Genomic DNA, 106,441 nt, shown 5'->3' on the forward strand with positions numbered 1-106,441 from the left:
CCACTTACATCAATGGATAGATCATCCAGACCGAAAGTCAAGGAAATAGTGGATTTAAATGAAAAACTAGACCAGATGGACTTAAAAGATATATAGAGAACATTCCATCCCCAAACAGCAGAATACACATGCTTTTCAAGTTCACATGGAACATTCTCAAAGATAGACCACATGTTGGGAAACAAGGCAAACCTCAATAAATTTAAGACTGAAATAATATCAAGCGTCTTTTCCAACCATAATGCTGTGAAACTAGAAATCAACTACAGGAAAAAGCTGGGAAAGCCACAAATATGTGGAGACTAAACAATATGCTACTGAACAACCATTGGGTCAATGGAGAAATCAAAAAATACCTGGAGACAAAAGAAAATGTAAATACATCATACCATCATACATCTTATGAGATGCAGCAAAAGCAGTCCTAAAAGGGAAATTCATGGCAATATAGGCCCACCTCACAAAACAAGAAAAATCTCAAATAAGTAGCTGTTGAACTACACCTAAAATAACTAGAAAAAGAAGAACAAGCAAAGCCCAAAGTCAGAAGAAGGAGGGAAATAATAAAAATTAGAGCAGAAGTAAATGAAATAGAGACCAAAAAAACAGTAGAAAGGATCAATGAAACAAAGAGCTGGTTCTTTGAGAAGGTAAACAAAATTGACAAAACCTTAGCTGGAGTCACTAAGAAAAAAGAGAGAAGGCTCAAATAGGTAAAGTTAGAAATGAAAGAGGAGAAATTACAACAGATACCACAGAAATACAAAGTATTATAGGAGAATACTATGAAAAACTGTATGCCAACAAATCGAATAACCTAGAAAAAATGGATAAATTCTTAGACGCATACAACCTCCCAAAATTGAATCAAGAAGAAATAGAGAATCTTAATAGAGCATTCACAAGTAAAGAGATTGAAACAGTAATCATAAACCTTCCAAAAAACAAATGTCCAGGACCAGATGGCTTCTCTGGAGAATTCTACCAAACATTCAAGGAAGATTTAATACCTATCCTTCTTAAACTATTCTACAAAATTGAAGAAGACGGAATGTTTACTAACTCATTCTATGAGGCCAACATCACCCTGATACCAAAACCAGACAAGGACAAACAAAGAAAGAAAATTACAGGCCAATATCACTGAGGAAAATAGGTGCAAAAATCCTCAACAAAATATTGACAAACCAAATACAGCAGTACGTTAAAAGGATCATACACCATGCTCAAGTGGGATTTTTACCAGGGACACAGGGATGGTTGAACATCCACAAATAATCAATGTGATACACCACATTAACAAAACTCTCATTGTTTGTGGATGACATGATCCTATATATAGAACACCCTAAAGAATCCACCAGAAAACAATTAGAAACAATCAACAACTACAGCAAAGTTGCAGGGTACAAAATTAACATGCAAAAATCAGTTGCATTAGTATTCACTAATAATGAATTAGCAGAAAGAGAACTCAAGAATATAATCCCATTTACAATCTCAGCAAAAAGAATAAAATATCTAGGAATAAATTTAACTAAGGAAGTGAAAGACCTAGACATTGAAACCTATAAGAGATTATTGAAAGAAATCAAAGAGGACATAAATAAATGGAAAGATATTCCATACTCATGGATTGGAAGAAAAAACACAATTAAAATGTCCATGTTACCTAAAGCAATCTACAAATTCAATGCAATCCCTATCAGAATCCAAATGACATTCTTCACAGAAATAGAACAAAGAATCCTCAAATTTATATGGAACAACAAAAGACCCTGAATAGCTAAAGCAATCCTGAGAAAAAAAGAACAAAACTGGAGGCATCACAATCTCTAACTTCAAAATATACTACAAAGCTATAGTAATCAAAATAGCATAGTACTGGCACAAAAACAGACACACATATCCATGGAACAGAACTGAAAGCCCAGAAATAAAACTACACATCTATGGACAACTAATCTTTGAAAAATGAGCCAGGAGCATACAATGCAGAAAGGACAGTCTCTTCAATAAATAGTGTTGGGAAAACTGGACAGCCATGTATAAAAGAATGAAAGTAGACCATTATCTTACATCATATACAAAAATTAACTCAAAACCAGGGCCGGCCCCATGGCCAAGTGGTTAAGTTCACACACTCTACTTCTGTGGCCCAGGGTTTTGCCACTTCGGATCCTAGGCACATTCATGGCACCATTCATCAGGCCATGGTGAGGTGGAGTCCCAAAAAGCACAACCAGAGGCACTCACAACTAAAATATACAACTATGTACTGTGGGGCTTTGGGGAGAAGAAGAAGAAGAAGAAGAAAAGAAGACTGGCAACAGTTGTTAGTTCAGGTGCCAATCTTTAAAAAAAAAATTAACTAAAAATGGATTAAAGACTTGAATGTAAGACCTGAAACCATAAATCTCCTAGAAGAAAATATAAGCAGTACACTCTTTGACATCGGTCTTAGCAGCATCTTTTTGAATACCGTATCTCCTTAGGCTTGGGAAGCAAAAGAAAAAATAAACAAATGAGACTACATCAGACTAAAGAGCTTCTGCAAGGCAAAGGAAACCATGAACAAAATGAAAAGACAACCCACCAATGGGAGAAAATATTTGCAAATCATATATCTGACAAGGGGTTAATTTCCTAAATATATAAAGAACTCATAGAACTCAGCAACAAAAAAACAAACAACCCAATCAAAAACTGGGCAGAGGATATGAACAGACATTTTTCCAAAGAAGATATACAGGCCAACAGGCACATGAAAAGATGTTCAACATCACCAATTATTAGGGAAGTGCAAATCAAAACTACAATGAGGTATCACCTTAGACCAGTCAGAATGGCTGTAATTACCAAAACAAAAACTAACAAATGTTGGAGAGGATGTGGAGAAAAGGGCACCATCATACACTGCTCGTGGGAATGTAAACGGGTGCAGCCACTACGGAAAACAGTATGGAGACTTCTCAAAAAATTAAAAATAGAAATACCACACGATCCAGCTATCCCACTACTGGGTATTTATCCAAAGAACTTGGAATCTACAATTCAAAGAGATTTGTGCATCCCTCTGTTCATCGCAGCGTTATTCACAATAGCCAAGACTTGGAAGCAACTCAATTGCCCATCAACAGATGAATGGATAAGGAAGATGTGGTGTACAATGGAATGCTATTTGACCATAAAAAACACAAAATCGTGCCATTTGCGACAACATGGATGGAGCTCGAGGGTATTATGCTAAGTGAAATAAGCCAGGCAAGAAAGACAAACATCGTATGATTTCACTCATATGTGGAAGATAAAGAAATGCATGGATAAAGAGAACAGATTAGTGGTTATCAGAGGGGAAGTGTTGAGAAGGGGGGATGACAGGGGTAAAGGGGCACATATACATGGTGATGGATGAAAATTAGACTATTGGTGGTGAAGCATGATGCAGTCTATACAGAAACTGATAAATAATAATGTACACCTGAAATTATACAATGGTATAAACCATTATGACCTCAATAAAATAACTGAAGAAAAAGAATCTTCGGGGCTGGCTGGGTGGCACAGCAGCTAACTGCACATGTTCTGCTTTGGAGGCCCAGGGTTCGCCAGCTCAGATCCCGGGTGCAGACATGGCACCGCTTGGCAAGCCATGCTGTGGTAGGTGTCCCACATATAAAGTAGAGGAAGATGGGTATGGATGTTAGCTCAGGGCCAGTCTTCCTCAGCAAAAAGAAGAGGATTGGCAGCAGTTAGCTCAGGGCTAATCTTCCTCAAAAAAAAAAGAATCTTTAGTAGTGATCTGATACAGCTAATTGCCTTAAGAAGAATACACACAAATAGTGCCTCTAAATGATCACTTAAGCTAGTTCAGAAAAGGTCTTAGTCTTGAGATATTGAGCCATTAGTTCTTCACTCTTCTACTTTCTTTTGGCTTCTCTGCACTCTGACATTTTAGGGGAGGTACTTTAGCTTCTTTCATCTACAAACTACGCAAGTAGTAAATGGAAGATAGGTCATTATCACTCAAAAAATTGGGTACCTCCTGTGCATCTTATTTTATTTTTATCTTTTTTAAAGATTAGTACCTGAGGTAACATCTGTTGCCAATCTTCTTTTCTTCTTCTTCTTCTTCTCCCCAAAGCCCACTAGTACATAGTTATACATTCTAGTTGTAGGTCCTTCTGGTTCTCCTATGTGGGATGCCGCCTCTGCATGGCTTGACAAGCGGTGCTAGGTCCACCCCCAGGATCCGAAAGGGTGAAACCCTGGGCCATGGAAGCAGAGTGTGGGAACTTAACCACTTGGCCATGAATGGTTAAGCCCACATCTTATTTTAAAGCTTTTAAGAACTGAAATACTTAATACTATCCTTATAGTTGAAGAAGTCTTCTTTCTTTATAGTTAATAAAGCTCTTCAAAATTGTCATTCTCTGTCTTATATGGAATAGAGGACATTCAGCATTTTTCTTGAAATAGCTTAGTGTTCATTCGAATTCATCCCTTAGTTTTATTTTCTAGGTTAAAAAACCCAAATTATTCTCATCTTTATTCATGTTTTCTATTATTAAAACAATTATTATTGTTGGGCTTTTTCTTTTTCTTAAAATGTGGTGATTAAAGTTAGATATAGGATTTTAAAAGGGGCCTAGTCAATGTCAAAAACAGGAAGAGATGACTTCCTTGCACATGCCTATTAGAACAAAAAGGGGGGTTTTTAGGAAGTATTCAAATGAAAAATATGGAGATTTTAGTGAGCTTCGTAACTTCGTAGGTGTAAGAGGAGGGAAATACATTCTAAGCACCAAATAGGCCCACGTAAATGGCCAAAAGCAGAATATAATATGGAAAGGAGCAGCTTTTTATTTTTGAGGAAGATTAGCCCTGAGCTAACATCTGCCACCAATCCTCCTCTTTTTGTTGAGGAAGACTGGCCCTGGACTAACATCCATGCCCATCTTCCTCTACATTATATGTGGGATGCCTACCACAGCATGGCTTGACAAGTGGTGCATAGGTCTGCACCTGAGATCTGAACCAGTGAACCCTTGGCTGCTGAAGCAGAACGTATGAACTTCACCGTTGTGCCACCAGGCTGGTCCATAGTTCATGCTCTTAATAGAAAACTGCTTGCCCCATGCTTCCTCCTTTCCTCTTCCCACACGCTATAGTGTGAGAGGATAATGGAGCAGCTAGGTAGAAGGACCCCAGACTTCTGGACATCATGGAGCAGTGGCACCCTGACTCCCTCACCACCTTGAACTTTCAGGTTAGATAGAAAGAAATGTAACAACTTGTTTAAACCATTACTATTTTGGTGTTTGCTAAAGCAACTAATATACTAACAAATACAATCAAGGAAAGTAATTAACCTCCCAAGTTCACACAAATAGGAAGTGAGGTAGTCAATTTATTAACCCAGATTTACCTATGATCAAAATCATTGTTCAGTGTTTCCTAAATTGGGGTCATTTTTACACCATTTTCACAATTTTTCCCAGCCACATAGAATTTGTGTTATTGTTTACTTAATATTTTTCTTTAAATAGATACTTTTAAAAGAAATTGAGTGTTGTTTTAAGCGATAATAGCCATTAAATCACAGGTCTGATATGTTCTATGTATCTTTCTAGTATACATCAAAATAAGTATATATCTATTAATGTAAAAAATGTCCATGGACTATCTAAAATCATCTTGTGTACCACCTGTGGTACTCATGATAAACAATGAGAAATGCACTGTATTTTGATTTTGCTTCTCAATCACTTTAGGCAATGAGTAGATAGATCACAGTGAGTAGACATATCAGACTCATTTGTGGGGTCTTTATTGCACTACACACTTCCCTCACTCCATCCTGAAAATTTGAGTTTCCAGGATAGTTGTTAACAAATTTCCTCTCTTATCTGCAAATATAATGAACAGACCTACGGCTTTCCAAAGTTCACTATTGCACGTAGCCTCCCTGGAGCAGCATTCCAATCTCAGCGGACTGCTTAGGCCATATATCAGCCTGGCTTGGAAAGTAAGTGATCATATGCAATCTAAAGTGTAGAATGCAATCTTAAGTGTCATAGAAATCTAATATTATACTTGTTTCCACTTTAGAAAAATAAAATTATAACATAGAAGGAAATGACATTAATGGCCCATAGGTTGCTTTTCCACCAAAAAAAATCATAGGTTGCTACGAATTTTGACTCTGCTACCACCTAGCTACACGACCTTTCTTGTGAGATGTATCCTCTCTGGGTTTCATTTTATTGAAGTGCAAAATGAAGAGCTTGAAAGTATGTAAAAAAGGACAGATAATTTCACAGTAAAGAATGTGCCAAAGTCACAAATTGGCATTTCAGAAAAGAGAAAATACAATGGCAACAAAAATATGAAAGATGTTCAACCTTATTAATAATTAGGAACATGTGAATTAAAGCAAAATAATATATCATTTTATTCCCATTCGACTGGCAAAAACTAAGAAGTCTAACAAAATTAAATGTTAGTGATGATGTAAAGCAATGAGAAAGTTTGAACATTATATTGAAATACAATTAGGTATTATCTAGTAAAATCGACGACATACTTGCCTTTGAACCCATCAGTTTTACTTCTAGGTGTATATATTCTTGAGACTCTCTTGGTCAGATAGACCAGGGAACACATAGAATATTTATAGCAGCATTGTTCATAATGGCAAAAAATTGGAAACAATTCAAATGTCCATCAACTGGAGAATGGATAAATAGTGACACAGTCATACAAGAATGAAAAACCTGGAGAAGAGATATGCACAGACAACATAAATTTGCAAGTCTTCAGAATATGCATGGTAATTCAAACTTCGAGCCTGAATAAAATCATACATAGAGGCCTGTAGAGTGAAAAGAGAAATGGATGGAGAATGGCAGAGAAATAGGGACCAAGAAATTCCCTTTTCAATAAGGCAGGGGAAACAAAGACACATACAACTTTTGTTTCAATAATTATCTAATATCAATTTCCTTTTTCCGTTATAGATTGAATGCTATTTTCTGTCTTCTGTAAGGTTTCTTTCATTAGTGTTTCATTAGAAACCCCTTTTTAATGTGGGAAATTGTTTTGTAATATAAATAATCATCTTCTTTTTTAATCTTAAGAATATACTAGCTTTCTAAACTTAAGACACATCAATTTGGAATCATTTGAGTTACTCTGTATATTTTATTTACTTTGTTAAAATACAGTGAATTAAATTTTAGAGGCTTCTTGAAAACAGAGGTTAAGCTTTTTATCTAGTAGTAATTTGAATATAGATTCTGGATTCTGATTTATCCTTTTTATAGCGTCCTTTCTTTGTAGATGTTAAGAAAATTGTTTGTTGAATTATTTCCTCAAACAGTTAAAGAGAAATAAGGAAATTACTTGAGAAGATTAAATTTTATTGACACCAAGGATACTTAGGCCACATCACCATAAAAATTTATGGCAACATCAGTAGTGCCTTTTAAATTAAATGACAAATTGGAAGTGTTTAACAACATATGGTCGCTTTTCCTTGACATATATGATTAAGAATATATCTTTTTATCAAAATGTAAAATACCATCTGGCACAAGTAACAATTATTCTATTGGCCTTATACATTAAATTAATTCACTGTACTTTAAAAAGTAAATATTTTCCTATTTTTCCATTTTCTTGTGCTAGATCTATATTTATTTATAATACTCAAAACTGCATAATTCAAAAACTATATTTAGGTATAACAATTAAAGCTGATTTTGAATTTTGAAGAGAAAACAATGTGGTTCTTCAGTTCTCTCCAAATATTTCTTAAAAACGCAAATGGCAACAGTAAACCTGGGCTATCTAAAAATTTACTGTTATAACTTCTTATTAAATACACAATCAGACTTTGTATATGAAAGGAGTTATAAATATATGTATATATATATGCACGCAATGCTCTTTACAAATAGGAAGAAATTTTTATCATAAGGTTGATGCATTTCGAAGAAGTATTTAGTAATGCTACTAGCCAGAGTTATTCATTCATTTAACAAACCTGTCAGGTTCAGAAGATACCAAATGAAGAGGAATGTTTCTCTCTGATACAATTTACATTATGTATTTAATAACGTGAACTTTTGGCAATTTATGGTTTTAGGAAACATATCGAACACTGCATGATTCTGTGCACTACAGTGTTCTCCAAAGCCACACTAAGACTAACCCAAACAATGAATGCTTTAAGCATTAAACATTAGCATGTAATATTCATATTGGATACATGGCTATTTAAATTCCACAAATTTGGTTGCTTGTTTATTTCTAAAGAACTGATTATTTCTAGAGGGGTATATCTGGAGTTAAAACGTTGCTGATCCTTTTGAGTATTCTTAGCAAGCAAAGTACTTCGACAAGTATTACTCCAATATTCAACAACAATTTCTGGTGCCTACTATGGCCAGGGCGTGCTCTCTCCTCTCAAGAAGCTTAAAGCTTAGATGGGACACAGACAAGTAAAACAAGGATTTAGAGTAGGATTGTAGGATAAGATACATGACTGGTATTAACTGACCACTGTCTGAAAAGATAGGGGTGGAGTGTGGGGTAGGAGATGGGAGGAAGGACATTTCAGACAGGAGAAACAATAGGTTTGAAGATTCTGAGGCATAAAACAACATGATTTAAATACAAATACTTTGATATGACTATGGAAAAAGATTAACAAATTTGAGGGGTGTTTTTCTTCTTTTATACCAACTTTATGGTGGTATATATTATATACAATAAATGTACCCATTTTAAGTGTACAGTTTTGAGTTTTCACAAACCACCACCATTATAATGATAGAGAACATTCCCAGCAACCCAGAAGGTTCTTTCACAGTCCACGCAGTCAATCCTCCCACCTAACTCCACTTTGAATCCTCAGGATAACCACTGATCTGCTTTTTGTCACTAAATATTTGGTTTCATGTGTTTAGAGTTTCATTAAAATGGCATTATACAGTATGCACATTTTTGTGTCTCATTTCTTTTCCTCAGCATGATGTTTTTGAAAGTCATCCATGTTGTTGCATATATTAGTAGTACATATTTTCTAATGTACCATTTTAATTCCCTTGTCATTTCTTTTATTACATATTTTTTGAGTATTTTCTTAGTGGTTCATCTGGGCATTGCACTTATCAAGTTATAACAATATAGTTCAGATTAATACCAACTTAATTTCAATAGTATACAAAAACTTTGCTGCTATACAGATTCATTCCCTCCCCCCTCCTTTGTGTTGCTGTTGTGATACAAATTATATCTTTATACATAATATGCCCATCACCACAGATTTATAATTATTGCTTTATGCAGTTGTCTTTTAAATCAAATAGGAGAAAAAATGAATTGCAAACAAAAAATATACTGTCTTTTGTATTTCCTTATGTAGTTACCTTTACAAGGTCTTTTATTCCTTCATGTAGATTTCAGTTATTATCTATTATCCTTTCATTTCATCCTGAAGGACCCCATTTAGTATTTCTTGTAGGCCAAGTTTCCTAGCGATGGATTCTCTCTATTTTTGTTTATACATACATTTTGGGACTGTATTAATTGCTCCTTCATTTTTGAAGGATAGTTTTCCTGGATATAGAATTCCTGGTTGACAGTTTTTTTCTTTCAGCATTTTGAATATGTCATGCCACTGCTTTCTACTGCCATAGCTTTGGCTGTAAATCTTATTGAAGATTATGTGATGAGCGGCTTCTCTCTTGACTCTTTCTCTCCTTGCTTTTGGCTTTCAACAGCTTGATGATAGTGTGTCCAGGTGTGGATTTCTTTAAGTTTATTTTACTTGGAGTTTATTAAGCTTCTTGGATGTGTAGATTAATGTTTTTCATCAAATTTGGGTAGTTTTTGACCATTAGTTCTTTAAACCTTATTTCTGCCCTCTTGTCTTTCTCCTCTCCTTCTAGGACTCCCATTCTACCTATATTGGTATATTTGATTATGTCCCACAGGCCTCTAAGGCTCTGTTCATGGTTCTTTATCCTCTTTTTCTATTTGTTCTCCAGACAGGATAATCTCAACTGACCTGTATTCAAATTTGCCGGTTCTTTCTTCCACCTGCTCAAGTCTGTTGTTGAGGCCCTCTCATGAATTTTTCACTTCAGTTATTATACTTTTCAACTGAAGAATTTTTGTCTTTTTAAAAAAATAATTTGTCTCTTTATTGATATTATCCATTTATTGAAACATTTTTTTCGTACTTTCCTCTAGTTCTTTAGACATGGTTTAGTTTAGCTTTGTGAACATAAAGTATCTTACTTAAAAGTCTTTCTCTAGTAAGTCCAACATATGGGCTTCCTCAGGGATCACTCTGTGGATTACTTTTTCTCCTATGTATGGGCCATATGTTCTTGTTTCTTTGCTTGTATCATACGTTTTTTAATTTGAAAACTGGATATTTTTAATAATACAATGTGACAATTCTGAAAATCAGATTTTACCCCCTCCCCTGGATTTTTGTTGTCTCCATTTTTTTTTTTTTGAGGAAGATCAGCCCTGAGCTAACATCTGCTGCCAGTCCTCTTCTTTTTGCTGAGGAAGACAGGCACTGAGCTAACATCCGTGCCCACCTTCCTCTACTTTTTGTATGTGGGACACCTGCCATAGCATGGCTTGATGAGTGGTGCCATGTCTGCACCTGGGATCTGAAGCGGCACACCCTGGGCCACCAAAGTGGAATGTGCAAACTTAACCGCTGCACCACCAGGCTGGCCCCTTGTTGTTTCCACTTTTTATAGTAGTTGTTGGTTTATTGACTTTTATGAATTCATTCCTTAAAGTCTTTATTCTTTGTTATGTGTGACTAGTTAAGTCTTTGCTCAGTTAGCTTAGTGGTCATCTGATGACTGGACAGAGATTTCCTTAAACACAATAAGTCTCCCAGTCTTTGCTGAGGGGCTTAGTATGCATGTTGGGGCATGCCTTTAATACTCAGCCAAAGAGTTTAAAACTCTACCTTAGTCCATTTCTTGCTTGAGTAGAGCCTCAAGGTCAGCCAGAGGTGAGAGCTTAAGGCCTTCTTAGGTCTTTGCTGAGCATTCACACAGCCCCAAGCATCCACACAACCCTAAGCATGCACATTGCTTTCTAGATTCCCAGGAATATGTCAGAGTTTTTCAAAGTCCCTATGGACATCTCATTCCCCAGCTAAATATTTCAGTATGGCTAGAGGAAGGGTGCTCCAAAGAAAGCTGAAAGATTTTTTACTGTTGTATTGAATGTTATGGAGAGCCACTGGTGAAATTTTAAGCAAAGAAGGGACATGACTGTATTTGTATGGCAGAAAAAAATCCTTGCCAGTGAAGTGGAGAATGGATTGAGGGAGGACATACTGGAGGCAGGGAGATCAAGATTACTGCAGCATTCTAGGAGAAAAATGATAAAGGCTTGAGTTAAGCTTAAAGTAGAGAGAATGGAAAAAGGAGAGTGGTGGATTGGAAAAACTATTTCACAGATGAGACACTTGATTTCTAGGGTGATTAATTGGAAGGCAGTGAGAACAGGTGAACAAGAGGGAAGTGTCTACTCTCAGCTCTAATTTGGGAAACAAGTAGGAGGATGAGGTCATTCACCAAAAAAAAGTAAATAGAGGAGGAACAGATTTGGGGGGAAATATAAAGACGTGGATCCAAGTAGAATTAGCATTACCTATGATCAAACTAATCTATGTATTTCTTAGATAGAGATGGACTATTTTTGAGGGAAATACTGTATCACTCAAATAGCTTTGGATTCAGATACTGTAATTCCTCCTTCCCCTCCACCCGGCAGATTTATCACCATTCTAGATGTAGGAATGCTTTAAAGATGCTTGTTATTTGGAACATGTTTGACAAAGTGAGAGGGACTTGGTAAACATGCTGCCCTGAGCAGAGCCTGTACTAAGTGTGATATAAACTTGTCAATAGGCACTTCTTGGGCGGTTTCGCTCTCTGAAAACCTCGTGCAAAGCAGATAATGGGTAAAACGTTGCTGTTGATGCTAATTACGTGGGGAAACATTGAGTAAATGATTCCTTAAGCCCTACAAATTCAATAGAGCTTAAAATAGTGGATTTTAATATTTGGTAAACGTTGATTTTTCCTTGTAATCTAATCCTTGCAAAACGGTAACGACAAGAAGGTAAGTAGATGCCCTATGGAAAAGAGCGTCTGACAGGTTCCCACTCTTTACACCCTTCCTTTTCTCTTTTGCTTCTCAGTTGGCCACGTTAAGTTTAGTTCAAGTGAACATTTTAGTTTTTGAGTAAGGCCGCGGCGAACACCAAAACGAAAGGGGTTCCGGTCTCTGCTAGCCTGCAGTTCCACTTCCTAGCCAGTCACCTCCCGGGCCCGGCAGCCCGGCGTCTCGGATCTGGGCTGCAGCCCGGGCGCCCGGAGGTGGGAAGAGAAAGGTGGGGACAGAGACAGGCGGCTGCGGGAGGCGCGGGAGCGGCCCGTGCGCCAACTTCCGCCCCGCCCTCCCAGCCGCGACGGAGAAGCGGCCCGGCCCGCGCCGTCGGTCCCGTGCGCTCCTCCTGGGACGCCGGCCCGACTCCCGAGTCGTCTCCAATTGGCCGTCGGGGAACGGAAGCCGAAGTAGAGCCGTGAACCCGGAAGTGCTTCGCGGCGGAGGCCCGGGCGACTCTTTTGAATGGAATCGGGCTGATTCATCGCCGGTTCGCACAGCCAGAGCCCGGTCGACTCTGAGCCGGAGCCGCTGCCGCCGCGTCACCGCAGCTGGAAGACAAGCGCCCAAACCGCGGCCTCCCGTCCTCGCCCGCCTTCAGGTAAGACCGGGAAGGCAGGCCCCGGCGGGCCGCGGAGGCAGCCGCGCTAGGCCGCTGCCAGCCCCGTGCTTTCCTGAGTCACGTTGCCCAGCCGAGTTGCCGCTGGAGGCCCGGGCCCTGAGGGAGGAGCCCGGGCTCCTTCGTCCTCCCCGCCGGCTGCCCGGGTCTCTGGCCGAGTTAGGTGTGGATGTGGTCTCCTTCCCCCAGGCGTTCCTGCTCCGCTGAATTCTCCACATCTTGGGGACCTCTCCTGCCTGCACGGGAGAGTCCTTGTTTGTGGCCTCTGTGTGTGCTCTGTTGAGACTTACTCCTGTGTTGGAAAACTTCAGAGCAGACAGAGGAAACGAAGAAGAGGGAAAAAAAATTAACTTTCCCTTTGAATGCATGTTTGCTTTCTCACTTGCCCTTCCGATAAGCCTTGACCCCTTTCCTCTTAGTGTTAGGTTTTCAGTTCCCTTGAACAAGCAAACAAAAACCCCGGAGATAGCCTGGTTTTTTAACCTTGAAAATCTTCAAAACAGTGTGGTTATTCCTGCTGTGCCTTTTAACTCAGTACTTTTAATTTGTCTTAATTGAGTAGTAGTTGGTGGATTGATTACATTTCTTGTTTTCAGTAAAGTAGAAATCGGCTCCTGTGTGTTACTTCTGGGAACTTAATTTTCCTGGGGACGTAACTTTGTGTCTGTCAAAAGAAAAATGTAAACTGTTCTAAAGACTCTGAATGTAAATGTAGTGACTGAATGAAAAATTGTTGAAATTAAAATGCTAACCAGAAGTTGATAAAGATTTCATGGGAAAGACGGGGAAGAAGCTTTAAAAATTTAGCATAGAAATAAAGTTTTAAGGTGAAAGTGATTTTTTTCACTGCTCACAAAAGTATGTTTTCAGTGCTGCTGACTTAATGTTTATGAATAAACCAACAAGATAGTCACCGATAATGTTGAAATAACAAAAAAGAACGGAGTACAATTTTAGTGGAGATTTAAGTGGAGATCTAAGGCTACCAACTTTTGAGGTGTAAATTGTATATGTTTTAAACAAATTGTATGGGTTATTGTACATTTGACGAAATTAAGATAGACTAATTGTGTGTTAGATGAAATTAAGTGGCTCAGAACTAATTACAGTTAAGATGTGTTGTTTAGTGAAGTGATAGTTAGTGAAAAACCTGAATATTGTCTTGAATTTGTCCCAGAATAAAATTACACCTGGCCAACAGAAGAAAGTTTTCAAGTTATCTTTCAGTGAAGCCTTACTTGTTGAACTTGGGAGATTCTTTTGCCCCAAAGGTGCTTGGTGAATAATACATTGCTGTTCTAATTGAAAAACTGGATTTTAACCTCTCTGACATGGGTTCATTTTATTTTTATACTTGTCATGTAAACCTTGTGTTTACTATCTAAATTCAGAACCCATGTTGGAAAGTCAGTAACAAGAAGCAGTTGTGCTTTTATTTGTTTTCAGTTTTATGGCAATGTTCCTTTTGTAGTTCAGTGTCCACCTGTGAAAGCCTTACCTGAATACTCATGTGATTTCTTACTCATGAACTTGTTGTACACCCTGTTTGTGGCACTCATTTGACATTCATATTCTGCTTTGTGATGTTTTGGTGTCCCCGTCTGTAAAATGAGAATTAGATTAAGTAAGCTCTTCCAGCTCTAAGTTAAGAGTAACAGCAGCAGCAGCAACAGTTGAGTGCCTGTGGATGTTCCAGGCACTACATTAGGTGCTTTGTATGTATTCTTACAACAAACTTGCAGGGTAGGTGTCATCCCCATTTTATAGATGAGGTCTGGAGTCTAGAAGAAGGTAACTTGTTCCAGATCATGAAATGAGTAGGTGGGTGGGTGGTAAAGCCAGGATTCAAATCTAGATCTGATGGCTCCAGAGCCTTTCCGGCTCTACACCGCTGTCCTTTCACGTCATGTCCTTTTCATGGGTTTATAGCATACCTCCCCAGGTAGATGGTAAATTCTTTCAGTGCAAGCCACTAAATTCCTTCGTGGCTCTATTTCTGTGTCACCTTATACACAAGGTAGTATTTAATAAATATTTTACTTGAACGTTGTAATTAGGAAACACCACAAGATATTTAGGATAATTCCATCCTCACGGTTCTAAACTGGGGAACATCTTGCTTTCAAAATCCTATTTATATAATTAAGTGTTTAATGTTGACTCTTTATATTTCTTGCACTGAAGAAAGCCCTTAAGAAAGTGAGAGAAAGAAGTTCCTAATTACTTTCCACAAATCCGAGAGTGGAGGAATTAGAATACAGCGAGATCGCAATTATGGAGTAGTTTAAAAAAGATTTAGCATCAGTCTGAGAAGTAATAGTATTTAGCTGCAGCGTGGGTTGGGGAGTAAAAAATGAAAATTAAAAAAAAGAATGATAAACACAAACAGCTAAAGGCTTCATAATTTTGTTTGAATTTTATGAATTATTGGGATACCAATGTCCCTTGTGAAAATGTTGAAAAGTAGGGGAGGGAAGTCACATTCCAAATCCAGGTTAAGATAATTTTGAAGAATCTATTTTTTAGGGTTGTTGATAGTACCATACATTTCCTATAAATGCTTGAGAACTGATTTAATTCCAACATGAACATGATCCAGCTGTCGGGTTCTAATCAGATATTAACTCAGTTGGGAGATGAAAAAGTGGAAAATCATCAAGCCTTTGAAAGTACTGATACTTATTTTGTACTGTTTTTACCAATTAGGAGTCTAAACAATACTGTATGTGTGATGTATTAGGTATAGTTAAACAGTTTATTCATATTATCTGATAATGTTTTAAGTAAAGTTAGTCATATCATGAATGAGCTCTTGAGTCCTCTGCTTTTTGGTGGGTGTAAGAACTTAATTTAGATCTATAGACCTTTTGTATTGCTTTTATTTCTAAGAATTGGAAGTATTCTCTTTTATCTTATAGTGTAACACTTTGATTTTATGAACCTCTTTGCTAAATTCTGCAAAATGCAAGTCACTCCTCTCCAGTGTGATTCATTTAGTACTGTGAAATATGCCTGGTGTTTTGAAACTTCATTAAGTGGCAAACTATGTGGGAAGAAGGATCTATGTTGGATGAACTGTAGCTGTGTTCATAGGATGGTGGTGCTGATGACAGCAGCTAGCATTCATTGTGTACTTACTGTATGCCAAGCATCGTGTTCAATGTTTTTTGTGTCTGTTGTTTTCTTTAGTCTTCTAAACAACTCTGTGAGGTGGATGCTATCATTATCTCCATTTTGCAGATGAGGAAACTGAGGCTGAGAGAGGTAACTGACCCAACAACACACTAGTAAGTGTTAGAGCCAGGATTTGAATCCTGGCACTTGGACTGTAGAGTCGTGGCTCTTTACCCTCATATACCGAGAAAAATAGTCATCACCATTGCCATCTGGGTCCACAAGACCTTTTGGAATTTTTTACACCTTTAAGTCATTTTACAAATTATTTACAGTTGTGAAAATAAAGGGATAGTAAAAAACAACTATATTAGAAATGTTAGTAAAGTTTAAAGGTAACAGATAAAATTTTTATTCTGTATTTTCCTTGTTTTGAAGGTATATGTACCTGAAATGGACAACTCGTTGAATGTAATTAACTGCTCATCATCCATCAGGCGTGAACCTGGAATATAACCATCTTGTAAAAATCAGCTCCACATTTTAAATATGTCTCTAATAGACCCTAGCGTCTGATTTCTTCTACTACTTCTTTTTACACTTACAGTACTTTATATGTGTTAAAATATATGTATCATAAAATTTACCACTTAACCATTATTAGGTATACAGTTCATTGGCATTAAGTACATTCATATTGTGGTGCAGCCATCACCAGCATCCATCTCCAGAACTTTTTTATCTTCCCAATTCCAGTACTTTTGAAAACATTGACAGCTCATAATTTTGCTGAAGAGAGGGTGGTCATCATCTTTGCTCGCAAAACATTTCTATTTTTAGATTAGAGTTAATTCAATGATTTTTTTAAATTTCTGCATTATCTGTTTCCTTTTACTCACCTTTGTGTATATATACTTCAGCATTTGTCCACATATGAACTATATCAACGTCATAAAAGATAAGAGAATGAATCACGCATCTCTTTAGCAAAACAGGTTCTTGTTGTAAAATAGTGTGTGATAAAGTACTTCTTGTTGAATGCCTAACTGGGTGAGAATGTCGTATTTCTCTTTGGTCTCAGAAATATATTGTCCACTCATTGATCCTTTTACAAAATAATTTTTTGAGGTGAAATTCACATAATATAAAATTAATCATTTTAAATTGAACAGTTTAGTGTCATTTAGCACATTCACGGTGTTGTGCAACTACCACCTCTATCTAGTTCCAAAACATTTCCATCATTCTAGAGTAAAATCTCTTATCCATTAGGCAGTTTCTCTCTTTTGTTCCCCCTCCCCAGCCCGTGGCAGTCACCAGTCTGCATTCTGTCTCTATGGATTTATATATTTTTGATATTTCATATAAATGGAATCATACACTATGCGACCTTTTGTGCGTAGCTTCTTTCACATAGTATAATGTTTTGAGGTTTATCCATGTTGTAACGTATCAGTACTTCATTCCTTTTTATAGCTGAATAATATACCATACATTCCATTGTGTGTATATACTAGAGTTTGTTTATCCTTTCATCCCTTGATGGATATTTGGGCTGTTTCCATCATTTGGCTATTATGAATAGTGATGTTATAAAAATGCGTGCACACGTGCTTGTTTTGAATATCTGTTTTCAGTTCTTTTGGATGTATACCTGGGGCTGGCCCGGTGGCGCAGCTGTTAAGTGCACATGTTCCGCTTCGGTGGCCTGGGGTTTGCTGGTTTGGATCCTGGATGCGGACATGGCACCGCTTGGCAAGCCAAGCTGTGGTAGGCATCCCATGTATAAAGTAGAGGATGATGGGCACGGATGTTAGCTCAGGGCCAGTCTTCCTCGGCAAAAAGAGGAGGATTGGCAGCAGTTAGCTCAGGAGTAATCTTCCTCACACACACTAAAAGCATATATACCTAGGAGTGGAATTGCTGGGTCATATGGTAATTCGATGTTGAACTTTTTGAAGAGCTTCCAAACTGCTTCGAGCTGTCATTGATTCTTAAGTTCAAGAAAATTAGTCTAGGATTTTGTCACCTGAATATGCATAGTCTGAGTTTTTGTTTATATTGGTGGTTCTCAACTAGGAGAGATTTTGCCCTTCCAGGAGACATTTGGCAGTGTCTGGAGACATTGTTGATGATCACAGCTGGTTTGGTACTGCTGGCATCTCGTGGGTAGAGGTATGCTGCTAAACATCCTGTAATGCACAGGACACCTTCCTACAACAAAAAATTGTTTGGGCCGGCCTGGTGGCGCAGCAGTTAAGTTCGCACGTTCCACTTTGGCAGCCCAGGGTTTGCCGGTTCGGATCCCAGGTGTGGACATGGCACTGCTTGGCAAGCCATGCTGTGGCAGGCGGCCTACATATAAAGTAGAGGAAGATGGGCACGGATGTTAGCTCAGGGCCAGTCTTCCTCAGCAAAAAGAGGAGGGTTGGCAGCAGATGTTAGCTCAGGGCTAACCTTCCTCAAAACAAAAAAAAAGTTGTTTGATTCTGAACATCAGTAGTGCTGAAGAAACTCTCGCTTATATCATCAATTTTATTGTCATTATTAGAGATGAGTGCTGTTACTTGGTTCTTTACATTCACCTTATGATTGTCTAGTAATTGTGAAACTTTTTTTCTCTATCAGTTCTCTCTTTGCCATTATGGGTAGAATATGAAAAAATCTGAATTCTCAACCATGTTCAATGAAAGCTATTAGGAAGACTACAAAGATGATGTCTCTAGTTTTTTATATCTTTTTGAAAGATGAAGCAATGCTTTGGGCAGCACAATAAAAACTGAAGGATGATGCAATAGCTGTAATGTATTTCACTATTGCATCATTTTGGACTATTCTTATCATTCTTCATTTTCTTGTTTTTTTAGTCTTTTTTGGCATAGTTGGGAATAATTGATTAAGAAATGATGAAATAATTCCTAGAATAATGAAATGACAGACTTTCAAGATAGAGGAAAAATAACATCACTAAGATTCCATAATATTTCGTAGATTAGTAATAATGTACATTGGACTTATGTGGTAAATGCACAATATTCTGTTAAAAAATGAGTAAATTTTCTCTTTGTTCTTTGAAATACCCTAGAAAGATTAAAAGTCATGAAATGTCAGTCCTTACTTATAATTAGGACTGCTCAAAAAAGAAACTTACAAACAAAATTTGGATACAGGGTTAATCACTATGCTGGATTGCTCCCTGGGATGGTATTTCATTCCATTTTGATTTCTATTTTGCTTGTAGGAATTTTGCATCTTTCAAAGCTCTTGGCATATTTTTCTCCTTAGTTCTCAAATTAATTATATCTTATTTTATTTATTTTTTTTTTAGGAGAGAGAGAAAAAAAATACTTCAAAAAATTATACCTGCCAGTATTAGCAAGAGCTTACCTTCAGAAGAAATTTGTCAAATTCAACAAATTGAAGCTTACCACCACAAGAGTTGTAGTTACTGACCAGGTGAGAATTAAGAATGTCTTTTACTTCTGCGTATTCTTTCAGGATATGTTATAAAGATATTTGAAAATGTATCATTTTTAACAGACATCAAATTATAAATGTGTGATAGATAACCAGATGTAAGGACTCATGAAGGTCATTTAGATAACTAACATTTTTGTTCTTGTTTGCTTTCTATAAACTTTAAAAAAAAGTGTGATTTAGAACATTTATTAATATACTTCCATTCCAAATGTTACTATTTTTATTAAACCCGATTATCTTAAATGTTTTAGTTTGTTAAATATTTTTTCCTGTTTGCTGAGACATCTGATTTTGCTAAAAACACAAATTTGACCTGCCAGATTTTCTTTCCCTCTGCTCCCCACATTGCTCGTGTATATTCACAGCATCTGGAGTCTGTGTAAAGTCATCAGAAACAACACGGGGGGAATAGATAAACTGAACACAGCTGGGAATCGACTTTGGCCTTGAATATATATAATGTCTAAAGTATACTGTATGTTGTTTGATTTTTTTCCATTTGTTCTTTTAAGTTTCTGAGCTTGAAATGATCCAAGAGAAAATTTTTTTCCTTCAGTAATGTATTCTAGAGAAATGTGTTTAATATTTTAAAATATACAATTTTTTTTTCCCCTCTGTCTACAGCCTGTAAAAAGTGCTATGTATTGAATGGCATATTTGAATTAAGGAATTTTAATGAGAATTTGATGGAGATTTTATTTGTAAATGTTGCTGTTAGGAGGATGAGTTAAGGTTGTAAAGCGGAAATTTTGTCTGAACCATCAAGTTTTCTTATGTGCCTTTTCATTTTTTAAAATGAGTTTATGCATTGTGAATCTCACAAACTTGTTCAGTGAAACAAGGCAGACGCAAAAAGTATATGGTTTTGTTTATATAAAATTCAAATCCAGCAGAACTAATCTCTGCTGTTGGAAGTTGGAATTCTACCTTTGCAGGGTAGCAGAGACCAGGAACGGGGCCTGAAAGGTGTTCTTGGGTGCTGATAAGGTTCTGTTTCTTTATCTAGGTGGTGATTATGGGGGTGTGTTCACTTTGTGAAGATTCCATGGCTGTATCGTTTGTGTACTTTTCTATATGTGGACTTGAACAAAGTTTGCAATATTAATGTTGTTAAATGTTCACAGGGTTAAATTGTTAGAAGGATTCAACAAACATGATTAGATAGTAATGTAGTGACATGAGTACAATATTAAGTTTTAGTTTGTGTAATAGTTCTAACTAGTAAGACAACAAGGACAAATAACTGAACTAATATATTAGCATTTAATTTAGAATATAATTTGGACTAATACCATTTTCTAAAGCATGCACTTAGGAAGGAGAGGAATTTTAAGGCATTAGCAATTTTCAAGTTGAAAAATATGCTTCTTTGACATGTTTAAAGTATTTAGTTGTGCTGATACTAATTTTTTGTAATTTGATTACTCATTTTTGTGTATTTGAGGCCATATTAGTGCCCTTGCTATTTCTTTTCTTTGATTTCTTCTGTTTTTCAAGCTTATAAGAGTGTCTTCTGTAGTTATTACAGACGTAAAAAACAAATCAGATTGATATTTCAAAGTTAATCCTCTTTGTATTGATTAACTCTAAAATTTGCTTGATGAAAAAGGTGTGTGTCTCCACAACATCTGAAATAAAACAAAATATCTGTATGGGTTCTAGAACACTATCTTAATGCATTTAATGTTCACTTTATAATATTTCTTTTAGTATAATGAGTTCACTTTTAAAAAGCCTTTGATGCTAATTCAGAGATCCATAATCTGCTCACAATGTCTTTCACATGTAGTTTTGATGATAACTGACAAGCTGTAAGTTAATTAGCACAGAACTTACTAATGAGGATGTTAAAATTTAATTTAAAAGTGAGGTTTTTTATTTGTACACTCTGGACAAATTGAAGGAAATTCAATCATACATATGATAAGCATTTCAGGCACTTTTTCCTCATTCAGGTACTTTATTAGATAACAACAAGAAAATATAATTAACTTAATGATAGCAAAGTTTTGAAAGTATGCTAAGATTGCTTGTCTTTAAAACTGGGGATAACCCAAAACCAAAGCAGTAAAATAAGGTCTGTTAATTAGCATGGAAGACAGCTTCTTGAATTAATATGTGGTGTTAATTAACAGGAAGTCTGATGTTGTGTTGTAATTACCACCAATATTTTTGACATACTGAGTGACTGAAGGTGAATTATATAGATAGCAATTGAGTAAACACTTTTGTGCTTAGGAACGTTTTCCTTTGTTTCTGTTTTCTAGAAATATGGACAGACTTCTTAGACTTGGAGGAGGTATGCCTGGACTGGGCCAGGTTAGTATATAGACTCTCAATATTTCTTTGTGTGTAAACTACAAGCCTTTCTCTACTTATCCAAAGAGAAAAGAAATCACTCCCAAGAAAATTGCCTCACACGTAATCTTATGGTAAGAAGCTCACCTTATTGCTGGTTGCTGTATTGCAACACGAAATATCATGTGGAGAGCATTTTCTATTAATTTAATTTTCTCCTAGGAATAAGAATTTTCTCTATTTGCTTTGATTTAAAATTTTGGGTTATGCGAGATTATCAAACTTGGCTTTTAGTAAAAAAAAAAGGATTCAAAATAGCTTATTTCTGGGTTTACAATGTAGACTTTAGAAGTAACACATGAAAAGTAAACATGGCGTACTCTTGGCAAGATCCAGAAAACTGACCCATAGAATATTTGTATGTATAGTCTTAACACTGATTAATTACTTCTGGTAATTATGATACATGGATGAATTAATAAGTAAGTAATGTCTTCCTTTTTTCTTTAAATTTGGTATATATAGTTTCTTTTACATTCTTATTAAAATTAAGTGAACTTTCAGTTGTTTTAATATTATCAATTCTCTTGTTCCAAAGGCAAATGGATAGATTTCTAGATAGATTTCTAGATTTCTCTCAGGATATTCTATCTGCTTTTAGCTAAAGAAGAAATTTCTGCCTCTTTTGAGTTCTACATTGATTATTTTTCCAGTCCTCCGTTTACAAAAGAGATGACTATGTGCTATTCTTTTCTTTAGACTTTTATGTAATGTATTGTTTTGTGACCAAATTTGTGGAATATTTTTATAACCCACTTTTAGAACCCTTTTAGTTACCAGTTTTCCCTTATTTCCATATCACTATCAATTGCTTTGTCCTTCGTTCAAAGCAGTCTATATGTTGTATGAGAAACAGTTTTGTTTGAGATTTCATGAAGTTTTCAGTGTTTTGGAGTCATTTTTACAAGAATTCTTTGATTAGGTCTATCATAGTTTATGACTAATAAACCTTTTGCTTTTGGAAAGTTGAAATCATTTTATGATTCTATGTTGCATTCTTGCATAGACTTAAGTTACTTTTCGTTTACTTTTGTTGGTTTTGAGTATTTCTTATGTTCCTTTATTGTCAGCCTATTTCTTCATGATTCTTCATTTTTGTAAAATCTTTGTAATCCATTCTCTTAAGAGGCCTAAGCCTCTCTGAATTTGACCCTTCCAAAGCTGCTTCCATGCTTTTGTGAACATTATAGAATTTCCCTAACTGATTCTAAAATTAGCAATAACAATATTGAGGCATATGAAAGTATCAGAAGTGAGCTGAGGTGGTATGTAGGTACTACAGATACCTGCAAATTATAGGTGAAGATGTTGCCTTAGTAGAATTCTTAAGGGAAGTTGGATCAAATTTAAATACCAATAAACTTTCTTTAAATATTAGATGCAATAAATTATATATCCATCTTGGAGATCTGTGCTGGGAAATTGGTGGACATGAAATAATGATTTTACTGACCACAAATTGAGCTACATCATGTCTCAATGACTATTACAAACCTTTGCAATAAGTGGGACACTAAATGTTGGTTCAATAACCTCTCCTCAGAGTCTGATAATTTAGTCAGCCCTTGTGCCCTCAGTTTGTATTCTTATTTGAACTTAAAAGTATGTTGCTTGAGAATCTGTCATTTTATATGTGTGTTTCATCTTGCTGACTAGATGATAAACTCTTAAGGGAATAATTTGTGGGATTGTTATTTCTGTGATATCTCTTTTATCAAATACTAGATGTTCAATGATTAATTTTTTTCCTAAAATTTTTATTTTACTCTTGATCTAGACTAATTTGATAAATACTTATGTTCTTTCTGTAACATGAAATGTTAGGTATTTTTTTTTTTTAATAAACAGGAATAAAGCGTTAGGTGTATTGCTTTATTTTTAAGAAGTCGTCTAAGATCTTTGGATTGATAATAGCTACTCTTTCCATTAGATAATGCATAGCAGCCAGTAAAAGTAGAAAAGGAAACATAAGTTGCTTTGTTCCTCCAAAAATCGGTGGGAAATGTTACTTAAATGTTACTATTTAATGGAAAAGGCAGAATTTCCTCCTAAATAGGGGCAATGTACTTGCTGGTAAGTTTGCAAATCACCCTTATTTAAAATAAGAGAATAGGAGCAGAACAGCGTTCTCCATCCGTTCTAATGACTCAACTTTCTCTGAGTAGAGGTGACCTTTCTCTTTTCCATGGCTAATCCTTCTACTTGTTCTCTGATCCCATCCTCTCTTGAAACCTTGCTCATCCCACTCGCCCCTTTCTCTGCCTACAAAGATGTTTGTCTCCTGTATCCAAGAAACAACAAACCTTCACTACATCTTGCCATTGAACCTTTTCTTCCATTTATTTCTAGAATTCCTGAAATAATAGCTTATACTCACATATTTTATTTCCTTACCTCCATAGATTCCCAGGAGAGTATATTCTGGCCTCCTCCTCCATTACTGTACTGGAATTGTTCAAATCACCAAGTCTCTTGGCCTACTTTTAGTTCTCTTTTAACTAAACTTCACAATGTCCTTCTTAAAACTCTCTTCTATTAGCCTTATCATGGTACTTTTTCCTAGTTCTTCACTATCGTGTCCATACTACAAAAAAACTTGAAGGTTTTTTTTAATATTACATTTTTAAATGTTAATACTTGAACAGTGGTGGGTTAAAATCATTAAATCTGTCCACAATCCCCTACTGTAATATAACTTGTCAGTAGTTTGAAACAGAAATAAACATGTTTTATTAGAACTGTTAAAAATTTTAAACTAATAGCCTCATTTCAAATGTGTTTTTTATTTACCTTGCTAAAGTGCTTATGAACTTGAAATTACTAAAAGATGTGAGATGATTGTATTAAAAGCATTTACTGCTGTAATTTGGCTACTTGCTTGTCTTTATAACTATACTAATTTAGGTCTTTGCAACTAAACTATTTCCAAAAGAAGTGAAGACAAAACCCAAGAGATGGGCATAGCCAAAGCATAGTCTTCAGTCTCTGAAAGTTACGGTTTAATTCTCTGAGTCTATTTTAGCTTTAGAAACACAGTAAGCTTAAAAGTAAATGAAACTTATGTAAAATGTCAGTAGCATTTGTTGTCTTCTATTTGAATTTGTTAGGCCAGTATTTTGTTTTCTTTTGGTCAAGAAGATTGGACCTCAGCTAACATCTGTTGCCAATCTTCCTCTTTTTGCTTGAGGAAGATTGTTGCTGAGCTAACATCTGTGCCAGTCTTCCTCTATTTTTTTGTATGTGGTGGGACGTCACCACAGCATGGCTTGATGAGTGGTTTGTAGGTTTGCACCCAGATTCAAACCTGTGAACCCTGGGCTGCTGAAACAGAGCACATGCACTTAACCACTATGCTGCTGGGTTGGCCCCAATTAGGCCGATATTTTAAGTTTCTGTCATGAGTGTTATGCTATAGGGAATACCAAGGTAAACAAGAACATTGTTATTTAAGCTAGAGGCTTTACATTCTTGTAGACACACAGCAATTATATATTAAGTGCCTGGCACATATTAACTACTTTGAGTTGGTGAATGAGTAAAATACTAGTGCTCATTATAAATAATATGATTTGTAAGTATAGTGGATGTAGGGTTTGATTTTTTCCACAAAAAGAGAAAGACTGAATTGAGGAAACAATGTTTGAGATAAATTTTGGAATATATGCCAAGACATATCCAGAAAGGCTGGAGAATAGGCAATGTCAGGAGAAATAATGGGAAAAGAAGCTGGTAAAGGAATTTGGAGTAGTTTATGAAAGGTGTTAAATGTCGTTCTTAGTGATTTTTACTTTTTTTCCCATAGGTGTTGTAGTTTCATGAAGTTTTTTGTAGCAGAATTGTAAGATAATTCAGTTTGCGTTTTTGAAAATTAATTCTAGTGGTAGTTTGGAGAATAGGCAGAAGGGAAGAGATTGAAGGCAGAGTCATCAATTATGTAAAATATTTTTGACTTTTAACCTTCCAGGCACATAGTAGGATTATACTTTTCCATCATTTTTGAAGTTACCCCAACCATGATTTTGCTTTGACCAGTGAGTGGAATGTTAGTTGGAAGTGAGCAGGTTACTTTTATTTATTTATCTATTTTTCCTTTCTTTTCTTTTCTTTTTTTTTGAGGAACATTAGTCCTGAGCTAACTGCTGCCAATCCTCCTGTTTTTTCTGAGGAAGACTGGCTCTGAGCTAACATCCCTGCCCATCCTCCTCCACTTTATATGTGGGATGCCTACCACAGCATGGCGTGCCAAGCAGTGCCATGTCCACACCCGGGATCCGAATCAGCGAACCCCGGGCTGCCAAAGTGGAACGTGCTCACTTAACTGCTGTGCCACCGGGCCGGCCCCAGGAGCAGGTTACTTTTAGATGGAAACTCTAAAAGTGAGTGTGTGATTTGCCTGCCCTGGTAATCAAGGAAGCATGGAGATGGAACCTCTCTTAGCTGGGTCCCTGAGAGAGAATGCCATATAACCTGCGAGTCATAAATCTTATGATTTTTGTGTGAAATGCCCTAATTTCTTTTGTCTCCAGTTTTTGTTTTAAGAAACATGGTATAGACATATGCAGGCCTATGTTACTTATAAGTAATCATTTTGTGTCTCTCTGATACAGAGCTCAGTAATTTCCAGATTCAAAAATAAGGGAAAATAGTGTAGGTGAGTGATCAGAGAAGGCTTTCTGAAAGTGGTGAGATGTAAGCTGCATTTTGAAGGATTATTTCAGGTGGCTAAATTTTAAAGAGTAACTTCATGAATTGGATATGATCTATTTTATTTGTTATACCTCTCAAATCCACACAGTATATGGATTTTGTATATATAAATAATAACCATTTTTCTAGTTTCCTATTATGGGTCTTGGAGTAGAAATGTTCTTTCAATTATTTGTCTTTTAGGTTTTTGGTCTAATATTTTATAGAAAGGATTAATTTATAGCACTGGGAAAAATGATTGGAATAAATGAAGAAATAATACTGTTTTCATACATGAGGGATCTTAATATCACATGCCTGTTCTCTGATTAATCATAAATTCAATGCAATTCCAATAAAAATACGAACTAGAATTTTCATGAGATTAGGAACTGATTCTAAGATTCATATAGGAGAAAACAATCCAGAAATAGCCAAAAAGTTATTAGAAAGGAAAAAGGAACTTGTTCTACCAAATATCAAAATATATTTTAATGCCCTGTGACTCAATTAGTGTTGTATTGGTATAGAGATAGTCAGGTAGATCAGTTTAATCGAATAGAAAGCCCAGAAATAGACTCATGCATGTCTGGGAGCTTGATTTGTGATAGAGAGGGTGTTAAAAATTAGTGTGGGACGAGAAGCCTGCTATTAAATGCTGCTGAAGAAAGTGGCTTTCTGCATGGGGAGAAAACTAATATTAGATTCCTACCTTATTCTATATACAAAAATGTACACCATATGGATTGAAGACCTAACTGTGAAAATCAAACTATAATTTTGGAAGACACACCCATTAGGATGGCTGTTATCCAGAAAAACTGGAAAATAACAACTGTTGGTGAGGATGTCAAGAAATTGGAACCCTTGTGCATTACTGGGTAGGAATGTAAAATTGTGTGACCTCTGTGGAAAATAGTTTGGTGGGTCCTCAAAAAATTAAACATGGAATTACCATATGATCCAGCAATTCCATTTGGCTATAAACCTCAAAGAATTGAAAGCAGGGACTTGAATAGATATTATTCACAATAGCCAAAAGGTGGAAGCAACTTGTGTCTATGGATGGATGAATGGATAAACAATACGTCGTATATACATACCATGGAATATTATTCAGCCTTAAAAAGGAAGGAAATTCTGACACATGGTACAACATGGATAAACCTTGAATACATCATGCTAAGAGGAATAAGCCAGTCACAAAAGGTCAAATATTGTATGATTCCACTTACATGAGGTACTAGAGTAGTCAGATTCATAGAGACAAAAAGAGGGAAAAAAATGGTGGTTGCCAGGGGTTGGGGTGGTATAGTGGAGTGGGGACTGAGTGTTTAATGGGTACAGAGTTTCAGTTTTGGAAGGTGAAAAAGATCTGGAGATGGATAGTGGTGATGGTTGCATGACTGTGAATGTAATTAACGCCACAGAACTGTACACTTAAAAATGGTTAAAAATGGAAAATTTTCTTATGTATATTTTACCACAATAAAAAATTCGATTACCTTGTCTTTAAAATGAGATTAATAATATTTACTTTAGATGATTCTTATAAGGATTACATAAACTAACATGTGAACATGTTAGACACACAATAGATAGCCCCAAAAAATATGTTTTTGGAAGAAAACTTTGTCTTTATGACCTCAAAATAGAAAAGCATTACTCAAATGAAAAGATTGGTAATTCTCCTACCTCAATGCATTACTAACTCTTGTCCAAACGGAGACATTAGAAACAAACTTAAAAGACAAACAGTAAAGGGAGGGAAGATATTTGCAACATTCATCTGCAACACTTTTGGCAGAACTATAAATCAGGAAGACAAAAAAAAAGCTCATAGAGAAAAGAACATGAAATGGTAATTTGTAGAACGAGAATTGCCAATAAGCATATGAAAAGACTCAACCTCACTGTATATCAGGGAAATGTAAATTAAAACAAATGTTAGTTGTTTTTTTTAATAAACTGTTATATTAAGTGTTAATAAAGATTTTGGGAAGCAGAAATTCTCATAGAAGGTTTTTTCTTAAGGCAGGTGTGGATGTGGGAGCTGGTTGAAGATTGTATCTCAGTGCTTAGAACACTGCCTGGCAACTAGAAGACTATAAATGTCTGTTGAATGAACATGCTGTCTATGGAGTATAAATGGTTAAAGTCACTTTGGAAAGCAGTTTGACAGTATCTAGTAAAGTTGAAAATGCCGTAACTTCTGTGACTCAGAAATTCTGTTTATTCACTTCAGAGAAACTCTTACACATGTGTATCAGGAGATAATGTTTAAGGGTATTCATTATGACATTGTATTATTGAGAAACTGCAAAATACTTAAATGTCTATCTGTGGCAAAATGTGTTATGATGGAATATTATGCAGCAGTTAAAATAAACTAGATTCTATATATCAATATGCATTATGATGTTATAAACATATTAAGAGAAAAATTCTAGTTGTAGAGAGGTATATACAATATGAAAGCATTAACATTAATTTAAAAAACAAAATGCTTTTTCTTAAGGCTGTATAACTTTTGAGTAAAAGTATTACAAGTTCTACAGCAGCACTGTCCAACAGAACTTTAGGCAAGGATGGAAATATTCTGTATCTGCACTGTCTAATACCATAGCCAGTAGCCACATGTGGTTACTAATGAAGACTTTGAAATGTTACTGGAGCAACTGAAGAGCTGAATTTTAAATTTTATTTAATTTTAATTAATTTAAACTTAATAGCCTCGTGTAGTTATTTGAATCCATGAGCTACGCCTAGTGTGACAGAAGAACTAAATTTTTAATTTTATTTAAATTTAAATAGTCACATGTAGCTAGTGACTACCATATTGTACATCACAGAGTTAGATAATCCACACCAAATTCAGAGAAGGGAGGGAGGCAAAAGGAACTTCCACTTCATATATAATGTTCTGTCTTTTTTTTTTGAGGAAGATTAACCCTGAGCTAACATCTGCCACCAAGCCTCTTCTTTTTGCTGACGAAGACTGGCCCTGAGCTAACATCGTGCCCATCTTTCTCTGTTTTATGTGGGACACCTGCCACAGCATGGCTTGACAAGCAGTGCGTAGGTGTGCACCTGGGATGCGAACTGGCAAACCCGATCCACCAAAGTGGAATGTGCGAACTTAAGCACTGCACCAGTGGGCTGGCCCCTAATGTTCTCTTTTTTCAATAAAGAAAAAAAACTAAAGCAAAAGAACAAGTCAATGAATAACATTAAATAACATTTTTCTTTAGTACTTTTTAAAAAAGCCACCAAGTAAAACAAAATCAGAAATTTGTTTTTAATTTATTTCTCAAGACTTTTTTTCATGTCTTAAGCATTCCGTATTCTCCCCCAGTCTTGGAGTTGAAGAGGATAACACTAGTGAGGTGGTCAGAGACTAGATCATGTAGGGTCTTGTAGAAAATTCTCTTCTGAGTGAGTTGAGAAGTCAGAGATTTTTTGAGCAAAGGAGTTTTGCTCATCAGACTTATATTTTTGAAGAGCCTGGAAACTCTGGAGTTGAGACATAAGGCAAGAATGAAAGCAGAGACAAGAAGCTACTACAATACTATTTTAAAATAAATGACAGATTATGATGTTTTATTTTTATTGTGTATCTGCTAGAGAAATTCTTGTGTGGCTTGAGCCAGCGTAGATTAATATGTACAGTTAATCTTCATACCTGTCACATTTGAAATGAAACCTTTATTTACTACTAGTGCAGTAGCATGAAAATGAGCAGATGTTTACAAAAGGCTTTTTGAGTTCTGTTTCTGTTCCTTGAGCTCTTTAGCCTGTGTGTATTGACCATTTTTATATACTGATGGATGTTTCTGGTTACCTTTTTTCTCCCTTTTATTCTTTGAACGTGTCCTGATGTGATCCTCTGAACATTTACAAAGAGCCTTTATAAACGTTGGTAGATTAATTTGGCCATTTTTCTTCCTATTAAGAAGTAGGGAAGGGTCAAGAAATTTTAATTGTTTTATTTCTTTGCTTAACTAGAAATAAATAGTGATTTTGCTTTAGAAACAAAGCAAAACTATAAGATGCCTTTAATTTTTTTTCACTTGCTATTCTTGTCATGTAATAATTTTATTATTTTTAAAAGTATAGTTCCTAATTATTCTATTCATGTACTTGAGCTGATGTTTCTACTGTAGAAAATTAGGAAAGAGGTCAGGTCAAAAGCATGCTAATTAGAGCACACTCTTTCTAGTTGTCATTGTAGTGTGATTCTTCTGAATAGATGTTAAACCCCATGAAAAATGTTGTGCTTCTGAGAGTTCTCAAATCTACTCTTCAGATTTCTCAAATAAGTAAAAGGGAAATAAATTCCTGGTGGGTGCAGTATGGTTAATTTGTGTCATTTTATTTGAACATTCTAATTGTGACTGTTCTTTCAAGGGGAAAGGTCTTTGACACTTGTGAATGTTACATTTCTATTTTGATATGAAATTACCACAAATGATTTTGTTTGAGTTTTTTAGAACAAAGAACATAAAATGATGTCTTTTCAATTACGGTGAAATTGTCTTCCAAAATTAATCACATTCTGATGAAATAGAAAATCAGAATTATGAGGAAAAATGAAATGTTAAGATTTTAGATTTGAAGTCAAGGATATGATGGATCTATGACATCTGATGCCGTTTTTGGTAGAAAGGGTATATGGGATGAGAAACAAGATACTTCTGTCCAATGTAGGAAACTAAGATATTACAATATAATCTTAATATTCCAAATATATGGGATGTTATCATCCAATTTTGATTTCACTGTAGTTGGTGCACCTGGTTCCACAGTTTCTGGATACTTCCTTCCTATTTGCAGTTTCTGGTTACTACACACATTTCATAATTTCTATTTTATAGACTAAATGAGACTTTGAATATTTATAGCTCAGTCTTTCTACAAGGCTTTTCCTTGGGGGTTTCCTTTGGGACTGTGAAAATTATAGCAGTATAAGGAGATAGCCAGATACTCTGAATAGGAAACGTAATTATCAGTGGGATCTAGAGCAGATGTATGGATCTGTAAAAGCACCCACATTTTTTTTCTTTTTTTTTTTTTGAGGATGATTAGCTCTGAGCCAACATCTGCCGCCAATCCTCCTCTTTTTACTAGGAAGACTGGCCCTGAGCTAACATCCATGCCCATCTTCCTCTATTTTATGTGGGATGCCTATCACAGCATGGCTTGACAAACAATGCGTAGGTCCACACCCACATCTGAACCCGAGAACCTCGGGCCACTGAAGCAGAACGTGCGAAGTTAATGGCTGTGCCACCGGGCCGGCCTGTGAGAACCCGTATATTTTGACAGTTGTATCAGGATTCCCCTGTAGAATTTATAGAAGTGGGGTGGGAGAAGGCTGAGAGCCAAATGGACTAATGCTGAGTGCCTCTCATGTTTTGATGTGAGTTGTTCTATGTATCTAATCTCCTCCTTTAATCCTCACAACAATCCTATATGTGTAGGGATCATTATCTCCTTATTATTGGGTCAAGTCACGGAACTTAAGAAGTGGAGCTAAAATAGGAATACAAGTCTTTCTGATGCCAAACCGTATTCTACATCAACATTTCCTCGGATAATAATCTATACTGTTGTCACTGGCTACAAGCTTCATAAATTGAACCTTAAATAGTCTGGAAATCTTTATTTCAAAATGTAGGTGAAGAGTAAGACACTTGCTTTTTAAATTTTTAGGAGACCTAAAATATCTGAGATGGTTTTTCTTTATTATGACACATAATACTTGGGCTATGTTTTAAGAATATTTAAGGAATGAGTGAATATTTCATTTGTTTTATTCCCTATGATAATGTATATCTTGATATATTGATAAAGGTAGAGGATACAAATAGTAGACATTTTAAAGAAGGTTTACATTTCTTAATTCCTTTTAGTTTATAAAACATTTTCCTTACTATTTAGAAACTGATTAGTGCTCTAAGCTAATTGCCAAAATATGTTGTTTTGTTAAAAGAAATTATTTTGGGAGAGAGGCTTCTCTTATTAAGCTAATTTGAATGACCAGTCTTGTTGTACCTTGACTTGTAATAATGAAAGAAGAGGTACAGAGAGCTGTTTTATTTGAATAATAGACTTGCCAATTAGCCATCAAGTGCTTCCATCTGTGAAATTGTTGATCAGATGGGTTAGCTGGGATGTTTCCAGACTAGGGCATCATAAATGGCACTTAAAAACTGTCACTTTGATGGTGAGGTTTCAAGTATTACACTGTTTGATGCTGTGGAACCTTTTTTTCCTTTTGCAGTACCATGTTTTTTTAGAACATACTGATCCCACTTATGAATTCTGTGGCATCAAGAGAACTTGGGAGACCTGCCACTGATGTAAAGTTCTGCTTAATCTGCTGCTCTGGCCTGTGCTGAGATTAAACCAGAGTGTTAACAGTTTCTTTCATGGCCTTCACAATAATGTTGGTTGGTGATCTGACTGGCACAGGCAGGCGATGCTTGTTGCCTGTGGGCCATGGAGCTGGCATGCATTGGCAAGTTTCTTTGCACTTTCCCGTTAATATAAACTCATTTTCAAATGCCTCACTCCCTTAAATGAGTGTGTAGTAGTCTAAGGTCACATAGGTATTGAGATTTCTACATGTGAAAATTGTGTGAATTAAATTTAACATCTGTCCTATAAATTTTTTAAGGATTTAAATTAGTTATTGGTAATTATTACATTTAAAAATTTGTTTAATAGTAACTTGGAAATACAAATTTCTAGAAATAATTGTTATGTGTCCTTCCTCGCTATGCCACATCTTCTTTGCTTGGTCTTATATTTTGTAGGATGTTTTCTTTAGTAAGCTGACTTTCTTGAATGATTGTGGATATGGTTAGATATTGGCGTCTCTGAATGACATTACTATCTGATAGGACTGTACCATGCTTTTCTTTTTCCACAAACCCAGATTCCTGAAATTTGGGCAGGCTTCCTGGTCACCAGTCTGTGTGGGGACAAATTCATGCCCATGTCACTTTGTGGACACCAGCTTGGCCTTCTGTCTGCACTGGCACAGATCTTTGACCTGTGCAAACTCACTATGTATTGGGCAATGATGAAAGGCCATGCTCTGGAGCTAGACCAGATCTAATTGGTGGCTGAGATCCATGGAAGAGGAAGAGAGAATGAGAATGCAGTGTCAGTGTGAAGGAAAGTGGACGGTTTGGGATCTTAATTCCTATTCATTTTTCTTCCAGGGTAGATTTTCATATATTAGCATCATCCCGAGGCCCTTCACCCTCCCAGAGTTGACCGTCTCCCAGTGAGAGAAAAGTATCGATTCAAATGTTTTGTTGTTTGTTATTTTGGAGTACTGACCACTGTGCCTTTTTCATCTCAAAGGTTTGGCTGTTGTTCCCTCTCCTAGTCAAAAACATGCAGTAGTTAGTAAATAACATTGATTAAACAACGTCTTGGTTTTACATTTGAGGAAATTGAGGCATATAGCAATTATGCCTTTTTAAGTAACTTGTTCAGTGTATGACATTTGAAAAAAAAATGACTTCAGAGCAGAACTGAAAGACTGTATTGCTTTTAATAAGTGCTCCTCTGTAGAGCATGAAACGAAAGTATAAGAAGAGAAATAGATGTGACAGTGTGACCAGTACCTTCCTTCCCAAAAGAATAGATCTGGCCCCTGTGCTTTTTGACCACAGCTACCCTTTCATGTTTTGTAAGCATTTTTCTTCTGATGTTTTTTCTGTCTCTGTTTCTTTAATTCCTCAGAAATAGCAACTGTAATCTTTTGCATGGTATCCCAAGTAGTATTGTGGATGTATGAATGCTTAACGAAGTTAGGGTAGTGGTCAGGAGTAATTTGTTTAAATAGCTGCATGTCGCCAGTGACCACTGTAGTGGACAGTGCTGTATACATACTTAGTGGTATATCCTAGAGATTGTCCCTTCCATAGATATAAAGGTGCCTCATTTTCTTTAAATGATTGATATTCCATTTTAAGAATGAATCATGATTTATTTAACCAGTACCTCTATCATTACCCATTTAGGTTGTTTCTTATCTTAGTGTTTTCAAAAGGATATTTACTACAACACTGGGAGCTTTGAATTTAGGCTTTACCACTTACCTTGATCACCTTGGACACATTGGTTAACTACTTATTTATACAGTGGACACAATAGCCTCCACTTTGCAGGATTCTGTGATGATTAGAAGTAATGTATGTAATGGACCTCTAGAATGGTGCTAGGAGCTCAAAATAGGAGCAGTAGATAATTATAGCCTTACTGTTATTTATTATTTTAATAATGAGACCATAACAAGCCCACAGGCCTATGTTTAATATTGAATTGTGGCAGAACATTCAGAAAGCTTTGCTTAGCTCATTTTAGGATTATGAGTACAGGCAGTTTGCACCTTTTATTCACTTGACTTCTCTGAATTGTACATAGCCATCTGTAGATTAACTTTTCGTATGCTAATTTAGAACTTTTATATATCACCTGGCAAAATTGTACATATCAAGCTCTTATGTGGTGCCTTGCCTGTCAGCCAGTGGTTGAATATCAGCATGGTCACAGTCTTAATACAACATTGCTTGTGTTTCAGTATTTTATGGTATATTGCAATATTGATAGAAAACAGGAAAATAAAAATGCTGATACTGTTTAGAAGTAGCCATAGGTCCTAAAATTATATGGATTATGTATTATGAGTTTGGATATCATTTTTTTCTTTAGTATTTTCAATTATGTTGCTTATTTGAAATAAAACCCTTAGAATTATATTGAAGTAGTAAACTTTTATGGCTGATTTTTTTTACTCTGTTAGTATTTCTTGAGGAGCAGAATTCTTAATTTTGAAGTCTAATTTACAAAAATTTTCTGTTATAAATTATGCTTTGGTATGATATCTAAGAAATCTATGCCAACTCAAGGACACAAAGATACTCTTATGTCTTGTAGAAGTTTTATTGTTTTAAGTTTTACATTTAGGTCTGTGATCCATTTTGAATTAATTTTTATATATGATGCAAGATATGGATCACGCTCAGTTTTTAAAACACTTTTTGTATGTGATTATCCAATTGTTGCATCACATCTTGTTGAGAAGATTATTTTTTCTCTACTTTTTTAATTCATTTTTTTAAATTATTGCATTCATAATAGTTTACATCATTGTGAAGTTTTAGCTGTACATTATTTCTTGTCTGTCCCCATATAAGTGCTCCCCTTCTCCCCCTGTGCCCACTCCCTGCCGCCCTTCCCCTGGTAACTACTGAGCTGTTCTCTTTGTCCCTGTGTTTATCTTCCACATGTGAGTGAAGTTGTATGGTGTTTGTCTTTCTCAGTCTGCCTTATTTCTCTTAACATAATACCGTCTTATTTCTCTACTTCTGCATTTGCACCTTTGTTGAAAATCAGTTGTACCTATGTGTATGGCTTTATTTCTGGAATCTCTATTGTTCCCTTATCTATTTTTGTATCTTTTTTAAGCCAGTACTTACACTGTCTTGAATACTGTAGCTCCGTAATAAGTGTTGAAATCAGATTGTGTTAGTCCTCCAATTGTTCTTTTTAGCAGCATTGTTTTGGCCATTCTAGGTCCGTTACATCTTCATATACATTTTAAAATCAAGTATGTCAATTTCTATGAACAAAAACCTCCTGGGGTTTTGATTGACAGTGTACCAGATCTACACATCAATTTGGGGAGAATTGACATTTTAACAATATCGAATCTTCCAACCCGTGAACACAGTATATCTCTCCATTTATTTAGGTCTTGTTTAATTTTTCTCAGCAGTTTTCTGTAGTTTTCAGTGTACAGAATTTTCATATCCTGTCATATTTATGTCTAAGTATTTAATATTTTTGATGCCATTATAAGCGATATTTTTATTTCGTTGGTTATGTGTCTGTGAAACAGACAGTTTTACTACTTCTTTTCCAATCTAGACTCCTTTTATTCTTGCCTTAACGAACTGACTGGAACCTTCAGTAAAATGTTGAATAGAAACGTTAAAAGTGGACATTCCTGTCTTGTTCCTGATCTTAGTGGGAAAGCATTCATTCTTTCACTGTCAAGCATCATCTTAGCTGTATGTTTTTTAATAGATGTTCTTTATCAGATTACAGAAGTCCCTAGTATTTGTACTTTGTTCAGAGTTTTCATCAGGAATGGATGTTAGATTTTGTCAAATCCTTTTTCTGCATCTATTGAGATGATCGTGTCGAGCCTTTACTATTATATACCCCTTATAATATTCTTTGCTCCGAAATTGTTTGATATTAATATAGGCATTCCAGCTTTCTTTTGATTAGTTTTAATTTGCTATATCTTTTTCTCTTAACCTATTTGAGTCTTTATTTGACCTATTTGAAGTACTTTCCTTGGAGGCAGCATACCGGGTAGGTCTTGTTTGTTTTTAATTGAGTGTGATAATCTTGGCTTTTTAATTGAGATATTTAGGTCATTTGCATTTAATACAGTTATTGCTGTGAATAAGTTCAAATCTGTCATATTGCTGTTTACTTACTATTTTTCTGGTTTGTTCTTTTGTTGCTTTTTTCTGCCTCCTTTAGAATAATTGAACTTTTTAATAATTCCATTATATCACCTTTGTTGAATTTCCGTCTAGTTTATTGTTTGCTGTAAGGTTAGAGTATATATCTTTGAGTTATCAATTTACTCTCAGGTGATATTATACTACTTCACTTATAGTATATGAATGTTAAAATAGTATACTTTGTATCTTCCCTTTGGATATTTGTGTTATTGTCATGCATTTTAGTTAAAATTCCACACTATATTTTTATTATTTTTGTCTAAGTGGTCTATTTTTTTTGTTGTGGCAAAATATACATAACATAAAATTTACCATTTTAATCATTTTTAAATGGTATTAGGTACATTCACGTTGTGGTTCAACCATCACCACCATCCACCTCCAGAACTTTTTCATCTTCTCAAACAGAAACTCTATACCCATTAAACATTGATTCCTCATTCCCATCTGCCCCCAGCCCCTGGAAACTCCATTCTACTTTCTCTCTCTCTGTGTCTGACTACTCTAGTACCTCTTATAAATGGAATCATACAGTATTTCTGCCTTTGTGACTGGCTTATTTCACTTAGCATAATGTCTTCAAGGTTTATCCATGTTTTACCATGTGTCAGAATTTCCTTCCTTTTTAAGACTGAATAATATTCCATAGTATGTATATACCACATTTTGTTTATTCATCTATTGGCAGACATTTGGGTTGTTTCTGCCTTTTTGCTATTAGGAATAATGCTGCTGTGCACATTGCTGCACAAATATCTGTTCTCATCTCTGTGTTCAATTCTTTTGGTTATATACAGAACTTCCTTGACTTACAATGGGGTTATGTCCTGATAAACCTACTGTAAGTTGAAAATATCCTAAGTCAAAAGTGCATTTAATACCCCTAACCCTACTAGACATCATAGTTTAGCCTATCCTACCTTAAACATGCTTAGAACATTTACGTTAGCCTACCGTTGGGCAAAGTCATCTAACACAAAGCCTATTTTATAATAAAATGTTGAATATCTCATGTAATTTGTTGAATACTCTATTGAAAGTCAAAAACAGAATGGTTGTATGGTTACCGAATGGTTGTAAGTGTATTGGTTGCTCATCCATGTGATCGCATGGCTGACTGGGAGCTGCGGCTGGCTGCTGCTGCCTAGCATCATGAGAGTATTGTACTGCATGTTGCTAGGCTGGGGAAAGATTAAAATTCAGTCTGAAGTACCATTTTTACTGAATGCTTATCACTTTTACACCATCATAACATCAAAAAATCATAAGTCGAACCATCATAAGTTGAGGACTGTCTGTACCCAGAAGTGAAATTGCTGGATCATATGGTAATTCTATTTTTAAGTTTTTAAAGAACTCCTGTACTGTTTTACATAGCAGTCTATTGTCTATTAAAAATATTTAAATAATAAGAAAAAAATCATATATTTACCTGTGTGCTTATCATTTCTTGTGTTCTTCTTTCCTTTATGTAGATCTCTATTTCTATCTGGTATCATTTTCCTTCTCCCTGAAGGACATAACATTTTTGTAATGTAGGTCTGCTGCCCATTTAAACAATTGGGCTATTTTTCTTTTTGTATTGAGCTATAAAAGTTCTTTATATATTATTGTGGACGTACATAATACGATTTACAAATATTTTCTTCCAATCTGTGGGCTATCTTTTCACTTTCTTGATGGTGACCTTTGAAACACAAAATTTTTTAATTTTTTATTTAAGTCCAGTGCATCGGTCTTCTCTTTTATGACTTGCACTTTTGATGTCATACTAAGAAATCATTGTCTAACCAAAGTTCATAAAGATTTAGTCCTCTGTTTTCTTCTAAGAGTTTTGTGATTTTAGCTCTTACATTTAGTTCTGTGATCCCACTTTGTGCATGGTGGGCATCATACTTTTGTGTGTAGCTATCCAGTTGTCCCAGCACCATTTGTTGTAGACTCTTTCCGCATTGAATTGTCTTGACCCCTTTGTCAAAGATATATTGACCATAAATGTTAGGATTTATTTCTGAACTTTCAGTTCTGTTTCATTGATCTCTATGTCTGTCCTTATTCTGTAGTATTTTTAAGCTTTTTCTCTTTATCACTAGTTTTTAGTTACGATGTGCATTGATGTAGTTTTCTTCAAGTTTCTTGTGCTTTTGGTTTGTTGAACTTCCTACATCTGTAGGTTTATTATTTTCATCAAGTTTCAGCAAATTTTGATGTTATTTCTTTAAATATTTCTTCTATTCTCCTATCACTCTTCCACCCTCTCAGGGATCCCAAAGATGTATATTTTTCTTAGTGTATTTGTCCTGTTGTTCACTGATGGCTCTATTAATTTTTTTCCAATCTTTTTGGTCTCTGTTTTTCATTTTCTATTGCTTTGTCATTAAGTTCATACATTTTTTTCTTGAGCAAGATTTAGTCTTCTATTAATCCTATTCAATTTATTTTTCATCTCACAGTGTTTTTTCACCTTTTGGGCACCCAAGATAAAGTTCCACCCAGCCTCTCTAAATTCCCCCTACTTTATCCTGTTGTGATTGATGTATTATAGTTTTCATCTCAAGAAGTTTGATTTGGGTTGTTTTTATGTCTTCCATGTCTCCATTTTTTGACAATTATAATAACATTTTAATGTCCTTGTCTGCTAATTTTAACATCTGTGTCAGTTCTGGATTGGTTTCAGTTGATTGATTTACCTCCTCATTGTAGGTCATATTTTCTTATTTCTTTGCATGCCTGGTAGTTTTTTACTAGTGCCTGACATTGTGAATTTTACCTTGTTGTATGCTGGCTATTTTTTATTCTTATAAATATTCTGGATATTTGTTATGGGATGCCGTTAAGTTACTTCATTCTTTCTGGTTTTGCTTGTCACCTTTGGTTGGTGAGACTGGAACAGTGCTTAGTCTAGGGCTCATCATTCTCCACTATTCAGGCAAGACCCTTCTGTCTAATAGTGCCTTGTGCGTTTTTCAGTTTTTTCAGTTTGGCTGATGGGAACAGGCACTCTTTCCAGTGAGAGAGGGATGTTGAAGTCTCCAACTATAACAGTGGATTTATCTGTTTTTCCTTGCAGTTCTGTCCATTTTTGCCTTATCTAGTGTAATGCTCTGTTATCAGACGTATACACGTTAAGGATTGTTGTGTCTTAGTGCTGTGTGAGAGGTAGGTACTATTCTCTCTCAGCCTTTTGGTTGGTTCTTTCCCCAGCCTCGGGTAGTTTCCTCACAAGTGCACTGTTCAGTACTCAGCTGAATGCTGAAGGAGGACCCTCAGAAGATCTCCAGGGTTTTCTCTCTGTGTAACTATTTTCTGTTTGGGACTCTGTTCTGATAACTCTAGCTGCTTTGGTCTCCCAGTAATCTCGGCTCCGTCACCTCAGTTCAGAGAGTCCACTAGATTCTGCCTGGTTTCCCTCCCCATGTACAGCCTGGAAACTGTCTCAAGGCAATAAGCTGGGGTAGTCATAGGGCTCACCTCCTTTGCCTCCCACTTCTCAGAGATCACTGTTCTTTGTTACTTGATCAACAGTCTTACAAACTGTTGTTCTATGTAGTTTTATCTGTTTTTTATTTGTCTCAGGTGGAAAAGTAAATTTAGTCTCTTTTGCTCTCTCTTGGACATAAGCAGATGTCTCTTGCTTTTTAATGGTAAAAAATTTGTGTTGAACTGGATATTCTAGATGGAGGTCTCTTTTCTACTTGAACTTTAGAGAGATCAGTATTGAAATTGTACTTGGATTTTAAGAAAATATGCTGAAATTGAATAATTAATTGAAACCACATTAGCAGAAAGTGCTATTCTTTCTTAGCATTCAGAGAGAGTAAATAAACAAGAAAAGTTGAGGCCTATGTTGCTTTATGGACATGTAAAATTGAATATTTAGGGCAGGATTTCTAAACAAGAAGGCACAAATACTAAAGGGATAAATTGATAAATTAGTTTACATTGAAATTTAAAATTCATCTTCCTTTAAAAACACCATTATAAGATAAGTAGTTAACATTTGTGGAACACTTACATGTGCCAGGCACTGTTCTAAGTACTTTAAATATGTTAACCCATGTAATCTTTACAATAACTGTGTGAAGTTGGGTTATTGTTGTAATCCTCATTTTTCATATGCAACTGAGGCATGAAGAAATGTAAAAAGCAACACGGTGAGCCACAGATTGGAAAGATATATCTAACATATAATGGACAAAGCACTACTTATCAATATATATATATATGTAGTTTCTACAAATCAGTAAGAGAAAGACATCCATCTTTAAATGGGCAAAAGATACAAATAGAAGAAACGCAAATGGTCTATAAACATGTATAAGCTAGTGTTAGTGTACAACAATCTTGGAAACATTTTGGTAAAATCTAGTAATGATAAAGATTTGCCTACTCTACAACCTAGCAGATCTTTTCCTAATTATGTTCCCTAGAGAAAGTCTCCCACATGGATACAAGGACATTCATAACAGCATTGTTTATAACAGGGGTCAGTACTCTTTTCTTAAAGGGCCAGATAGTAAATATTTTGGGCTTGTAGACCAAATGGCCTTTGTTGTAGCTGCTCAGTTCCACTCTGCCATTGTAGTGGTAAAGCAGCCATATGTAATACAAAAAGGAATGGGCCTGGCTGTGTTCCAGTAAAACTTCATTTTCAGAAACTGCTGGCTCACCCAGAGGCCATAGTTTGCTGATCTCTAGTTTATAATATGAAAAAATTGAAAACAGCCTAATTGTCCATTAGTAGGAGAATGTGTACATAATTTTGCTTAACAGTGAAATTTTCTAAAGTGGTGAAAATGAATGCATGATCTCCACGTATCACAACATGATTAATCCATACTAACGTAATGAAGGGAAAAAAGCAAGTGGAGGAATAACACATTGTATATGAAGTTTTTATATACAATTTAAAAATGTGCAAATACACTAATACTATAAATTACCTATGTTCACTTATGTAGTGAAAGTATAAAGAAATGCATGATAATCACCAAAATTAGAATAGTGGCTACACGTGGGGGTATGGAGAGGAAGCAGTCAATCAGGTAGGATGACACAGGAGCTTCAGCCCAACTATTTCAGTGATGTTTTATTTCATAAGCTGGGTAGTGAGTGTGTTGTATTATTTATTAGATCTTTTTGTATCTCTTAAATGTTTTATAATAAGTTTTAAAAGAAACGAACCAACAGTGGTTAGTTAGAAAAAACATTAGTTGTTCACTCTCTGCATAGTTATCAGTTGGCTCTCTCTTCCTCTCAGCTGCTCACATACCTGCCCCATCGGCCTCTCACTCCCAGGAATGCAGCTTTCTACTCTTAGGCCTAGACAGATCAGCCCACTGAATGAATAACCCCTGTGCCCAGTCTGCTGCCTAATTTGTTTACTATCTAGTCTCTTGTTCTCTAGAAGTATGCTTCAAGCATATCAGTTTTCTTTTCTCTAGCCTCTCATTTATGCTGCCTTTTCGAAATACTTTTCCTTCTGGGAGAAGGGATCTAAAGTTCTTAATGGAGACCGCACAAGCAAATGATTGCCTTTGGCCTTTTCATGTCTGCTTGGCTCACAGAGGCATCAGAATGCCTTCTTGGCATGTTTGTGGGTGAGATAGAGATAAAAACTAAAAGCTAAAACTGCATTTATTTATAAAGAGATTGAAGAGTTATTTATTGGGCATTTTTGTGTGTGTGTGTGTGTGTGTGTGTGTGTTGGATAATCTTTCTCTAGGGTGGAATTCTTTCAGTTATGTCAGTAGCCTTCTCTTAACTTTTTGCTTTTCTATTAAGATATTCTATCAGAGAGCAATACTAGTATGCAGGGCACTGGCAGATGCTGTGTGAAGTTACAAACAAGGGAATACCAAGCCCTTACAGAGTGTTTTACTTAATGGAGACTTAATGACACGATGAGGAGAAGTGTGTACAGAGAAAATCTAGTGCAGCTGAAAGAGCACTGCTCAGAACAAGGAGAGTCCACTGGCAGCTAGTCTAGGGGCAGAGGTTGGAGAGACCAGCCGGGCCATATGCACAGTGTGCTCAGAACTATGAATGTTTTCTTGCCTAAAGGAAAAGACATATTTGTCAGTTAATGAATAATTACTTTAGCATTTGGAAAGAGAAGGTAATTTTGAAGTAGAGGCTGATTTCCAACAAGAATAAAAATACAATGTGTATATCATTAAGATGTAAATTTTGTTTGTGCTCTTTTTGTAAGAGGGAACTGAGTCACCATTTGGCAAGGGTGCTTTAGTCTTAAAGTATTATTTATTTAAAGACAAAGAAGTAGTGATAGGTTTCGAAGAAGTTGTTAGTATGTGTAGTAATATAAAGTTGCCTCTGGCTTAAGCTAGGCAGAAAGATAAAATGGGAAAGAGACAGAATAGAAAGTACTTGTAGTTACTTGGGAATAGAATTGTAAGATTAGCAAATAAAAATTCTGGATGCCCAGTTAAATTTGAATTTCAGATAAACAGCAGATATTTTTTAAAAGTAAGTATGTCTCAAATACTACATGGGATGTATGTATTAAAAAATATTCATTTATCTGAAATTCAAGTTTAACCAAGTATCACTTATTTTTATCTGGCAATCCTACTTGGGGATGAAGAACTTAAGTGATTTATACTGAGAAGGAAGAAAGCTAGTCCCACTAAGACTAGATGTTAGTATGTTTAATTTCGAGTGAAAAAATGATTGCTTTAATGGTTTTTGATAGTGTTAAATTGTTCATCTTTGGACGGGGCCTAACCTGCCATTTGCAGATAGACTAGCTATAGTGTTATTTCAGCTGCATTGGCTTAAATTAGAACTTTGTAGTGCCAGGTCTTGATGAATCAAGGTAATGGGAAGGCAAGGAGATCTCAGATCATTTCTAATATGAGTAAAACCAAAATTAGTTAAGATGAGATATAAATGGATTTCATGTCTATGTAATGTTTATAGTTATCACTAGAGTGGTATAATGCAGGTGGTAAGAAGCACTCAGATTCTGGAGATTTTGGGTATGGCCTGATGATATTTCCTATCTTAGTTAATGGTATTGATATTTACCCAGCTGCCCCAGGCAAAACATGCAGCCACAGTATAGTTCTCTGTTTCCTTCATGCTTAGTTCCCAAGTACTTACTATGTAGTCTGCTTCCTAGAATTCTCTCGAATGTATTTCTTCTCTTCTGTTATTGCCTCTGCTTAATTCAGGCCTTTACATAATCTTTGTCTGTACCCTCCTTGTCACCAGTCTCCTTTAGTAAATCTTCCTACCACCAGAAATGCCAGAGTGCTTTTTAAAATGCAGAACCCATTATTTTATTCATTTGTTTCAACATCCTTCATAAGGCCTTAGTCATCTTCGCTGTAGGATAAAAATTACAGTCCTTAGGCCAAAGTGTAGTGATTCTTGAGGGGATAGGAAAGGCAGGCCATCTCTCCTGAAAAGATGTGATCAGAATCAACTGGGAGTTTTCTAAAATGGTGTGTGTTGTAGTCTGCCGTTGTTACTGGTGAGAGTGGGTCTTATCACTTAGATATACTAGGGCAGAAAGAAGATTAAGGACTAGTATTTGAACTGCTTTGTGGAATGACCCCTTTCACCTTTTTATGAGTTGATTGCCTATCTAGATTTTTCGTCCTTCATGATTTGTCTTTTTCTAGCGTCATCTCCTGCTCCAACTTTGTCATATTCTAAACTTGCCGTGTTATCCTATTTGTAATTCTTCTTGTCCCATGTCATTCTGCTCATTCATTCATGACTTTGTATAAGATATTCTCTCTAAACGAATGCCCTCTGCCTCCATTGTTTGTCTAGTGAATTACTACTTACTTTCCTTCCAGACTGCTTGAATAATCCGCTTCCCCTGAAAGTGTTTTATGGTGTGTCAGGAAGGCTGGCTTATGCTTCAGGAACTAACCCCTAAATCTCAATGGCTTAAAACTACAAAGCTTTCTTCTTCACTCATGCTTTCTGTCTCTCACTGGTCAGCTGAGTGCTAGTTCTGTGGTGTTATCCTTACTCTGGGGCTCGAGTTGACAGAACACTACCATTGAGTACTGGTTCTTAAAAAGCTTTGACTGGAAATGACAGGTCACCTCTGCTTACATTTCATTGGCTAAAGCAAGTCACATGTTCACGTCTAACTTTAAGAGGTCTAGGAAGTACAGTCCTATTATGTGCTGGAGAGAAGGACCAGAAATACTTGATGGATAGAGGTTATTATCACATATGATATCTCCAAAGCTGATTAATCTCTCCTTACTTCATACTTCTATGACACTTTGTAAAACCTCTGTATTTCGTTGAATTGAAATTATAATAAAACCCTATAGTAATAGGGAATGTGATATGCTTGGCAGTTGGCTATAGACCTCTGAAATTCCTAGCCGGCTAGCTGGGCAAACTCACTCCAGTCGTTTTATTAACCTCACAATAATGAGTCCTTTGCTCTGTAAGTTTACATCAGTGGTTCTCAACCTTGGCTGTACTTTAGAATCACTTGGGGCGCTAAAAATTAAAAAAAATTCCTGAGCCTCACCCCAGAGCAATTTAAATCAGAGGGTGGGCCCAGGTGTCAGAATTTTTTAAGTTTTCCAGGTGATTCTGAGGAATAAACAGGTTAAGAACCACTGGTTTACGTGTTCATTGCTTATTTGCTTTCTAGGGAGATTCTTTGAAAATAAGACCTTGTCTTTATTATATCCCCAAGGCTATTACTACTATTTTGGTGCCAAACCCCAGTTACAATTATATATTCATTTTTATATTTACTTGCGTATTATCTGACTCCTACATACTAATTTTTAAGGACTAGCACCACATCTAATTGGTTCATCATATACCTAGTGCATGTCATAGTGTGTGGCACACCAGCTTTCCCAAGTCTTTTATCTTTTTTCCTCCTAGCCATCCCCACATTCACCTTTTTTTCTTTTCCTTTTTTTACATTCTGTCTCCTCTATATGGCGCTCTCTTCTTCTTATATATTGTTCCTTGGTCTCGCTCTACTTTCATTAGGTGAGATAAATATCATACTTGAAAAATACAAAGCAAGATGCAAGTATAATGTATTGGAAAAATATAAAGTAAGATACATCCAAACAGGCAAAGTTGTTAGTATTCTATATTAACACCTCTAGGGCCTGGCTTTTATGGCTGCTTAGTGGCTCTGACAGCTGATCACAATCGCATCCACTTAACCTTCAGCTTCTTTGATCAGTGATCCAGCTAATCCCTGCCTTGAACTCTGTCTTCTCTTCCAGTGGTACCCATTGCTTGGATGTCAGATAATCAGCTTTTTATAGTATTATTTGTTGAAAGAATATTTTGTTCTGAGAACTATATGTTAAAGAGAAATAGCCCCTGGCCTCAAGACTATGAGTCATATAATATTTGTACAAATTCTGTAAACCAAAGAGACACTACATATTACTAATAAGACAAGATTTTATATGGAAAAAAACATCATCTTCTCCTTTAGTGTCTTGTAACTATATATTTCTTTTAAGCATGTCAGAGAACTCCAAACTGTTTGATTCATATTCTAAATTGCTGAATATTTTTCATAAAGTCAAAAGTGTGGATACGAAAAAGCATTTCTTTAAAGATGTCACATCTTCAGAAAATATCTATTGAAATTTAAGCAATGTTAACTCATGTTTGTCTTCTTAAGAATTCGTGCTTTAGTCAACCCATTTTATTGTTTAAAAAACTTTGAATGGTAATGTGCAAGGTGATTGCTGTTTTATGTCTCTGTGCCTTTCAATGTGTCATTTTCTTTTCTTGGAATGCCTTTCCCCACCACTACCCTCTCCCTTTTTTTGCTTGTAACAGTTCTACCTATTCTTCAATTCTTAGCATAAGGAAAGCTTTTATCAGATAGATTGCTCTGACTTCTATGCCCCGTGTACGTGCTTCTGTTTTTGCACTTAATCTACTCTGTTGTATTTATGATTTTTCTCTTTCTTGCCTGCCTTCTAGTTTGTAAGTCTTTTAAGAGGAGAGCCTGTCTACCTTTGTATAGCCAGTACATGGCCAGTACATGGCAAGTCTGTGGTTGTTGAGTGAATAAAAAAAAACATGTATTCTTTGTGTATGAAATGTCTAACATTCTATACATGGCTTTACATGGTATGATTTAGAAGATGGGCTAATTAATGAATTATGAATGCTTTCCAAAATAACCATTTGATTTGTGACTGACTTTATTTACATGTTTTGTAATTTAAATACATAAATAAATAGTACTGTAGTTGAACAGTGTTAAAGAAAAAAAGGCCACCTATGACTATAAGAACTCTAAAGCCAGTTGTAGAGTCTGTGGTGGAACAATTCTGATACCTTAATGTTCAGTTTGTTGTAGGACATTCCAGGTTCTGCTTGATTCTGGGATGCTATTTCCAATTTAAAAAGATAGCCGTTTTAGCCACTCCTAAACATTTGTAGTTGACTTATGGTTTCTGAAGTTTAACTGATTCTCTGTAAGGTGATACTTGTTTATAACAAAGGTAGTCAATCATCATGCTTCCTCCTTCCTCATTGCTATGGGACAAAGTGAAAGTCACCCAAAATGGGGGACAGTTGGCCCCTATTCTGGTGAGACGGATTTCATAGATGTCTAAAGTGATTAGTGCTTATGGCATATTTCACACACACACATATACACACATTTTTAAGTAGGTGAAAATTGCTTCAAAGTGAATATCAAGGGTGGTCTTAAAAAGAAAGAAATGTCACAGTTGGCATTGTGCACTAGGCTACCAGCTTCTTATGTGACTTTGATCAGGTGTCTTTATGACCAGTAATGGTGTCATCTCCCCCATTCCTCTACTAATTCATTGCCTCACTCCTCTACCTGTGCCCCGCTGAAATTTTTATATTCTCAAAATATTGGCTCCAGAACAGCCACTTAGGTTTGCTATATTGGAGGAGCTCAGTAGGCCTAGGGAAAGACAGTCACTTCTCAGAGAGGCAGGAACTGGAAGACTTGAAAGGAGGAGATGAGTGAGTTAGGGAAAGGAGTATAGTGTAGAGTATATGAATATAGTTTAATTCCCATTTTTTGACCTCCTTGAACTGTTGTATTGCCCATTATTATCTAAGCCCTTGCTGATCAACTTTCTAATAAATATTTTGTTGGTTATAGTTACTCAAGAGCCCAGCTATATTATAACAGTGGATGAAATTATGTCCCCATTGTCATGTTGGTAATTTTTTACTTATTTATCACAAGGGACATAGTGTTGGGTATTAAAGGTTTTCTGATGTTTAATTCTTACTCTGTTATTTTTATTAAAGGAAATACTTTTAAGATTACTCAGATGAAAGATGCAGCATATGTATATTAATTTTTTAATCGTAATATTTAGAATATTTGTATAGTTTTATTTTAAATGCCTACGATGCTTAAAAATTTATAGGAATATTAGTATTTATAAATATGGCATTTCAAAAGCAATGCATCATTATTTTGACATTTCCATTCTTATTTTTCTTTCCTTCTTTTTGTCTTTTTTTTTTTTTTTTTTAAAGAATTAATGTGCCATCTGGAAACCTCTGAGATCATGCCATATAAGGAATTTTGGGCTTTTGGCAACCAGTCATCAGGATATGCTGTGACTGTGCACCTTATCAGAGTAATGAAACATAATTAGAAAGGTGTTTAACTTATATATGTTTGAAAATATTTTTATTTTGGGGATTCTTGTATGGGCATTATGGGAATAAAAAAATTAATACCACTCTATCCCAAGGTTAAGGTGATTAAGTTATATCATCATGGGACAGTCGTTGGATCCATAAATAGAAACGTAAATCAAATGTAAACCCTATATGACTAAATGGTTCCGACCTATTTTTAAACACTATATCCTATATCTTCTTTTCAGTGTTAAAATAAGCAAATACAATTAGTTTATATGTTTTTTCAGAGGAGAGAGTTGCAATAGTACATTGTAATTAACTTGCTCTGTTCTTCCCTTCTGAATAATATAGTCATTGGAACTGTCAGCCAAAGGACCTTTTTTGGGGGAACATTTTTTTTAACTCTAAAAAGTAACAAGTTTTTAAAATTAATTGAGAGAAAACAGCTGAAATCATGCATTGAAAGGGTTAAGTCGACATGAAAGAATTCATTTCCACTTTAATGACCTAGCCTTGCTGGGTTAGGACGATGGGGAACATGCTTCTGACTTGTACTCCTATTGCCAATTAACACCTCCTATAACAGGTTGCCTCAGCTAGTCATTGAAGCTCAGGCAGTAGAAATAGTTTACATGCAGCTTGTTTTTCACACTAGTTGTTTAATACTCACAAAATTAGTATTAAAAGGTTGTTTCTTATCTTGCTGGGTAAGAGATAAACAATACAGTGGTAGTTATTTGTCTGTGTTTGAATTTGCTTATTTTGTGTTTTTTGTTTTTTTTTTTTGGGAGTTGTAGTTGAGAAAACTGAAGGTGGTGGTTTCATCAGATTTTTAAATTTTTTGACAAATTCTGTTCAGGGTTATATTGGATACCGTAAATTAAGAATTATTTTCTGTCAACTATTCAGTATTATATATGAGTAGGTTTTATTTTGTTTTTAAAAATGTAATTACCTTCATTTGTTAATAAAGTATATTTTCTCTTTGTTGAAAAATACATATTTTAAGAGACCTTTAAAAATAATTCTATAATTCAGGACCAAATATATACTTTTAAACAACCATTATAAAAATAAGTCCTGTGTAATTTTAATCCCAGAACAACTGTTTTACAAATTTTGAAATGTTTTTTGTCATTTCCCAAGATAACTTTATATTTTTAGATATTTTTGGAATATTGCAGTTCAGTGATACTATGTATTTTACATTTCTTTTAAGTGACACTTTGGTTCATGTTTAATCAGCAGGTATTTTAATAACATAATAAAATTGGCTAAATAATTGATACCAGTTCACACTAAGAGAAAGGTGGAGTAATGTAACTAATAGTGTTACCAAATTTGTTAAAAGGCCTGAGTAGGTAACACTTTGAGTCGTTAGTTTTTATCCTGTTATAATGGCAAATGCCTTTTTTTTTTAACACTTAGTCAACAAGGGCTTCCCAAGTAAAAGTCACAGTTTTTTATGCTGGATCAGATTTTAACCTTCTAAATGGAAAAAAACAATCCGTGTCTCATTTAATTTAACCACATTTAAAATTTGTGGACCTGGATGATAATTTCTATTTTACTAAACATGGCAGATCAAAACTCATTGTAGAGAGAGGTAAGTTTGATGCCTTTGTGGAGTCCATAATAGGTGCTATATCATAATAGGTATATTATATATACTTATATAATAGATATTATATCATAGATTTTCATGTATGTATAAAGGTTGGTTATACTGCTTGTCCATATGCTCACCTACTTAGCCTATAGTTCTGTTAGATTGTTGACTTATACTCTTAGTAAGTTTAAAGGTATGGATTTTCCTTCTTTTAAAACAAACTTATTTTAAAGTGTCAGATTTATTTAAGTAATTTCAAAGTTGCCTATTGGTATTGAGTATTAAGGATTTGTATAGCAAAAGTACTTATCTTGTTTATATGGGGGTATTGTGTGCATTTTAGTTCCATATTTTTACAGCAATATGTAACTAGATCATATTCCAATTTTCAAATTGTAACGCTCATTTAAGTTTTAACAGTAGACATTAAAGTTGCAGAACATTCAGAAGTGTCTTATTTTACTTACCTGTTGTCAGTGATGTGTTTTTGTTTTGTAGTGGCAATGTGTGAAATAAGACCAGGTTTCTTCAGTTTTTTATTTTATTTTTTCTTTTGCTTAATACCACTTTAGTTATATCAGTGCCTTCAGTTATGCTAATAGTTGTTATTAAAGGACCTTGAAATTTAAGTTATATGTCCAGTCTTGAAAAAAATGACTTTCTTTACTTCTCTATTATGCTGCTAAAATAGTTGTTATAAGGTTAGCAGAGTTAACTTGAATAGTTCACACACTATGTAAGCAGATAAATTTAGAGCTGTGCTATTAAGCATCAGAAAGAAAACATTTTCTCCATTACTTATTTTTTATAAAAGTAACAGCCTAAGCCAATTTAAGAAATTCAAAAAATATTTGTGCCCAAGTTTTCATTTTATTTATATAATTATACAGTTCTTACCTTAGTTTACCCAGCATTTAGCTTAGTTTCTTAAACATAATAAGTTCTCAGTATATGAAAGGTGACGGAAGTAATTCAAATTCTGTACATTTATTGAGATTTTCTTCATCCTGTGAATGGGACATGTATAATTTGTTGTTATATGGGATCACCATGTGTCCATTTTAGTTGAATGTAAACATAGCCTAACAATAGTTAACTTAAGTCTAATTTAAGAAAACAGAATCAGTTTCTACCTGTGAAATCTTTTGTTTTTCATTAAAGTCATAGGATTGTAAATATGAGACTTGAGGGCAGGGGTAGTTAAAGGGACTTGGAAACTTTCTGTGGGTGAGGGATAAAACCATCATTATGTTTGTTTTGCTGGGTAACACATCCCAATCCTGGGACTCCATTTCTGTGCCCATTATCACTTCATTACCCTGACTGCTCCTACTCTATACATTTCCCCTCTTTTTTTTTTTTTGAACAGTTTTATTGAAATATAGTTCATATACCATAGAAGGGTCTGAATAGACATTTTTCCAAAGAAGATATACAGATGGCCAACAAGCACATGACAAGATGTTCAGCATCACTAATTATTAGGGAAATGCAAATCAAAACTACAATGAGATGTGGCTATTATTAAAAAGACAAGAAGTAACAAGTGTTGGAGAAGATATGGAGAAAAGGGAACCCATGTACACTCTTGGTGGGAATGTAAACTGGTGCAGCCACTATGGAAAACAGTATGGAGATTCCTCAAAAAATTAAAAACAGAACTACCATATGATGCAGCTATTCCTCTTCTGGGTATTTATCCAAAGAACACGAAAAAACACTAATTTGAAAAGATGTATGCATCCCTATGTTCATTGCAGCATTATCCACAATAGCTAAGACTTGCAAACAACCTAAGTGCCCATCAATGGATGAATGGGTAAAGATATGGTTTTATATATACATTGGAATACTAGATTTCCTCTCCTTGAATCCACTGCCTCATATTTTTTTTTCTTGAGTTATTTAACATTTAAAGTAGAGCTGTATGTCTGTATTTATTTGCCTACTATAGCCATCTAGCACCTGAATTATCTTGAAAATTCTTACTTGAGACCTCTACTTCTGTTATGAATTAGTGTCCTATTTTTGTTGCGTACATTTACTCTGTTCTTTAAAATACATTAAAGTAATACTCAAATAATGTTGTATGCTTACATATATACAACCATGATTTAATTGTTTGAACAAGGTGATATGTTTGAGAACTGTTATTTTCTATCATTTGTATGCTGTGATTAAAAAAAACAAAACAACGCCAAATGTTTTTTGTGACTTAAATATCCTACAATGTATTTTAATAAAAAGGCATATTTTTGTTTTCATAGTAGCGTATGTAGTACTGTATAAGTAAATCCAGTGGTGGCGTTTTGCTTTGCATAGGCCCACTGTGTCCATCTAGATTTCAGAAAATATAGGGAGGCTCTGAAGTGTTCCCTGTTCTCAGCGGGCATACTGACTGCTTTTGGATAGAAGAACCTCTCAAGTCTTATTTCCATTTTCTTTAATAGGAAATGGCTCCAGGTGGCAGAGGATTCTAAAGTTGTAAACAATGGAAAGGAACTAAGCTTCCAGAATAAAAGTAGATTTGGTCATCTGTTAATGGGATGGTATGCTGTAGTGGAAAGAGCGTGTTGCCAGAAGTCAGTAATTGCATTTTAGTCCTGGGGATGTATGCCAATGTGTGTTTTTTCTGCCTTTCTAACTACATCATGAGCTTTTGAAGCCTTCGTTTTAACCATGCAGCTAAAGTGCTAGGCACATGGTAAATACTTAAATATTATTTGGAGCTTGGGATTGATCTCTACCTCATATTTGAAAAAATGATCAATTTTTTCAGAGCCTGAAAAAGAAACTCCAGATTTTCTCTCAGAGGACCATGTGGCCCATGCAATGATTCCGAAAACTTTAGGTTAAACAAAGATAAACAGATTTTTTCCACTCCAGGATTTTTCTTAGAGGCTTTAATATTCTAACATACAACATAAATCTGGGGGGGATAGGGTGGATATGCAACGTATTCCAAACTTACTTGACTAGGAGTAAACTCTGTGGATGATATTTTCTTGAAACTCCTTTCCCAAAAATGAATATTTTAAAAATCTGTCACACTGCAGAATAATAAAGAATTGATAAAACTTGGTGATATATTGAATATAAGACCCGAAGGAAAGTCAACAAAGATTTTGCCTAGGTTTCTAGTTTGAGACTCAAGATAATTAGAGTTATAAGTTGGGAAGATTAGTTTGTAGAGAAACATGGTTTGAGTTTTGAGGACTTTGAATTAGAGATGTCTCCCTTGGGGGACAATATGATGATTGGTACTGTTAGTAATTTAGGAGGGACCCTAAAAATACCTGATTTAATCAGTCACCAAATGTCTGAACCCTTCTGTAACATTTTCACCAATTTGAACACTTATGTTTGAATAACTCCAATTACAGGGAACTCAACTTCAGTTCTTCTTTAGATACCTTGGACCAATATATTTTATATTGAACTCAAATTTAATCTCCCCATTGCTTCATCCTGTTAGCCCATAGTTTACGAACTATATATTTTAATTCAGTGGTTCTCTTAGCGAGCATTGTAGTCACCTGGAGGGCTTTGTAAAAAGCTCAGATTTCTGAGTTCTGCCAGGAGACTTTCTGAGTCCGTAAGAATGTGAGTTCTAACAAATGCCCAGGTGATGCTGGCACGTCTGGTTCAAGGACTGCACTTTGAGAACTATTAGTCTGAACTTTGTGTGACAACTTTTTAAATATATTTGAAGATAGCTGTTGTACCTTGAATCTTTTCCAAGCTTCATCAAGTTCCTTTGAACATTTCCTATATATCATAATTCTAAGTCTCTTTCCTATACGGGTAGCTCAGATTTTGAGAATAAAGAACTTTCTAAAGTGGAATCCCTTACGTACAGTCAAGAACTGGCAAAAAAAAGGCTGCATCCTTAAGTGCTTGAAAATATTTTCTGCTGGTAAGCATTGAAGCCTATGTGGTTGTCCTGTGGGTTCTTAATTTACCTCCCTTTGTTATCTAGCCTCCAAGAAAGAAAAATCTGCCTCTATGTGAATGTACTTAGCAGACATACTTCTTTCTCTTAGCTTTCTTTTTAAATTAGGGGAGGATTCCTTCAAGATTGTAAATTAAAAATATTGAGTATAACAGAAGGCTAGGGTACTTTTGGCTTAAGGCAATGTTGCTGATTAAGATGACTTGAGCCATCAGAGATCTCAGAGAAGGGGGCTTTCAACAATATATATATATATATTTTTTTTTTTTTTTGCTGAGGAAGATTATCCCTGAGCTAACATCTATTGCCAATCTTCCTCTTTTTTTTTTGCTTGAGGAAAATTAGCCCTGAGCTGACATCTCTGCCAGCGTTTCTTCACTTTCTATTTGGGTTGCTGCCACAGCATGGCTGCTGAGTGGTGTAGGTCCGCGCCCAGGATCCAAACTGCAGACCCTGGCTGCCGAAGTGTAGTGCGCTGAACTTAAGCACTATACCACGGGGCCGGCCCCTCAACAATGTTTTTTAATTAGTAGATGTTTTGTTTCTAGGTTTATTTGCATTAATAAAAGAACTATCATGAACGTTCTGGTTCATGCAAACATCTCTGCTTATTTGCTTAATAATATCTTGGAGTGCAAAAGTAGGTCAAAAAGTTTGTGCAGTTGTAAGGCTCTTGATATACATTGTTCAGTTGTTTTTCTGATAGATTATACCAATTCACTTTCCTACCAGCAGTGCTGAGAGTGTCTCTTTTATTATACCCTCTCCAAAATTGGGCATTGTAAAGCTTCTTTGATAGAAAAACAACAACAACGTCTTAAAGTGTTAATTGGCATTTCTTAATTAAAGAAGGTCAACTAGTGAGGTTAAACATTTTTCTTACTTATTTCATCATGTATTTCTTATGTAATTAGTAGCTTTATATTCTTTGCCCATGTTTCCATTAAGCTTTTAGTATTTTGTTAATTTGTGTATTGACTTTTTATCATAAATGGGGCAACTATTTTTTGAGTTTTTTCCTTTTTAATTTTTTTAGTATTCAGAAATTTTAGGTTGTGTTATCAGTTTTATATTGTTTTATTTGATCAGTTGGTTTTGTACCTAGAATGTGTTTCCTCGCCCAGATCAGATAGACATTCATACATATGTATGTGTGTATTTTTTTTAAGTGAAACTCTATACTCATCATTAAACAATAACTCTCCATACTCCTCTCTCTCCAGCGCCTGGCAACCACCATTACACTTTCTGTCCTATGGTTTTAACTGCTCTAAGTAGCTCATCCTATAAATAGAATCATACAATATTTTGTCTTTTTGTGATTGGCTATTTCATTTAGCATAATGTCCTGAAGGTTCATCCATGTTGGAGTGTATTGCAGAATTGCCTTCCTTTTTAAAGCTGAATAATATTCCATTGTATGTATATACCACATTTGGCTTATCTGTTCATCTATCAGTGGACTCTTGGGTTGCTCCCACATTTTAGCTATCATGAGTAATGTTGCTGTGAACCTTTGTGTACAAATATCTCTAAGATCTAGCTTTCAGTTCTTTTTGGGTATAAACGCAGAAGTTGACTTGCTGGATCTTACGGTATTCTATTTTTAATTTTTTGAGAACTTGCCATACTGTTTTCCACAGTCGTTTTACACTTTATATTCTCTCCAACAGTGCACAAGGGTTCCAGTTTTTCCACATCCTTGTTGTTTTCTGTTTTTTTGATAGTAGCCATCCTAATGTGTGTAAGGTAGTAGTGCATTGTAGTTGTGATTTGCATTTACCTAATGATTAGTGAGGTTGAGCATGTTTTTATGTGCTTAAGGCCATTCATAGATCTTCTTTGGAGAAAAGTCTTTTCACGTCCTTTGCCCATTTTTGAATCAGGTTTTTTGTTGTTGTTGAGTTTTAGGAGTTTTCTACATTTTCTGGATATTAATCCCTTGTCAGATGTATAATTTGCAAGTATTTTCTCCCACTCTATGGGTTGCCTTTTTTTTTTTTGCTTTTCAGGGAAGGTTCGCTCTGAGCTGACATTTGTCACCAATCTTCTCTTTTTGCTTGGAGAAGATTCACCCTGAGCTAACATCTGTGCCAGTCTTCCTCTGTTTTGTACGTGGGTTGCTCCCACAGCATGGCCACTGGCGAGTGGTGTAAGTCCATGCTGTGAAGCTGAACCCAGGCTGCTGAAGCAGAGTGCACCAAACTTAACCTCTACACCATAGGGCTAGCCCCTGTGGGTTGCCTTTTTACTCTGTTGATAGTGTCTTTTGATGCACAATTTTTTTTTTAAATTTTCATGAAGTCTAGTGTGTCTATTTTTTCTTTTGTTACTTGTATCTTTGGTGTCATATCCAGGAAATCATGCCAAATCAGTGTTATGAAGTTTTTGTCCTATGTTTCCTTTTTTTCTTGTTTTAGGTTTTACATTTAGGTCTTTGGTCCATTTTGAGTTAATTTTTGTGTGGTGTTAGGTAAGGTTCCAGCTTCATTCTTTTGCATGTGGATATCCAGTTTTCCCAGCACCATTTGTTGAAAGACTGTCTTTTCCCTCATTGAATTGTTTTGATATCCTGATTAAAAATCATTTGACCATATATGCAGGGGTTTATTTCTGGACTCTCTGTTCTCTTCCATTGATCTATATGTCTGTCTTTATGCCAATATCGTACTGTTTTGATTGCTGTAGCTTTGTAGTAAGTTTTGAAATCAAGAAGTGTGAATCTTTCAGTTCTGTTCTTCTTCAAGATTGTTTTGGTTATTCAGGGTCCCTTGAGATTCTATATGAATTTTAGGCTGGATTTTCTAATACTGCAAAAATTGTCATTGGGATTTTGATAGAGATTGCATCGAATCTCTAGATCTGCATGCTTTGGGTAGTCTTGACAGTTTAACAGTATTAAGTCTTCCAATCCATGAACATGGGATGTGTTTCCATTTATTTCTGTCTTTGTTAATTTCTTGCAGCAATATGTTGTAGTTTTCATTGTGCAAGTCTTTTGTCTCCTTGGTTAATTCCTAATTTATTCTTTTTGATGCTAATGTAAATGAAATTGGTTTTGTAATTTCCTTTTCAGGTTGTTTGTTGTTTGTGTATAAAAATGCAACTGAGTTTTGTGTGTTGACTTTGTAGCTTGCTATTTTGCTGGGTTCATTTACTCTTAACAGGTTTTTTTGTATGTGAAATCTTCAGTTTTCTGCATGTAAGATCATCATCTGCAGACAGAGATAATGTTACTTCTTCCTTTCCAATTTGGATGCTTTTTATATCTTTCTTTCTTGCCTAATTGCTTTGGCTAGAACTTTCAGTATGATATTGAATAGAAGTGGTGAAAGTAGGCATCCTTGCCCTTGTTCCTTATCTTAGAGGAAACATTTTCAGTCTTTCACCATGGAGTGTTATATTTACTGTGGACTTTTCATATATGGTTTTCATTATGTTGAGATAATTTCCTTATATTGCCAGTTTGTTGAGTGTTTTTATCATGAAAGGGTGTTGAATTTTGTCAAATGCTTTTCTTTTCTTTTTAACTCCTTTCATTCTGTTGATGTGGTGTAATAAGTTGGTTCGTCAGTTTTCACATCTTGAACCATCCTTGCATTACAGGCATAAATCCCATTTGGTCATGTGTATAATCCTTTTAATATGCTGAGTTCTGTTTGCTAGTATTTTGTTGAGGATTTTTGCACCAATTCATTAGAGCTGTTGGTCTCTAGTTTTCTTATCTAGTAGGGTCTTTGTCTGACTTTGGTATCAGGGTAATACTGGCCTCATAGAATGAATTAGGAAGTGTTTACTTTACCAATATTTTTAGCATAGTTTTTGTTATGATTTGATTTTTTTAAGTGTAAATCAATTATCTATCTGGGTGGTGATATAATGTGATATGGAGAAAAAATTAAATGTTTCAGTATTAACCAATTAAAATGAAAAATTAAAATAGAATATGTTTAATTCTATGGTGATAACTTTGAAATCTAAATGAAATGAAACTTTCTGGAACAATATAGTAGTTCATCTAGTCTCAAGATATAGGTAACCTGAATTTATTAATAGCATTGAAAAAGTTGTAACAGGGGCCGGCCCTGTGGCCAAGTGGTTAAGTTCGCACACTCCCCTTGCCAGTTTGGATCCTGGGTGCGGACATGGCACTGCTCATCAGACCATACTGAGGTGGCATCCCACATGCCACAACTAGAAGGACCCACAACTAAAAATATACAACTATGTACCGGGGGGCTTTGGGGAGAAAAAGGAAAAATAAAATCTTTAAAAAAAAAAAAGAAAGAAAAGAAAAAGTTAGAACAGTTAGCTCCAAAATCAGTTTCTGAGCCAAATGTTTTACTAATGAACTCTTCCAAATTTTTAAGGTATGGATAATTTAGTTTATATGTAAATATTACTAGAACATAGAAAATGAGAAATTGTAAAACTTTCCAATTTATTTTATAAATCTAGCATAAAGATAGCAAAACCTGATAAATTTAACAGAAAAAAGAAAATGCCAGACCAGTCTCACTTACAAGCAGGGAAACAAGAACCCTAAATAAAAGTAAAAACGTAAATCAAACTTGAACAATTTATCCCAGAAGTGCAAAGGTAATTTAATACTGGGAAATCTATTAATGTAATGCATCACTGAAGAAACGCAAGGCGAATGAAACATACTGGCCATTGTGACTTCTTTTGCAGAAAGAAATATGTCACTGACTAACAAATCTTGCCAATCTTTTTGTTTTGTTTTAATTGTTAGTTGTAAGCAGCATATACATGAATTGCAATTTAAAAGCCATTATGAGAGGCTTTTAATAAGGGACTTTAATTCATTTTTATTTTTCATTATCAATATTTTTGATGTTACCTTGTGTTGTTTGCTATTTTTGTTTTACTCCCTTCTTGGTTCCTATTATTTCTTTATTGTCAGTGTTGTGTTTGTTTTTTCTTCTCCAGTGATTTGGTAAGGTGTACATTCAGTTGTAATGTTTATTGTGGTTATTTTAAAATTGTTCAAAAAGACTCTTTAATGTATATTTCTGTAATAGTCAAAGTCAACACTTCAACAGATATCTTTTTTTCTCCCCCCCGTATGTAAAATAAAGGATTTTGTATACTTCATTTCTCTTCACTGCCCTATATAGTTACTTGGATAATATCTGTGGTTTTGGATCCTTGTTATTTAGCTCTATCTCTATTTTTAAATGCTTTCAATGGTCTTAACAGAATTTTTTATATAATGGCTTTTCCATTTTTAAGGTTCTAATTTTGATTTGTGAGGGCTCAGCTGGATCATTTATTCAAGAAGTTCTTTGAAGGAGGATGCATAGAGTCATATTTTCTGAGCCCTTGTATATTTAGTAATATGTTGGGGGGGGCCTTCAGACATTTTATTTAATTGAGTATAAAATTTTTAACTCACAAGATTTCTGTCTTAAAACTCTAAAACTTTGTTTCATTGTTTTCTGCTATTTAATGTTGCATTTAACGTTGCACAGAAATCCAAAGTCAACTGCAGTTGAATTGTTTTCTTCATATTATTTAGTTTTCCTACTTGTATGGCTTTATCTATGTAATTAAGATTTACATAAGATTTTTCAAGATTTAATACTTTATTCATAGATTATTGTCTGACATTTAGTGATCTAAAGTTGATTTTTTTTTTAATTCAAGAAAGTTTTCTTCAGCTTTGTGTTTACTTATTGATTCTTTCCATTTCCTATTTTATCTTAGGAACAGTTCTGTTTCTTAGCTTACAGCTCCTTTCTGTCCTCTGATATCGGTATATTTCTAATAGTTTTCATCTCTAACTTTTTACTCTACATTCTGAGGCATCTTCTGAAGTTTGTATTCTGTATCACTGAATTAAACTTGTCATGTTATTTTTACCCTTGTTTCCTCCAATGTGATTTTAATTCTTAATTATTTTTCATCTTGATCTGTCCTCTAACTTACTATTTTAAAGATAGGAAACTTTCTTGTATTTCACTGATGCCAAAAGTTTTCTAAAATTTTGTTTCTGATTCCTAGTTTTAGATGACTTTCCTCTCTTTGAGTGATCAGAATGGTAGTTCCCAGGCGTGTTTGCCAAAAGACAATGTATATAAATTGTCCATAGCCCCACATTTTGCTCAGCTCAGGTCATTCTTGATCTACAGCTGTATGGGTTCTTAGATGTCTCTCATAGCTCTGTTTCCAAGGTCTTAAATGAGATTTTCTTCTCTATCATTGCCTGGTTGTGTGCTCTTCTGAATACGTGAGCATGTACAAAAATAATAACCTCAGACATTCACTGCTTAACATCTGTCCCATAGACAATGTTTTATGTGGGTTACTCTTTTATTTAGGGTGCAGTTCACCGCTGCAAACCCTTCTCTACTTCTTGCCAAGTTGTTTTCTGGGAAATTTAGTCTCTGCTTAGATCAAGAAACAGAGTAGTGATGGAGTGAAAGGGCCAACAGGAAATATCACTGGCTTCTCTCTCAAAAAACAGCACTCACCCAATAGAGAAACAACTGCATGGTTTTCTCTTCGTACGTGATTTTCTGTTAGTATGTTTCCGAACCAGAAGAAAATAGTGAGAGCTGCTAAGGATCTCTGTATCTACTTGCATATGGCTTGCTCTCTCTCACAGGATAACTGATGGATGGTTTTGATTTCTGTTCCATTGGCTTGCAGTACTTCAATTTATTCATTCATTATTTTCAACAAGTACTTATTGAGTTCTTACCATGTGCCAGGCACTTTACTAGGTACTGGTTATATATAATGTTGAACAAAACAGAGTGCTGCTTCTTTCATTGATGGCAAAAGTTATTTCTGGACTTTGTCAGCAATACATTTTGGTGATGGTGTGATGTTTTACTTTCCTATTCTTTTTTTTCTTAAAAAGTACTTTCTGGCAAGTTGAGAGGCTGTGTTAATAACTATAGTCTAGATACTTAAGAATTTAAATTCTTTCTCCATATGTATTTTTTAAGTTGCTCTGGATCCAGGAGATAATTTTTATGAACAGAGTGTTCATTTTCCTGACCTTAAAGTATTGCTTCCCCAAAACCTCTCGTCACAACTAACTTACTGCTGTCCTTGCCTTTTTTCTTAAACTTTCTTAGTTAGATGAATAAAACTATCATATCAACAAAATTGTTTTATATGATGTTTTATATGATGACCTCAAATATTGTGGCATGATAGCACTTTAGTTTACCTTAGAATTTTCATCCTGAAAGAGATTCATATCTATTTGAAAGACAAGCAGTAAAGCTGCATCAGGTGTTAATAGATGAAGAATTTGGTTGGTTTTTAAATTTATTACTTGGCATTATTATTAAAAATAAAACTTGAGGGATTTAATTTTTCTCACCATTTTTTACGTAAGGAAACATAATTTTTGTATGTGATATTTAGAGAAAACTTATTTTAGAACCTTTCATACTTAATGCTTTCAGTAAATATTACGAGCTTTTAAAACAAAAAAATCACAGAATTTAGTGTATAAATAGACAAGAAGAAGCACAAAGTACACATAGACCTATAAGTGTGAAATGTAATGAGTAAAGCAATTGTTTAATTTTAGTAAGTAAACCCATAAAAGTGAGATAGAATATTGACTTACAATTTTGATAGCTAACATATTCATTTGGTAATTTATAATAGAATATTGTCAAGGAAGGGAAACTTTACGCAAAACAGGACCTGGCAATTATAAATCACATCTCATTTTAATTTCCCGGACTTCTCAGTATTAAAAAGGAAGAAGTTTTCTATGTGCACTCATTGGGGCAGAAGTACATTTATAAGATTGTAGTCATCTTGAGGGTAAGGACTGATGTAAATTACTTTGTGCAGCAGAATATTATAGTCAAAAAAGTTTTGCTGCTTTTGATAAAGAAGATAAGAATCCTTTGGGAGAAATGTAGTATCTTCCCTAGGCTGTTGTAAGATTAATAGTAATATTTGTTTTGAAGGTAGGGGTCAGGATTTGGAAGTATTTTTATGTTAGCTATACCAGTCTCAACCAGTTTGTTCTCACCTGGGGCAATTGTGTTAAATCTGTTGTTGTAAAGGAGGAGGGAACAACTTCATCAGGTGAAGTGCAGAGTGTGTTGTTCACAGCTCTTTTACCCAGGGATTAGAAGTCTGCAGCCCCACTCCCCCCGCATTACCTACCTCTCTGCAAAGAGATCCCATAGCCCTAATCTACATGCTGTCTTTAGCTGGAAGGCAGGCTGATTGTGTTGATCTTTCAGTTCCTCATATAACATTTTATATTAACTTTGTGGTAAGAAACATGGCTAATTGTGCATTGTATTTATTTTGTAGCAGAGATAGATTAGCATTGCTGAGATTTCAATTTATGTCCATTGGACACTTGCCTGAGTACTATGGTTTCTATAAGTTTGATATTTGCAAACTTGTTTTGATTTGTGTTGTACTTGAATAAACGGATACTTGACATATTTTCCCAAAACTCTTTTAAAACAATTGTTTATATAACATATAATTTTAATTTTAAACTCATAAACTCTGTATGTTTATAATAATTGATTTACTTGTTTCTAGGGGCCACCTACAGATGCTCCTGCAGTGGACACAGCAGAACAAGTCTATATCTCTTCCCTGGCGCTGTTAAAAGTAAGTATTGAATGGAGTTACTTGCTTTTGAGAGCTCTGTTGCTTTCACTATATCTTTTACTTTGGAAAATTTGTCACCTTAATGCTCTCAGACAAGCTTTTGTTTTAGCTGCATCCATAAGAGTGTTTTATTTCCACTGAAACAAAATTAGGTTATTAATTAAAGAAAGAAAGACCAAAGATCTCAAAGCTTTGTGTCCACATATCTTCCTCTTTACAGATGTTAAAACATGGTCGTGCTGGAGTTCCAATGGAAGTTATGGGTCTGATGCTTGGAGAATTTGTTGATGATTACACCGTCAGAGTGATTGATGTGTTTGCTATGCCACAGTCAGGAACAGTGAGTACTTTTATGGTTGCCTGCTGCAAGTAAATGTTTCTTTTTTCTTTTCCTATGCAAAATAACTTTCACTATATTATATTGTCTCTTCCTGATAGGAAAAATTCATCATAAGATTAATGATGGAAATTTCTAGACTGTATTGAATTAAGTCATTCATCTTTTTTTTCTTTCTTTCCTTTTTTTTTTTTTTGAGAAAGATCAGCCCTGAGCTAACATCCTGCTGCCAATTCTCCTCTTTTTGCTGAGGAACATTGGGTCTGAACTAACATCCATGCCCATCTTCCTCTACTTTATATGTGGGACACCTGCTACAGCATGGCTTGATAAACAGTGCATAGTTCTGCATTTGGGATCTGAACAGGTGAACCCTGGGCCACCAAGGCAGAGTGCGTGAACTTAACCGCTATGCCACCGGGCTGGCCCCAAATCATTCATCTTTTAAATGCATCATGAATTCCCTATAGATCTACAAACTGAGTGATGCGACCATGAAATCCGGTTACTCATACCTCCAGCTTTAACTAGGTTAGTATGCTGGATTTATAAATTAGTTACCCTAAAATAGTAGGGTATTAGTTTGAACACCTGGTTCGAAAGACTTCAGAGATTCTCTCAGTTAGACTTTTAATTCACATACGTTATCTAGTCCTCATGTTTTGTTCTCATTGTTTTGAAATTTGACCATTTTTAAATGTTCTATATGTAGTGATAGATGACTCGTAGGCTTTTCCTATTCAAATGTTGAGTTTAAAAAAACAAAAAGAACACGGTGAACTTTAGTTCTTTTTGCCCAGGCATGATAGTTTGTTTATAGAAGAAGCATACTCCACACAGATTTTGAAAGTCATCTACTCTACCTGGTTAGAATACATTATTCTTTCTGGAAGTTTTTTTTTGTTTTGCTGTTTTGTTTAATGCATTGAACTTGTGTAGATAAGTATGCATTTAGATTTAAAGAAGATGGCCACAAAAATAATAACCATTCTATCTGTCTTCCAAAAAAAAACACACATAGGGCTGGCCCAGTGGTGTAGCACTTAAGTTCGCACACTCTACTTCGGCCGCCAGGGGTTTGCTAGTTCGGATCCCAGACACAGACCTACACACTGCTTATCAAGCCATGCTGTGGTGGGCATCCCACATATAAAATAGAGGAAGATGGGTACAGATGTTAGCTCAGGGCCAATCTTCCTAAGCAAAAAGAGGAGGATTGGCGGCAGATGTTAGCTCTGGGCTAATCTTCCTCAAAACAAAGCAAAACATAAAATAACACACATATGGAGCTGGCCCTGTGGCCGAGTGGTTAAGTTCGCATGCTCCCCTTCGGCAGCCCAGGGTTTTGCTAGTTCGGATCCTGGGCGTGGACATGGCACTGCTCATCAAGCCATGCTGAGGTGGCATCCCACATGCCACAACTAGAAGGACCCACAACTAAAAAAAAATTATACAACTATGTGCTGGGGGGCTTTGGGGAGAAAAAGGAAAAATAAAATCTTTAAAAAAAAAAAACCAAAAAGACCCACACATAGCCTCATCTGTTTGCCTAGAAAAATATGATATGTATGTTTTTCTGATGGACATGTTTTCTCTAATATGCAACATTTATCAAGCCTTGTAAGATATCTGGATTAAAGAAATTGTCATAAAGCTGTTCTCTTTGAGGCTCTTTAAATATACTTTGATAAGGTAGATACTAGAGAAAAGCAAATTGTAATTTTAAATAATGCAATATGTGTGTGTGTGTGTAGTAAGCATTTTAAATTGAGTAGTTGCTACAGAATGCAATGTATTTGTAAATAATGCAAAATATAGAAAAATACACAAATTTTTCTTTAAATAGACCAGTTTGTTGAGGTAAACTAATTTGGATCTGCCGATTTTGCCCACCTGGATATGTATTTTGGCCGTTTGGACATGGAGAAATATGCTACATATTAATTAAAGATTTAGATTTAAATCATAGACTGTTTTTACTTGCATCTATCTTTTCATGTCAGAATATATAAAACATTAAAATTAACTTATTTCTGTTACATGTGGTCCTTATGTGGATATCCATCTATAATAAAGGGTTCTTAAACTTTAATATCTTTATTTCCTTTTAAATGCTTGTTTGACAATGTAAAATAGAAGGTTTTGATTCCCATGTTCATTCCATGTAGTAGAATTAGAAAGTTTTTCTTCTGGCCCAAGAGTTAGCAAACTTTTTCTGTAAAGACATATGTCTCTGTCTCATATTCTTGGTTTTTTTTTTTTAACAACCCTTTAAAAATGTAAAAAACCATTCTTAGCCTGTAGGCAGCAGATTGCATACCCCTGTTCTTGAGGATGCATTCTCAATTAGAATTCAAAATACTGTTTGTTTTGGTAGGAAAGAAGTGCTTATGTTAACTGGTTTGTTTAAGTAGATTAGACTTAAATTCCTGATGTTAGAAGAGAGCCTTGTGGGAATGTAATGGCAGTTATTTATCACCAGAGAGATGATAGGAATGCGCTTAATTCTTCCATGTTCTAAAATCTTCTCTTGGTTGAACTAGGAAAATAATGCAACACATAAAAGACTGGGTTATAGATTGTCTCTAGGGGGAATTTTTTGTGAATGCTTTTATATTTGAGTTAATATTCAAAAGTGTATTTCCCTCCAAAAACCAAGTCTACCAAGCAGTGCTAACTGAAGCACTGAACTACTTCACCTCCTAAGCCACCCATCCAAAAAAGGAACAAAAACAACTCTGGGAAACTAATAAATTATTTTCCTTCTTCAAAGTGTTTACTTTGTTTACCTTACTTAGAAAAGACTTGAGGCTGTTGATTATTATAATAGCTGTGTAGTTGTAGAACTTCAAATGAGATGGAAGAGATACACAGTGCTTATCAGTTATCAGAGGATGGCATTAGGAAGTATGCTTGCCTAAATAAGTCTAAGCAAAAAATAGTTGGTTCAGCTATTTGGTATTTCTGGTGTATACATAGCCAAGGCCAACTCTTAAAGGATCCTGAAAATTGTTTTGACTCATTAGCTAACAGTGGTTTAGTACTTGGCAATTTTAGAAGCCTAGTATTTATTGACGTATGGTTTATAATTGAATGACATGAGTGGGTATCAGATATGAGTATCAAAACCTATAAAATTATTTTGGTATCCCAAAATAACATATATATGGGTTTTTTGGTAGGTTTTTGGTCATTTATGTTGCAAATACAAAGGGTTTTTTTCATAGTTATAAAAGCTAATCATTTTTCTTTCTTTGTCAACCAGGGTGTCAGTGTGGAGGCAGTTGATCCAGTGTTCCAAGCCAAAATGTTGGATATGTTGAAGCAGACAGGAAGGTATTTTAAATGATCATATAAAGGGTTAATGGGAAATATTTTCAGAAATGTTTCTCATAATTTTGGTTTTGAATATTATTTGAATAGTTTACAAATATTCCTAGAAAAAAAAGCCACGGAGTTAGTATAAAAGTATTACTATACTTTTGTATAGTGCCGTACACCACCTATCTGGTATCTCTTCCCCCTAGAATCAAAGAAACTTGCCAATCAGAAAACTGCCTCGTGTTAAAATTCTCAACTGTCACATAGTAAGCTTGGGCTGTAGCTTCCCTCTGTTTAGCATATGGAATTACTCTCTAGTCACTTGTAAGTGAAAGAGCTTGTATGTTCCATGTATTTGAGAGTTGCAACTGAATAAGATTCTGAATATTTAATTATATTTGTAGGCATAAGAGTGTTAAAGACAGGGAAAGTAGAATCCAAATATTACTCAGTTTTTCCCCTTCAGATTAAATTTCTCAATGGTTGTCATTCTCTTGCTCAAATTCTTCTACTGTGGAAAAAACTTCAAAATTAATGTTAGCAAAAGGCTCAGCAGCTGAGCAGAACAGTGCAAATTGGTTTTTGACTGAGTTCCTAGTTCTACTGCTGGTTTAATTGATATTTAATCCTTTCACAACAGTGGATCCTGGTGTCCATTGTTAAAAATGTACTCTGCCTGGAAAATCCAACTCCCAGAGCTAAGGAGTTAAAGAGTAGATATTTACTTGAATGCTGAAAGGGTAAAAACTGGCTCTGAGAAAGTGTGGTAACAAGGTGAAAAACTGAAAGCCTTATCCACCACTGCTAATGTGCATCTCTTAATGATAGCACTCCTTTGTCACACTTATTCATTTCCATGTTTTCTGGGTAATATGGTATATGATTTCAGTGTTTCTAATGGTGCTTTTTCACACCTGTGTGTTTTTCATCTCTTCTTAATTTATACCCTGTTAATGTGTTGTTTCTTTTCCTATCATAAGTGTGTTATTTGTTCTGTTCTGAACGGCTGAATGCCCTCTTTGTTTCAGGCCTGAGATGGTTGTTGGTTGGTATCACAGTCACCCCGGCTTTGGTTGTTGGCTTTCTGGTGTGGATATCAACACTCAGCAGAGCTTTGAAGCCTTGTCGGAGAGAGCTGTGGCAGTGGTTGTGGATCCCATTCAGAGTGTAAAAGGAAAGGTAGAGTAGATTCTGTCTTTTTAGCATCTACTGCCACATTCTGTTTACAGATATATTAAGTGAAAATCTATTTTATTTAAAGCAGTATTCTTAATTACACAAAAAACCCTGTCTGTTTACTTAAACAAACAAACAACTCTGTACAAGTTGATAAATGTGTCTTGGTGGTATTAGCAATTTAACTATTTAGAGATTTGATTCTACTCTTGCACCTATTGTCTAATCATAAATGTTTATCTTTAATTTTTTTATTTCATAGATTTAGGGATGTTAAACCTTACTAAAAGCTTGCTATACACGTTTTATTAATATGTTTATGAAATTGTTCTATCTTCTTTTATTTTAAAATGGTGAATTTGAGATTGACACAACATTTTTAAAACCTAGTTAAAGAGCTCTGCTTTGTAGGCATTGTGCAGGACATGTTTTGGAGTTGTATGTTCCAAATATTTTAGATAATGAAAACTTGCCCCAAAGACTTGGTATCAGACATTTGTGTTTTTGGAGTGAGGACACAGATGAATAATTAAATATGCTAAATGATTCTGAAAGGAGATTAACTTGCAAAGCATATCGGGTTATAGTTGTTCTTTGTTGAAATCTTTTGTTCTTGTTTAGTTCTTTTTTTTTTCGTTCATTCGTTCTTTCTCTTTTTCTTTTTTTTATTTCTTTCTTTCTAGCCCCATATGCCATTTTCCTATTTCCTGCCTCATGACAGCAGGGAGCAGCTCTATTATCACCTTCACAGAGCTGTCTGCAAATGTGAGAGGCAATTCGATTTTGCTCAACCACAGGGAGAATGGATTAGAAAAACTACAGAACATACAGAAATTGGCTAGGTGGTTACTGCTTTAAAATACTGCTGAGGTGTCTTGTTTGAGCATGTACTTCCATTGTAGTGTAGAATAATTGTTAAAATAAAATCACAATACATTTATGGAATCCTTTTTATGCAGCTTTTACAAGTAATTTTTAGAGCACTTAAAAATAAATATTGGCTTGCTATCTACCAGACCTGGAGTTTGATAGTATTGCAGATTACTAACTAAATATGGCTGTTAAAACATGGAGTTTTTATCTGTCATGAATTTGAAGTTGTACTCTTTCTGACATCATATTATTATGATGAATAAAAATTGAGGTCTTCTCTAAATCATCATCCTATTACATGTGAGTTAACTTTTCAGAGGCGGAAACTAGCTACAAAAACAATAATAATAGAAACTGATCTACTAGGCAATTCAGAATGGATAACTTCTGATGCTTGCTATGTACCTATATTTCAATTTATTTACTTTCCTTTTGCTAAGTGTATTGTTACTTAATTGATATAGATAAAAAGAGTTGAAAATCCTTCACTGTTGTTAGTTTTACAAATTAAAAGTATAATATAATACTTCTTAAGTTTAATTCTCTGATAATTAAGATACCTTTTTAGTAACTCGTAAGTAACTCATTTAAGTAATAACTATTATTTTAGAAATATAATGGAATTATCTAACTCCAGTATTTACAAATAATAATCGAAGCTTGATTTTAAACATAATCAGAGTTCTATTTTGTAGTATTAGTGTGACTGACTTTTTTTGATACTTGACTCATGTGATAGTGGCCGCTTTGAAGAGGAAAATATGAACTTAAATACAATGAAAGAAAGCATTCTCAAAATAGAATGTAAATAAATGAGTATTTTATTTTTGGTTATCTTGTTTATAGTATTTTAAGTGGCAGTTTTAGTTTCCAAACCTAGTTTAAGTATTATATGACATTGGAATTTGCATTGTTTATTTCTAATTAATCATAATTCGTATTAGAAGAGTGCACAGCATTAAAAATACACTTGTGTCACATGACTTTGTCATGTGGTAAAATGTAGTATCTATAAAAAATTATATATCTGAAATTACTTTATGAAATCACATGTATCACTGTCTGGTTTTATACACCATGAAAAAATACTTTTGAAAAAATTTAGTATAAATATCTATCATTGACGATTGATGAGTCATATCACTTGTTGTACCTAACATATAGATTCATACAGTTATATCACCTGAAACAAGGATCCAGGTCTTTGTCAATAATGTAACTTCATCTGTAAGGTGTCTGAATTTGGTTATAATCTATGATTCTCTCAGTGTCAAGACCTCTCAAAACTATGAACCAAATTAAATGGTAGTAAATCTGTGGTCAGATTTCTAGTTAGATCATTAAACTTAAGAATATAAACTTATAAAAAATGAGGAATAACATAGGACTCTCCGTCTTCCCTGTATGTAATTTATCAAAGCTGCCAAAATATTCAGATCAAGAGTTAAAATGCCAATCTGTATGCAAATGATTTAAGTTGGGTCTCTGTTCACTTAATACCTCTTTTCTGTATATTTTTATATTTCCATTTTAATAAATCCCAATATCATCTCTCTGTTTTTGAGTGATTAGATAAGCATGGATTCTTTCTTTGTAATCTCAATTCGTAATGTTTGATTTTCTTTTGTAGTGACTTGACTGTATCTTTATGGAATTACTGCTGTGTGCCAGATATTGTGGTGATAACCATTTCAACTTGTCTCATTTATTCTTTTCAGTAATTCTGGAGATAGGCACTATTATTCCATTTTATCAATGAAAGGGTAAAAAAATTAGGGCCAGAAAGATTACTCTGTCCCAAATTATACCATTATTAAGCAGCAGAGCAAGGATACAAATCTAGGTCTATAAAATTTAAGAGCTCAAGCTGTTTTACTGGCTCTTTAATATTTGACAATTATGAATGATATAATTAGAGTAACTCAGGTATGGAAAATGAGTACCAGAAGTCATCATAGGGCCTTTTCTTAACTTACATGGATAGGTGTCACTCCGTTCGCATAAGTCAGGGGAAGGAACTACACATGTTCTCTAAGTTCTCAATAGTTCTCTGTACTATTTATAGTGGAGATTACATGTTAATTGATTTTTCTCATGTAGTGTTTGTTATATTAATTTTAAAAAACAATTTAGACAGACTCATCCCTCTCAACTTTTGTGGTATCCCTAGGACCAAACATTGAGACCAACATAAATAATAAAGTACACTATATGATAAAGAATCCATATCATTCTGTATATTATATAATCCTGTAAATGTTTAAAAATGATATAGGTGAAAATCAGTGATAATAACATTCATAATTTAAAGATTTTATTTTTCCTTTTTCTCCCCAAAGCCCCCCGGTACATAGTTATGTATTTTTAGTTGTGGGTCCTTCTAGTTGTGGCATTTGGGATGCCACCTCAGCGTGGCTTGATGAGTGGTGCCATGTCTGCACTCAGGATCCGAACTGGTGAAACCACAGACTGCTGAAGCAGAGCGCGTGAACTTAACCACTCGGCCACAGGCCCTGCCCCAACATTCATAATTTAAATGTAGAGTAAGTCCATAGAAATGACCAGTGAGCTCTGCTCTAAACTTATCAGCAAAATAGTTTTTAAGATCCTGTTTTAGTTTATTTGTAAAATACACATATTCAGATATTTTAAACTTCAGTTCTCAAGTGGCAAAGTGGCAGCCTCTTGCTTAATGTTTTGTTATGTTATATATTTAGCCCACAGCTGGACTTGATCCAGCAGCAAATTTACAAGTTAATTCAACTTGTAATATAACTATACTTCTTCTTTAGGGCAAAAACAATGATCACTTTGTGCAAAGTCATAAAACTAGCAAACAACTATTACAACTTTTGAGGACTCATTTTCTTATCAGGATTCTTGTCAGTAAAATGTTCAAATGTAGGGCTCACCCAGTGGCGCCGTAGTTGAATTCACACTTGTTGTGCTTAGGTGGGCCAGGGTTCGCTGGTTCGGATCCCAGGTTCGGACGTATGCACTGCTTATCAAGCCATGCTGTGGCAGGCATCTCACATATAAAGTAGAGGAACATGGGCATGGATGTTAGGTCAGGGCCAGTCTTCCTCACCAGAAAAAAAAAAAAAAAAAAAGAGGGATTGGCAGTAGATGTTAGCTCCAGGCTAATCTTCCCCCCCCAAAAAAAAAGTTCACTTGTCACCTGCTAACTCCTAACCATCTTTTTGTCTGTTCTCTATTTTGAAAACACAAAAAAACACACTAATAACCGTTTAATCCAAATAAATCTTCACACTGGTTGGGTTTTCTTGAAAAATTTTTATTTAATCTGATGAGAAATATTCAGTGGACTTTTAAAAATAGGATGTTTATCAACTCATCAGCAGATATTTCTTTAGTACATCTGATGTGCCTATATGCTAGTGGTTCTGGGATACAGAACAAATGAAAAGTGTTCTTGGGGGCCAGCCCTGTGGCATAGCAGTTAAGTTCTCATGCTCTGCTTCAGTGGCCTGGGATTTGTGGGTTTGGATCCCTGGCATGGACCTACACACCACTTATTAAGCCATGCTGTGGTGGCATCCCACATACAAAATAGAAGATTGGCCCAGATGTTAGCGCAGCAACAATCTTCCTCAAGCAAAAAGAGGAAGCCTGGCAACAGATGTTGGCTCAGGGCCAATCTTCCTCACCTCCTCCAAAAAAAAGAAAAAGTTCTCTGTCTCTTTGAGAAAATAAGTCATATACATTCACTATCACTAGTGAGATAACATTCTGCCAATTATATAGTGATAATCCTACATTGCATACTGATACAATACAAATTATACTGATAGTCCTTTGTTTCTGAAACTGTGTATTAAAGTGGTTGCTAGAGACAGAAATAATTCAACAAATATTACTCAGAACCTTGTATATATCAATATGCAATAAAATCATACTTGTATAGCAAACATAGTAAATACAAATTAAATTAGAAGAAGGGAGAAATTGGTATAGACTGCACAAAGTAGGTGAAGCTGCGCTTTGAGGGGCGGGCAGGACGTCACTCAGAAAAGAGGAGCTTGTACCTTGTGAAGAAGGATGTAGAAACAATACCATTCCAGGTGGTACTTGCTTCTATTGATTCTTCTTTCGTAGATATATTAGAATGTAAAGTGAGTAGTTTTTGTTGCTATTGTTGTATTTTTAATCAGCGTTTTACAAAAATGATGGAATGCTGAAGAGAAAATACAGATATAAGAGGAAAAAATTAGGGAATGAATGTTATAGGAGCTTATCTTTTTTTTTTTTCAGATATCTAGAAAGGTTTTGTATTTTTCAGCATAAGTGGGGAAGTATTTTACTTTTGTAAGAAATTTTGTATTAGAGAGTTTTAAGATGGTGGAGATTTTAAACTATTCAAATAATAGTTTTGTTTTAGCTTTTTCTTTTATTTAAAAAAAGAAATTGTAAAGGCAGGGCGTAGAGCCCTGAAGAGCACAGGCTTTGGGATCAAGCCTCCATTAGAATCCCATTTTTATCTCATCTTTGTAGTGTGACCTTGAGCAAGTTACCTAATCTTCTTGAGCTTCAGTTTTCTCATCTATAAAACAGAGATTTAATAACTATTTCATAGTATTATGATATTATGAAGTGATATATGTAATGGTTAGTGTGCACTTGCCATGTAGGAGGTGTGCAATAAATGGCACTTTATCATTCGGAAGATTAAAATAATTGACACTTGAAAGGATTAACAACTAGTATATTTTAAAAAATAGAATTAGAATATTTCTAAAAATTTTATTAAGAACAAGTCTATAATTACTAACTTGCTCACTTTAGGAAGATGAAGGTAATAACTACAAAAGACATGAGAACGTTCTCTTCTTGTATTTTGTACGTCCTAATTTAGGAATACTCTTCTGATTCAGCTAATTTTTATTGAGCACTTATTGTTTTCTTCCGTATTTCTCTGGGGCATGCTGATGAAGAGGAGAATAAATGCATTATGTTCAAATCTTGGCCTTTGAAGTGATTAATGTATTGCATTTAAAACCATTTTTGTATGTCAGTCATCTTTCTGTGTTGTCTCTCCCACAAGATTCAGTCCTCTTTTAGGGGAGAAATGTTTTCAAATTTCAGAGTTTATATAGTGTCTGGCAGTGTCTTTATAAATGTTTATAAAATAAAATCAAGGAATGAATGTGTCAGTGGTCCGCTGTTACCAGTTTTGGCTTTTAGCATATAAAAAAACTGCAGTTAATTTTGTGAGGTTTTGTAAGTCAGTTGTATATGTTAGCAGTCATAGTCATCTATTAAGTGAGTGAAACATGAGATTGACAATGTCAATTAGCCAGTTTGTACATAGACATTAGCCTTGATGAATTTGATCCTAATTAGAGCTAGAGTTTAAGTTTAACACATCAGTTGTCTTCTAAAGGTAGTGAAAGATATTTAGAATAGCTGTTATTCATGTGATTTTCTTTGGGTCACTATCCCATAAGAGTAGTTAGGGCTGGTCTCAAATTGTACATACATACCTACATTTTCTTCATCCAGTTTTCCAGATTGAAAGAGAAAAATAGAAAATAGGACATAATAAAAATTCTATTTCCACTCCTAATGTAGCTCTGTGAGCATACCCATCCAACTCTTGTAATGAGTTTAGTGACTGTATTTTGTTTGCTTCCTATGTTTCATTCTTATCATCCATTTTAAATTTTATAACACTCTCCGGTTTAATCTGTGAGTATATCTAAGAAAATATTATAGGTGCTGATGTACCTATACTATTCCTGATAGACAAACTTGATAGTTTATAACATTTATTTAGTTGATATAATCAGAAATTGTCAGCTAAGAATGTTAAAGCAATTTTATGTTTAAAATTCTAAGAAGCTTAAATCTTATGTAGAACTCACAGTTCTTAGTGTAGTTCTTTTAATTTAGAGCTTCTATATTAATAATCTAATCTCTGAGCTACTTTATTGTTTAGTACTTGCTGTGCATTTTGAATAATATAAATCTGCTTCAAATTAGTTTGAATCCAGCTGTTTCAGTAAAGATGCAGGAAAACCTTTAAAAAAAAAAAGCATTGGCACCTGAGCTAACATCTGTTGCCAATCTTCCTTTTTATTTTTTTCCTTCTTCTCCCTGAAGCCCCCCAGTACATAGTTGTATGTTCTAATTGTAGGTCCTTCTGGCTCTGCTCTGTGGGACGCTGCCTCCGCATGGCTTGGTGAACAGTGCTAGGTCTGCGCCCAGGATCTGAACCGGTGAAACCCTGGGCTGCCAAAGTGGAGCATGTGAACTTAACCATTCGGCCACGGGGCACCCAGGAAAACCTTTAAAACAATGTCTCATCTTTAAGAATGTTATTTATTGACTCTTTTGCTTCTTGAGTGCTTTTATTTCCCCAATCTAATGATCCCTGGTTGTTCATTCAGCAGACACTGATTGATCACTACTGTGTGCCAGGCATACACAATGGAGACATAGAGAAGAATTAAAGTCTACTCCCTGTCCTTAATGCCAGTGTTGTACCAGCAAATGGAAACTGTGGCTTTGTAGAAGAGGCCTTTTCATAGCCCATATATATTACTTGTTTAAAGTCATCGTCAAATGACTTGATGTTAGCCTATGTTAATTGTGAGGATGTTTCTGGACCTGGGACTTAGTTTTGGCATGTTTAATATGTTGTTATTATTGTAATTTCATGCAGAGGCTAGAATTGATCATGGTGGTAAATTTTCTTCTAAGTCATGTTTACTCTTCAATGGTTATTCTTAGACTCCTACTAAGCTGATGAATAGATGCCCACTGCCACTTTTTACATTCCAAATAGGTTTACTGTGTGCAGTTTTTATTCACAAGTAAAGAGTGCTATGTGATCTTTGAGTTTTTCAGTTCAGCATGCCATGGAAGAGCGTTTCATGAATTCAGAGCTAAGCAATGATAAGAAAATGGGAAGCTGGTGATTAGATTTTTTACATATAGTGAATGTCTTTTTTTTTTTTTGGAAGGAAAAATAAGCATGAATGGTAAAACTTTATATGAAGAAGTAACTAAAGATGCCTTCTTGGAGCTTTTCGTTTCAATAGCTATTTATTCTGCACCGTTTTATGTGTGCCAGGTGCTGTGCTGGGGAATGGAGATTGAGTGGTGACTAAGACACAGACCTTGCCATCAAATAACTGAATCTAATAGTAGTCTTTCTTGGTTTTGTGTTAGGATAACTGTTACATTAAATAACTTGGAGATGAAGAGTACTGACTGTGGAATGATGTGTGTGTACAAATCATAGTGGTATCACTGGTTGTGCCATCTCATTTAATTTATTCATGTCCTCAGAGCCTCAGTTTTGTCATCCATAAATTGAGAATATTAATACCTACCTCTTGGATGTTGAGAGGATTAGACCAGATAATTTCTCTACAGTAATTGATAAGCCAAATAAAAGTACATGAAAGTGATACATCACAAAGTAATTGACCGTTATGTATTTTTCCTACAAAAATAACCTTGCCTATTGAGAAATGGCAGTTTGAAGGATATATTTGCATTTTGCTTTGAAGTTTATGTTAAAGCATAAGAAGTGTATGTGTGTTTTAATTTCCCTTATTCACTGCCCTACTGTGTTGCTAATATGGTTGAGCACTAGCCTTTAGTCTCTAGATCCTTTTATTCCTTTACTTTGTGTAGAACTGTCAATAAGCATATCAATTATGTTGCTTTAGTTTGTCTACTAGAAAGAAATCTGAAGACACTTGCTCATTTTATGTAGGCTGACTGTGTAGCCACCAGATGGAATTGGTACTCTGAGTTGGTATGAGACCAGTGACCCAGAGATGGTAGTCTCTTGTAGCTCATATAACAGTCCCCTGAGGAGTTCAGTTTTTAAGTTCACAGTTTGTCACAAGTAAGTCTAGAAATACTATCATGCAGTAGTATCAAGATTCTAGGAATATTGCCATTTTTTCTTTCTTTTTTCATGTTTTCTTTAAAGAGCTAATAATATTCAGTATAATTGTATGCTTTTTTCTTTATTTTAATTAGGAATTTTTCTAAGGAAATATATGTTTTTAAATGTCCTTCCCTAATTTCCTATTAATGTTTTCGTATGTCAAGTGTCTATGGTTGCCACATTTAAAATTTTGATTTTGGGGGTAGCTTTTTTCTAACTTTACACTGTTTTACAGCAGCAGTACTCTGCTATGTGTACTGAGTCAGTTTGGGTGCTCCAAGGAGCAGATGCCAAAGTGAGATTAGATGTGCAAGAGATTTATTAAGGAAAACACCTATGATGGATAAAAGGGAGACTCTTCAGACAGCGGTACAGGTCTGACCCTGTGGAAGGAGAAAGGGAAAGCAGGATTGGATAGGAGGAGCGTCAGGCTGCAGCATATTTCTGAGAAAGTTTCAGCTAGGCTGATGGGGAGTCCTTGAGACAAAGTTGCCCTTTAGGAGAATCCCTTACTTGGCTGGAAGGCTAGGTTCTAGTACCGCAACTGTGTTCAGTCATTGACTGAGAGCAGCCCAAGGGAAGCGGGACCTGGGGTGAACCCCCAGAGGATCCAAAGGTGTAGCATCTGGAGGTTGTGAGTCTGCTATGCTCTCCACAGCAGGTTCTGTTGGAAGGAGATCTGAGCTGGGCAACTCCATGACCACCACAGTTAATAACACTAAGAACTATAGTGACAGGTACACACGTATTATTTTATTTAATCTTACCACCAACTCTGTGAGGTGTCATTCATGAGCAAATGGAGACACTGAGAGGTTAAAAAACTTATCCTAGATCTCTTAGCTAGCAAGTGATAAAGCCAGAATTCTAACTTGGGCAGGATTCTGACTCCAGAGTATCTCAAGCATTTAAACACCTGTACCGTACTGACTACATGTACACACTGTAAAGTTCTGCTAAACTTTAGTTTATTACTCGACTATATTCTTTTTACAAAGTTTCATGAATCTAAAAATGTCTAGTTACCTTTGCTGTGCTAGTTTCTAAAGATCAATTTGTTTTCATTATGGCATATATGTTCAAAACTTGTGGCTTAACTTTGAATTTTGATGTATGTCTTCACTTGTCAAAAAAAGTAGTTTATGCTAGTTACACCCCATCCCCCTTTCTCCCAATATATTGAAGTTGTGCTACAGATCTCTAGCTACAGTAAGCAATTCTCCAAGGATGAAGAAAGAAAATGTACACTCACATAGGAATTTCTTTTCCAGAGCTAAAATTGACATTTTATAAATAATTTCCGTGTTGCAAACTTGAGACTAAGAAATCACAGCAATTCAGTGATATGCATTTGGCATGAGTCAGTTTTAGTTCTTAGTGCTTTTCATTGGAAATGGCATAAAAAGTAAGGTTTCTTTGAATTTTTTATGCTGTGGGCTTACAAGAGACATAAGATGTTTTTCTCTTATAGACGTCTGGCAGTGCATGGCAGCAGAAGTAACGAAATGGTCACAAACCCCAGCAGTACTTCTCAGGTCACATGCACTCTTAATTTTTAAAGAATCTAGAAACAACCTAAGCAGTTGATAACAGGTCATTTCTAGGTGATAAAGGGTATTTGATATGGGGTGTTGCTTTTCTTTCCACACTTAGTGTTTTTACAGTCATTTAGAGACTTATTTTATATGGTGGTGGGTTTATATGTTTTTAAATATGTAACCTAACTGGTAACTGAATTGTAATTCTCCTTGCTATTTTGATGTTTAAGATTGATTTTGAGTCTTAAAATTTTTCTTTCAAGCTTTTTTTTTTCAGTTCATTTTATATCTAAACACTTTCCATAGTCATTGACTTCAATGTAAGCGCAATTGGAAATGCCAAAGGCAGCTACTGTTAAAAAAGAGAGATTTTATGAATTACAGTAACTACTGCCAGAAGTGCTTATGTGTTTTTCTTTCAAATGTCTTTATATTAAACTAATTTTAAGAGCTTACTTAAAAAAACCAGCGTCTTCTGAATGTAAAAATTGGGAACTATAGATTGATGCTTTAAAAATTTAGTCTAGCCTTTCAGTGACCTAGCAGTTGATATGAAAACATGAATTTAAAAATAAATAGTGTATTGGATAAACTACTATACTCGTGAAAGAAGCCAACAAATTATCAATTGAACTGAATTTCAAAATAATTATAGTTTTGAGTCCTAAACCAGGTTCGTTATTAAAATGAAATGATAGGTGCTTGACCCCTGGGTGTGCTTGGAATAAATATGGAACACAGTATTGTTTTTAAAACTATTTTGCTTTTATAAGCTAAGACAGATGTACAAAAAAGATGCAGTTTTTATTTTGTATTGGCAGCTTCCAAATATTTAGTATCTATTTCCAAGAGTTGCAATTAGTAAAGCAACCATGGTACTGAAATCTGCACATCCCACAAGCTAATTATATTTGCAAGGTCAGAGTGAATACATATTTTCAGAAAAATAAAGGGTTATATAAATATGTGTCTTCTACTTGGCTGTTATATCACAGTTTGTTGATCTGGAGTATAATGTGTACAATTCACAAATTTGTCTGATAACAGAAAGTGGTGTGTGATTGTGTTTATTTTACTAACCAGTATATTCACAGCAATCACTTCCAAATATCTCTCCAGTAAAGATGTGTTAATTACAAAACAGACAAGGTCTTCTATTATATTAAAGCTACTAACAAGAAGACAGCAGGAATCACACATGTAAATAGCATCATCAACCCCTATTTTAGTCCTCTGTTTTGATCTGTGAGTTGCGCATAGACCAAAGGTGCTATTAAAGACTGAGTGTATGAAATAGGCAGCATTATATGAACAAAATTTATTCAACAAGAAAACAGACCTTTAACATGAATTTAACAAGCCTGAGAAATTATAAACTATCATATGCTGCAGATTCATGCAGTGATAATAAACAAAAAAGGAAAGTAAGAGGTTTCCCTAAGCTAGCCGAACTGCTAATGGTTTTGTTATAAGCTGTCTACTGTTGCAGTGACCTCTGAAAAGTCTCAAGGCACTTGTACCAGAAAAAAATTAAATGGTCAGGCTGGTGAATAGAGATTCACTGTGGTGTATGTAGGACTTCAGCATGGAAAGGAATTATAAAAGTCTAGCATCATATTGCTGAAAATATTCCTCATACTTTAGCTTGGAAGTTTTTGTTACTACATATTAAGGAGGTAGTTTGGGGCAAAGTTTTTAGCTGAATTACTATTTGGATTTATAAGACATTAACTGAACTAATTTAATGTATATATACTTTAAAACAAACTGTTTAGAAAATTCATATAGCTCCAGAAAATGGATTATTTTCCCTGTCCCCCCCTCCCCCAACACCTTAATTAATCCTTGGGGGTTCTTTGTTCAGTATGTATCTGAGATTTCCATTCTTAACCATGGAGTGACCACTTTGCTGTCGTTCTGTTGCATCACGCTGTAAATACACAAACATAGAGAAACGCCTTCAGCTTATACACACCTCCAAGTGCTCACTAGGGCTTTTTCTTGAATCTCACTGTGGCATAATTAACACTTCCTTCACCTAGTGCTCATTAGTGCACTGGACATTAATGAGTCTATTTTGATAGGTTGCTCTAAAGGAGAAACCCACTTATTCTCATAGCACAAAAAACGCAATTATAAAATTGTTCAGAAATTAAAATGTAGACTATATTGCCATATTTATATTTTTATTGCGTACTAAATCTAATTTTGGTCTGCAGGTTGTTGAACATGTTAGTTTCCTTAAGACAGTTGCTATAGTGATGGCAGCAAATTCCTTGAATCTTGGTGTAGTTAAAATATTCATTTTCTATTGGCTATCATATTGCTACTCAGGAATTGTCAATCTAAGCATGTCATTTTACACAGACCACCATTTATTAGTTGAACAGTATATTAAGTTCTTGAATTTTTCTCTTAATTTTTTAATAGAATTTAAAATTTTTTATTTCAGATTTGTTTCTAACTGATCATGATATCTACTTAGCTGGTGTTTTCATTTCCTTTTTATGATGTTTCACACCTGCTTATAATATTCCAGAGAAATATTACAGAGATTTTTGCATGTAAAATAGCTTTCTGCCATTTTAGTTTGAAAGTGTTGAGTATGAAAAAGTATATAGGCATTTTGTTCTGGTATATAATGGAATTCTCATAGTTTTGTAGAAGTGGATTTTTTCTGCAAGTGATTTTACTGAAATTATAAAATGGAATGAAAGCATTTTTAGAACAATTGGACCAAAATGATGCTTTGCTCTTAAATATTTACCACTAATAGGTAGGGTGGCAATTCTTAATTCTATATTTATTTAAGTTGTACATCTATCTAACAGAATGGTCACTTTTCCCCTCTTTCACCTGTATTTTAATTTTATTTTATGTGCTTTTTAGTAGAAAATGTTAGAAAAGTTACTTCTCTATTTTTTTAAATGATAGTTTGAAATTATTTATATTATCTGATTAAATCATGTCTCATATTAGTACCTATTTTTATCATCACTTTATGAAAAAAATATAAGAAAAAAATTTAAGCCAGAGGTAAAAACCCTAGGCCATATTTATTTATACATAAATGTGAAAGTTAAATCTGGATTACAGTTACTGTATAAAAAGAAAAAAGAGTTTTCACAAACTATTAAATCATGCATGTTCTGGGGATACTTGATTTTATTTTGAAGCAAGAGGAGTCTTTTGGGAAAATTCATACTGTTAGAAATAAAAGCAAAATTCACATTGATTTTTTTTTGGCTTACCAAAGTGGACAGAGCCCTTAGACTGATTCACTTGTCATAATGCTTTGGTCTAAGTTTGCATTCTTTGGTACTCTTGAGCCTTCTCGGCAGCCTTTTAGAAAGGGTGATTGTTTCTTTTTCTTTCTTTAAATCTTCCTCTTTAGCATACAGCATGTAGTAATACTTTACCCCAAACAGATTTTTCAGACTTGATTAGATTTCAGTTGGCTTAAGTTGAAAATAAATTTTAGTTTTTAATCTGTTAGTATCCTCAAACAATAATTATACAAATAAGAGACAGTGTAGTTGACAATAACTTTAAAAACATTGGTAAATCTCAGCTGTTTAGCACTTTTAAAGGCAAATCTAGAAATACTATATTATACTGCTTTAAGATTTTTTTATGGAATGAATGTATTGAGTTTATTCTATAGGTAATTGATATAAATTCCCTGAAAGAGACATCTGTCTCAAAGTCCCTGTGCTTTACATAAAACTTCACAATGTATGTAATTCTTGTTAAATCTCTCAATATATAAGAGCTAACAGATGATACTGTATCATGTAAGAATTTGAGGTCTTTCTGTACAGAAATACTGAATACACTCAGCAAAAAGAGGATGCCTATTGGTATTTCTTTACTATGAGCTTAGGGCCATATTATTCTATACCATGTTCTTGGCTTAAAGCACAGATGACCTTGGTTTTCTTGTGTTGTCCCTCCTATACTCGACAGTGGCTTGGCCATTTAAGGCCATCAGACAAGGTATAAAGTCTTTTATAGTCACAAGAAGTAAAAGGTATCTGACTAGAAGAGAATACGTGGAGCAAGTGCCTTGCTGGTTGTAATTTTGTTGTCATTTCAAGTACTGTGGTAGTATAATTGATGTGACAGGGCTGGGCTCTAGATGTGGTCCCATAGCTTGTGCTCACTTTCAGTTTTAGTTTCTCTTTGTCATTCATTTTGATTAGGTAAAATTTAGGTGACAAACATATGCACACCAATGAAGGCTGTTTCGCGTAAGTTTAGTAATGACGTATTTCAATAATAAAGATGCAGAGTTAATATTTTTCTTTACTGCTTCATGAAAATTGGAATAATTGGTGTCACCTTACATTACAAGATAGAGGGTGGTGTGCTGATGGCACAGTCAGCAGGAGGTTCTTTTTATTAATATTATAATTAAATGATTTTCTGGAAATAGGCCAGAAACAGATGCAAGTTGATCATGCCTTGTCCACTGTTGCTTGGCATCATCACTTGCTTTTTAAAAAAGAATTGACCTGACACCTTCTTTTTACAGGTTGTTATTGATGCCTTCAGATTGATCAATGCTAATATGATGGTCTTAGGACATGAACCAAGACAAACAACCTCAAATCTGGGTCACTTAAACAAGCCATCTATCCAGGTAATGCCTGTATTTGATAATATGTTAAAACTCTGTTTTACATTTTAAAATCCTGTTATAAAGGGCCATTTTAAGATTTAATACTTAGCTTTTTAATTTGTTTGCAATTAATTTTTCTTGTGCTTTAAAAGAATACTATGGAGATATTGTTGGAAAGTTAGATTTGCTCATAGATGTTTTTAGTGGAGTCTTTAAACTTTCCTAAGATAGTTTGAGGACACCCTTTATGAAAGCATAGGAGAGCCCTTGTCTTGAGAGTACCTTACAGCTTTGTGTGGTTAACATTGAAGTAAAGGACTGATAGGTGTTTCAGGTGGACTTCATTAAGTATCAGTGATGGCTTAGTAGACATTTCTCATAGCAGTAAATAATGGGGGTCCCCAGAAACAATTCCTAAAAAGTACTTAAAATTTTCTACCTTTTTTTGTTTAATCTGTACTTTTAAAACAAATCTTACAAAATACATCTATATGTTACTTTTGATTAGAGTTTATATCTTGTTCTTTCTAGTGGTGTCAACCACCATTATTATATTTAGTCAGACGCTTAATATCCTCCTGAGTGATTAATGTTTTCTTTGTATCATTCACATGCCTCATTGTTTTTACACAAATCTTTATTGTCTGCAAAAATTATTTTAAATGTGTTTTTAAATGCACCATAACCTGTGTCTATATTGTTAATTGCTTCTCTGAAGATTAATTAAAAGGACAGAAATACCATGTTTAGCTAAATAGAACACATAGGACGAAGACATTGTAGTAACGATTGCTGCTCCCTTTCTGAAACGTGCTCTGGCGTATGAATGTCTTTTGGGAGTTGTGGCTTTGACAGTTAACTATGGTTAAGCCTTGGTTACACTTTGATAACTTTATACTTTTAGGGCTTACTTTTGTAGCAGTCAGTCATCTGAAATCTTCATCAAAGTGAAATGTTTTGTTTCAAAGGACTGAGGTGTGTTGCCTTTGAAAAAAATTTTTTTACAAGTCAGGGAAAACTGCAAAGCATAATGAGTATGAAATAAGCTACCAGTGTTTTTGATTGGGTACAGACAAGCCCATGCTTGCATGTTCCAAGAGGATGTATTATTGGACCTGTTTATCCTGTGATAATGACCCTTCTTATAAACCCCCTTAGCATCATACCACTTCATTATTTTTTTGCAAAAGGTTAAGTAGCATCTCACAATCCAGGATCATTTTGATCACTGCATGGTACATTTCTGACAAGTTTTTACTAATTATAAGTCAACAGCCACCTGTTGCAGATTTCATCTTTTAAATTTAAACACTGCTTTTTAACCTTAAAAATTGAGTATAATCAATATTAAAATCTTTTTCTTTCTACGCTATACCAGTTTGTATTTATCACTCTTACCTTGTAGTCTGTAATTTAAGATGGACCTTATGCAGGAGGTTCCAAACCTAAGTTATAAGAACCTGTGTATGTAACAGCTTACAGCATCGTTGTTTTTCCTTTCATTTTAATTTGTTTTCCCTTCCAATTAAAATCTGTAAATATATTTATTTCACAGTTTATATAGCGCCCATCAGAATGACATCTATCTGGGTGCTTTACAGTTTTAAGACAATTTCAATACTAAAATGCTCAAATGAGATCAAGCCAAAAAGTGACAGAACAAAGCCACACCTTAAAACAGTTTCTTAGTTTTCTAAGACAAGCTAGAAAGAAAGCAGCCCAGAAGAACCTGAAATGAATGGTAATATCCATAATGGAATTTTAGTATATGTTGGGAGAATCTTTAACTTGGGGATCAGAAGCCTTTCAGAAAGGCCATGCCTTTTATTTTGAAGGGAAATTAGTCCGCGTTAAGAGGGGCCTTGCTTCTAAACCAACTTTAAAGTGATAGGGATAGAAACCTGACAGCAACCATCAGCACTCATGCTGGTGGTCACTAATGCTTTTCTAACACTGATTTTTTTACTATTATACTTAAAGTAGTGGGAAAAATTATGATTATATTGTAGACTACTATTTAATAATTTGAGGAAAGTTAATATGCTAAGTAAGAAAAATTATAAAATAGGATATACAAGTTCTCCTCTTTGCAAATATCTGTTTTATAAACTGTGCCTATATATTTACACCAACATGTTAGTATTGAATACTTTTGGGCAGTAGGATTATGGAATTTTTTCCTTGTTCTTGCTTCTCCATATTTCTTAAACTTTCTACAGTGAAACATACTGCTTTTGGAAAATGTTATTTTTAAAGCGCTAATAATGTTGAAGTATATATTACAAGACAAAGCTAATAAACAAAGTTTATATTAACTTTCATGTTTTAAAGAAGAGAAGCTGTTCATAGTCCTGGTAGAGAAGGAAAAGTATAATGCCTATACCGTATAGACTTTTATATTAATATATGACTATTATTTTGTGCTTAAAACATTTAACCATTATCATCAAATGTATAGAATTGAGAGTTAACAAGCATTTATTTTAGTAACTAAAACTCTTAAACTATTCCACTAAAAACTGTTCAGCATTTCAGATCCTTAAGAGCCACGGTATATGTCAAGATTGGTCGTCAATCACATGGAAATTTAGTAAATGTTGATGCTGCATAGATGCATTGTGCTAGGGCTGTGAGCCTCTAAGTGTAGCCCTGAGTATAACTGCATTGTCTAACAGAGTTAAGCTATTTGAAAAACGTTGTTTTCAGTAGTTCTTAAACAGTTATAAAACACTTGCACTGGAAGGAACCATTTTGCTCATTTGGTAGGTGAGGAAACTGAAGCCCAGAAAGTTGGTGATTTGCCCAGGCTACCCAGTGAGTTAATGTAGGAACTGGTCTTCATAACCAGGGCTCCTCATTCTTTTATACTATACTTTGGAAGTTTAATTAATTAATTAATTCTGGCATAGATATTATATGTATACAGTTCAAAATTGAAAAGGTACAAAAAAATATTTAGCAAAAATTCTCTCTTCTCGTTTTGCCTTCTGTAACCCAGTTCTCCCCTCTAGAGGGAATGACAAAACGTGTGTTTTGGTTCTTTGCAGAGTTATTTTATTTATATAAAGAAAGCTTCATTTTAAAATATGATTCAGTGGATATTATTTAGCACCACATGTTCAGTTTATCAATGTAAAATAATTTAAGGCAAACAAATTTATCTTTAGATCTAAACCAACATGCTTTACTTTTTTTAACCTACTGAGAACCTATAAATAGGTTATTATTTAGGTCATAAGCTGTGTGTTTTATAATTTACTTGCTTTTCCACAGCAGTGAGTGTATGGAGGTTTAACTTCTAACCTCTTCTCAGTAGTCTGGGCAATGTCAATGAAGTATGATTAGGGTGGGTTTTAGTTGCTTTTAATTATCTGACATGGTCATTCTGTAGGAAGCCATTTAAGTAGAGGATCTTATTTTAGGAACTGTTCTCAGCAATCCCTCTACATAAAATATGGGTCTACACAGTTCCATCCAACCTGGTTGCTGACCACCTCTCATAAACTGTCTGTATTTTTATTCTGTAGTTCCTACAGATGCGGGGTCGGTGAGCCGAGGAGTCAAAAGAAAGATTTCTTAGACTCTCAAGATCTGGCAGTAGTGCTCTTTTATTTAGAGAATAGTGTGGAATAGCATGGGGACAGGACCCATGGGCAGTCAGAGCTTCTGCTGGCGCCGCTTCTGCTGCCCCCGCTGGCATGGGGACAGGGCCCATGGGCAGGCAGAGCAGCTGCTGCTGCCCCCGCTGGCATGGGGACAGGACCCATGGGCAGGCAGAGCTGGTACGTGGGGACAGGACCCACGGGTGGTCAGAGCTCCTGCTGCTGCCCCAAGTTGAGGGTTAGGGCTAATTTTATAACGCATGGGTACGTGACTTATTTTTACTGGAGAAAAGAAAAGATGATGTAAAAAGTCATTAAATGATTTCAGTGCAGATGGGGTCTGGTTATTGTGCGGTCATACAACTTTAGATACGAATCTGGCCATATAGATCGGCATGTAGGTGAGGATGCCCTGGGCTTCTCTCCCTGGGGCGGTCCTAATTCATACCATAAAAAAAGTCCACTGGGTTGTATAGTTTGGCATGTAGGCCAGGTCACCTTGGGCTTCTCTGGCTGGGGCAGCCTTAATCCACATCACCACCACCTTTACTCATACATCACTGCAGTTCTAAGTTTATTACTTTTCCTTCTCACTATTATTTATGCTCTAGTTTAGCCAATCTTGAACATTCATTGGGATTAGGTGCCTATTCTCTGAAAGACATTTCTAATACCTAAGTTTAATAGTTCACATGAATGAATGAATACAAAAATAGAAATCATTCAAATGGTGATTGAAATTTATTTCACTGTAATAATTATTTGTGTACTTCTTTTGAATTTGTCATACCAACAGATTTACTCTAAAGATTAACTAAAGGAGCATAGAAATAACCTGGAAGTTAATCACTGGGATCTCCAGACTCCCCTTGTCTAAATTCCTCCTCTAACCCATTCTTTGGATTAGATAGCATCTTAGATTGACACTGAGCACCAACGTAGGCAGAACTTCCTTCTTTGAAAGGTTGGCAGGCTTTGACCGAAGAAAAAAAGGGTCAGGATTTTCAAGAAGCAAATAATTTAAGTGCTGTTAGTAAATCCAAGATGTATTATTCTAGAAACAATGCTGTAAAACGTGGCTAGCTTCCCAGGTCAGCCCCGGAAAGCTTATTTAGCTCACAGTATATAAAACTATAGAATGGAACCATGCTTTACAACAATGTTACTATGAGAAATTGTTGCAGGTTTCAAATAGCCAGTTAACAAATGAGCATCAGGAACATAGCTTGTTTTAGTGAAGAATTGCCTAAATTTTCCAAAACCCATCATATGTTTAAGTGTAAATTAAAAAGTTAAGTTTAATGCATCAAATTGCATATTATGTTTAATTTGCAATTTGAATGAAGTCTCTGCTTGATAAAACTAATCTTATATTTGGTGTATACTCCCACAATTTGTAATTCACTGTCAACTAGATTGGTTAATTTGAGAGAATTTATTATTCACTGAGTTAAAAGAGTATGTGCTTTTTGGGCTTATGTGGCAGGAGACTGCACATGGGCAGTTTACTTATGATTTGGGATGAATGCACTGGGGGTACACAGCAGTTGAGTAAGTGAAATTAGAACACTGCTTGAGGGTATAATTTGATTTAAACTATTATGTATTGTATCATTATACTTGCTAATCTTTCATGCTGCTTGCGTTATTAGTTTTACTACTTTTATCTAAATAATGTAATTGAAAATCAAATAGGTAGTGCCTTCAAATACCAAACCGTATATTTGAGCAGTACCGTTAATCTCCAAAATGTGGACCTGTGGGCCCATTGGCTGACTTCTGTATTCATTGACCATAGCTGTCAGTAGCTTTATGGCCACTATGTAGAATTATATAGTTAGGGCATTGCACAAAGGTGTTTGGATGAGGGGCAATTGAAACCTGAAATCTAGCCTAAGCTCCGCTCTCCAGCCAGGCTGTGTCTGGTTGGAGAACTGGGCACCTTTTTCTAATTTTTCCACCCAGAGGATGCTCTTCCTAATTTGCATAAGGTGAGTATAGATTAAAAGAGACCCTGATTAATTTCACTTTTTGATCTACACGATACAGCACTTCTGTGCACTGAAATTGAATTCACTGCTGCTGCTGATTATTGAAATGGATAAGAATTTAATAGGTACTCTTAGTACTTTAATTTTGCATACCAACCATTTTATCATAGCATATATTAAGAATATAAGAATGGATTGTTGCAGTACATTTCTAAAATGTTTTAGTACTTGGTAGAGTGATTCTTGCTAGCAAACTTTAGGACTATGCTTTGTTTTCATCCTTATCCTTAAAGCACAAAACTTAATACAAGAATTTCCTAAGATACAATGTAGCATTGTATGATAGAAAAAAACATGGGGTTTTGAGTCAGAAAACTTGGGTTCAATTCCCAGCTTTGACTCTTACTAGCTGTAAACTGGGACAAAGTAAGATTTGTATCTTATTTTCTTCATTTGTCAAAATACAGATGGAACCAGCTTACCTTACTGAGTTGTTGTGAAGATTAGAAGACTTAATATGTAAACAGATGCTAGGTGCTCATTAAATGTTTCCTTTCCACCCCTTCTTCTACCTCAACACCCTAAGACCTGCACTGTAAAATCCAATAATTAGAGAGTATGGTGGTGGTTTTGGTTAGCTTTATCTTTAGATTCCTGAGAGTTAACCTCAAAGCCCTTTTTGTTTTTATACTTGTTGAAGATATGTCCAAGGTTATTTCGGTACTTTCATGTCTTACTAGGCTGATAGAAGCTCCCCCAGAATACTATTCTGTACCTCATTTGAACCTCTGTTGTTAGAGTTAGGTATTTGAGCAGTTTTTTTTTTTTGAAGATTGGCACCTGGGCTAACAACTGTTGCCAATCTTCCTTTTTTTTTTTAAGGGTTGGCACCTGGGCTAACAACTGTTGCCAATCTTTTTTGTTGTTGTTTTTTCTGCTTTATATCCCCCAAACCCCCCGTACAGAGTTGTATATCTTAGTTGCAGGTCCTTCTAGTTGTGGGATGTGGGACGCCACCTCAACATGGCCTGACGAGCAGTGCCATGTCCGCGCCCAGAATCCGAACCCTGGGCCCCGCAGTGGAGTGCGCGAACTTAACCACTCGGCCACAGAGCTGGCCCCTGAGCAGTTGTGAATGGATTCCAGCACATGCAGGGTTATCCTTTCTTAATAAATCATGCCATTAGCTTAAATTTTTATTATGATTTGGCTCTTTGTCTTGGAGATCAAGTGCAGTGGAAAAAATTCTGATTAGAGAGATTGCCTGTCACTGGATAAGAGTGTAAGCTAAATAAACTGAGTAAAGAACAAACTCCACTTTTTAGTTTGGAGACATGCACAGACACAATTATTTGAATCTGTTAGAACTGAATTAAGAAAAAGAGAAACCCCAGATGAATGTTGTGGGTGAGGAAATAAGTGTATTGTTGTGACTTTTTAGGCTTTTCGTTTGAAATAACAAAGAACCCCCTAGATATGATAAAATCAGACTTAATAGGGGCCGGCCTGGTGGTGCAGCCTGTAAGTTTGCACGTTCTGCTTTGGCGGCCTGGGGTTCATCAGTTCAGATGTTGGGTGCGGACCTACACACCGCTTGGCAAGCCATGCTGTGGGAGGCATCCCACATATAAGTAGAAGAAGATGGGCATGGATGTTAGCTCAGGGCCAGTCTTCCCCAGCAAAAAAGAGGAGGATTGCAGCAGATGTTGGCTCAGGGCTAATCTTCCTCAAAAAAAAAAATCAGACTTAATAAATTATGTATTATTTATAAATTATGAATAATTTATAATTTGGATTATGATGAGGTCAAACCCTGTCTCTGACTCTGAGCAAGGGTACTGAAACTGTTGAATGCTTGCTGCTCTGTGTCATGCTTTGAAGAATGTGTGACCCATACCTCTAAAGCCCACTTCTAAATTTGTAGCTGAGAAAAAAAATTTTAATCTTTATTTAGAATAAAAAGCTTTTTTTAGAAGACGGTAAAGATATTGTCTACAGGATATGTCAGTAGTTTCAAACAGTTTATTAGATGAAAAATATTAATTTGACCTTTTGCTAATTTATCTATATAGGCATTAATTCATGGACTAAACAGACATTATTACTCCATTACTATTAACTATCGGAAAAATGAACTGGAACAGAAGGTAAGTTTGAATTTTTATCTTAGAGTCTTAGGAAAGAGTCTTTTAAACCATTTAAACTGTTACCTGGTATATTTGAATTTGAATTGTTGACCTTTTTCATTGATGTGTTCAAATATTTTTTCATTCCTGATGAATTGCAGCATAAAATAAAGGAATATTTTATGTGACATATTGAAAGACATTGTGCCTTATAGGTAGGTGCTAAAGCAGGAGAGGAAATAGGAAACGAACATTCCAGTTTGGTTTTATGATAAATTACAAAAATCTTTCTCCTAATTCTGTGATTTTCCTGATTAACTTATCTTTTCGAGTAAAAGGACCTTTTGTAATTAAATTACTAAATAAATAGCTTTCCGAATTTGAAAGAAATAAATTAGATTGTAATTGTGTAGTACTTTAAAAAAATGTACCATGTTTACCTAGGGTGAACTAAAAGTGAGTCAAAAGGAAAATGCAGTTTAGGGTTTTCAGATATTTAGAGCTAGATTCCTATCCTTTTTTATACCAGGAAGTTTTTGAATTTGATTACTTTTAAGATTACCTAGCATCTTCGTTGATTAGCACTCTCTTGTTTTTCTTGTTTTAGGATTATTTCAAGTACAGTTTTTCTCTTAACCAATGCCAAATATTTAAGTTTCCCTATTACTTTTTTAAATTACAATATGAACTGGCTTTTTTTCTTTACTATTATAATTAGTCACATTCCTAATTAGCTTCTTATATTTCTTTCTGTGAAGGACTTAAAAAAAATTTTTAAGAACACTGACAGCCAGTAAATTTTGGTTCCTGTGTGTACTCTCAAGTCCAAACATGATAAGTAACCAGTAGGAAATAAGACTTTTCTTGCTAGTTCCTCACAATGATACCTTAGAAGGGGATTCTAGTGCGTATGGTGAGTGGGAGGTAGAGTAAGTGGGGCTTTCCATATTATCCCCTCTTTCAACCAGATCACCTCCATTTTTAATCTCATTTATCTATTGTGGGGGGAGGATGCTTTATAAGATTTTCTTTGAAAGAAGAAGGCTGGGGTTTTTTTGTTTGCTAAGCCACTGTTTTTGAAAGGTCAAAGCCACCGATAAATTCACCCAAAGGTTCTAGGTGCTTGAGCATGGTGATGAGCTGCAGGGCATCAGTTCTTCCTTGGCCTGAGGGGAGACACAGAGCCGTAAAGCTCTCTTCTAGCTGCTTGCTTGTGTCACAAAGTTTATATCTGCCGTGGTAGATATAGTTGATAGCTTGAAGTACATTTTCAACACTTATTTTAATTTTACATACAATAGGTATAGGCTTCGAAAAAGGGCACCACTCAGATACAAACTGAAAAATTCACGCAGATATATAAATATTTTATCAGTCTGATATCTGACACTCAGTTATTTGGAAATATCCAGCTAATTACATGTTGATGTAATTAGCTCCCTTATTTTTTCCCTCCCTTATTTTTTTCCCTTTTTTGGTACCCCATGAACTTGGTCACCATCCTTAGCATAAAAGACACACAATATAAATACTTACATAAATTAATTAATGTTATATTTATGTTCTTAGTAGCTCAGTTCAGGTGCTTTCTTGGTACCAAAAGCACTGCCTTTATTCTTTTTCCGCCAATCTATATACTTAACCCCAAGCCTTACCTGAGGGTCCCAGTGGAATCCTTGTCCAGGCATGGTAGGGATAGCCTGCTGCTCTGCACAAACTTTCTTTGTTTGCTTTTGAAGTGGTAGGAAAATCCAATTCTCAACACTTAATTATAGGTAGCTTTATGGCATAGGTGGTTGTAGCTGCACCAGAATTTCTCAAGGATATATTTTCTAGAACACTATGAATAGAGAAGATGGGAAGCAGTCAGAGAAATTGGAGGTACTTGTGCAGGATTTTTCCAGTTTTTTTGCAAGCTACTTTTGCCCCCATGGGCCCTAAAAGGGGAATGGGGAAATTTGAAAGTTTTATGTCTTGAAAAGTCTCATAGGTGATTTTGACATGCAGCTTATTCCTCAGCATAAGAAAAACTTTGTACTGCATATAGCTGCAAACCTCTAAACAAGTAATTTTTTTAAGCTAAACTCATATACTTTCGAGTATGTCTTCAGATCCTCATGGCTCATGGATCTCACTTAAAGTATATTGGTTCTAAGAGTGAAAGAACAGTCATTCTGTAGCCACCATTTGTTTCATATTGCATAATCTTATCACTTATTTAAAAAGCTCTTCTTGTTCAGTGATAGTCTTCAACTGAAGAACATTTGTAGACTAAGACTTTAAGAAAACCGTCTTAATACAATACTCTAAACTTGAAAACTTAGGAACTTCCAAGAATACGTACTCAGAACCAGGAGTCCAATTTGAGAAACAATGAACTAAGGTGTTTAGTTCCATGATCATTAATAGAGTCTGATCCCAATTTGCCAATGTGATTGCAAACTGGATGAATCTGTTATTTCCTTCCCAGTTTCAGGACTTTTCATTCTGACAGTCAAAAAGTTTTAATTTTTTGGATTATAAATGGAATATTAGAATTTGAAAGAAACATAGATTCTCTAGTATAAGCTCTCAATTCATAGATATGTAAACTGAGGCTTAGAAAGATTGACACAAAGTCATTCAGTAAATGGGGCATTTACCTCCCTATCTTGGCATTTGAAAGCTGGGCTATATGAACTATTAGAGATTCTGTGTAGCATGATAGTTTCATTAATTCATTCATTCAACAGATATTTATTGAGTGTCTGCTATGATTAGATATTGTTCTAGAATCTAGACCCTGGTGATCTTGAAATAAACTGGGCAAACTCCTTGCCCTGTTGATTTCTGTAGTAGAAAGAAATGCAAAGAAAACAAAAGTTTCAGGTGTTGATAGTGTTATAAAAATAAAACAGGTTATTTTGTAAAAATAAAACAAGTATGTTTAAGATAGTGTGAGTGGCTTTTCTATGTAGTGTGGTGACGGAAGGCATCTATCTCTAAGGAAGTGAGGATGGTATCCATGCAAAGATAAGGAAAATAGCCTTGGAGGCAGAAGGACAGCAAATGCAAAGGCCATGGGGTTGGAGTACTCCTTAGGTTATATTAATATAAATTTAAGAGAATTCTTATTAGAGTTTAAGTTAATAAAATTAAATTTAAATTCATTAATTCCAAAAGTTTTTTGTGAAGTTGTTTCTCAAGACAAGTGAAGGAAATATCCTTAATACAGGAAAATAATTACTTTATCTTTTTTAGATGTTGCTAAATTTGCATAAGAAGAGTTGGATGGAAGGTCTGACACTTCAGGACTACAGTGAACACTGTAAACACAATGAATCAGTGGTAAAAGAGATGTTGGAATTAGCCAAGAATTACAATAAGGTAAAAGTTATTTCCAAAATTTATTTCTTATAATCATTGGAATATGTATGATTAGATGTCAAGCATTGTATAAATATAAATAGTTGAAAAGAGAATGACTATTTTTTAGATCAGAGAATAAATATTTTACGCTTTGCAGGCCATTCAGTCTGTTGAAACTACTCAACTCTGCCATTGTAGTGTAAAAGCAGCCACAGACAGTATGTAAAGGAATGAGTGAAGATGAGTGAAGCTGTGTTCTAGTAAAACTTTGTTTACTAAAACAGGCAGCTGGCTAGATTTGCCTGTGGGATATACTTTGCCAACCCCTGTTGTAGACCATGTAAAATAGTGTTACGTTTGTAACCTCTTCATTATTCAGAGGAGTTTTTATTAGAAGAGAAGGGGAACAAGGAGATGTAGACAACAATAGCATTTAATACTTGCTATGTATCATTTATTTTATGAACTTTTCTGTTTTTCATTTAATAAGTGTTTGTTGAAAACCTACTATGTGTCAGGCACTGGGTGTTTGGTAAGAAGCAAGACCTGTCCTCACAGAACTTATTTTTTGGTAGGGAAACAGAAAGTAAACAAATAAACACAACATAATACATTATGATTAGTGCTATGAAGAAAATAAAAAGGATGATGTAAAGAAGAGTAACCAGGAGAGACCATTTTATATGAAGATGTTAAAAAAGTTATATTTAGCAGAATCTCCTGAAAATGTTTATTGTGTGCTAAAATATATATGGCCATGGTACTGTTTTTGTTCATAGATTTATATTCTTTTACAATTCTGAAATTAAGAAAAAACTTGAGCTGTGACTAAATTGTATCTTCTGTGTTATGTTAGTTTCCTAGGGCTGCCATAACAAATTGCCATAAACTAGGTGTCTTAAAACAGCAACTTTAGTCTCTCACAATTCTGGAGGCCAGGAGTTTGACATCAAGGTATTGGCAGGGCCTTGCTCTTTCTAAAGCCTCTAGTGGAGGGTCTTTCTTTTCCTTTTCTAGCTTCCGTTGGTCCCAGCATTCTTTGGCTTGTGGCAGCATAACTCTAATCTCTAACCAGGGTTAGGATTTCAACATATCTTTTTGGGGGGATGTGATTCAACCCATAGCATGTATTTTCTGAGTTTTTTGGCCAAAACCGACATAAAGAATAGATTTTACATTTTGACCCGGTGCATGCAAACGTATATTTATGTGTATATATGATTGCAACAAGTTTTATGAAACAATATTTACTCTTATTACATGTGATATATTCTACTTTCTTTCTCATTTGACTCAATTTCATTGTTTCAATTATATACATATTATACACACATATATATATAGCTTGCAACCCATTAATGAGTTGAAAACCTGCAATTTGTAAAACATATATACACCTTATACAATGTTATGTTTGCAAATATTTATCAAATATCTCCTGTTTCAGTGGAAAACAGGGATCCTTCCTTCATTTATAGGAGAACAGGGACAGTAAGAAAAGTTCATAAATAATCAGAGTACAGGCAAAATTGGTGAGTTCCATGACAACTTAGTATTCAAATTGTCCACACACCAGCTGCATTAGTATCACCTGGAATCTTGTTAGAAATGCAGGCTCTCAGACCTACTGAATCAGAATCTACATTTTAAGAAGATTTCTAGGAGATTTATGTACTCATTCAAGTTAGAAGTTAGAGAACACTGCCATGGAGAAGTCCACGTGCAGTCCTGTAGAAGTTCAGAGGCCCTTGCTTTCAGCTGCAAGAGACATAGGATGCTATATTAGAGTATAACGACATTTGAACTTGACCTTAAAGCATGAATAAGATTTGCACATACAGAGAAATGTTACTCTAGGCAAAATAAACATCATGGGCAGAAACTAGGAGACAGAAAAGTCAAAAACATGTTTAGGAAACTGGCTAGAGTACATAATACATGAGGATGAATAGTGAGGAATAAGGTTTTTTAAAAATATTGAAATAACAGAGTTTGGAATATGAAGATAGAGTTATTTTTTGATCAGGGGCATGATCTACCCAGAACCTAACTTTAGAAACATAATTTGACAACAGTATAGAATGTGCTATAAGAGGAAATTTGAAATGGAGATTCTGTTTAGGAAGAGCTTGCTATTACCGAAACAAAAGGTACTAAGTGTCTGGATTACTCTAGTGGCAGTGGGAAGGAATGCATCGATAGACAAATAAAACATGGCACCAGTTGGATAGATGAAGTGAAAGAAGAGGGAGGAATCAAAGAAAAATTCAAGGTTTCCTGCCTAGGTGACTAGAAGTATGTTGGTACCGTTAACATTTTCAGTTTAGGTAGAAGTAGAAGGATTAGGAAAGGAGATAGAATTCTGTTTTAAACAAGCAGTTAGAAATGTGGGACTAAAAATTAACGGTAGGGGCTAGAGCTGAAGATTTTGGAGAGAGTTAAACTTAATATTGGTTGTCACACCAAAAAGTAATATTTCTCTTTTTAAATTAAAAACATCTTACCAAAATGGATATTTGCCAAGAGACAGTGTATAAAATTTACCAAGTGCAGCTACAAGTCTTGAGAGAATTGAGCTTTGAAAAAAACATACAAACTAAATTCCAGCAAAATTAGGTTTGGCTTTGAAGAGCATGCCCTAATATATATGTATTCCAGCTGGAAATCCCCATTGGTTCTAGATTGTAGGGAAAATATTTCTTTCTAGTATTTAATGTTTTCATGCTTGAAGATTAAAGAGAAAGAATTAGTTTATCATACTTAAAAGAGTTTAACCTTTTATAAATTAAAAAGTTATGACTTAAGTTGTTATTCAGCAGACTGTAGGGAATGGCTTTCATTTCTCTGTAACATTACAAGTTTAAGTAAATTCATATTGGTACCACTGCCAGGAAATAACCTATTTATGGTTACTGCTGCCCATCCACAGAAGTTTTTCCTATTTTACAGTTTTAAAAAATCTCTGTAGTACTCAAAAACTTGTAAGATTTGGTTATAAAATGAAAACAATGTGTAAGCTGTGATATGAAGGAGTCCAAATTTGGGAATGTAATTCCCTCTGTGATTGAAAGAAAATGCGGTGGAGTTTTTAGTAACACTTAAAATATAAAAAGAAAGGCCCATGCTACCAGTTCTTCATAGTATTCTTTTTAATTGGTTGATGTTTTAAACTAAGGTAATTACTGTTAGTGCCAGTTAGCTCCTAAAGTAAAAGAAGATTAGAAAATAATTAAATTCCTTTGTCCCAACTTTTGGACTTCAAGTTTGAATTCCATACGAAGATTCTGCTTGATTATTAGTCCTTGATTTCTCTAATTACTGAACTTCAACACCCACAACTCTGTTACTACAGATCTCCTAATTTATTCATTCCAAGATGCATCTATTTTTTAAAATATTGATAAGATTTGATTGGATATTTGTAAATGAATGTGCAAGTGAAAAATGAATTGCAAAAGAGCATTTTAAGAATAGCATGGAAACAAAGTTTTGCCTTGTTTTTAAACACATAGTCCTATAAATTCTGAGATCTTACAATTTACTTTTCAGGTAGAAATATTGTCTACTTAGTAACCTGAAAGAAAGATTGGGTATATCTTGTATATGATTACGTATAAAATATGTAATTGTATGATTACATTTGGTTTATTGTGGTAGCTATATTAAATAGGAAAATCTTGTTTTGCGATAGTGCAATAAGATAAGAAAAACAAAATAAGGTATAAATATTGAGAAAACCAGGCCAGATTATCACCATTTAACTATGATAGGATGTGTTTGCAATCATAGAAATCCAAGAGATTAAACTAGAAAACTGTTATAATCAAGAATTATGTAGGTGGTAACCATGCAGTTACATGGGCTAAAACCAGTTAAAAAATAAAATAGGCAAATCACTTCATAGTAGCATCCAAAATTATAAAATACTTAGGAACAATTACCATAAGAAATATAAATGTATATGACTTAGTTGAATAATACTAAAAAAGTTTGTGAATAAATTCCCTTGTTTCCAAATGAGAGAACTCAATATTGTAAAGCTGCCGTCGAGCTTTCCAAAGATTACTTTCGTTCTAGTAAGAATATCATTGGAGTTTTAAAATTTTGGTAACTTGACAGTAAACTTTATTTGGAGTAAAAATTAAAACTAACATTTATTGAATGCTTTTTAGGAGTCAGACTGGGAGAAAATATTTGTACCTATAATACAGAAAGCACTAGTATCCAAAAAATGCATAATATCCAAAGGATTTCTATAAAATAGTTTTTGAAAACAATAATAAATTGGACAAAAGAGCTATAAAGCACACTGAAGACAAATGGTATACACAGGAAAAAAGCTCAACCTTATTAAGTAGTCAAAGAAAAAAAGTTATAAGTAGAAATTTTTTTTTCTTTTCAAATTAAAAAAATGGTTTGGGAAAATGCACCGCTGGTGGGAAAATAAAGTGATATAACATTTTCGGAGGCCATGTTTCAATTTTATCTTTCAATTTTAAATGCATGTAACTCTTTAAACCAACCTTTTTTCTTATTTATTTTGTTGAGGTAGATTTACCCTGAGCTAAGTAAGATCTGTTGCTAGTCTTCCTCTTTTTGCTTGAGGAAGATTCGCCCTAAGCTAACATCTGTGTCAGTCCTCCTCAATTTTGTATGCGGTTGCCACCACAGCATGGCTGATGAGTGGTGCAGGTCTGTGCCCCGGATCCGAACCCTTGACCCAGGCCACCAAAGCAGAGCACGTGAACTTAACCAGTATGCTACAGGGCTAGCCCCCAAACTGTTTTCGTTTAAGGTTTGTTATGAAGAATAAAATTCTACAAGTACCAACTTAGAGAAATGTTTACAACCTTCTGTTATGTGTAAAAAATTAAACTGTATAACAACGTGAAAAGTCCCTACTGTGTTACCTTCCCTCCCTTTTTCAAAGATACCTCTCCATCTCACATGTATTTCAAAATACTGTGTTGTTAACAGTGTTACCTCTAAGGTTGAAAGGTAGAGAATTACATACTTTATGTAAATCCTGAATTATTTTCAGTTTTTGCACTAAGCAAGTGTTATTTATATCTAAGATTGTGTTAACTTAAAAGTAACAGTGGCTTAAACAAGATAGAAATGTATGTCTCTTGGAATTCAAAGCCAGTTTGAAACTTTAAAGTCATTGCAGACCCAGATTTCTTCTACCTTTTGCTCCACTTTCTTTGTATTGGCTTCTGTCCTTTAGATCTCCTCATGATTCAGGGTGATTAGTAGAGCTTTAGCCATCTCATCTGAGTTCCAGGCAACAGGAAAAAAAAAAGGAAGGGCAAAAAGGGGGTGCTTCCCAGCTAAATCAGTTCCCTTACAGGATCCTTTCTGTTAAGTCCCATCCAGCACTTCTGATTATAACTCATTGGCAGAACTTAGTCAGGTGGACACACCTTGCTTTGAGAAAGGCTATATAATGTAGTCTTTTAGCTAGGAGCATTGTTGCCTTTAATAAAATCAGGATTATATTACAAAAGAAGAAAAGGAAGATGTATAGTGGATAGGCAACAAGTAGACTCTGCCGTAGAAATTTTTTTCAACAAACTGAACTACAATTTCTATTAAACACACACACACTTGTATGCAAACACACTCACGCCTGCACACATATGGTCTTTATTTTATATCTCTATTTCATGTAATTAAATTTTAAAATTGAATTCCCTATAAGATTTTTAGGAAGAATTTATGCTGTTCAGGGCTACTTAATAAATCATGTCTTTGGCTTTATTATTCAGGATGTGTCACTAAAAAGTAATGATTTCCCAAATTGCTATGAATGTTACTTCCAGGTCTTTGGAGAGAGATAGGACTGTGTTTAAATCACAGTTTCATTGCTTATAGGCTATATGGTTGTAGTGACCCCATCATTCTTTGTGCACACTCCTTTTTTGTATGTTTCATACTGCATTATAATTTGAGATTTACAGGCAAGTAAAGCCCAAATGCGAGCTCAGTGAAGAGCAGGAACTGTCTTACTCATAGTGAGTACTTCACAGTGATTACTGAATATGTAAAACGATGAAATTTCTACTGTAGAGGACATGTATAGAATGTACTGGAGTGTTATAAGCTATTCCAAAAGGAGAGTTAGAAAAATCTTTTTAAAGTGGAAGTATTGCTGGGATTAACTTGTAGTTCCCCCAAGGACATAGTGCCTAATTACTTCATATGTAAAATGTAGTTTAACTACTTCACTGGGGTTTTCAAGGATTCAGTAAATTAATATTTGTAAAAGCATGTGTATGTTAATGTTTAATTACTGATGGTTGTAGAAAAAACCACTTTTATTGTTCTCCATACTCACGCCTCTTCTACTTTTTCAGTTCTCTAATTATTTCGTGTTTGTTAATTTTTGCTTTCCCAAGTATGTTTTTTAAAAGCCACTTTTTAAACCTATTCTCTACCCTCATAGCCCATACTATGATTTTCAGTTAGATAGTCAGTACATTGACTTGATATAAAAACCAAGAAGAAAGTAAAATACATTATCCTGACATTCACTGGCAGCTATGCAGAGATTGTTTAACGGTGAAAAAATTTACCATATAGGTGATTTTAGAAAGCATGTGCTTAAACGGCAGCATAGCATGTTAAAGGGTGAACAAAATTAACATGGCAAAGGGAAAAAGAGAAGCCCAAGGAAAACAGGTATTGGAGGACTTCTAAAGGTGTTCAGAAAGTTCAAGAAAACTGAGCCCATTGGAAGTTACCTGGTGGAGATCCTTAAAAGAGTGTTAATAAAGTGCCAAGGATCCAATCCATGTTTTTTAAAGGGTAAATAAAATGGTAGAATTTGAGAGAGTTTTCCATTTGAGAAATTTGACCATTACCAGAAAAAAGTGAATGAGGTTAATGGGTTTAGTAAAAGCCTCTTTAAGATAGGGGGTACATCTGAGGGGATTATGATAATATAGACCAAATTCCAGGAATTTCGTAGAACTGTGCAGACCGTGCATGATGGGATAGCCATCTGGGGGTCTTTGTTGATAAACTGTTAAAAACGTTTCTAGTGTGAATAGCCACAAACATTTTCAGTGCTTTTTTGTTGGTTGAGTAAACCGAAGAGCACGAATGCAAAAGCAAAATTTGATGCCAAATCACAGAGTTGCCATAAACACAGAAGTTTGCCTAGTGAGGACACTGCCTGTGCCTGAATTTCATTTGTTTCTGCTGCTACCATTTCTTAATTTTTGCTGGTGACTAGCCAGATTAGAACTATGAATGAAGACAAACTAGTCTTGCCCAGATGGCAGATGAGGTTATAGGTATCTTAGGTAGGTGGAGAAAATATTTAGGGGTTTGATGATCTGATCTGATCTGGTCTGGTCTATCTTAAAATGTAAGAGATGTGCTTACTCTTTTGTCATTGAGGTTTGCAACCTTAGTGTATGCCTAAATCTACAGCTGCTCCTCATTTTCCAGATGGCATCTATGGCTGGGAGTACTTTTTACCATCTGCACTTCTCAAAGAGTTTGTGAACTCTCTCTTTTAATTATTGGAAATGGAAAAACTAATTGGTAAAGTGGTTAAATGATGTAAAAGATTTAAAAAATTGAGTTAGAGTTTTTTAGACTCTATTTAACCTTTCAAATAAGATCAATGCTTTAAATGCTTTTTGACTTTCATCTTTGCCTATCTGCCATCTTTGATATTTGCAGTACTCCAAAATATTCTGTAATAACTATTTTGTACATGGATTGGTATTTTGAGACAAATTCCAACTCTTACCTCTTTCTAGTACTGTGAAGTACTGTCATTGGCATGTGCATAGAACAACTAACGCTGAATGAGTATAGAGTACAAACTTAATGTGAATTGTTCCATTCATCTAATATGTTTTCATGTTGGTAAGGTATAGTGTCATGATTTGTAAAAGTAATTTAGAAAGACAAACTTTTTGTATGTTGCCAGGATTTTTGTATGTAAAACATTGAGATACCGAGAGAAGCAGTTTCCCAGTTAGGAATTTTTTTTTTAACTAGCTGAGAATAATAGGAGTGACATATGACTCTGAAAATGAACATATTCTCTGTCTAGGGGATTCTAGATTTGGAGTGTTATTAACTTTTATTTTTCTTTCTGTTTTATGAGTCATAAATGTATTTCCTAGTGATGTGTTGTAAATAAGTATCCTCTAATAATCAGTAGATACAATAGTTATACACCATCTTTTCTCTTTAGGCAGGTTCTACTGGGGAAAATTCTCTAGATAGTTTGTCCATTTATAAAATTAGACACTTGCCATCTTTGCTCATTTTCAAGTTCTCTGTTTACAAAACTATTAAGAAGGTGTGAAATGCAGCCAAACTTCCCAGTTTATGGGAAATGTCTGATGATTGCATTTCCTACATGTTCATTGTTCACACATGAAGAAATTTGGCAGCTGCAAGATTATTAAGTTTAGAGTATCCAAATCTAACCCTCACTGGGGTTTTGGTTTCCTGCTTTCTGCCACCACCATCTCACCCCCTTTACCATCTTTCTGGTAAGTGCCCGGGTGGTATTTCTTAGAGTTGGTGATCCTTAATTTCATTCGTTTTCCATTTATCAGATGCTATGGATAAATCATGGTCCAGGAGTGCACCTGATGCAGAGTGCTAGCTTCAGGCAGTAACGTACCCAAACTGTTGAGAAGGAGGTTCCTTAAACTTCGAATTCTCAATAAAGATGCTTTGTGGTGGTGCCATTATTGCGAGAGGAAGGCAGTGGGTAGCTAATCTGAATCTTCTGTAATTATTTCAGAATGACTCTGCTAGAAAATTTATGATCCTACACATAAGATTTTGTAGCTAACTCTGAAAATAGTAGAAGGTGATTTGCTTATATTATTGTTATGGTTGTTTTAATTTTTATTTGATTTGGCTTTTGATTCGAGTAACTTTTTGATGTTGAAAACTTCAGATTATTCTCTATTTCTTCATGATTACTAAAGATCACTCACGTGGAGTAGTGAGGGTTTTTTCCTGAATACATGTATTACTTTTAGAGGTTTAAATATGTGAAGTGATTAAGAGAGAAAACTATATGATTTATTAAGTGGATCAAAAGTCAGCAGCTCCTTTGGTCTTAAGTGTTACTGGTATTAAATAGATACTGGGTATGCACAGGTTCAGTTGACAAGAAAAAAAGAGACAAATGAGAACTTGGGAGGGAGCTAGAGTGAAAGTAAGAAAAGGAAAAGACGACGGAATAGGACTAGTTAGTACTACAATGTCATAATGAACTACCCCGGGTGCTTCTACCCTTCGGTTTAGCCTTCCCTCAAAGAATTCATAACGGTTTCCAAATGGTTAATGCTACCATTTGGTGATCTAGTTTGATATTTTCAATGTCTTTTACGTATTTCTTGTCTATTTTCAAAGTAATGGTGGTAATAGATTTCATTACCCTGAAGGTTATTCTGAAGATGAGCAAAATTGCTTTTTTTCAGTAACTTACTTGAATAAAAGGTTCTATGAATGAAAATTATAATCACTATTGTCTTTGCTGATTATTCTGCAGTGGGAAAAGTAAATTTAGAATTTGAAACTCTGTCCTTTGTGTTTCATTCACAGGCTGTAGAAGAAGAAGATAAGATGACACCTGAACAGCTGGCAATAAAGAATGTTGGCAAGCAGGTGAGGTGTACTGTAATAGGTTATGCAGTCGAATAATAATATGCTCTTGTAGAGTTAAAACTGTTTTAGGGCTATATGATTTTTTTTCTGTCTGTTCACTCTATATTTTTCTTCTGTCGTGTAAATGTGATAATAATTTTAAAGGTCACTGAATTATTTGATGTCAAATTCTTTGCCGTCTGTAGAGAAGTAAATCATAAATATGCCTGTGAGATACTATCTTTAGTGAAAATAATTTACTAGAAAGAAATTACGAACTTGTGTCCTGAGTTAATTTTTTAAGTATTATTTTTACTTGAAATATTATCAGTGAAGATCATTAATAGAATGGTAGATTTATTTCATAATGATACAGTTTATCAATATGTAGGCTTCAATATGTAAGTAATGTTCCTGAGAGAGCTTAGAGCTTTGTTGGACTATACTGAGTGAAGAGAAAGGGTTTTAAGTATTTGCTCTTTCACTTTTCCAAGATGAAATATATATTTTAGTTCCTATTTTCTGAGGGTTGGGGGGAATATACCAACCAATTAAATGAATCTACAGATTAATTAGACTGTTTTTTAAAGAATGTTGATTACATTTTTTTCATTTCATGGAACATGGTTATCATATTGCTGATGTTGGCAGAATCTTGATATTTCAGATGCAAGACACTAAGCTGTCTTTGCTTTCAGCCATCCTACCATATGCTCTGATCCCATCACATCTCACAAGCTCTGTAGGTTTGGGCCAGGACCATTCTTGGATGGGAAATCTCTAAGAATCACCCAGCTGCCACAAGAAGTAATGTAGATAACTGAGCGAAGTGTATTACCAATTCACTACAAAACCAGTTACTCCAACAGAGCAGTAGGGGCAAAGGTCTGGCTTACATATCATAATTGGTGAAATCAGATCTCACTACATTCTGAATATTTTAATTTAAAAACAAGAACTCTCCAAAAACAAAGTGAAATATAGTTCATCTTCTTCTCTTCATCCGGTGTGATATAGTTACCCGTGTTTTCTTTTCCTACTACTTATTTTAGTCTAATATATAATATTAGATCATCTCTTGGAGCCTTGTACTTTTATAGAATACAGTAACTATTTTTTGAATAAGTAACTGAAGCTATAGTTTCTTGATGTAGATTTCATTTAACAGTTAGCAGCAAATAAAAGGACTAAACTAAAATAAAAGTGAATGAAAAATATATAATTGGCAAAGTTCAATATTAATCAGAATCGTTTTTAAAAAATACACTACTTCACTGGTTTGGCCTACTGCATGGCAAAAGCAAAACTGTCTATAATGGAATCAGACCAATATCTTTTTCTCCTGCCAGTCTTTCTCAGTCTCTTTCACCTAAAATGCCCTAAGGCATATTTCTGAAATAAAGAAAATTTCAAATTATTATGTTAGCATGTCGTATCTCTGGGTTGTTTAAAGAAATCAAGCGTATTGAAATTGTAGTTTAGAAAAGAACAGCCAAGAAATAATTCCAGTGATGAACATTTGTTTAAAGTTAAGAGTCTTGGGTATTTTAGCAATACTCATAAGAAAATAATGCTTTATTGGAAGTTTTTTATTGTGTGCAATATATATCCTTTATTTGAAAGCTTTCAAATTTAACTAAAATACTTCATTCAGCTCAACCTTAAACATAAATATAAATTGAGCATTTTAATTTAACTTCCTTTATTACAAAGCAATTTTAAGCCTCATTTTTAATTCAGATATTTCAAATACAGATTTGATCAGGTCTAAGTTAAAAGATTGTACCTATATATTCTTTTGCTATGATACATTTTTTCAAAATAGCTGCCTGAAATATTTACTCTTAGCATTTTAGAATTGATGCAAATTGTATTTAAATTTTTAAGCTACCAACAATGACTTTTGATCCAAGAATATTTCCTGAATCATTTAAAGCACTATTCCTGAAATATTAAAATTATACAGGGATTAAATTTAAATTAAAATAATAGAGGAAGTGATGAGAATTCACACTGAACTCATACCTGTTTGTATGTCTGCTTTGAGTAAAGTATCCCCTTAGACATTCAATATATGTGAAAGGCAGAAAATACACACACGCACTCGGGCTTATACACACATATAAATGCTTACACTTTTTTTTTTAATCATATGATTGCAGGCTGTGTAGAATTCCTTGTTACTCTTTATAATCTCTGATAGAGAGTCATAGCATTGATTGTGTAAATCAGTTTTTCATTGTAACAGATTTAGAAGTTAAATTGTAAAATATATATAAATTTAGGTTTGGCTTTCTTTACCAGTTTTATCAGTTACTGAAGAAATCTAAGTAATTCGTTTACCAGTAATACAGTTCTTTTTTCTTTTTCTTTCCTTATTTTTTTCTTTTAGGACCCCAAACGTCATTTGGAGGAACATGTGGATGTACTTATGACTTCAAATATTGTCCAGTGTTTAGCAGCTATGTTGGATACTGTCGTATTTAAATAAAGCAATGCAAAAAGCTATTAGTGATACTTTCAGTGTATATTCCTCTATTGTTCCTAATGCTCAAAATCAAGGGACCTCTGAAGGTGTATTTGGTTAAATGTAAGACATCTGGCATCATTTGCAGCACTGTAACACCTTCAGTCTCAGTTGTACAATTACTTCTGTTTCTTTAGTCAGGGTCTTTGCAGATTCCAAAGTTGTATAAGAATACATCAAAGTGGACAAATTTTGTTAAGATCCCATTTAATATTTGAAGAAATCAGTAACACAAATATATTTTGATTGTTGCTTACAAAATAAAATACATTTACAATCTATGTCTCCTGAGGTCTTTTTGCTACTGGGTGGAATTGACAGAATAACATTTGACAGTGCTCTAGAAATCTCACACAAAGATATGTTTCCCTTTGCATTCTGAGATCTTATGACACATAAAACATCAATGTGATAACAAAACTTCACAAATGTAAAATGATTGCCATTAATCAGTGGCTACCTCATTAGTGAGTAACCCAGAAAAATGTTGACATATTTTATTGAAAGTATTTGTCACAAGTTAATATTGTATACTGAATAGCTTGTTAACATATTATACATTCAGGGTTTCAGAGGAG

General features: G+C 34.8%; 1 protein-coding gene across 3 annotated transcripts; it reads left to right on the plus strand.

Annotated features, from left to right (window-relative positions):
* Positions 1–12,346: 12,346 nt before the first annotated feature.
* On the plus strand, positions 12,347–106,144 carry PSMD14 (proteasome 26S subunit, non-ATPase 14). 3 transcript variants are annotated; one of them, XM_070507972.1, is made up of 13 exons: positions 12,629–12,817; positions 19,278–19,405; positions 21,697–21,748; positions 25,904–26,163; positions 62,778–62,849; positions 63,070–63,189; positions 66,452–66,522; positions 67,536–67,686; positions 82,553–82,660; positions 90,305–90,379; positions 93,599–93,724; positions 103,295–103,357; positions 105,729–106,144. In XM_070507972.1, the coding sequence occupies exons 4-13, from the start codon at positions 26,149–26,151 to the stop codon at positions 105,825–105,827; spliced, it is 900 nt and encodes a 299-aa protein (XP_070364073.1). In that variant the 5' UTR covers positions 12,629–12,817; positions 19,278–19,405; positions 21,697–21,748; positions 25,904–26,148; the 3' UTR covers positions 105,828–106,144. The 3 variants fall into 3 exon arrangements, with proteins under 3 accessions (XP_014715549.1, XP_070364073.1, XP_070364075.1); XM_070507974.1 differs by having other exon boundaries at positions 25,913–26,163; XM_014860063.3 differs by lacking the exon at positions 25,904–26,163 and having other exon boundaries at positions 12,347–12,817.
* Positions 106,145–106,441: the final 297 nt, after the last annotated feature.

This window comes from Equus asinus, chromosome 4, assembly GCF_041296235.1.
Source record: "Equus asinus isolate D_3611 breed Donkey chromosome 4, EquAss-T2T_v2, whole genome shotgun sequence".
Classification (NCBI taxonomy): domain Eukaryota; kingdom Metazoa; phylum Chordata; class Mammalia; order Perissodactyla; family Equidae; genus Equus; species Equus asinus.

Bases quoted from the DNA above. Each gene is read 5' to 3' on its own strand.
- PSMD14 (XM_014860063.3), top strand. From the start codon at position 21,701: ATGGACAGACTTCTTAGACTTGGAGGAGGTATGCCTGGACTGGGCCAG. The intron at 63,190-66,451 runs GTGAGTACTTTT...TTTGTCAACCAG, and splicing joins CTATGCCACAGTCAGGAACA to GGTGTCAGTGTGGAGGCAGT. The intron at 103,358-105,728 runs GTGAGGTGTACT...TTTTTCTTTTAG, and splicing joins TAAAGAATGTTGGCAAGCAG to GACCCCAAACGTCATTTGGA.